The 113,421-nt window shown below is 28.8% G+C and overlaps 1 protein-coding gene across 9 annotated transcripts; it reads left to right on the top strand.

Annotated features, from left to right (window-relative positions):
- The first annotated feature begins 11,809 nt into the window (after window positions 1-11,809).
- Window positions 11,810-80,548, top strand: LOC107447491 (protein hu-li tai shao). Of its 9 annotated transcripts, none has more exons than XM_087164118.1 (19): window positions 11,810-11,861; window positions 22,046-22,099; window positions 35,309-35,490; window positions 37,283-37,577; window positions 39,687-39,917; window positions 41,229-41,372; window positions 42,778-42,876; window positions 43,613-43,840; window positions 46,768-46,898; window positions 48,855-48,981; window positions 53,528-53,638; window positions 60,033-60,125; window positions 62,935-63,127; window positions 64,170-64,301; window positions 72,568-72,627; window positions 72,874-72,939; window positions 75,890-75,969; window positions 76,983-77,144; window positions 80,226-80,548. In XM_087164118.1, exons 3-18 carry the CDS (start codon window positions 35,324-35,326, stop codon window positions 77,139-77,141), a joined length of 2,316 nt encoding a protein of 771 aa, XP_087020244.1. In that variant the 5' UTR covers window positions 11,810-11,861; window positions 22,046-22,099; window positions 35,309-35,323; the 3' UTR covers window positions 77,142-77,144; window positions 80,226-80,548. The 9 variants fall into 9 exon arrangements, with proteins under 9 accessions (XP_087020244.1, XP_087020248.1, XP_087020245.1 ...); XM_087164122.1 differs by having other exon boundaries at window positions 22,046-22,186; XM_087164119.1 differs by lacking the exon at window positions 80,226-80,548 and adding an exon at window positions 77,318-77,334.
- The last annotated feature ends 32,873 nt before the right edge of the window (window positions 80,549-113,421 follow it).

Below are 113,421 nucleotides of genomic sequence, written 5' to 3'. Positions count from 1 at the left end.
CATTTTATTTATCGTTTTTTGAATTTGCTATTTAATAAAATATTTGTTATCTAAGGTTGCTTACTTTAATTTTAGTTTATCACTTCTAACAATCACACTTCCACAGGAAAAAAATACAAATTATAATCATGCTTTTGATATGTTTTTTTTTTACTATCTAAACCTTGTTTGAAGACTGCATTTGATTTTCTAAATTTTTTTAAGCTCATTTTATGTCATTGTTTATAAACAATTTCTATTTTATTTCGTATGCTCTAGTTCTAATAACATGCAAAACATAATCATCAAAATCCAAAATAATCATCTACTAAAAATGTAAGTATCATATTATAAAAATTAGACCCCTTTCTTAGTTTTATGTCAAAACTATAATAATAATAAATGTGTAAAATCCCTTTAAAAATATATTTCTTTATTTTTAATCCATACATTTTATAACAAAAAGTTAGATAAAATTTTCCAATTTATAAAATAAAACTGATATTTAATGCTTAAAAATATATTTTTTTTCATTCACACAACAGTTATTTTTGTTAGAATTGATTTATTGTTAATCATTTCTGAAAACAAATAAATATATTAAGCATTTTTACACAATTTAAGAACATTTAATCTAGACAAAAAAAAAATAATAATAATTTGTAGAAAGTAAAAAATTAGTAGAAGAGTAACGAAAAAGTGTCGAGAAACAGAAGGGAAAAAGAGAAGCTTCGTCAGAAGTGATCAGCAAATCTGGGCCTAACTGTATGAGTCATCGTTTTGCGTCCTTCGGCTTTCTTCCATCTAGGAGGTATTGAATAGGCACGGGCCTGGGGCCTACACTTTCTGGGGGGCCTCAAAAATTAGTAAAAAGTCCACAATATTGCATTTATAAAAAAAATACTGAACGAAACAGTTAATCTCAAAAAAGGCATTTTTTATTTCAAATTTTCTTTATATTGTGATAAATCAAACTCGTGTAAACATTGCACTAATCAATTTCGAAAGAACAGCTGAATTTTAATTGATGCAATTTTTACTCCAACGGCTTAAGCAAATGCAACGAGAATGCATATTCGCAAAGTTTCTTATAAATGATTGGTGTCAACAAGAACTTAACAAATAAGTAAAGCTGTAGATGGAAGGCTGCAATCTTTAAAATAATTAAGCTAATCAGTGACTTTAGCAAAAATGACTGATTTCAATTGTTTGTGGTCACAAAACTATTTTTATTTTCATACAACATTGCTGTGTTGTTTTATATTTTGCTTTAATTACATGTTTAAACTTTATTTTAGAAAAATAATCTTCAATTGTCTGCTTTCATAAATTTTTGGAATGTTTCTCTTGAATTATGCAGTTCAATAGATTCTTTTTATAGTTAGGACAACTCTTCAGAAACTTAATTTCAAAGTATTTTGTTAGGACCCCCGAAAATTTTGTGGGCCTTGGGCCTGAATTTGTCTTGATCGATCCCTGGGTAAGAGAATAAGTAACATAAGGAAGGACACTTTGTGAATTTTTTACAATGGGGAATGCAAACTTATTTCAGAATTCAAAGTGAGCGTAACTTTTTTCAAAAATATGCACCTATATGTTTCAAAAAATGAGTACTCAAAATTCTTAAGAAGGATTTATTTACTCTCGGTAACAGCATATTTATCGATACCATAATGGAGGACACCTTGCGAATTTTTTTATAATTTATCGCAATTTGAATTTCATTTAAAACTTCTTTCAGATTAAAATTAAGTGACAAAACTTTCAAAAGAACCTATAGTTGTGAAGAAATAAATACTGAAAATGTTTAAGAAGCATTTGTTTACTCCAAACAATGCAATGTTAAAACCATATTTATAGTCAACATATTAGAAGGCACTGTCCGAATTTTTCATAATCTTTGGAAATGAGAAATTCATTTGAAACTTGTTTCAGATTACAAAGTAGGGTTCAAATTTTTCCAAAATCCCCATAGATTAGATGAAATAAATACTCAGCATTTTTAAGTCGGATTTGTTTAGTCCAAACCGTGCTACATTAAAACCATATATATATATATAGTTAGCATAATGGAGGACACAGGGCCCGGGATAGCCTGGTTGGTAGGGCACTAGGCCCATGTCCAAGTGGTCGTGGGTTTGATCCTTGCCGGCCGAAGACTCCCCGTGTAGTAAATGGTGACTGATGCACGTTAAATCTGTCGAGTCTCACAGTCCTCCATGTTCCCATAACAAATCAAAACCTCTGGGGGTACTGAATTGGAGATTGATCGTTCTCTGATTCAGGTCAAGATTACGATGTGTGGATGAATGAATGAATGTATGAATGGGCCCGCCCTATAAACGGGTGTGACGTATGGGTGTGGCAGAAGTCGAATTCCTGGCCATAGATGGCGCAACCGGAAAACAAGAACAATCGCACCCCCTCTGCTTTAATGGCATACGCCAACAACAACAATGGAGGACACTTTGTGAATTTATTTTTTTATCATTTTTTGCAATGAGGAAATCAGTTGAAACGTATTTCAAACAACAAAGTGAGCGTCACTTTTTTCAAAAATACCAATATATGTCAAGAAATAAGTACTCGAAATTTTTAAGAAGGATTTGTTTACTCATGTTAAGAGCACACGTGTATAATTAACGTAATGAAGGACAATTTACGACTTTTTTTAAAGATCTTTTGCAATGGAGAAATAATTTAAAACTTGTTTCAGATTCAAGTTACAATTGTTTCCAAAATTTTTAAGTAATTTTCTTTTATTGCAAGTTGAAATTTCGACCACTTTCCGACGTAAACATACTAAACACAAACTAAACGAAAGAAATTTACTAAATAAAAATCAAAATTCTAAAAACTGTGTTTTTAATTGATTCTGAAAAAGAAAGGATCCAGTTGTTGTCATGCTTAAAGTAAAATCATTTTCATTTACGCATCCCTTTCTTAATTTATGTCCATCACCAGAGAAATCCCCCTCCCCTACTTTTAAAAATTATAAGTGCCCCTTTTTTCGTTTTAGGTGGAATAAAAATTATTATATCCAATTATAGTTTTTAAAAAAAAAAAATTAAAAAAAATAAATAAATAAAAAAAAAACAATGTAGCTTTTAATTTTTCTAACAGTGTCTTCGAAAGAAAAAAAATTGTTCTTTCATTTGCAATCTCATACCTGCCAACTTTCACTCTTTCCGAGAATCGATTTTCAGAGTGGTTGTAAAACAATAAGCGAAAGACAATCTGACTCAAAAATATATTTATATTTTCATCCCGTTGAAATTCGCTTGCTCAAGGATTACTATGCTTTCATATATTTATTGTAATTATTTATATGTAGTGGTGGTCAAACTCATTTATAATTATCATTATAATTCAAAAAGTTAATTGGAATAACCTGAGTATTGCTACCACTTTAAATATAAAAATAAAATCTTCCGGAAAATCCGGAAGAGTTGGCAGGTATGCAATCTACATGAAGGACATAGTTTTTAAGTTTTATAAAATTAATTTTTTTAGGTTTATGTCTGTTAGTTTAATTTGGCGTGTGAATGATACACCGTTTATGATATTTTAACTGTATTTAGAGTATCACAGACTACCAATTGTAACTAGAAGTACTCTAGCTAGTAGAAAAAGGTGTGAATGTTTTGATTGATAAATTCAATTTTTAGCGGTCAGTAAATGGCTGAGTGATAACTAGGTATTGAACTCCATATGATATTTAAGTTGAGCACTCTAGTTAGTCGGAAAGTGATCGCAATTTTTACTGACGAAAACTTCTATTAGGCGATAAAATGAAAATATATTCTGTTGATAAGATCAGGGAATAAATGTAAGTTGCATCATCATGAGATGCAGAAGAAATTTGAGTGCTCTATCTAGTCGGAAAATCGTCGAAATTTCGATTGCGAAGTTTTATTGTCGCAGACTCGAAATAGAGCCAATATAAAAGCGAAATATTACTCGTGATATTTTGCATTCTTGTTCTTATAACAATAATCATAAATCATTAAATCATAAATTTTATGTCGAGGTCGGTAGTAATAATGATGCTTAGTGAAAACTGAGTTTGAAAGTCAATGTGCTGTTTTAAATCACAGAATTGTCATTGTTTTTACAACGAAATCCTTTTTTCATAACATCTCCGCTTTTATAACGAAAAGAATACTAATTGAATTATAAATTATGCGTCGACGTCGGTAGTAATAATGATACTTAGTGAAAACTGAGTTTCGAAGTCAATGTGCTGTTTTGAATGACAGAATTGTCACCGATTAAGTAAGTCAAGCGGTCTCTTCTACCTGTCTCGTTAAAGACCACAAGTATTTATGACAGAAATTTTTTTTATGGCTCAAATCCAAAATAAAAGTTGAGCAACCTCAGGTAATAATGCTGAGAGGTAAGACAAGAACAACTACTGTTATCTGCAAATGTTCTTACTTCCGCATGTCTGCATATACGTAATTTATTTATTTGTTTTTGTTGTGTTAAAACGCTATTCATTTTATTTTAATCTGTAGGCGTAATTTTTATCCATTTGTTAGAAACATTTCAGCATTAATTTTCAACCCTAATATTCATTTACATCAAATTTCATCAAATACATTATTTCATTTATATCAAATTATGACGAAAAACATTTTTCAAGTTTTAACTTTAAACTAGAGGACCCTCACCACCTGCTCGCAGCGCTCGCCAAACCCTCGTAACTGCTTTCGCAGATCTTTTGAATTGTTTCGCTATTCGAGCTTTTAATCTAGTTTGATACGTATACTGATATCTTTTCAAAATGAAGTTCTAAAAATATACAACATAAATCTTATGTAACCTTCGATTTATATACATTTCATTCAATTTATATACATTTCATTCAATTTATATACATTTCATTCAATTTATATCCATTTCATTCACCATATATATAGGGGTACGACTAAATAATGGAAACACTTCTGTACTAACACATTTTTTTTAAATGTTTCTCAAATAATACTAATACAATCATTTTATAAATTTAGAAATGTTTAGGTTATGCGATTTCTTATTCATATGAATGAAATTTAAAACTTTTAAAGATTTGATGGACCGACCGGAAAAGAAAAACAGTGTTTTTGAACAACTTATGCTAAAAAATATAGCAATAGGCTTATAACTTGTGACAGTTATTCTGTTTATGATGCGCAATAAGTGCACAGAATTTCGTAAACCTAACATAAATGCTTATGGAGATATAGACATTTTTTTAATTAAAAAAAAAAAAAAAACAATTTGTCTTACTTTTTTTTACTATAACTTTAAAAATGTTCAATAAGATTAGACAAAATTTTTGGAGGAATTTATAATTAATTACAAAATTATCGTTTCAAAATGTGAAAAAAATTCGTTTAAAACTGCACAAGGTATGAGTAATTAAAATAGTTCTTTTACGCTGCGCAAGAGCGAGAAAAATTAAATTTTTGTTTTTTTATTTTCTTGTGAATCGTACCTGGCAATTAATTAAAAAAAGTCCAGATTTGAATATCTTAAAAATTTAAAAAGTTTCAATCAATTTTCTAAGTAGTTTTCGTACTTATTATAAGAAAGCTGAAAAGGATGAGGGTTTTTCCATAGATTTCATTTTGTACTATTAAACAAGATTTATTAAAAATGACACCGGCATTGTTGGGATCCTCCCAGGGCACGAAAAACAGCCCGTCCATCCGTCCTCGGCGTTCAAAAATTCTCCGCGGACAACTAATTTCTCGAATCCGACGTCCGCGCGGACGGCCATTTTCCCGTTAATGTTCGTGATACATTTTCAGTTTTTTTTATCTTACGAGGGGCTTTTCAGCAATGAACTTACAAAAAAAAAAACAAAAAAAAAAAAAAAAACACAATACGTACTGGTCTTAAACAAGAAGCGTTAAACGCAACTTTGAACATCTACCTAAATGGACAACCTCATTCAGATTTCTATGCAGAAACCTTTGTAAATCATTGGCTTGATTGTGGAGCTGGCAAACGTCATATTTGATTAATTTAAAAAACTTAGTACCCTCGGATAAATTTATATTCCAGATAACTTGACCTTTGTCATTTAAATTAATTTTAAAAATAAATTATAATTATCATAAAAGAAATAAATTACTTCATAAAAGAAATACTAGGTTACTATTAGTAGCCTAGTATTTCTTTTATTACTGTATAATGTAATCCTAGTAACTACTAATTCATTATGCAATTCATATAAATGTTTATAATAAATAAGAGAAAATTATATATTTATTTATTTAGAAGCTACGGGTTAGTTTCAAAGGAGGACGGGTACATTGTTGGGCAAGCCGTCCTCGGGGACGGGTAAAATTTCTGAGTTTTTTCGAGCCCTGGATCCTCCCACATGAAAGTATATTTTCTTTCCCTTGTTTTCTTTCCTTATTTAATCAGATTTTGGTGTATGAACGTTAATTGTAATGTATAATCATTGTTATTAAATTCTGTTTTATGACTTGTAGAAAACCACTTATCATTTTGAGCATTCTTTTAAAAAATACTGAAACTACTTAGAAAATTGCGTGGAACTTTTTGAATTTTTCAAATATTCAAATTGGTCTTTTTCATTAGTTGAAAAATCTCATTTAAAGAAATTCTTTGAAAACTTTTGGAAAAATGTGGGCATTTACAGAAAATTTGACGCACATATTTTAACTCGAAATCAGTCTTAAGAGTATCACTATTTTCAAAAAACTTCAAAAAATTCACGAAGTGTCCGCTTTATAGCTTCTTGAATATGGACTGTGGAAATATCAAGTTTTGGTAATAAAAAAATAAAAAAATCTCATTTAAAGACATTCTTTGAACACTTTTGGACAAATGTGGGCATTTTCAGAACATTTGACGCACATATTTTAACATGAAACCAGTTTTAAGAAAATCGCTATTTTAAAAATTCACAAAATGATTATTGCTTTTTTAATATGAATTGTAGAAATATCATAATTTAATAAAAATATCTCTTTTAAATGCATTTTTTGAACACTTTTGGAAATGTGTGGGCATTTACAGAAAATTTGACTTACGTGTTTAAACATGAAACTAGTTTTAGAGTATTCCACTTTTCAAAAAATATAAAAAAACATACAAAGCGTCAGCTCTATTGCTTCCTTGATACGGACTGTGGAAATATCATGTTTTGGAAAAACAAATCTCATTTCAAGAGCACTATTGAACAAATATGGACATTTTCAGAACTTTGACGCACATATATTAACATGAAAGCAGTTTTAAAAGATAACTCTTTTAAAAAAATTTTAAAAAATTCACAAAGTGTCCGCTCTATTGCTTCTTTAATATTAGTAGAGGAAATATGTTTTGGTAAAAAAATCTCCTTTGAAGATATTCTTTGACCTCTTTTGGACAAATGTGTGCATTTCCAGAAAATTTGACGCCCATATTTTAACATGAAACTAGCTTTAAGAGATTTGCTCTTTTCAGAAAATTTTAAAAAATTCAAGAAGTGTCCGCTCTACTGTTTCTCTTATATGGACTGTGCAATATCATGTTTCTGAAAATCAAATCTCATTTAATGACATTCTTTAAGCACTATTGGACAAATACGGGCATTTTCAGAAAATTTGACGCACATATTTTAACATAAAAACCTGTTTTAAAAGATTCGCTCTTATCAAAAAATTTAAAAAAAATTCCTTTCTATTGCTCTATTGCTTCTTTAATATTAGCTGTTGAAACATGTTGTGGTTAAAAAAAAATTATTTTCAATTTTTTGAAAAGAGCGAATGTTTTAAATCTGGTTTCATGTCATAATATGCGCGTCAAATCTTCCTAAAATTCTCTACATTTGTCCAAAAGTGCTTAAAAATGTCTTTAAATAATTTTTTATTTTATTTATTTATTTATTTTTACCAAAGCGCAATATTTCTACAGTTCATATTAAAGAAGCAATCGAGCCGAAATTTTTGGAACTTTTTGAATTTTTTTTGAAAAGAGCGAATTTCTTAAAACTAGTTTCATGTTAAAATATGAGCCTCAAATTTTTTGAAAATGCCCAAAGCTGTTCAAAATTGCTAAAAAAATGTCTTTAAATAAATTATTTTTTTGCCTAAACACGATATTTCTACAGTTAATATTAAAGAAGATATAGAGCGTGGCATTTTGTTAATTTTTTAAATTTTATGAAAAGAGCGAATCTCTCAAAAGGGTTTAATATTTTATGTGTGCGTAAAATTTTCTGAAAATGAACACCTTTGTCCAAAAATGCCAGAAAAATATCTTTAAATGAGATTAGTTATTCAAAAACATATCCCCACAGCTAAGCAAATAAGAAATAGAGGGGACAAAAGAAGCAATAGAGCGGACACTTTGTGAATTTTTTTAAATTTTTTGAAACGAGCGAATCTCTTAAAACTGGTTTCATGTTAAAATATGGGAGTCAAATTTTCTGAAGAGGCCCACATTTGTCCATAAGGGTTCAAAAAATGTCTTTAAATAAATTTATTTTTTACCAAAACATGATAATTTTACAATTTATATTAAAAAAGCGATAATCACTTTGTGAATTTTTTTAAATTTTCGAAAGTGAGAATCTCTTAAATCTGGTTTTATGTAAAAAAATTTGCTTAAAATTATCAGAAAATGCCCATATTTGTTCAAAAGTACTCAAAAAATGTCCTTAAATGAGATTTATTTTGTTGTTGCCAAAACATGATATTTCCACAGTCAATATTAAAGAAGCAATAGAGCGGCCACTTCGTGAATTTTTTAACATATTTTGAAAAGAGCGAATATCTTAAAACTGCTTTCATGTTAAAATATCTGCGTTAAAGTTTCTCTTAATGTCCATATTTGTCCAAAAGTGCTCAAAGAATGTCTTTAAATGAGATTTCTTTTTAAAAAACATGATATTTCTACAGTTCTTGTTAAAAAAGCAATAATCACTTTGTGAAATGTTTTAAATTTTCAAATGTGATAATCTCTTAAATCTGGTTTTATGTAAAAGTACTAAAAAAATGTCTTTAAATGATATTTTTTTTAATTACCAAAACATGATATTTTAACCGTTCATATTAAAGAAGAAATAGAGCGGACAATTTATGAATTTTTTAAAATTTTTTGAAAAGAGAGAAAATCTTAAGACTTGTTTCGTGTTAAGAAATGTGCGTCAAATTTTCCGAAAATGCCCACAGTTGTCCAAAAGTGCTCAACAAATGTCTTTCGTGTTAAGAAATGTGAGTCAAATTTTCCGAAAATGCCCACAGTTGTCCAAAAGTGCTCAACAAATGTCTTTAAATAAATTATTTTTTTACCAAAACACGATATTTCTACGGCTCATATTAAAAAAGATATAGATCGTGGCATTTTGTGAATTTTTTTAAAATTTTTGTGAAAAGAGTGAATCTCTCAAAAATTGTTTAATGTTTTACCTGTACATCAAATTTTATGAAAATGAACACATTTGTCCAAAAATTATGAAAAATATCTTTAAATGACATTTGTTTATCAAAAACATGATACTTTTATAGTCCTTATTAAACAAGCAATAGAGCGGAGACTTTGTGAAATTTTTTAAATTTTGTGAAAAGACAGAATCTTTTAAAACTAAATTCGTTTTAAAAATTGTGCGTCAAATTTTCTGAAAATGCCCGCATTTGTCCAAAAGTGCTCAAAGAATGTCTTCAAATGAGATTTGTTTTTCCACAACCTATTATTTCTACAGTTCATATTAAAAAAGCATTAATCATTTTGTGAATTTTTTTAAATTTTTAAAAGAGCGAATCTCTTTAATCCGGTTTCATGTAAGAACATGTGAATCAAGTTTTCTGAAAATGCCCATATTTGTCCAAAAGGGCTAAAAGAATGTCTTTAAATGAGATTTTTTTTTTACCAAAACATGATATTTCCACAGCTAATATTAAAGAAGCAACAGAGCTGACAATTTGTAAATTTTTTAAAATTTTGTGAAAAGAGCGAATCTCTTAAAATTGATTTCATGTAAAAATATGTGCGTCACATTTTCTGAAAATGCTTATATTTGACCAAAAGAGCTCAAAGAATATCTTCAAACTGTCCGCTGTATTGCAACCTTACTATGGACTGTGGAAATATTTTTAGGTAAAAAAATCTCTCTTAAATACATTCTTTGAGCACAATTGGAAAAATATGGGCATTTTCAGAAAATTTGACGCACATATTTTAACTTGAAACCAGTTTTAAAAGATTCGCTATTTTAAAAAAATGTAAAAAAATCACAAATTGTCCGCTCTGTTGCTTCTTTAATATTAGCTGTGGAAATATCATGTTTTGGTAAAAAAAAAAAAAAAAAATCTAATTTAAAGACATTCTTTTAGCCCTTTTGGACAAATATGGGCATTTTCAGAAAACTTGATTCACATATTCTTACATGAAACCGTATTAAAGAGATTCGCTCTTTTAAAAATTTAAAAAAATTCACAAAGTGATTAATGCTTTTTTAATATGAACTGTAGAAATATCATGCTTTGGTAAAAAAATAAATTTATTTAAAGACATTTTTCGATCTCTTATGAACAAATGTGGGCATTTTCAGAAAATTTGACTCGCATATTTTAAAATGAGACCAGTTTTAAGAGATTCGTTCTTTTTCAAAAATTTTAAAAAATTCACAAAGTGTCCAGTCTATTGCTTTTTTAATTTGGACTGTGGAAATATCCTGTTTTGGTAAAAAGAAAAATCCTATTTAAAGACATCCTTCGATTACTTTTGAGCAAATATGGGCATTTTCAAATAATTTAACGCACATATTTTTACATGAAATCAGATCTAATAGATTCGGTCTTTTAAAAATTAAAAAAAAATCACGAGGTGATTATTGCTTTTTTAATATGAACTGTAGGAATATCATGTCTTGCTAAAAAAATAATTCATTCTAAGACGTTATTTTTTTATTATTCCTTATGAACAAATGTGGACCTTTTAAAAAATTTTGAAGAGCATATTTTAGCATGAAACCAGTCTTTCAACATATTTTTATAAATAATAGCTAGTTCCACTGAAAGATGTGATTACATTGATTTGACTACTATGTTAAACTGTTGAGTATAAAATAACAATAATATTTTTTATTTCCTTCCTAGAAATTCGGATTTATTCCCAATAATAAACCAGAGAGTAGGGATAGTAGGGACTTACTACCTCAACAAGCAGTTTTTCTCCCTATCTTTGCAGGAAATGATCTCTTAGGAAGCATTCTCTCTGTATGTGCTCACACGTAAATGCGATTCATACAATGCGCGATTAGCCTGTCGTACTGTATACGATGTCGAGTGAGATAGAGAACCTGATTGGTGAATTTTTCACTGGAGAACACAAATAAGGTTCTCGTTCTCCCTTGAAAGCGCTAGCAGATCCGTGAATCACTTCCAATGTGAGTGGTCTATGAGGGAGAATTCATATTGTCTGCGTTTGCCTTTGACACACGTGCGAATGCTTGGAATCACATTGAGATACGCGAATCACTTGCTCTGAGAATACTTCATAACATGTAGATTCTAGAGATTCCTCCTCATACACTGACTACGGTTTTACCGTCATGCAATGACCTAAAATATGACCTTCACCAGATAATTTTATGTCTGAAATCAATCATTCATCAGATAATTTCTGAGTTTTCTTATGGACCTAGCCACATCCTCTACTTTAAATCCAAGTCATGATATTTAAAATATTTCAGTTTCTTACAGAGCAACTCTAGTGCGACTTCTATCTAAATCGAAACCAGAACGAATCTGAACGAAACAGAAAATTCGTCTGTAATATGAAAATTGTTTTCTATTTAGAGTTTGGCAACACTGTCAAACACCGCACCCTGCGAAGTGCGAACGGTTTCGAAGCTACTCGTTTGGGATAGGGAGCAGGTAAATAATTTGTCCTTTTTAGCTTATTCCGCTTGCATTTTAATGAATATTGTATTTATCTAGATCTTTTGGAATTGTCATTTCATTTTTCAATGATTTTACAATGCTTTTCATCTCAAAGTTTCTAAAATAACAAAGTTTTATTGACCGGGTTGTTGTTAAGACTAGCGGTTTTTTATTTGTTTATTTTATTTCAGTACGGCGTGCTCATAAATATTAAATAGCCCGTCTATAGACGTGACCTATAAATAGATTTGTTATAAATGATTATTATCTTTGGCTCGCATATTTGTATTCTTCGGTTGAATAGAGTTTGACTGACGTTAACCATCATGCTGTCTTCTTCTTTTTTCATTTAATTGATTATTATATTCAGCTGTATACGAGTGCCGGTTTAGTTTTTGCCAGCAATCGTGGGAGTGTGCCATTGCTGTTCCATAGATTTATGTTGGTAATTATAAAATTTGTAAGCTTTTTAATTATATATAAATTTGCGTGGGTGTGTGTCTTTGACGGAGCAACCATATGCAAATTAAGCTGTGAATTGTTGAATATGGTTTGTATATGTCGTATTTGCTATATGTAAATAGCTTTGAATGACAGTGTACTTTTCTTAAATAGGATATCTATAAGAAGTTGTGAGTCATTCATATTAAAAGTTTTAGATTTTAAAAGTTTGTTTTGAACTATTTTTAGCATATATTAATTCATGAATGTATTTTTTTTTTGGTTTATTTTTACGTTTAGTCAATATGTGGAATGTTTATCTGTGATTATTTTGCTTTTTATTTTTGAACGAAGTATTCAGCTGTTATGAATTTAAATATAAAAATAAATAAATTTATGTTTTTGGCGGATGCAATAGGGTCCAGTTGAAAAAACTGAACTTTTAAAATTATTTAAAACTGTATTGCTTGCATGATTATTTAACTTTGTGTTTTTTTAGTATGAAATTGAAAAAATAAAATAAAATCGAGATTCTAGATTGTAAAAATACTGGTTTTGCGGATATTTTTGTATCAATATCTGTCCACTACCTTTGTGAAGGTTTGCAAAGAGTTTTTTGCCTTGCAAAAATTTAAAAGAAAAAACGTTTTCTTGGGTCTTGCTATAAGTTTTAGCTTTAGAGTTGGTCTTTTCTTGTGACGTTTTTTTTAGTTTATTACTGGCTAATACCAGACAATCCAAAACTTGAAGATTAATTTGGTAGAGTTGATATGGAAATTTTCTCTTAGTATTTACTATTCTGATAATGATTTCATTAAATCTTAGTATTTTAAATAATATGGGTTATCAATTATATATATTTCAAAAGGCTTGAGATAGTATTAAGTCGAAGAAATGTATTTGGGTTTAGTGTTTCTTTTGGTTATTTAAAATTTTATGATAGTTGCGTTAATGTAACTGAATGGATCAGATATCTTATTACAAATGTAACATGTTGGCATTGCTTTGTTTACAAATTTTTTCTGCTTAACTTGGTGTAGTGATTTATAATCCATGATGTATCCTATCTTTTATGTTGTCAAATTTAACATATTTATATTAAACTGTAGTTTCATATTTCTTAGCATAGATCTTCTGACATCATATTTTACATTTGATGTTAACTGCATTTTATTTGTCTAAATTTTGTTATTTTTGATGATCTGATATTTCTGTTTACACTATTCATAGCCAAGCACAACATATGAATACAGCTTTAAAAAATAAATTAGTTTCCATTTCTTTTAAACATGGCTCTTTTTTTGTACAATGGCAAGTTTCGGTGATATTTTAATTACTGCATGTAATCTGTATTTAAGTTAGAGTTTTAATTTTTTTTCTTTTCCTTTCCTACCAGTGTTAAAATTCTTGATTAGGAGATTGTTTTTGAAGCAATGTTTGTTTTAAACATACACAAAAGTTCTAAATATTTTTTAACTAATTTTTTTGCAAGTGATGTGGTTTGTAATCACTTTAAACAACTGTTTTCACTTCATGCAGAAAATTTGCTGTTGTACCTAAATTTCAAGACTCGAATGAGATCCTGAATAGTGAAACATATTTACTTGCGTTTGACTTGCCGATCAGGTTCTCATTTGCATCTTTAAATTTTTTTTTGCATGCAATGAGGGTGACTTTTTTCTGTTATTTTATTTTTAAATTGCTTGCAAAATGAAATCAAAAATAGATTAAATAAGGAATAATCTAAAATAGTATTTTTATGACAAATTATCTGATATAGGTTTTACAAATGTGTTAAGTTTTAAAATTCATGTGCTTACAAATTTATGTTCTGGAAGACAAATGGAAAAAATGAAATTTCAAGAAATTTAACTAGATTACTTTATACTGAAACGTGTTTTGTGCTGCAGATTTTTTTAATTATATTCAGACTAACATATTATATTCAAAACTTTTTTTTGAGAATTAAGAGTTTTTTTTTAGTTTTTGCTGTTTTTATTAACCTTTTAACCTTTTTAATAAAATTATTAACCTTTTTAATAAAAATTATGATAGATTTTATTCTTTTATTGTTACTTTTTTACTGTATGGTAAGACAGATAGCTGACAGGTAGACAGATAGTTAAAAAAAAAGAGAAAAAAAAGTCAGATTTTTAACTTTAAAGTTATATTTTAGGAAGAAACTTTTTTTCTGTTTCTCTTTTTTATTAACCTTTTTTCAGTGTTTTTATTATGACACAGCATTTTTAAAGAATGTTTCCAATTAACATTAATCTTTTATGCTCACTTTTTTCTGAAACTATGGCAATCTGTAAAAGTTCAATTGAGGTTTTATACATTAAATTCTCTTACAAAAATTTAGATCGATTTGTGTTTGGTTTCTATCCAGTTTTCTTTTTTGAGAGAAACTTTTATTTCTTATCAATGTTCTTATTATAATGCAGCAATTAAAAGGGTTTAGTAATTCTTTTTTCTTTTTTTCTTGAAAATACAGTGTAATTGGAAAACTGAGGTGTTCAACTTTAAAATTTTTTTTCAAGAATTCAGATCAATTTTTATTTTTTCTGTTTCGCTCTTGTAATCTTTTGTTTTTGTGGCATTTTTCTGATATCATTGCATTTTGAAAGGTGCTTTTGATAGTCTATATTTCTTTTAACGTTTTAAGTATACTTTTTTTTTGGAATATATTTTTAGCATTAACATTAGCTTAAGAATTAAGGGAATTTTATTGTTGCTATTTTTTTTTTCAAATTAAATCTTCAGCTCTTTTTTTTTTTAAAGCTGTTTTTTTATCTTATATTTCAAATGGATATCGATTATATTATTTTATCTTGAATTATATTATTTTAAAGCAGACCAATAATACACCTAAATTTTTATTATTTTTCAGTAATGACTGAACTTATTTATATATCTAAAAAAAAGTATTTATGAGTGATTTTTTTTCTTTAAAAAAATGTAGCTTTTCGGCCGCCCAGTATTCAGTATTCGGCAGCTTTTTTTCTTCCGAATATTCCACTGAATCACTATTCCTTACTTCCCCAATAAGTAATTTATTGTTCAGAATAAATGAGCTCCTGGAATTGTGAAATAAATCTTGAAGTATCAAATACTGAATTTTTTCCCAATATATCAGTAATGCAAACAATTTATGACAAGTTTACTTAGGATTAGCAGGGGGGTAGATATCCTGCTAAAATTTGTTTGCATTTTGAAAATATTTCTTCAGTCATGATTTACTCTAGGTTTACCTGAACTAAGTTTAAGTTTTCTCTAACTTTTAAGTTTTAAAATGCCAATGGAGTTGTAACAGAATTTGCCATGAAAAGTTTTTTGTGTAATATAACATCCTTTGAAGTGTTATTATAAATTAGCGCACTTTTTATTTACGATTGGTTCTTAAAGATGTAAAGCCAGTTACTGCTAGCTCTATTCACAGCGGGATAAACTACCATGCAAAAAATAGGTTTTCTCAAACACTAGTGAAAAAAACTTGTAAAAAGGAAAGATCAAGCATTATAATATTTTTTAAACGGTTAATAATTTTAATCTGTTTTAAATAAAAGATTAATTTCTAAGTTATTTAATTTGTCATTTCTAAATAAGTGGAAACTAAGAAACTATAATTCAAAACAAATATTTAATTTCTTAAGTCAAAACTGTAGCATTGTTGCCACTCTACAGGGAAAACCTGGAAAACACAGGGAATTTGAAAATCACCTAAAATAACAGGGTAAATGCAGGGAATTTTGATTTTTTCTTTACAAACAGGAAAAGTACAGAAAATTTTGTTTTTGAATTTGGTCTTTTAAAAAATGGTGACCTCTCAAAGCGTAATCTATGGAATATTTAACTATGATATTTCAGCTATACTAAACTATTTCATTTATTATATCATTATTTAAGTATCTTCAGCTGATTTTTCAACAATCAAAACTAATAAATGTTGTTAACCCAATATAGCTCACACGAGCACAGTAATTGTTGTTTCCTCTTAATATATTGTGTATAATATATACAGGGAAAACACAGGAATTTTTTTTTCCGGACTTGAGTGGCAAACCTGTGTAGTTTCTTTTAATGTTTTGCTTCGAGGAGTTTAGTAAAATTTAGTTTTATAATTTTATGAAGAACTATTAAAGAAATTTTATTGATGCAATTACAGTAGCAAACCGTATTTTTGAATATATACCCTATTACAAATTTTATATGATATTGCAGAGTTCTCCTCTCCCTAGGAATAAAATAGGGCAGAGTGCTTCCCTTACAGAAAGACTTTTTTGAGTTTTGTTAAGATTAAGATTAATCAGTTAAGATTAATCAATGTGTAATATTATGTAATAACTGAATTTAATCCTCTAAAATTTTTAAATTACTCTCATACTATTTTATGTTTATATTTCTGTTATACTTTCTGCAAGCAATTGATTAACTCTTGTATGTAGTTTCAACTCTTTCGCCACCGTCACATTTTTTTGTGAAATTTGTTTGAAAATCACAATTATTTTTAAAAATGTTTTTAATTTTTATAAAACTCTATATTGATTCATACCATAGGGATAAGTTGGGTATAATACCAAAAAAAAAAGCTGAAAGTAGCGATCCAAAAATTTTATGTGCAAAAACACTTAAAATAATTGAAAAATACCTGAAATTTGTAAAAAAAAAAAAAAAAGTATATAGCAAGCATTTATCCATTGAATGTCATCAACCTTTTAATAAAAATATCGCCATTACGAAACTGTTTGATTCCAAAATTGCGTTAATAAGAATCTTGATGTTTCTGATGAATCTGATGAATCTTGAATACGAAATGCTATATTTAATGCAATATCAGGAAAATACGAAACGCGCCATGCGATGTTGAATCGCGTAAAATGCGAATCGCAATGTGTGATTTTAAATTATATGAACACGAATCGCGATGTGTAATTTTAAATCATGGGAATTTAATTCTAAATCTCATATCGGGGTGTACTAGTTTAAAAATTAGGTAAGGATGACTTGTATGAACCTGTCAGGATAATAGTATTATTTTAATAATAGGGATTTTCTCACTATTCGAGTACTTTCCCTTAATATTGGATTCTTTCAAAATTTAAAGCTTTAACTGGTGAAATAACATGGTCGTTAGCGAAATACCGTCCTAACTATTCCATAAAGATCTATACCATAACTAATAACATTGTATAAACATCCCAAGTAATAAAAGCCAATGCCCTCTGCGTGTTTTAATCTCGTCTTTCTATTTATTGATTTGGTCTACCTGGCGTCTGACGAACGATCGATGGAAAAAGCATGGCCTGTGCTTTGCTCGAGTGGGGGCGTCTGCACTCATTGTTATTGATTAAAACAGCTGGCCTCTTGTTGCGACAAACTTTTTACTTCAGTTAGGACGAAGAAGTGGTTATCTGTCAATCTTATGAGTTCGGTGGAATTTTGTGGCTGGGAAGTTTCTTTATTTATATTTGAAACTTATAGTTTAACAGCTGGAATTTGGGTGATAAGATAATTTTTTTCTGTTTCAAAAGATTTAACGAGCTTATATCATATTTTGTGTTTTAAAAACTAGAATAATGTCGAATTAAAATCAAATATAAAAGTCATTGTATTTCGCACCCCTTATTTTTTTGCAAACCAGCTTAACTTTTATATTTATGGTAATAAATAATCTCATTATGAAATTGGTAAATTTTCCCTTTTCACGTATTTCATTTCACATTCTAACGCTTGTAAATTAAAATCATCTATAAAAATAAAATAAGTTTGAAGTCTTGTTTTTTACAGTTTATTCATTTTCAATTGGATAATCGAAATTGGTGGGAAAATTCTCATTACAGACGTTAAAACATAAAGACTTGAAAGGCATTAAAATGCTTCATTGCACTAGTGATACAATTATAAATACAATTTACTATCTAATTGATCTCCAATAACGTCGTTGCAAAATGCCGGAACCAAAATCCATAAATTGATATTGGATTTATGTTTAAGCAAATACCGTTTTAAGAATTGTAAAGCTCCCGTTGCTACAAGTTTGCTTTCAACCCATTATCACATTAAATCATGCGAGGATGCTTTAATTGTTATAATGCAATTGAAACTAAGAAAAAAATAACTGAAATCTTAATTCGAAACACTTCCCATTAAAACATTCTAAACTAAATTTTTATTTTTATATTTTGGAAATATACATAAATTCATCCGGAATGTTCTTTAGTATTTGCAACCAATTATACCGTCTAATAAATTAATGAAAAGTGCAACTTCATTGTTAGATTCTATTTCCTAATTTATTCGATATTCTATTGAATCCCCAATTTATAGTGCACTGCATGTTCTGTTTAAATAAGGTTTTAAATTCAATTTTCGAAGCTATTGACTCTTACTTTTTTTTATTCTTTTGTGGTATTGAACAGAAAGGTCACGCGTGGCTTCTACATAAAAGGCTTTCCCTTCTTTAATCCTACTTGGTTTTATTTCTTTTATTCCTATTCTTTTATTATTCTTGGTGGCGCACTTTGTGGGTGGACCTTTTGACTAGGTTAATGTTTTCGGTATCGTACGATTATTAAAATGGCTCTTTGACCGCTGTGAAACCGGTTTGTTGTAGACATAACTTTGGACATCTTTTTTTGGTCCTTATCTTTTCATTTTAGTGGAAAAAATGTCTTGATTGTGGGAGTAGCTTCATGCATTAGAAAATAGATTATGCGTATTGAAAACAGATAGAAGAAACCGAATGGTTTGAAATTTTGGTGATTTTGATAATGGGATTTTGTTTCAATATGAATTTTTCTTTTCTTTTTTAGTAAGTGTTCAGATAATTGAGAGGAAGTTGTAGGTGTTGGATTGATTGTTTAATTTTTAAACAGAATATGGCCTATAACTAAGCTTTGGATGTATGATAGAGGAGTGTTCGTTAAGATGATTTATTTTTAAATCTATAACAAATTAATTTAGAAAATTAAAACGGATTAAAACGAAGTGATATCGATTATTATGTTTTTTAAGTTCCAAAAGACGTTAGTCTGAATTTAGATTTAGTTTACCACTTTAAAATACTTGTGCATGAGCTAATTCTTTTGATTGCCGTTTAAATCAAAACTTTGTATTTCAGTCATCAGGGATCTGTCTAGGTTTTTCTGAGAGGTACCTATTTTGTGAAAATTTAGACATAATTTGGGAAAATTGAAAATTATATTAAAAAAATCAACACAAAAATATCGTAAAAAAATGGATTTATCGCTTCTTACGGGACACAAAAATAAAATTTTAAGACACAGTATTTTGTAAAACTACTGTTTTTCCTAAAGTTGAATTTGTGAAGGTACCGTTAAACTGTAGTAAATTTTCCCTAGACCACTGGCCATGTATATATATATATATTTGTGTAATATTTCCCCCCCCCCCCAAATAATTCAAATTTTTTTCCAACTAAATATACCGAAAAGCAACATGCCTTCATAGATACACAAATGGTGTCGGAACTTATAGCCATCTTGTTTTGGGTTGCGGTCATTTTATGAAGGATTACTCGAACAAGTTATTAAACTAATTTTATTTTAATAATGGAACAGAGAATATTAATTTTTATTCTCTCGTCTCAATTTTTAATTAACTTTTAAAATAACATTTTCTTTGATGTAAACCAGAGGATGGCCAACCTTTTGGGGGTCAGTGCCACTTTCGGAAAGGAAAAAAAAAATTCTGCGTGCCATTAATACAGTTTTCGACATTATTATTTTAGAATTTTTACGCAAATATTTTGTAATATCATGTAAATCTGAGTATCCGAGATTTAAAAAAAATTAAATAAAGCATGAGGGCGAACTTAAAGGTTTTATTGCTAATAAACATTTTTAAACGTTCAGACAGGTCATGTTGGAAATAAAAATGGATGATTATGAACATTAAGTCTAAATAATAACTAAAAAAGTTATTGATTAATGTGGCTTTTTAATTTTTTTACGCGGTAGGATTTGTTTTAGAAGTTGACAATAAAATTACTTGCATATCAGTTGATCTTAATCGATATTTTAATTTTATTATGTTCTTAGCAGAAAATGTCTGTTTGCAATTATAAATTGATCCAATCCTACAACTGTATCTGACGGCCAAATCTTAATTTTGAAAATGGCTTGCTGATACGAATTTATGAAATTCGTAACTTCATTTTAATTGCTGAGTTTGTACGGATTGTGATGAAGTTCCTGAAGGCGACATTATTATTTTTCAAATTTTTTAAAAAATTCACGCGTGTCGTTGTTAAAACTTTGCCGTGCCACATTTGGCATTCGTGCCGCTGGTTAGCCATCCAGGATGCAAATATAAATTTCTTTTTTTTTTTTTACCTCAGTTTTTAAACTAAATTGAGACTGAATAAAGACTGAAAAGGGAGAAAGTAATAAAGTGTATCATCAAGTGGAGCCAGAAGTTTCACGAGACCAAAGTCACTGAACTTCACGAACAGTGAGAGTTCGTCTAAGACAGGGATTGGCAAAATTTTTTGGCCTTGGGCAAAAAATCGAGAAAAAAAAGTTTGGTGGGCCAAGTAAAAACTTCAAAAAAAAAAAAAAAAAAAAAAAAAACGATATGCAAGTTTTAATTTAAATATTTAATGAGATGAATGAAATTGCTATTTCATTTTAAAATATTCCTCATATTGAGGTTCGAAGTGAGATGTGCTTAGTTTTAAGGAACGAGACTAAATGCTTGTCTGTTAGTCTACTTCTGAAATGATTTTTACTAAGGTTCATAGTTGAGAACACTTGTTCACATATATAAGATGAAGCAAACATAGCACTGATTTTCTGGGCATGAGATATTAAATTTTGGAAACTAGCTTTTGGTAATGATTCGCAAAACTCACACTTTGGCATGTTTAGAAACTACAATAGTGTGCAATCTTTCCATACACAATAAATAATGTTAGAACTCGCAACGGCTGAAAAATCCGCTCGCTGGAGCTTAAAATGCGCTGTAAAGCACAATTCACCTAAGTTAAATTCCATATCTGATCCTCTAGAAAGACAAACGCTTGTTGAAGCTTATCTGCGTCTTTTCTATAAAGAACTTCTGCTTTCAACATTTTGCCAATTGAAGCTAACTATTTCCATCAATTCCACCAATAGAGAAAGTAATAACGTTATCAGTACTTTGTTAAAAAAGAAAGAACAAAAATAGTTTTAAACAAAGTTGACAAAATAATGGATGTATAATGTATCTTGTTTATATTCGCCATGGATCGTCAAGTTAAAATTCTATCCGCGGGCCGGATAAAACCTTCTGGCGGGCCACAGTTGGCCATCCCTGGTCTAAGACCATCTAACACATTCTCTGCAATAGAATTTTAAGTTAAATTTATTTAGAACTTTCTTTGAAGAATTTTTTCTTCATTGGCGTACTGTCTTACGTTGATAATACGATAAAACAAAGTTTGTTTACTACTTTTATTTAATTTAACGACTACTTAGTGTAGGAGTTCGTATTAGGCTGTGCGAGGGTTTAAACATCTCAAGTGAGCGATGAGTTCCCGTCGCGATAACACTGTTTATTTAATTAAAGCCTTATATCCTTATTTCTTTGATGAAATCGATAAACTTATCGAAACATTGGTATCAAAGTAAGGTCGCAAAATAGCTTCTGTTGTAGCATTAAAATTATTTCATTTTCTGATATCTTTTTAAATTCGATCTTAAAAATTCAATATTTTAAGTAGTATGTATTTCTTTCAGGACTTAAGAAATAGCCTCTTCCTTCTATAGTCCAGCAGGTTTCATACGCTTCAGGTAAAATTTGAAATCTCAAGGAATATGAAATCAGCTTATAAAAATCAGGGAAATTTCAAGGAAAATTAAAATTTTCTCAAAACTTTGGTAAAATTTTGAAAACATAAAAAATTTCTAGCTTTCTTTCCATTTCTGTTCTTTTTTTTTTTTTTTTTTTTTTTTTTACTAAGTATTTTTGTTAGCTTATGGTACTAAATGCTGGAAGAAGTGATTTAGATGCTTTATTGTGATATTAACTTTTATTTTTCTCGCTTTTAATGTTTAATATGTTTTGTGCGTTTAATTTATAAACCTTTTAACCTTAAAACCTTAAAATTTTTTTTGTTGTTGTTGATATGTTTGATACAGTAAGAAAAGGAAAATGATTTGCACTGTTTTAAACAAAGTATATGGATGATTTCTCCTCTAAAAATGACATTCTAATTCATTCTGAAATAGCTGTGTTTGATGTTTGAGTAATATTCCAATTGTTTATGTCCTGTTCTGCCTTTTTTTTTTTAAAAAAAAGATGAACAAATGAAAATTTTTCTAAACAGATTCAGAAAAATGATCTCGATGTTTTCCTATCACATTTTAAAAAATGTAAATGATACAAAGAATTTATTTTTATAAAATTTTTCAACTTTGATATTTTGAGGACTTTTATACTCAAGGATTCTGGGGCACTGCCCCATTTGTATTGAAGGTAGCTGCACCTCTGAGAAAAGGGGAAAAGAAATTTTCTTTTTTTTCCCCTTCCATTTTACTGGTTTTGATATTTTTATTTTCGTCTTCACTATTGAGTCGCAACATATGACGCAACTTAAGAGATTGAAATTAATCTTAAGTTGTGTTGGTTAGCAAAATTAGAACTTCCGGCGAAGCCAATATTATCGTTACTAAAATGGTTTGAAGAAATTAATGCAATATAGAACACACAAAAATAGTTTTGTTTATATACACAGAGATGCCAATTTGCTTCGGACAGCGAATAAATATTTTCAAGTGGTAGTTTATTAATTGTGATTCTTGGTTTAATAAATTCAATTAAGTAGATTTTTATACACCACTATTTCTAAACAATTCGTAGGCTTATATAATTCACCACTTTTTCCAGATATGTCATGCGAAACCTTTTAGAAAAAACTAGCAAAATCTGTAATATTTGCAAATTTAGTTTCTAGTTATTTACCGTTTGTCCAGACGGGCAAGTCATGTAAAATTAGCCTGGTAGTCAACGTGTTAATGTTTGGTGTAATGTAATCAATTCTGGTTATTGCACCATTTCGATAATTATATAAAAACATTTAATTTCTTGCTTTTCATCAGGTAATTTTTTCTTTACAAATGAAAATGAAAGCGTTCGTATATAATAAACCACTTGTAAAGTTGTATAAATAACTTTTACGAGCTGGAAAGATCTTGCAACTATCTGACGCGAATATTATCTTTATCGAATGTTTATATAAAGGTATCACATTGAGGAAAGATCAAAATATTTTATTCGATGGAAACGCTCGAAGGCGCGAATGTTTCTTCACGAGACACACCCGTCTAAATTGCATAAATATTTCTATTTATGATGCTTTTAGAGTCACACCCAACCAAAGAGGTTTCGAAATAATGACTTAGGAACTATTAGCACCTATTTTGCTGTAAGTTTAGTTTAGACTGTTTAGCACTGTGTGCTTGTATTTTATGAAGGAAATCTAATGGAATGAGTGAATTTTAGATACCCGTGACTTAGTTCCTAACCTTAATGTTAATACTTATTGTAGTTAAGGAGCATGCGGAATTGTGCAACTGCATATTTAAATTCGAAATCATTTAGGTGACTTTTTTTTTCGTCAAATTTTTATTTCATCACTATTAAAAATGAATTGGAAATTTCCGTATCGGTACCTACGGCAATATAATCGCCAAGCTTTGGCGACTTCCTGGTAGAGTGGCCCACGAGAAATTAAAAAAGGAAAAAAAAAAGTCGTGGAAATATAACTCAGTCAATCCTAGACGAACATTTAAATGTTTTTTTTTTTTTTTTAATTTTTGCAAGTAGATAGATAATAGATAGATAATAATTAGATAGATAATTTTATAGATAGATAATATAGAGATAGATTAATTTGATAGATAATTTAATAATTAGAGTGACCCGCTAGAAATTAAAAAAGGCAGAAAAAAGTTGTGGAAGGGTATAACTCATAGTGAATCACAGACGAACGTTTAAATGTTATTTTTGCAATTAGATAGATAATAATTGGATAGATAATTTAATAGATAAATAATAATTCGATAGATAATTTAATCATTAGAGTGGCCCGCTAGAAATTAAAAAAGGCAGAAAAAAGTTGTGGAAGGGTATAACTCATAGTGAATCACAGACGAACGTTTAAATGTTATTTTTGCAATTAGATAGATAATAATTGGATAGATAATTTAATAGATAAATAATAATTCGATAGATAATTTAATCATTAGAGTGGCCCGCTAGAAATTAAAAAAGGAAAGAAAAAAAAAAGTTGTAGAAGAGTATAACTCAGTCGATCCCAGACGAACTTTTAAATGTTTTTTTAATTTTTGCAAGTTTATTACCCTTTTTGACACCTTAGCGATTGAAGTTAGCGCAAGCAGGTACCAGTATGGAAATATCCCCGTAATGGCAAGGAATTTTATTCAGTTCAATCGTGAGTTATAAATCCGAAAGGAAGTTGTTCGAAAAAGTAAAACAAGCAAAACTATAATTGTGAAATGCACGATATCACATGCATCGAATGCATAGTGTTAATACCGCATACTCCAAAAAGAAGAAAAAAAAATGCAAATCGAATTTTATGAATCTTCACGCACTAAGAAAATAATCATATTTTATCATTATTAGTGTTCAAATAAATTTAAAAACCCGCTTTCAAGGCACGGAAGCTTGTGACGAATTCGCAATTTTAATATATCTTTGTTTTATCTTTAAATTCTTCCAACTAAGAATAACGTCGGAGATGCTCACGTAATAATACGTGAATTAAAAATTCAAATTTCTTTCTTGCGGTTTCGTCTCAGAAATCACGAGTAACAGACAATTAAATGCCTTGAATACCACTGTAGTTAAAGTCATCACCGTATAAGTAGTTCGTGTTGTTACATTTATTTCCAGAAATTATTGTTCATCTAAATATTTAAGGTCACTTACACTAATAATTTAAGAATACTAATGTATTAGACACGAAGCATGAGATAGCTCTGTCGTGGGTTTCAAAGAAGATGCCTTAAATAGTAAATATTATCCTATTATGACATTCTTAGTCTGGATTAACGTGAAAAACGGCTGGTTTTTATTGAATTTTTGAGTGACATAAGTTTGAGAAATATAAAGGTACATCAACTTGTGTTTATACACTAGATTGCCCAAGGAAGTCATTTTGACTGCTTTTTAATTTCAATTCGAAAAACAATGATGTATAAAATGACGCAATTTCTTAGAATTTTGTAACTTTTTGTACAACATATAATTTTTTTTCTTGTTAATATTTACTAATAAGTTGTTATTTAGCTGTAAATAATATAAAAATATTAAAAATTTCAGACAAATTTCTTTACAAATTAGTTATTCTTACACAATCTAGTCATTTTGAATGCTTTTGGGCAATATAGGTATATACTAAGTTTGTCTTTCTAGTGTTATTTAACTTAATATACGTATTGGTAGCCTAACTTTTATACATTTTTAAAATTTTCTTCTGCTTTTAAAAAGCAAAGAGCTGTAAGGTTTTATTTATCAGCTCTTCCTTGCAAAAAATTTCCACAGTAATTGGTACTAAAGAATTGTCTGTGCTGTTTTGGCTTGTGTATTAATATATATATATTTGCAAATATACATTTAATTAAACACTAGAAAGACTGAAACTTAGTATATACCACCTATATTGCCCAAAAGCAGTGCAAACGACTGGATTAAAAAAGAATAACCAATGTGTTAAGCAATTTGTTTAAAATTAATGTTTAATATTTTTTTAAATTTTATTTACAGTTATATACAAGTTATTAGTAAATATTAACAATAAAAAAAAATGATATGTCGTGCAAAAGTCACAAAATTCTAAGAAATTGTGTCATTATATACATCATTGTTTTTCTAATTGAAATTAAAAAGCAGTTAAAATGTCTTTCTTGGGCAATCTAGTGTTAAAATAGTTCATTTTGTTGCAAAACCCTTCGATTATTCTGTGTAAGAAAATTAATCGAAATAAGGTTTTCAAAGAATTCGTTGGCGAACCTTCATGATGTTGAAGGAATTATGATCACTGATTGATTTGATATGTATCTCTAAATGATTCTCTGGATTCTCTGATATCCTATGCTATCGAAAGTAGATCGATGATTATTGGGAAAGCCACCTGATGCCTTTCAAATTTAGTTCTTTCACAGTTCAACTAATTCGAATTACTAATGAAATTGTCTGTAAGCTGTGGACCGATCATCCGTTTCGTCATTTAGTTTTGGTATTGCCAGTTTAGCATTTTGCTTTCATCTTAAAAACTGATGGGTGAGCAAGATGTTTTTTTAAATTTATTCTCCGGGGTGCCATCTAGACTTGAGCTCCAGATCTTGCTTTTTTTGAGATCTGAGAGATTATAATCTGCTTTATCGAATATGATTAATTTTAATGTTTCGTGTTTGAAATAATTTTAGTAAGTTCTTATGGATAGGGTGATAGATTTAAGAATGAAAATAGTTTTGTATTAGAATGAGATAAATATCAATGAGTTCTATCTGCTGGAAAATATATTTCCTAGTTGTTTTTTATCTGATTATTTTATGTCTAATAATTTTAACCCTTTTCCTCTGGCTACTGTTAGACTTGCTCTTCCCATTATATGGTTGACTTAATTCAATGACAATTCTGCTATTTAATTATAAAAGAAAATTTAAGCTCAAAAAAAGTTAAAATGTCCGATCCATCAGGATCTCTATAAGGGTTTGCATTCTACTAACTAGGGTCCCTACGATCAGTATACTTTTTTTTAATGTCGTAGTTTACATCATTTAAAGTTACACAGGGTGCGTAGCGTTTTTAAAAAGTGCTTAAAGGTGCTTATTTTTGATTTTCGTTTTTTAAAAGCCCTTAAAGGTGCTTTTTTCATTGAGTGTTTTTAAAAAGTGCTTAATTTTTTTCGAAATGAGATTTTACCATGTTGATTTTCGCTACGAAGTGTGGAAAGAACACAGTTCACCTTGTTCTATTCAACATTTTCACAATTAATTCAACCTCAATCTATTTCGCCATATTGCCAGTTCATAGCGTATGAAAACGCCATTCGTTTTACATGACTCAAAATTTCATGATTTTTGACAATCGTCAAAAACAATGCCAAAAGGTTTTTTTTTTTTTTTTTGGCATGACATGACAGTTAAAACGAGATAAAACCGTCAATTGTCAAAAACTTTCCAACCCTGCCTAATTATATTTTTTGAGTGCTTGAAAAGTGCTTATTTTTTGTTGAATAATTTGGCTACGCACCTTGTTACAGAATAGCCGATTTCTATTCTTATGTTATTAAACTTTTCAACTCAACCCAACCCAACCCGATCATTAATGGATTTTAAAAAATTAAAAATTGAAGGTAGTTTTCATAAGGCTGCTGGAAATTTTATTGTTTTAGTTTAAATTTTTTTTTTCACTCGATAAACTTAATTGCCGAGCGGCATGTTTTGACCCGGCTATGTAATGAACATGTAGTTTATTAGTCAAAATTTCTGATTGAACTAAAATTGTAAGACACTTCGTCCGTTTTATGTTTAGTTAGTATTTTGAATTCTGTATTTTATTTGTTCTTTATTCACTTTGTAAAAACAGCCTTTTATCTACTTTGCACAAAGTTACACTATACTTTTTCGACATGAAAAACTGATAAAGAACGTTTGTATTATAAATATTTAAGAACAATTCAAATTGAAAACATCGAAATTTAGTTCTGAATGTGTAAAAATCCTCATTTTTCTCAATGTTGGTGTTTTTTTTTATTTTATTTTACGCCACATACAATTACATTCCAATTACGAAATTGGTAATCAACATATTTCGATGAAACTTGATGTGAAATGAAAAGAAACTTAAAAAAATATAATTCGTTGCTTCTACGGCTTATAAGCATAAATTTGTTTTTGCCTTGTTTTTAAATAAGTTCCTGCACAATTAACTTAAATCAGTTTTATCTAAATGAAAAATTACACGCGTGTTTTTGCCCTGCCCTCTCTCCCACCCCCTTAAAACATACGTACGTCGCTAGCAAAATAAGTTGTACAATTGTTCCCAATGCGATTGGAAGCTCTGTCCTTGTCGTGGCTATTTAATATTCGATAAGTCTACGATTCACTCATTAAACTAATCCTTTGTTTCTAAAATTAAGTATGACCTATCTTAACGAAAAGTTTGACCTTGGAAAAAATTTATGTTCAGTACAGAATAATATATCCTGTTTTTTTATTTCGGGGAATCTAGAATTTTCACTTCCTCGTATTCATCACACTAGTAAACGTAATTAGCTTAGTTTACTAAAACCCATAGCACTTTTTTTTATACGTAGTTTCTCATAAGAACAATAAATTTTAGTTTCAATTCGAATTATGACTAAGCTATTCTTTTTTTTAAGTAGTATTTCTTGTCTGTTTCGTCATTGCGTATGCTAATTAGTCATTGCATTTATCATACTTTATATGCTGATGTTCTTCTGTAACATGATCGTTCTTAGAGAATTAATGGAGATTTATATTTTCTTTTGTGTTTAATATTTTTTTCTTCTTACAAATAGATGATATTTGAGCTTATTACATTTTTTTAAAAATGTTATATTGTATTGAATTTCTTATCAGTTGCTAGCATAGAATTCTGTGAACTAATTCCAGGTCGAAAAGTTTGATTTATTTTAGATGTTTAGTTTGTACTCTTTTCTTATAAAACTGATTATTTATGCAGAAATATGTTTTACACAGTTAAAAATACAGTTTCAAAATTTGTTTTGTTAGCAACTAATTTAGTTTTGAATTCGGACTCATGTTTAAATATTGAAGTGAAAAAGGCTTTTCTCAGAGAGAAAATTTATCTTCTTAAGGTTCCACAACCCCATGTGAAGTATCCTTTCTTCTTTTATTCGTGAAACTTAGTTTACGAATCCGTTCAACCAAATATGATATGTAACATGCCTTTAGACTTTTTTTTAGTGTTATATTATTTTGTTCTGATTTTCTTGTTGTGAAATCTGAACACAGATAGAAATATCCGTGACAATTCTATGTCAGAAAGCTGGAATATGTATCATTCACTTTCAGGCCCCAGACTTCTCCTCGTCAGGCTTAGTTTACCACACTGCTTATGCTTAATAAGATTACTTAGCATGTAATGTCTACGTTTAGAGTAGTCTATCCGTTTCAAGCTCTTGTGCCTTTACTTTTCTAAGTAATGACAAAACGCTCATGATACTAAAATGTTTTTATTTAATTGAACATCCATCAATCTATAACACTACAATTCATGAAAATTAACTCAACAATTAACGAAATGAAATTAATTAGAATAACTAACGAGTAGAAGGTAAAAATCTGTTCATTTCAGTGAAATTATTGTGATTTTTTGACAATTAGCTTTGAATGTATAGAAACACCAAGAAGCTGCTTTAAACAGCATCATTTATGATGAAGTATAGTGGCATGTGCAACTATTTTTGAAGGAATGCTGCAGGAAATAAAAACTTTACTTTTGTGTCACCGCAATGAATTTGTTTTTAAAACAACTGATAACTTAAATATTCCTTAGTTGTAACAAGAATGACATCAGTAAGTCTCGAAAATTCAATAACGATCTCGAAGCGAATATTTTTAAATCTAAGGCATTTACAGGGCCTTTTTTCTCTCCAGTAATGTGTCACGTTGCAAGATTTTTGGGATTGCAATTTATAAAAAGAAATTTACTTCAGCTTATTAGCTTACTACTTAAAATTAAGACTAATTAAGAATTTGGTAGGATTTTTAAAATTCGAACTTTAAAGATTTGGCTAAAACTTCTGTGCTTATAAATAACCGAATTTATTAACTTTGTCTTAATAACTTCAAATAAACTTGCGGAAAAATTATCAAATGAACGAATGCATAGTACACAATCAGAAAATAGCGCCCCAGAGTTTCTCTTTTCTTGACCCCACGCTAACCTTTACTGTTTTAACCTAAACAAAGCCTTTGATATATATATTTTTATTTAGTTGTATAAAGAATGGAAAATAGTTTTCCTTCGACATTTAAAAATTAAAGAAGTTGGTAAGAAGTATACCCTATGGCCTTATAAAGAGTTAATGAAATTAAATTATAGCAAGTTTTCAACGTTCTTTATAGAAAAATTTTATTATTTTTTTACTTTATACTTTATTTACGTTTTTAATTATTAAATAAGTCCTTATACTGTTTTGAACTTGTTTTAAATTTTCTTTATTCTATAACTAAACTAAATCTAAGGAAATAAAGTTTTTTTTCTTTCGTTACTTTCGTGGTTGTGATTTTAATTCTCGAAAAGGTTAACTATATTCCTTTATTTTTTGTTAAACAGGGTGCGCAGCGTTTTTAAAAAGTGTTTAAAGGTGCTTATTTTCGATTTTCGTTTTTTAGAAGCCCTTAAAGGTGCTTTTTTTCATTGCGTGTTTTTAAAAAGTGCTTAATTTTCTTTTTTTCAAAATGAGATTTTTCCTTTACCATGTTGATTTTTCGCTGCGAATTGTGCAAAAAGACACAGTTCACATTGTTCTATTCATCGTTTTCACAATTAATTCAAACCCAATCAATCTACTTCGACGTATTGTCAGTCCGTAGCGTATGAAAACGCCATTCGTTTGACATGATTCAATATTTCATGATTTTTGACAATTGTCAAAAATAATGCCAAAAGTTTTTTTTCTTCTTCGACATGACGCTTAAAACAAGATAAAACAGTCAATTCTCAAAAACTTTCCAACCTTGCCTAATAATGATATTTTTTTAAAGTGCTTAAAAATAATATTTTTTGAGTGCTTTTTTTTGTTGAATAATTTGGCTACGCACCCTTTTAAATAATTGGGATAAAAATTTTTTTTCTCTACAGTTTTTGAGATTAAATGTAACAAATTTATGTAACAGAGCAAAAAAAAAATAAAAAATAAATAAATATATCTATATATATATATGGGAGAAAAAAAGTGATCATTAAAATGTTGGCATACCTTTTATTTTTGTTTCCCTTATAGAACTAACTTTGTGATTGCCTTAGCTTTTTTCTTTCATGTCGTAAAGCTTCGTTGGTCATCCAAAAATATCCGAAACTCCCGGAAGAATGCGGTCTTAAGTCATTTCAATGAATTCTTCAATGATAAAGTATGTACTCAGGTGGTAATTTTAGCTCCCACGCTATTATATGTCTTTTCAAAGTTAAATCCCAATCATTTTTGTTAGTTTGTATTGTTCAATGCTCTGATTTATTGTTGGTTACAAATTATTACCGTTTGAAGTATGAATTATTTGTGTTGGAAAACTAATGAGAAGTGTTGTTTACGACGATCTCTTTATTTTTCGCCATTTTGGCTGATGAAGTAATAAAAAAAAACCCAGTTCTTTTCTTCTGGCGTAATTTACCTTTCTTGCAGTACAATAAAACATTATTTGTGAAAATCTTATTTTATTCTGTTTCGTTTTAGCTGTTATTGTTTAAAAGATAACAGCTTAAGTTCTGTTATTTTTGTATTTCTTTATTTTATTTAAAAGCGTGTTTTTAAAATAGATTGAGATGGAATATTTGAATTATATTTCGGAATTAATAATATTTTGTGCGAAATTAGAGCGCGTATATTTATTACTGATCATTCTTTTCGTACAATGGAATTCAAAAAGAATTATCGACCTTTAGACAAATGGCCTCTGTTCTGCATTATAATATTTTAGTTTTGTATAAACCGGTGTCTTGCATTAATAATTATGCTCATACCCTTAATTCTGGCATTTGAAATTGAGGTTCTTACTGAAATGATGCAAGTTTACTAATAGTTTATTTGTCCTCCTTATAACTTTGTTTATTGATTAGAAATGTAAGCTTCCCTCGGTACTTTAAATTCCGAAATTTTTATTTTGAAAATTAAGGGCTCTTAATAATTTTGGTACAATATCCTCAAAAGCTCTTGATTTCCACTATCGCCAATTGATTGAAACTATTTAGTGTTTAAAAAATATATGTAAGAAGTTTTTGTTTAGTCTTTAGAAAAAACTAAAGAGTTCTTATTATAATGAGAATCCAGTATTTCTTGCAACAATCGAAATCGTGTGTTTTTAGGAGAAAAGTAAGAATTTCATTTTTTTTAAAAATTCAACATTTGATGATAAATAATTGTATTTTTAAGGTCCTTTAATTTTTTTTAAAAAAAAGTCTAATTTTTATTTTGATAAAAAAAGTGGGAATCCTGAAATATTACTTCTAAAATGCAAAATTTGGTACGTTTAAAATTATATCTCAATCCTTCATGCATGAGAAACAGTTGTTTTTAATCACTTTAATTTCGTTTACTTACGTCTATATTTTTAATTTCAAAAAAAATATTAACAGTTTTTCTTAGTAACCTATGTTTTTTTCCCCACCCCCATTCGACCAATTATTATTTTTTGTCTTGAAAACTTTGAATTAGATAAGTTATTTCAATTAGTTAAAATGTAAACTTTGGTTTTTGTTGACGAAGACGGCCTAAATTTTAATTTTTAAGAAAGGGGGAAAACCCTTTCTTTTAATCATTGATATCTAGCAATATTTTATATTACATTTATATTTTGTCAGTCTTAATTCTTTTATTTCTTAATTAAAAATTGACTAATTTAGTAATTTATTGAATGTAGTTTTTTTTATTTTATTTTAAATTTCATTTTAGCTATGTAAGAATATTTCTCATTATGTAAGTCATTTTTTTATTTGATTGACAAATGGAATTTTTCTGCTGTCATTTTATTGTTATCTAATTATTTTCATGGAAGGGATGACAAATAGTGTATTTATCAGACAAAAGGTTTTTGTGTGGTGATATTCGCTGTGAATGTTTCATTTGGCGGAGTTGTTTGACCTTTCCGTTTGCCTTTCAGAACTTTTCAGCTAAGACGTGAACTTCCTTTTCAATTTTCGTGCATTGCGTTCATCATCCCGTGCACGATGAATTTCGTAGTGTCCAATTTTAGTTTATAAATAGTTGTGGTTTAGCTTTTTTTTCTTTCCCTCTTCCGATCGAGGAAGTAATATCGTAGAAGTGTTCGTTGTAGGCTAATTGAAAAATAAGCCTTTACTTTTTTGGTGGGTCTTTTGTTAAGCTTGGAACCTTTTGGAACCAGGTTACTAGATTTAAAAAAAAATTGTAGATTTTTAAAGCTATGTCTGCTCATTGCAAAAGCATAAACTGTCATGCTAGTTTAGTTAAATAAAGGGGGTTAGATTAAGGTGACCATATTTTAAAACCATGATTTGAGAACAATTAAGTGGAGCGTCCTCGAAAAGTTTCACTATAACAGGACATCCTACATTTATTTATAAAAAATATTAATTTATATTAAAAATATTAGTGGCAACAATTTTTTTTAAAATTGATAACTAATATCAGGTACAGAACTATCTTCATCAAACTTGATATTATTGCAAAGCTATTTCGAATTATGATATTCTGTATTTGTTTAGTACATGTGAAATGAATAAATGTATGATTGATTATTCAAATTTGTTTATTCTTCGCTGAAATAATTTTCAGACGAATATGGAGTTTTCATCAATTTGGTTTAGCATTGCAGTTTTCGGAAGACAAAATTATCTTGTTGTGTATTCTTTGTAAATATACACTTATCTTTCAAAAATAAGCCTGCGCATTTCTGATATTTATTTATTTATTTTTTTAAATGTTTCACTTCAAGTAAAATTGAGGACATATGTTAAGATTTGTGGACGTTTGTTGTCTTCAAATTTTGAAAGTTAAGAACTAATAAAATTAGATGATGTCTGGCTACCTTAGTTTAATGAATTTTATAATTCAGTTGGCGCATTTCTAAGTGACGACGTTGTTTGTAAAATGTCGGATTTTTAAATAATTTTGCGAATTATAGATTAGCGACTAGGAAGTAATGTATGGCAGACAAAAAAACTGATCACGTTATTTCAGTAAGAAATTTTCCTACGTTATTTGAAATAGACACAAAAGAATTCAAAATAGTAAGTAATTTTTTTATTTGTCGATTAGTTGTTTCACATTTTTTTTTTAGACTTACTAAAAAGGAATAAATTTGTTCCAACTTAGAATAAGAATTTTAATAAGATCTAATTTGAAATGGTAGAATTGGTTTACAATTCTTAACACAATTTTTGATTTTTTGATATGATTTTCTATTTTGATTCTTTTTTTTTTTTTTAAGTAATACTTTTCTTAACCTCTTAACGATTGGTTAATTTTCAAGAAAACGTTCATAAAAACGCCCATTTTTTCGCTTTTGTATTTGTATTACGTATTTGATTAGTGCAGACATCTAGTTTAAAATAAACTATCTACAATTACCTTAAAAATATCCTGGTACTGCCATCTTGTGTAAAATGAGAAATAAAATGTTTTCCGGGCAAAAGAAATGAATTAGTTTTATTCTTATTGGCGCGTTACTACTGATCACTCCAGCCCATCAATATCAGGGGAGCAAGAAATAAAGGGCGAAAATTTACCCCGTCATTTTCACTGGAGGGAGAAGGAAGGGGTTAAAAATATTTTAATTTTATTGCAGCTTGAATTTATCGACCTTTTTTTATGATGATTGAGCTTTTTATTTATTCTTTTTTTTTGTTTTTGTTTTCTTTTTTTGTTTGTTTTCTAGATTATTAATCTCTAGCTGAGCAGTAAATTTATTTTGTCTTTTGATTCGCCTTTAACTTTAGTGATTGTGAATTAAAAAATTATTTTAGTTTCATTAAAATATAATTTCTAACTTCAAATTTCAGATTTTTTTCTTCCGAAGATGGGTAATATTCTATCTAGAATTAATACAATTATTATTAAAGCAATGTTACAAATAATCCATTTGCATTTTTGATTTTTAAAATTTGAAATGTTTTAATGTCATTCAAAAGTAACTAATTTCATAAGCTTTAAAATTATGCTACTTAAATAAATTTGCGAAGTTTAAATATACCAGAACTTTAATTTTTTAAAATTTCTTCTACAGTAGTGAAACCTCAGGATGACCAGCACAGAAAATGCCAACGAGGTCAACGAAAACGCTAAAATTCCAGAAATGTATGATCCAGATGATCCTGAGTGTCAAAGGCAGATGTGGAGACCACCAGATATTCAACAAGATGTTCAAGAAATGGAACGAAGGAAGAGAGTTGAAATTATTATGAATAGGTAATTTCACCTAGGTTTTGTTTTTAAAAATCCGTTATAAGGTGACAAATTTATATGAACATAACATAGACTTCATACACTAGAATGTCTTTATTATTTTAAAAGATTAAGAGAGGAAAATCCCAAGTGACATTTTAGAGAAAATTTAATTTTTTTCTTTGAAATATCTTACTTTAGCCTTATTTGATGATACTTTATTAATTTTGCTTAGTCTTTTATTTGGCTAAGTAGAAAAATCTATATAAACATAACATGGGCTTCCTAATAAAACTAAAATGTCTTTATTTTCTGAAAAGATTATTTTCTGAGAAGAAAATTCGAGGTGACATTTTACTGAGAATTTGGATTTATCAGGGAAATTGTCTTATTTGATTATATAGTACATGGTGCATAGCATTTTTAAAAAGTGCTTAAAGATGCTTATTTTTGATTTTTATTTTTTAAAAGCCCTTGAAGCCTTGGTGCTTTTTTTATTGGGTGTTTTCAAAAAGTGCTTTATTTTACTTTTTCAGAAATGATTTTTTTTTCTTTACCATGTCAATTTTTGCCACATATTATTCAAAAGTGTGGATTACACAATGTTCTATTTAACGTTTTCACAATTCATTTCAGTGTACCGTTAGTCCGTATCGTATGATAGCATCAATCATGTTACATTTTTGATGAAATGCTTGCGGGTCCGCATGTGCGTCTACTGAGCGTTGGATTCGGTGAGATTCTTGCACTCTCATGTGCAACTCTGCTGTATTTTGATATTCTCAATTTCAAGCTTCATTTTCCACCCTCTGAAATCGAACTGAAAAGTCTCTTAATCATTCTATAATGGCTAATATAATCAAGAAAAGAGTTCTTTGTCAGAAACTATTGGAATAATTTTCTTAATTTTTTTTTATTAATACGAAATAAATATAGTGTTAATGTAATAAATACAGTAGAGAACCGATTATCCGGAACGATCGGGACCATCGCGATTCCGAATAACTGATTTTTCCGGTTTTCTGAATCGCTACAAAATGCCGTTTTTTTAATGTTTATAAAACGAAACTAAAAAATTCCACTTGAAATAGTTTTAGAAATAATAAAAAATGATAAATAATAATACACTTAAGTTTAAATAAGGAAAGAAATTATGAAATAAAAATTATATACAGGCTTATATATGTTATTAATGTTATTAATGTTATTAACATTAATAACATATATAAGCTATTTGTGCTTATGTGAGATTCGTCTACGAATGGCTTTTGATCCGTCCTCTAAATCAGTTCTTTCGTCAACTCGATACGCTGTACGCTCTAAATAACAAAGTGGGCTCAAAATCTTGCAGTAAAAAAAAATTTTTTTTAATGGAAGAAAGTTAATTTCCGGTTCCAAATTTCATTCCGGTTATCTGGTTTTCCGGTTTTCTAATTTCCGCATAAGAGGTTCTGCACTGTATTTGTTTTTTTCTCTATAAATGATATTTGTTTTTAAAAGTTTTATTTCAATATTTTTGTGTGGAAAGCTTATAGTTTAATACAGTGTTTTTGCTGACTTTTAACTAACCCAAGTAATTTAGCTAATCTGTCAGAAAAAATTAACATAAGGCAAATGAAAAAAAAGAATTTTTGCAAAACTAATGCTCTCTCCTTTGGTTAAGGCTTGATAGATGTCTGGAACGGAATCATAGTAAAACATACTTCAAATTTTTACCAAGTAACTTTGATAAAAGCGGTAAAACCTAAGATTCACCAGGCTTCATATTTTTTCAGTAGAAAATGTTTATTATAAATTTTTTCACTTTATTTTTCAGTCAAGTTTTTCGAGAAGAGCTAGAGAGGATCATAGAGTCCCAAATGAGTGAAGGTGGGGTCACAGCAAATTTGTCTGCTCTACAACAAGTGACAGAACTTTTGCTTCCTCACACTTCTCGTACAGCTCCAACAGCTGTTAGGTCTGGTGTTTGCGTTATTCCAATCAATGACATCCGGGGAGTAGATGGATTACGTTATGCTAAAGGTGAAAAGGTACAGCGAGCTAAGTTGGCTGCAGTCTATAGGTTAATAGATTTGTATGGCTGGGCTGAAAGCATGTTTAACAATATAACTGTAAGTATTTTTTCAAATTAAATATTTTTATTATTGTTTCTTGTAATGATTTGCAATTGGAAATTTTTGTGATATTTTATTTAATAATTTGTATTAGAATTGTGTATTTATGTATGTTAAATATTTATTTTCCTGTACAATGTTTTTTGATCAAAAGAAATACTCAAAAATTAAAAAGAAAAATTAAATTTTTTTATTTGTTATTCAAAGATATTTATGCTAAATATAAGTGTATTAACATTTAAATGAGTTAAAGGATTTTATATTAATATTAATATTTTTTTAAACACATTTTGTTAAAATAGCAATTAGTATTTATCCATAATTACGATTTCACAATTATTATTGCAGTCTTATGGTTGAATAATAAAAATATCGATTCTTAAGAATCTTCGTAATTATCTATTTGAAACTTTTTTTCTTTAATTACTAGAAGTTGTGATATTTTGTTGTTAGAAACTAATCTGATAATTTTTTCTACTCCTAATACAATTTTAAAAACATCTAAGAACAAAAATAATTTATTAGTACAAAAAAAAAAAAAAAAAAAAAAAAAATGCAATAACATAAACTCATCTAAAATACTGTGAACAAAATCTTTCAATGGAACATTTATTATTATAAGAACATTTATTCCAAGTAATCAATTTAATTTCATCTTTCTGTATTGAAGTATAAAATTTCAGCGTTTTATCATTTTTAATTTTTTTTATAGAATTACGTAACACATAAACTTTAAAAACAGTAATGCTAACTGTAGAGATTTCTGTATTATTACTTTTGTTTATTGACAGCTAGTTGAAAAGTTGGCACCTTTGTTTTAAAGTATATATAGTTTGTTTCTGCTAAAAATTGCTAGATTCTAAAATCTGTATTTTTATAAAAGTACATCTGCAAAGAAGACAGTTTAATTTAATTATTGTCTTTTAAAATTAAATTTTTTTGGATTATATGTAATACAAATTAAATATCTTTATTAAGTTTGCAAAAAGTTATGTATTCAAACAACCATTTAATAAAATAATATTGTTGTAAAGAAAATGTTTTTATAACCCATTATTTAAGAAAATGCATTTACTACTCACAGTCGCAATAACTCTTTTAAATATTTATTCTATTCATTAAAAAAATTAACATTATTTCTGTTGCTTTAGGATATTTTTTATTGCTTTATTACATAGTTTTAGATTGTTTAAATGTAAAACCTTGGTTTCTGAAGATTTTTTCCTCAAATCAATTGCTTCAGTATGGAAATCAACAAAAGAATATTAATATGCCTCAAGTTTGTTTTAACTAAAATCTTATGTCCTACAAAAGTTAGTTCTATGTTCTGTTTAAATTTTTAAATGAATCGAATAAAAGTTGAAGGAGTAATGAAATTTGTCATTTTCGGACACATTTATCTGATTTATCTGTCTGAATTGTGTTTGCATCTCATTCTCACAATTTAAGGTATTTTTTTTTCTCTTTAAAAAAAATAATTAAATCCAGAATTACTGATCAGAGAATGAATTTACAATACTAAAAATGTTATTTTACGTTTTGACTAGTAAAGGTTTATCAAGTTTGTTTGATACTTAGTTAATATACGAATTAAAGAACTGATCAGTACATACAGGCCTTTGGTGTGTTTATTATTATTATTTTTTTTTATATCAAAAACCAAAATTATTTAAATTTTATTCAACATTTGCTGCTATGTATGAAAATATTCTTATGTCATTTGTAAGAACTATGACTTGATTATGTAATATTTAGCTTCTCTTATACCAATCTCTTTAAATATTGAATAGAATGTTTAATTTTCTTTTATCAATATGCATATATTATTAATTCAATATTGTTTTAAAATTGACTACTACCATTTATATTAATTTATGATTTATTTCTGAAATAGAAAAATAAAGGTATTGAACATGCTTAGACATTTTTTGTGTACATATAGTTATAAATGTAATTTAATATTTTATTAATTTAGCATAATGTAAATTATATAAGAAGAGCATCCTAAATGATTTTGTTTATAAATGAATCTTATTTTTAAAAAAAAAAAAAAAAGAGAAATTTTGACAAATGTCATTGATATGGCGAAAATGTTTTCTCTTACAGGTGCGTGTTAGTCAAGACCAAGAACACTTTCTATGCCATCCATATGGATTACAGTATCATGAAATCACTGCCTCATCCTTATTGAAAGTTGACATGCAAGGAAACGTTATTGATCTTGGGACAACAAACTATACATTCAATAAATCAGGATTTTCTTTGCATTCAGCCATTCATGCTGCCAGGCCAGATATAAAGTGTATTATTCAAGTCCATTCTCCCCCTTGCATTGCCGTAAGTGTATTCCTTCTCAATTTTTTAAAATTGCAAGAATATTTTAATTTTAAATAACCTTTAAAGTTATATAACTCCGACTATATTCCTTTTCCTGTATGTTTACTATTTACTATGTTTAAACTTCTTTCCTATAAATTTTACTTCATACTTTTTTATAGCAATTTTCTAACTTCAATTTTGTGGATACAATTTTATTACCATCGTTGAACAGCCGACCCAATTTAGGGTTTACGCTACTAATGCTCTACTCCGTAGCCATGTAATTTTGAACCCAATCCAGAAGACAAAGGAACTCCTGGATCAAGTATTGGGAGAAATTTGCCTTCATAGAGGACTTTTTTTGATGGAACTAAGCTGCATTTGCGTTACATCGAGAGGTAAAACCACAAAAGTCTCCCACGGTTAGTCTGATAACAAGGGGATTCTAACCTATGATCCGTCTACCACTGAGGATAATTTACGTCAGCTCTGTGGTCGCTGCAATCAGAGTGCGGAATTCGAATTGACCAGCTATAGCTGTGATCGAACCCTGGTCACCTCATTGGGTGTCGAGCGCTCTATTCCCTGAGTCACCACAATTGAACTCATTCCTAACGAGTATATGAGGAATCTCTGTAATAAGGAATGTCTGTATTTTGTTGCTCCTCAAATCAGTGTGCTTCAGCAACTAGGATGTAGTTGTGTTGGCCAAAATTACTAACACAGAAAAATTTATTGAAAATATTTGAAAATAACGTTTATTTTATCTGCACACAAATTTTAAACATACTAAACTAAAAGACAAATAAAATTTTAAGGAGCAGTTTGATACTTCTTTAAGTAAAATTTTTAAGAAGTTTATGGAAAATTACTTTTTAAGTTCAAGACAACTAGAAAATTTTAAGACTTTCGCATTTCTTAAAAATGTCTGTATTTTGTTGCTCATTAAAGTAGTGCAAATGTTTTTTTGGTCCAAGCTGCAATTTTCTTGTTATTTTTCAATGAAATTAATTTAGAAACTATTCAAATAGTCTGTAAACTACTTTATCTTGATTTCTAAACCTGTTTACACACTGAGTTTCTGAATTGATTGTTTTTCTATTTTACAGATTAAGCCATATTTATTTATCAATTATCATAAAATCTTGTACATATTTATCTGTGCAAGATTATGTAACAAGATTGTGTACAAGGTATATGTTTATCATTTAAATGCTATGTTATATTTGTTCAAAGAAAATTGCATTTTTTTTAGCATGTGGCTATCATTCTAATTCAGTTATTTATTCATCTAAGAATAAGTTTTAAGTTAATTTGTTTTTTTTCTAGGTATCTGCCACCAAATGTGGTCTTTTGCCCATCAGTCAAGAAGCTGCCATTCTTGGAGAGATAAGTTACTGCGATTTTCATGGTATACCATCTGACCAATCTGGGAGAGATCAAATTTCACGTAGTCTAGGGCCTCTAAATAAAGTAAGTTGAAATCTTATGTTTCCAACTTTTTAATTGATATGTTTTAATGCAATGCTACCAAGCTTTTTCATTTTTTGCATAACTTTACATTGAAGGTTTTTTTTAACCTGTTAATTTAATTTGATTGAATTATTCTACTACTACAAATAGAATTTCTCAAGGAAATCTCTCACCAATCAAAACTCTGAATTAGAGTTCTCAAATTTTCAGTGGAGCTATCTATTTTATGACAATACAAGTTTCTGCCTTTTTCTCACCATTCAGACTTGATTGCTAATTGAAATTATCAGCTATCAAAACCACTTTGACCACTTTTTAAATATCTTGAGTTCTCAAATTTCTACTGGAGCTCTGTGCGTGATGCTAATACAACTGTTTCCTAAATGTTGCAAGGCTCTTTCACCATTTAATGGCCTATCAAAATTTTGATTGACTATTACTTAACTATTAACTTCTATTTTCACTGAAAATTCCCTCTACGCCCAGAAGCAGAATATTTTCAAATGTTCTGCAACAGGACTTATTAATTTAAACAAATGTTCTGCAAGCATTTCACAGCGCAAAAAAGCCAACTTTACAATAAAATACTATACTTTCATTTATTAAATTATAGGATCATACACAGATGCACTACATTATTTTTTAAACCAAGGCAAACATTCTTGATTTGTTACTTTTTCAATCACTTTTGAAGTAAAAAATTTTGTTAATGACTATGATGATGATGATGAATTATTAATAAAATGCCTATGATATGAAGGTCCAAACATTAAAATAAGGCCTGCCTTAAAAATTTTTTGAAAGGACAAGTGCCCAGATAGTGCACCATTTGCAAACACAAACATTCGTTGGTCTGTTGTTCCAACAACTTCTTCCTCTCCATCGAAAGCATTTGGTCTTTTAGAGACAATTCTGTCAATCGTGGATCCCCACAATTCACAAATTGCTTCTGAAATGGGAATTGAAAATACAAAATGTCATGAACTTTATGAAATTTGAAATCTCTGAATTTAATTCTTTTGCTTGCTTTAGAAGCTCTCTTAATAAAAATGGTTACAGAAGTATTCAAGATACAAATTGTTCTGCAGGACTTCATTTGTTCTGATACGTATGTCTCAGTTTTAGGCACTTTCTGCTTCTGGGCCTCTACGTTTTGGGTTTGACATAAATATTTTTTCTATTTTTTTAGGTCAGTGCAGAAAATTAATTTTGAAATTTGTTTTATTTTGTTAATCTCTTACACGCTAGATATATATTGAGAAATCGGCCTATTTGTGAAACATCAAAAGGATAAAATCAATAACTTCTGTTAATATATAGTGACAGATCACCAGGAGTTTTATCATATTTTTCTGATATTGATAAATATTTTTATTTGATATTGATAAGTATTTTTACTTTCTAGATTTTAATTTTGAGAAATAGGGGCATTTTAATTTGTGGAGAATCCATAGAAGAAGCAGTCTTTATGTTGCATAAGTGTGTTGCAGCTTGTGAAACACAGGTATGGATTTGTTCTAGAATATTAATTTAGTTTCTTTTTTTTTTATCTTCTTAATTATAAAAATTTTATAAATTATGAAACAAATATTTATCATAAATATTGTCTTGAACGGGTGTACAATTCCTTGTTTTAAGTAAACAAGTTTTTTCTTTTTAGATTTGTAAAGTTGTTTTACCAATAATAAATTCTAAGAAAGTCAAATATTTGAAAAGTCCCGCAGCGGACTGATCGTTCGGACAAGGTTCCCAGCAGATCACCGAAGTCAAGCATCACTGGCTGCGGTCAGTGTGCGGGTGGGTGACCACTTTTATCAGTTTGCGTAGGGACCGAGGGTGTGCGGTATGGGTCCTCGTTAAACTGTGCTACTGTAAAGTGCTCGACTTCGCGCGCCGTTCGTCGGGCTATCGAAGCTGGGGTGCCACCCCCTCCGCAGAGGATCAAAATTGTGATGGCTTGTCTTCGGCTAATCCTTTGGGATGCTTCCCAGACCGTCGCCAGTAGCCAATTGTGCAGCTCTAGTGCGACGTAAATTAACTACAACTACAACAACAATTGTATTTTTTTTTTTGCTTTAAAAAACAAAGTAAATGTGAAATGAAAATGGGATTTTTATCTACATAGTTTTCTTTAACGAAAGTTCCATTTGTGCACCAATTTATTTACATAACAATCTTGTTATGTATATTTGTTACAGTTTCTTGTAATTTTTTTTAAAAATGTGTTATTAATTGTTTAGGTGAGGTTAATGCCTATTGGTATTGATAATATTCAAATGATGTCAGAAGAAGCTATTAAAAATGAACGAGAAATGATCATATCTGGAGGTTATCCTATAGAAATCAAAGATGATGAACCTCCTGGAGGTGATGAAGATAAAGAGAAAGCAGAGCCAAAAGAGAAGCAAAAGAAATGGAGGGTTTGGGATCTTGAATTTGAAGCTCTGATGAGAATGCTGGATAATGCAGTAAGTATATTTGTTTATGCATATGCTATTTAATTATTAATTAGAAGACAGGGTTGCCACAGACTACTAAAATGCGACTATTTGCTACTATTTTCAGACTATGGCGACTTTTTTTTGCCTGAAAAGACTAAAAAAGCAACTATTTTCAGGAATATGCGACTATTGGGAGACTTTTTTACTCTTAGCGAAGTTTTTTCGCAAAAATGAACATTACTTTTCAGTCCACTCGCTAACATTTACGTATAGTGCCGCCTACCATGTGCATCAGAAATCTGATTAAAGCCGTCGGTATAAGACTACAATAGCGGTTTAACGATTTAATATGCAAGGATCCTTGACTACGCTAACGCTGTTACAGCTCTGATGAAGACGATTTTGATTTCATCTAGCTGCAGAGATGTAGATAGCGTTTAACTATAAAGACGCTAATAGTTTCGTGATGTTGAATGACGAAGAGTGAATTGAATCAGAACTCCCGGTTTCGTGCGAGGATCAGCGATGTCATTTAGAACATTTTTGTCTTTGGGATTTTGCGTTTTTTGAAGATTATTTTCAATGGGATTTAAGTCATTTTGCGATCGTTGGAAATAATTGCCGGGTTTCTCGTAAATTATTTTCAGCGAGACTTTTGCTACTTAGCAATCGTTTTGCATTATTTCATACCATTTTTTTTCTATCTGGATTTAACGATTCTTGTCAGTTATTTTTAGTAGACCTACTGTTACTTTGCGATTGCTGCACAATCGCTGTTATTTTAAATTTTCGTTCTGAACTCAGTTGATCAATGAAAAGAAAATAAATAAAAAAAAGATTCTCCATTAATTTTTTTCAATTATTGTTTTTCATTTTAAGCGTTTTTGTTCCTGTTCAGGCAACTATTTTTTATACTTTTAGGCAACTATTTTCCTGCTTGAGGCTACTAAAAGCAACTATTTTTGTTCATTTTTTACTGTGGTAACCCTGAGAAGATGATACAATGATACGTATCAGAATTTATATATTTATTTTAAATGTCTGATTTATTTGAAACACCGTTCAATGCTTAAGGTTTAAGCAGTTTTGTAATGAGTTTCTTTAATCAAACGGAAAATCTTATTTTTAAATGTTACTACTTAGGCTTATATTATTGCTGCTTTATTTTTTAAAACCTGATTTCTGACAGAATTATTATTTGAAAATGTTGAGTTAAAATAAAACTTAAAAGGTTGGATAAATTTTCTATTTTTCTAGCTAAGTTTTAAATAATGAGGTTATGCAAAAAGATGGTCCCAATTTGATTTTTATTTCACAAAATATAAATTAGACATGAACAGTTCGTATACTAATATAAGAGTTCGAAGTTTTTCATACAACTTTGGTGGAGATAACTTGGGGTTGATAATGCTAATATGCAGGTGTTTCATTTCACTATTGGTTGTGAGCAAGGATGCCTACTGTTCTGCTCTTAACAAAATTTTTTTTATAGTAGTGAAGAACTAAGGACTAAAACTTTGAAATGTTTTGTAATTTTACCATTAATTTAAAAGGTACACCTGAAATGACAGAAAGAATGGCATTTTATATGAAATTTTGAATTTATATAAAGTGATGGACAAAATAACAAATCAATTTGTAAAATAACATAATATCAATGCTAAAGTTCATAAATGAGAAGTTTTGTAACCACTGCATCAAATTTTCTTTAAGCAGAGTAAGTTTGCATCTGGTTGTGTTTAAGAGGGTTTCTATCAAGTTTGATGTTTTTAGTATTTCGGACTAGTATTCCGACACCTAATCTTACTCTGTGATCTTCTCTTGCAAGGCTTTATTAAAGAGATTGTTTATGTCCATCTTTCAAAAACTCCCGGTCCCACAGTGGACTGAATGTAAAGACACTGTTCCCAGTAGGACACTGAAGTAAAACATCACTGGCAGTGTTCAGTAAGCGGGTAGGTGACCACTGTGATCAGCCTGCGTAGGGACCGAGGGTGTGCATTAAACTGTTCTACCATAAAGTACTAAACTTCGCTCGCAGGTCGTTTGGCTACTAAAGCAGAAAGCCCTTCTAAAGAAGATCAAACTTGTGATTGGCATGTCTTCGGATCATCCTCAGGGATGTTTCCTAGAATGTTGCCAATAGTCCATTGTGCAGCTCTAGTGCGACGTAAATAAATTACCTAACTACCTAATGGAATTGTACTACTGCGGGGGTGTATTCACTTTTACAAGACTTGCTTTTTTAGGCCAATTTTTTTAAAAAAAAAATTATACAGTGGAACCCCGTTTTTACGTTGTCCGTTTCGTATGTTATCCCGCTTCTTACGTCATTTTCTGCTGATCTGTGAAAATTGCCTGTACCGATAATGTTAAAATATCCCGGATTTTGCGTTACCCCTTTTATGGAAATCCCGCTTGATATGTTTTTCTACCAACAGATCAAATTAATATTTTATATTCTACAACTCTCACACAAACTTTTTTCTAGTTTTTTGAACAAGAAAAACTTGCTTTTCAGCTGTATGGAGCAATTCTTGCATTCTTTCTGTTCTATTTGTCAATAGGGGGTGGGTGACAAGCATAAAAACTACAAAGCATAAAGACTCTAAAACAATTTTTACTTGCAAATGTAAATCAAGAAGAAAATTTGCAAAAAATAGTTAGTATTGAACGAGTTGTAGATGAAATTGTAGCTAAAAACAGAGAGGAAGTGAAGATTACTAATCTTTTCCATTAATTTAACTGGTAGGTGTAAATTTTTAGAAATATATGCATAGATTTTTCTTAATCTCGATTTTACGTTATTCCGCTTCGACCGTTTTTTATCGCTTGTCCGATCGAAAACGTAAAATCGGGGTTTCACTGTATTTATAATATATATTTTACAATTTGTGAATCTTTTTATTCTTATATTTTTGAGTTTACCGAAACCCTGCAACTTAATTTTGTAGGGCTTTAGAACTGGGTATACCTTCAAACAACCTATGATTCGTACTGATCAAGTAAGGCTGAAGAACGATGTTGAAGTACCTCCTGCAGCTTCATCATATTCTCAGTATTATGGAGAGGATAAATGGTTAAGGTAATAATTTTATATATTGATCATTTATTAATCATCAAACTAGTATTGAATTAAGAGTTTGATTTGATAAAATAAAATTTTTTAAAATATGTAATGCATTAGTTTGTAATTAGTTATTTTTAATTATTTTTAATTATTAGTCTCCTACATGTTTTATTTTTGTAAAAGGTGTTAACTTATTTTTGATTTGAATCCTTTTCGATTTGAATCTTTTTTTTATTTGTTAGTAATTGTTTTTGCTGTTATAATCTATATTTTTTTTATTTTTATAAATTTTTAAAATTTATAAATTTTGAAAATATTATAAAAATTATTTTTATAAAAGTATATATATTTTTTATTTTTATAAATATTATTTTTAAAAAATATATATTTTTATTTTTTATTTTTATAAATTTTTATCTTTTAAAATAATTTTTTAAAATTTTTATTATTATTTTATGAACCATTTTTCGCAATTGTAAAAATGTTGCATAACATTTTGTAAAACATTGATGATTTTTGATCATGTAACTTTATGAAATAAATAAGTTTAAATATTAATTAGTGGAACCCCGATTTTACGTTTTCTGCCGGACTAGTGTTGAAAAAGTGGATGAAGCTGGAAAAACGTAAAATCAGGGCGTGAAAAAAATTAAAGCATATTTTTTAAAAATTGCCCTTACGAGATGACTTTTGGAAAAAAATGTGTAATCTTTAATTGTTTTTAGATACTATTTCAACAATATCACTCTCAATACTTACTATTATTTGCAAATTTGATTTTTATTTGCAAATAAATATTGCTTAAAAGTTTTTATGCTTTGGAACTCTTGATCAGTTGTTGATATATCGTCAGATATTTTTTATTTAAATCATCGTTTTCATCTCTATCAATGGAAGCAAGCATTAAATCAAATATTTAAAAAATTGATAAGTAATGGGGATGTTGCAGTGGATATACATATCATTGACTTCGGAAGATCTTCAGCCACACAATTTATTCTAAAGGGCTAATGTTCTCCTTGTGTACAGAGAAGCCTGTCTTATTAAAGCCATTTGAAATGCATATCAGTCGACACTGTAGAATGCTGTAGAAGTCAAATTCAGGGCTTCCAGAATAGTTATTTTTGAATTCGAAGTATCTTACAAGTCTGTCAACAGAATCAAGTAAAGGGATTACCTAATCAGTTTTTTAGTGTAACATTCTTTAAATGATTGGGATATTCCAAGATCCAGAGATTGAAGTTAGCTGGAAAAAAATTCCAGTTGCAAATTTTACGATTTAAGCTCCCATACTTCCTTTATCCCGGTGCTTTGCACATTCCACCGTCTTCTGATTTTGATTCAAGTGGAAAATACCCTGTCATTGACAAATGGATAATAAGATAGATTGGAAAAAAAATGTCACACCAGCTGCAAACAACTAATAAATAAGCCTCTTAAAAAAGAAAGAAAAAGAATTTGGAAACGGTTTGTTCAAGCTTCATTGAGAAAGTTATTTTACAGAAAAATATATAAAGCAGGATTTTCTTAATGTGCCACGTAAAATCCGGGATAATTTAACATTATCACTATAGGCAATTTTCATATTCTATATGTATTATTATCTGTATATATTTTTTGTACTTCTTCGAAAAAGCTTATGTATTTACCAATATTATTCTTTGGTACTTGTGGAAAATCCCATTGACCAGGAAAGTTGGTGTAAGTTCTGTCAAATTGACGCTAATTTTTTTCATATAGTAACCAGTGCATATTTAATGAGAATTAAAAGATGAATTAAAAAATAATTTCCTAAATAATATTCTTTTATTTGCAAAAGATTTTATTTCAAGGAAGACTACCATTTTTTGGTTTGGACAAAAATAGTCAATAAGACTTTACACATGCACCAATTTATTGGTTTTGTACTATAAATTTTAAATTGAACTATGTAATTATTACTCTAAGTATTAATTAGAATTTTTTCTCTAGTCCTCTGAAGAAGCTTGTGGAAGGTCGTAAAACCCAAGACAAACTTCGCTGGGTTAATTCTCCCAATGTATACCAAAAAGTGGAAGTTCTTGAAACTGGAACTCCTGATCCAAAGAAAATCACTAAGGTACAAGCTTAGTTTCTCAGTTATTGGTATTTGTGCTCCAGCCAGCATATGCAAATGTGTGGATAGTTATGCTGTATGCACAATTAACACTGGTGTCTTTTAAAAGGTGCCAATTATATGTGTGCACTGTGAATATATATATTTTCATTGCACCTAAGCAGTTATTGAATAAAACTTTAAATATCAGCAATATTTGTAGATCTGAGGTTAATGTTTAAATATTTGCAATGCATAATTTGCTATTTGAGTTTTTTGTTGCATTTTGTTTTAAAAATGAAGAAATTTGCATGAACATTATGAGGGAATTCGGATACTTCATAAGCCTCCTAAATTTATTCTATTAAAGAAGTTATTTTGTGTTGTATTGCCCGACTGTGAAAAAAAAAGAATTCGATTTATTATGAAATAGCTTATTATGGATCTTGTTTTTGATGAGCTTTGCAGTTTGGGGGATTATTTGTAATGAAAATTACTTATTCTAATAATATTTACAGTAAGAGTTTTTTTTTCTTTCTTTTTACAAAAATATAGTTTGGTCTCCCCCTTCTAGATCTTAATCTGTGTTGACTCAACTCTGTTTGCCCAAACTGTAAAAGTTAAACAGTGTTTATGATTAACTTTTCGTTTAATGTAATTGACATATTTAAAACAATACTAATTATTTCCACCCTTAATTTAGTAGCAATAAATAAAAATCCCTGAAAATAAATAATTTTCAGTTTTATAATCATAACTATTTAAAATTGTTATGCTTCAAAAATTGTTTTTAAATTAGAATCTAAAAATGGTATTGCACAGTTGTGTATAATTTACTTATAAGTGTTTTGTGGCAAGACATATTATATTTCACTTTCTGTGTTTTAAATGTGTGATTGTAGTTGTAACAAGCATTAATATGTTTCGCTACCTAAATTTTGAGTATTAAATCTAAATTTATTTCGTAAAAAGAAATTTTTTTTTGTTGCTGTCAAATTGGTTTGATAGCTAGATTAATAGTTTTAATAAATCATCAATTGATTTAAAAAAGTCAATTTTAGTCAAATATTTGAGACTTGATTATTTAAATCCTTTAAAGTTTTTGTAAATATATTTATTTAGAACCTGCATTTTAAATTATATAAAATATGACCACAGCAGTAATTTAGGGTGGTGATATTTTATAATGGCTAGATCTGAATGGGTTCATCCTTTTGGAAAGATTTTTTTGAAAAGTTTTTGTTGTATTTAAAAAACATAAAAATAAATATGTTCCTCAGAACTCTGTTTCAGAAATCAGTTTTCCAGTGCTGTATTTTTTTCTCTTTGTCATGATATATAGCTTTATTTTAGTTTAGTGGGAGATGTGTTATGCCAGTAGTAAAAGCAGTTCCTTTTTTTTCTGTGTTTATATGATTGTAATCACCCCCCAAAAAATGGCTTTGCTAGTTTGTGAAGTTAATGAGAAACCTACATTTAATTGTTTAACTGTATAATGTCTTGTGAAACAATTCTGATCATATGATATATATTACTACATTATAGAAATATCTTTAAATAATATTATAAGTACATAATAATCTAAGTACATAATTGTCACTAAGTGACTTCATATAGGAATATTTAGTACCCTAATTTTATATTTACCACATTACTTAAGGAAACTTATTGGTCTAATTGACTAATGTGCCCTTCATCTTATAATGCTCTAATATTAGTTTACTAATTTCCTATTGCAAGTTGTGGATTATTTCAACTAAAGGTTTTTATGCAGAGTTTTCCAAATGGTTATAGTAATTCACTTATAATTCTAATATAGGAACTTTTACTGCTCTTAATTTATATTAATATAAGGAATTATCTTTGACTAATTGAATACTGTGTCCTTCACATCTTCATAATCTAAGTTTAGTCTACATATTCTATACTGCAAATCGTAGACTATTGCAACTAGAAGATTTTATACAATACATTTCAAATGATTGTAGTAATTTTCATATAACTATCTCACTGTCACTTGTCATTTAATGTTTAAAATGTACAATTTGACTTTCATATAATTTTTACGATAATAATGCAGACTGGTAGTATAATATTGCAATTGCCTGGTTCTCAACTTTTCTAGAATAAAATAGCATAAAATTAAACTTACCATTTAGATTACTTCTATTTAGGAAATTGCATATTTCAGTGTGTAATATTTATAAAAATACTGGAATTGGCTCTTAATGACTTAAATATATATGTATTTTTTTATTAAAATATTTCTACATTTAAAGAAAGTTTTTCTTCTAACTGTTGAAAAAAAAATGAAACAAGTTTTTTTTTTTAATTATGAAGATTAACGATTTTCAATTATAAGTAAAAATTGGGATCATTTAAAGTAATTCCCATTCCATTTTTCGTACTTTTAAAATTTTTTTTCTTCTTAAGGTTGTGTAATTCATATTCTTAGAGTTATGCTCATTTTTCATATTGTTGCTAATTGAATCTAGTGATATTTTTTATTGTTTCATATTCATTTTTTTAGTTATAAGCTTTAATAGTCATTGCTGTATTCCATTTTTTATTGTCATTCTACACTTTCTCTAACAGTTCCTTATTGTAAAATTTCATGTATATGCATTTATTAATGCTCATTTTCTCACCAGTTTGTATTAAAAAATGCATTTATGTAACAATTGTTAGTGTGTATTGAGATATTCATTAGTGTGCTGATTGGTATTAATCAATGTTGGTTTTTATTTAAAATAAACCATTAAAAACTATTAGAATTTTTATCAGTTTTTTAAAAAAAGTTATTTTCCATTTTTTATAGTCCCAAATAAAATTTTAGTTTTTGATAAATTTTTTTACTGAATCAATTTTTTAACTGATAAAATTTATAGCCCTCCTTTTTTAACAACTTGGTAGAAAAATATATTTTTCACTGCCAATTTTATTCATCATGTATTACTTGCTATGCATTATGTAATGTGCAATAATATGCAATTTATTAATGCTATGTGGTTTATGCACACAGTGCCATAAAAAACCAAGGTTAAATTATAAACTGTTCATGCTCTATGCAGTTTTATGTGTTTAAGAGTTGTTAATGAAGCAATATTTTAAATTAATATTTTTAATGCGACTTTTACTTTTGTTTTTAACTACATTCATAAGGTAACAGATCAGAACATGTTTTTAAATACCAAAAAGAAATTGTGATAGCTTTTTTTTATTATCTTCATTTTTGATTAGGTGAGATTTCAGATTAATAGGTAGCATTTTTGGTTTTGTGAAACTTGAATGAAAATTATTTTTGTTATTTTTAAATAGTATATTGCATATTTATGAATTCCTGTAAATATTTACTATATTAAATAGATTAATTATAATTTTGGCTTTGTAATAATTTTAGTATTTGTTGATTTTACTTATACTATGGTAGGTGAATTTAATAGTTTAAAAGAAAAAGAGTATTTTTCCCAAAATTTATCATTGTTTATTTATGAAGAATAAACCATATATTTTTATATTGTTATTAAGTTAAAATATAAACAAATATAAACATTATATGTATATTTTGGCTCATTCAACTAAATTAAGTGTTGTATATGCAAATGCATTGTTCATAAATTCTGCTCAATATTAATGTTTTTGTCAATTCAATATGTGTTTGGAATATATGTAATGTAGAACAATAATAGAATATGTAGTTTTATGACATTTGGTATAGCAGTATTAGCTTTATTTTGTATTTCGAAGCTTTGTTTTTAAAAAATATCATCAGTGTAGCTTGAATAAAGTATTTGCTTTAAAACAATTCAAATATTTGTGTTTTATGTTTTTTAATTGCATATCTTGTTAAAAATTTTTGTTTCTAAAATGTTATTGTCTGGAATTTGGAATGAGTTTATGGGAGAAATGTAAGTTATGGTTAATTATAAGACTTGCGTATTCAATTATTACGATTGGAAAGGTGTTTATTAAAAGTGGTTTAGAAGGTTTAGCGTGCTGGAGCATTTAATACAATAACTTTATTATTTTCTGTACCCACCTGTATGTTTTGTTCTTTTCTTTTATGCTTTTCACTTATTTGCCATTTCTGTTTATTTTATTTGACTTTAAATTTTTTTCATTCTGTTTTATTACTTCAGGTTTTCTGCCGCCTTGTCTATTAATTTTTATCTCAAATTCTATTTTTTGTTCAATTTCAAGCTTAATCAGTTTAAATTTTTTTTATTGTGTTAAATTATTTTCTCTCTCAGCTTCTTTTGAAATTTTATTATCATTTAAATTTACAAATTCTATGCAAACAATTATAAATGTGCAATTTAAGAATAATATTTTGCTTTACATGTGGAATTCATTTTGTGTAATGTAATGTTTATGATATATTTTAAGAGATATACATTTCTATAAATCTTTTAAAATTTAAATTGTCTGAGCAATAAATTTTGTGTATGTTATGTTTATTGAAATTTTGGCAGAAAACCTTCTAACTTTGTATTGCCTTGCATTCTTTTGCTTTTTTTTTATGTTTGAACTTTTCTTTTGACATTTTCCCTTTTCTTTCTTTTTCCTACAGTGGGTACAGGAAGGGTCTCCGTCACACAGCACATCAATCAAAATTCAATCTTCTCATCAGTTCATTCCTATTACTAATGACCTTGGAGAATTTAAGCGAAAGCAGAAAGAGGTCAGTTATAACCTCATTACTTCTTTTATTTTCTGCTATAGGACTACTCTAATTAAGGTGTATCACCACATCCTTAGATCAAATACCAATTTACGGTTTTGAGATAATGCACTTTTAAGCTTTGATCTTACATGAAAGTAATAGGAATGTTTGTTAAGATTTTCTTTATTGGCTCATCGCTTGTGAATATAGTAGTGCAAAAATCTGGAAATTGTGAAGTTTGGTCTAATGATGAACAACACCTTCTGATTGTAGTTATGAATTTAAATTTTAAATTTAATATTTCATTCCATAAAGTAGTTTTAAAAAAATGCTTTTTACAATATAGAAGTTATATTTGGTTTTATTATTTTATTCTAGATACATCTTAGTAACTAAAGATACATCTTAGTTACAGTGTTTTTCTTAATCAATCATTCCATTTGAACACTGTGTATTCAACTTTTGCTTTTTTTTAAATTCCAACAAACAACTGAAAGTAGCTTAAGAAAATGCTCATGAAGTTAGTATTAAAATATAGATAAGTGATAAAATTTAATGTTTGCTCAAAGGATGTTGAAGTGTTACCATAACATCTCAAATTTTTAAAAGTTGCAATAGTCAATAGTTTATTGAATAGATGCTTAGTTTCTTCGGCTAAGATAATATATTGTATCTAACAAGAATTAAATTCAAATACAATATAATGTATATACATATATAAACCTAATCGTCTATAACTTGGCTCTGATAGTGTAAAGAATCTAAATAAATTTATAATTGTTTTATGCAAGTAAAAATTAAATATGAGAATAAATTTACATAACCATTTGAACGTTGGAAAAAGTATAATTATACAAATTTGAATATTTAAATTTTTTCTGAGGAATGAAAGGTAGTAGTTTACTTTAGAGAAAGAAAATTCTATCAATATTGATGTTAATACATGCTTGAAAGTTCAGTATGTTCAGTTCAGTATTCAGATTTTTACAAAAATGAATTTAAAAGGATAAAACTAATTTTAAAATAAACTAAATTAAATATATAAAGAAAAAAAATCTACTTTAAAATGTTTTCCAGGAATAAACAAGATATTAAATTTGAATTAAGAATGTTGAAATTTTCTACATCTGTGTTGTAGGGGAATAATTGCTTCATTTTTATCTAATTTTTTTTTTAATAACTCATTATGCAATGAAGGAACAAAGTAACAAATAAAATATCATATATTCTTTATTAATTATTACATTATCATTATCACTTAAGACAACTTCAATGAAAAGTTCATTTTTAGGAAAGTAATTTTTTTTAACGTCAGTGTTTCTTAGGCTCTGGTACATACAACAGAATGAATTTGAAGGAAACATGTTTAATGACATTTTCAACTTAATGAAATTTTAGGGTTCCAGCTACATTTATAGATGTTGTGTAGGCTTACAAAGTATAGGAAACTAGTTAATTCTAAAAATTATTTTAATAAGACGTTTTATGGCAGAAGAAAATGCTAAATTTCCTTGCATGTTTATTTACTCTTTTTTTTTTTTTTTTTTTTTTTTTTTTTAATAAATTGATAGAATTTTAAATTCACTACTCAATTAGTTGACATTTTGCCTATGGTGCCTGATAGCACCTAGTATTCTGGAACATCGGTTGCACCAGCTGTAAGTAAAAGGTTGAGTATAATGCTGCAAAGCCCCATGGTATAGCTGGTGGAAAAAGCATCAGAAACAATTTTGCTTTTTTTAAAAATACTTTTACCAATAAGTAGAAACATGTTTGTGATTTTTTTCGTTGATTTTTTAAAAAGAAATGAAAAAAGAAAATCTTAATTGGATTTCAAATAAGATTTTTTTAAAATACTCTGAGAACTTGATTATTTTTAAGTTTTTAAATTTTATAAATATAATTATAATTGGAACGTTATGTATATCAAAATTAAATCACAAAAATATATTTGAAACTGTATTGCAACTTTAAAAATTGTTATATGTATATACAATACATATGTACAGTACATAAACTTAAACTAAACTCAGTGGCGCGACAGCCCATAGAGGGCCAAGGCTTACTGTGCCTATCTCAGTTTTCTTGACCTTGGGCTCTGGGGTGCAGGAGCAGATGTTCCGGTCAGGTGGTCAGCCGAACGCGGAACCCCCAGTGTTTAGTCCCCAAGCATGCTTGGTACTCATTTATCGACCCACTGAAGGGATGAAAGGCTGAGTCAACTTTGCCCGGCCCAAGGATCGTACCAGGGGGCTGTGGCACGACAACGCGAAGCGCTACCGTTTAGCCACCGGGCGTCGCGTACAGTACATACACAAAAGAAAAAAATCACCCTGAATAACTTCTGATTTAATAATCGAATTTTCATCTTCTCGTAAGTGGACTTAATCTTAATGGTTCAAGGGGATGACCTCAAATATGCTAATTAATTAGGGAAGACGATATTTTAAGTTACGAAATCAGACTCAAAAGTGTATTTTATCTGAATATATATGCTAATATATTAGCATTTTTTTGACAAATTTAGATTTCAGACCTTCAGAATAAAGGGAGTAGCCGCAATTTGGGAAATATGTTCCCAATAGTTTGGACAGGAGAGCCGTTGAAAGTGAGGACCCCTTAATCTTAGTTTTACATTTTGTGTGTTTTGTAATATCTCAAGAATTTTTTTTAAAGAGAATCTAAAATCTTTTGCTTACAATTATTAAATTCGTTTATCTGAAGGTAATTCACTCCAAGAAGTAATTTTTAACCCTTATTTATTATCATTTGTTATTAAATAAAATAGTTACTAAATAAAATATAGTAAAGTGATAAATATTTAAAATTGTTTTTTTGCTGGAATTATCTTTAGCTAAATGATTTTTATAATTGTATTCAAAAATTTTCGGTTTGTTTAAAAAGTTAGAGATATGGATACACAAGAAGTAAAATTAACATTAAACTGTCCAATCTTTTAACTGATCGCTCTTCTGGTCAAACTATTTTGACCATATTTCCTAGATTGTGGCTACTGTCAATATTTTGAGGGTTTGAAACCCAAATCTGTTGGAAAAAAAGGTATGTTTATTTAGAGAATGTTTTTATGTCTAATTTTGTAACTTAAATTATTGTCTGCACTAATTACCATATTTGAGTTCACTCCTTCAAATTAAGATTGAGCCGTAGTACATGAAAATCGGATCATACGATCAAAAGTTATTTGGGGTGATAAGTTTTTTTTTTGTGCCCCGTACATAATAAAAACAAATGCACTATTCAAAATTATTGAAATTGGAATAGAAGTGTACTATTATTATCTAATGAGAAGAAAGCTTAAATTTACAAATCACAAAACTAATTTCAAGAATTTTTTTTTAAAACTTTAAATAACAAAATAGTGATCTTTCTTACCTTAACTACTTGTTAAAATATATTTCAATCCAAAATAATTTAACTTACCCATTTTGTTTAAATCACATAAGAAAAAGAGATCTGAATTTATCTTAATCTAGCTTTTTTTAATGAGATTTTAAAAAAATTTCCTTTTAAAATTGTTTAAACTTCATATCAGAATAATGAATATATTTACAGTTTTTAAATGAAATGTGGTTTTCAAAACTGTCATTAAACTAGGAATTGGTAAAATTTTAATTTTATCTAGTGTTTTTCCAAAAGAAATCAATACTCAATCACTTTTTTAGAGATAAATATATATTGAAAAAAAAATATTAAATTTTCACTTAGTTTTTTATTGACAGTGAAAATTCCAAAAGAAATATAAGATTTTCAAGTGTTATTTGGAATGTGCTGTTGTTTATTACAGACCAAGTATTGATGTAATTTTGGTAATTGAAACTTATTAACTCGGAATTATACCTGCAATAAATTTTAAAACTATTGAAATCAACCTTATTATTGATCCCTGGTTACAAGTACTAATTAACTACTTCTAATTAGTTACTAGCACTAATTAACCATTACTATCTTCTAACACTAATTAACCATTACTAACTACTAACACTAATTAACAATTAATAACTACTACTACTCATTAACTAATATTTATTATTACTTTTAATACACAGTTTATTATTGCTACTAATTAGTAATAATAAACTACTTTTAATTTTAAGAAATTTAAGTGAAAGCTTATTTTTTAAATTTGTAAATACTTTATTTAACTCTTTTAAGCAAATACCTTTTCTAACAAAAATTATTTATCAAAAATAGTTATCTTTCTTTTAGTTTTCACTATTCACAGGATCACATTTTGAAAATAAATTATTTTAAGACATTGAAAATATGAAATACCTTGAATTTTGAAATGAAGGCCTAATTAAAATGTTTCAATCATCTTGTTTACAAAGGATTGTCATAGACAATGTTGTAGTTCTTATCTTAACATTTTTATGCTTGTACAGTGAAAGAGAAAAAAACTAAATAACTTTTGATCTAATGATCAGAATTTCATGTACCAGAACTCAATGTTAATGGTGTGCGGATCTAACCTTAAAGATGCTAATTAAGTGATATTTTAAGTTACAAAATCAGGTACAACATGGCATTTACCATGGATTCATCTATAGGCAGTCATAATTAAAGAGTGTACATAAAGAACTTGTTAAGGGACATTTTAAGGACCATTTTTCAATATAAAGAGGGGCCTAATCTCCCTTACCAAAACTATCAGGACAAAATTTTTCACATTGCAGCTACCCCATATTTTGATGATTAAGAATTGAAGTTGCAAAAAATGTCTGAAAAATAATTTTTTTAACTTAAAACATATGCCTTTATTAAGATAGGACTTTAAATCAATTAGAATGAGTCTTAGTGTGTGCAAATACAATTTCAGATTTTTTTAGCACACTGTACGTAAGGTTTCTGTGGCAATTAGTGAGAGGTAAGTCAGGAGGTCAAAAGACAGTTTTAAATCTACCAATCATTTGTCTAACACAGAGGTCACCAAAGTGGTCTATATAGACCCCCAGGGGTCTATTTAACAAAAGCGGGGGTTGATCCGAATCGGAAGAGTCGGAAAAAAAAAAAACAGTTCTCAATGCGCAAATCACACATACCTAATTAAGTATGTAAAATTTGTGAATTTTTTTAATAATTGACTCAATATCAGTTTCTTTATAAAATATAAATGAATAAACGTCTATTTATTGGGGTGAAACAAGTATTTACGTACCACCGCGCAGTGGCACGAACTCAGCGCAGTTTATAAGTCATATGCATATATGCGCTTGTCCAAATGTCACGTGTGACGAGCCTTGACGTTATAAATGCAAATATCATACGCAGTTTCAACTATCTTTGCAAACTGTGTTGTATATTTGCAGTGTCATTATTAAAACTTTTATAGTTTTGGATAATTAGTTATTGTTTCGATAAAAGCATTCGTTTGGTTTAGATATCAATTTTAATTATCAATGCACAAAAAAGAAGGTAAGCATTAATAATAGGGATTAGTACAGCCCGCGACAAAACTATAGCATACTTTGTATTTTTTTACGAAAGTTACAAAATTGACCAATTTTGAACCCAATATAGCGAACCTTGCAAAAAAACACCAGGCACACCCATCTCATTGATCAAGAAGCAGTAAATCTTTAGTTACTTTACTTATTCTATCTACTTATGCATAATTACTTATTATTTAATAATAAGGTATTTAAATTTCAATATTAATATATTTTTCATAAAACTATTGTTACACAATGTACTATTACTTTAATAAATGTTTAAAATCATAAAATAAATGTACAAACACAGTATCTAAAAGTTTTATTTTAATTAACAGAAAATTACTTCTGTGGGGGTCGATGGAGATTTCGAAAAATTATATAGGGGTCGATGATCAAAAAAGTTTGGCGACCCCTGGTCTAAGGAATCAATCACATTATACTACACATAGGTCTGGGAAAATTTTGCACAAAGCTAAAGTACCAGAGTGATTTTTTTAATTATAGTGTAGTGTGTCTCCCAATGTTGGTCCATATACCACTGGGGCAATTTGAAAATGGGCTCTGGTCCCATTTTCAAAGTTTAAGTTAACTGTATAAAGGTCAACTAATATGCTCTATATATTGATGTTAGTGTCCATACATATTGTCTATAATTAGGTACCCTTTTTTTTTAAAAAAAAAACAATCTGTAAATACATAGCAAGAGCTATGTTAATCAAACATTTTTTTTAAGGGTCTATAGTGATATATTCTACTTTTTCAATAGGGTTAACAATGCATTTTAGTCTTATATTCTACTTTTAAGTTTCAAATCTGCAGTTGCAATCTAATACTGAGCTATAATTTTTTTTTATTTCTTAGTGCTTTTTAAAATTATAAAAATGCTTTTAAGAACGAATCTTTCCTTTGTAAATAATGATTTTTATAATTTGAGTTTTGTCAATTTTTGTTACTATTAGTTGAAAGCTAACAGACTTAAGTCAAAGGTCACTGCTGGTCCACAATCTAATATTCTTGAAGGAGTTACATGGGAAGAAATTCGTCAAATGCAGGTGAGTTTTAATTTATGTTCAAAAATTTTATTTTAGATGTATTTTGTAATCAACAATTAGCTTTGATTATTTTTGTTTCTCACAAAAGTTGATATTTAGTATTCTGTATTATGTAATACAATAAAATACAGAATAAAATGTATTGTATATTTATAATACATATATATATATATTGTCACCAAACAGATGAAATTTCTTTTTAACAATGGCGGAAAAGACTTGAAATATAAATTATGTGAACTGAACTTTCATAGCACTTATGATTTTAAAATTTAAGCTGAAATTATTTTCACGTAGATGTTTCTTGCTTGAACAACAAAAAGCTTGAAACAAACTGAGCTTTAAACTGAGAATAAATGAATAGAAAGTGAACACCTAACAAAGTGTTATGGTTTATTTTAATTATGTTTATTTATTTACGCTGCTATCATAATTTATTGCTTTTTAAAAAAAAAAAAAAATTGAATTGAATGCTTTGTCTAAGAGATCAATTGGAAACAACTTAACCTTTGATTCACCTAAGTTTTGATTCACCTAAGCTTTGACGCAACCTAAGCTTTGCTACTGTTCATGTTTCTTAATCTCTTCCCTTGGTTTATGAATTTTAAAATTTAGGTTAGAAAAAAAGATTTGAAACTGTTGCCTCCAAGATCTGAAGTCAGTGCTTGTGAAATTCTATGAATTTGTTCTAAATGTAATTTTCAAGTAGCATAAAAATGTATGTTTGCCAAATTTTAATGTATATAAATTTAACAAATTTTTAAAAAATCTAACCATAGTTATATCAAAATTATAAAGGCTTCATAGGATTTCTATGGTGTTTATTTTTAGAACTTCATTTTGAAAAGAGAATTACATACATACAAATGAAGACCAAAATATACAACATCTGAAAAGAACTACAAAAGCAGCTCTAGTTAAATCATTATTCTTGTTAAACTGAACATTCATTAACTTCATGCAATTAACTTGAAATGAATCCTGTGTTTTATGCAATCACGTCAAATACTATTTAAACTAATAACCCAGTTCGATAATAATTTAAATATAATGTAATAATATCACTCATTTGGTGAGACAATGTCGTAACTGATAATTAGAGTGACTATCAGTTACATTATTAATTCACCAAATGAGCAATATATGATGTTGTATTAATTTATAATAACTTTAATGTCAAAATAACTCTGATGCCAAGTTTCCTAAAAATGACTCACAGTTTAAAAACTCAAAGAAAAACTCAAGATACTATGTACAGTTAGCAATGTTGAGTTGCAAGAAAAAAAAAAGGTTTTTTCTCCAAGTTTCAAAATTGGTTACCATTAGAACAATGGTTCTAATTGGTTAACATTGTTCAGATGAAACACTATAAAATAATATTTTCGAGATAATCATTATTTGCAACAACACTGTAGTGTAGTTTGAGAAAAAAAAATCCAGATGCTTGTGCAAATATTTAATTTGGTATAGTCTAATATATCATAAAGCATTGTCTTATAGTTTTTTTAATCGGCAGCACCCCTGATGTAGAATTTATTGAGTTACTCTGCAGCACTTATATTCATAAAGTCAAATTTGTCTTTGACCCCAAGGCAGTAGACAAAGACTGATTTAAAATATTTAGCTTAATTTGACGTACATACATCAAAATTTGCAAGGATGAATTATTTAAAAATTACTCATAACCTTTATGTTTAAATTTAATTTCAATTTTATAAATTGTTTAAAAGAGTAAAAGCAATCCCTATACCGTTAAAGCAATGTTTTTTCAGTAACAATATGGACATTTTTATTTTATGTGGTATTCTGTTAATCTAACTCAATAATTTTGATAAGGAATAAGTTTAGAAATATTTCATAAAATGATTAGTGTTTTTAAAACTAATGAAAAAAAAAAGGAAACTGAACAGAAATTTACATTAAGCCTGTTTAAAAAAAAAAAAAAATCAGAAATAAAAAAATATTTATAAAAAGGATAAACTTACAGATAATATTGAATTAAAATTGTTTAATTTCATTTTCAAATTAATTCAAAATGGAAAGTTTTTGATATCAGAGCAGTGCCATCTGTTCATGAACTTAGTAACTACCTTTATGTGAGAAAAATATATTTATTTTTTAGTATTTGTGTGAGAAAATTTGAAAATTTGTGATTTTTTAAAGAATCAATGAGTTTTTCTCGTTACGCTTCTTCAAATGGTTTTTTAAGCTATTGCTCATTTTTCGGACATCTAGTATAAAGAAGAGATGACTATCACCATGTTAACTGAATGGGTAATTTATTTTTTGCGTTCTATTTCAGAAATTAATTTTTGTTTCTCAATTTGTGAAAAATAATTGAAAGCCTTTGTGCTTAAAACAGTGATCTATAATGTTTACTTATAAGAATAAAACTATAATATAAGAATAATTTGTTAAAAGTGCAGAAAAGTTGCAAATTCTTAAAATTTCAATAAAAAAAAAATTCTATATTTTCCTTCCTTATGTTTATTAGGAACTGCAGGGAGAATTTGATAACTTAATGCACCTATAGAAGTCAAAAATGTTTAGTTATTGTAAATTCAACAAATAATTTATTTATTTATTATTTTCCATTTTTATTTTTTTAATTTTTCAATTTTTTATGCAATTTTTTAAATAATTGAAATGTTATTAAAGTTTAATAACAATGAATGTGAAAAAAAATCTCATTTTAAAGTTCAAGAGGTTTGCATTATAGAAATTGGATTTCATATCCAAAATTTTTTACCTCAGATTCTTATGTATAAAATTTTTTCCAACTTTGAAAATTTTATTTATCTTAAAATAGGATGCTGCCAATGCCGCTGGGGATCAAGTGGTCTTGGTGGGAGCTGCTTCCAAGGGTATCATTCAACGAGAGTTCCAGCACAATGCAATGGTTTACAAAAGTGCTTATAGCAAGAATCCCTTTGATAATGTTACTGAAAATGATTTAGAAGAATATAAGAAAATAGTTGAGCGAAAGCAACGTGGTGAATCTTGTAAGAAATTTCTGTCTAGATTTGTTTTATTTCCAAAGAATTAAGTTTTGAAAATATTTATTTGAAACTTTCTTATCTATTTTTACATATTCATAAGTGCCAACATGTACGGTAATTATTAAATTTACTGGTAGTAACATTTATGTTAACCTAGAAATTTAGAAATTTTTAAGTTTAAGAGGTAAATCTTAATTTGTTTTATCTGTCATATCAAAGCAATAATTCAAGCATATGTATATATTATCAAAGTATATATGACCCACCCATTAGGGTATGTGCTAAAATGACACTTTGTCACAATAGTAATCCTGTCTGGAAAAAAATAACCATTCACCACGGCATCCTGTGAGGGGCAAAATCGGGAAGATCGCCGTCTAAGGTAACCGAAGCAAAACAAAGAGAATCATTGACTAGGAGGATCAAGACAAAGCAAATCCAAAACCATGGGATGGCCGCTAAGTTATTAATGTTTTTGAAGCTTTTTTGCCAAGGAAAATAAAAAAGCCACAGTTTAAGTACTTGAGGCAAAGCTTTAATTTTAAATTATTTATACTATCTTGTGTACAAAATTATCTGCATTTTGGAGAATGCACTATAGACAAAAATATTATAAAAGTTTTAAAACCTTTTCAAAAATTGCCAATTTGGCCAAATTTTTCAATTTGGATGAAAATTATCAAAACCAATGAATAATTCTCAGTGTTTGCTAATTTTTATGATCCCACATAAGGTAGCATTGGAGAAACTTTTTTAATAATAAAAAATTAAGTCACAAACGCTTTTTATTCACAAAACTTGGGCTTTTCTTCAAATTGCTAAAGGTAAGCTAAACTTGAGGCAAGTCATGAATAACAAATGTAAACTCAGTTATTCACAAAAAATTTCATGTGATGTTAGAGACTTTGAAAAACAGCCTTAAGTTCACAAATAATTCATTGTTTCTCTTTATTTTATGTTCTATTTGTATATTAATCTTTATCATTTAATTATCTTTTTTTTGTTTTGTCCTTAATTTATAATTATGAATTTCTATGCTATCTAGTTGAGGATGAGATACCAGATGAAATTAAGCCATTATTGCTGGAGCCTGTGTCTGATCACTCCAGAGCTCAATCTTCTGTGCCGCCCAGTTCGAAATCCCCTCCACCCTCTCCAGCATCTTATGCTACTAACAGTAAGTATTGTTGGTTTTTCAAATTTCTGAAATTTTGCATGTTTTTATGCCAATAAAATGTGCTGTGTGCATTAAAAACATATTGAGTTTTAAGGTTAGAAAAATATTAGAAATGTCTGTTTTATAAATAATTGATAAGATTAAAAAGAATCATGCATGGATTACCCTTTCAATTATGCATTTTCATTTAATTATAAAATTCAAATTCAATGCAATGAAATTCGTTAAATTGACTATTTATCTAAGTTTATTTCTATAATTAGCTGTCAAATTGGTTGAAAAAAATTTGCTTCCTTTGTTACTAATATTCTAATAAGATTCTCAATGATTAAGTGATTATGCACCCTAAATTAACAAGGTTCCCACGGTACTTGAAAAACCTTGAAAGTCCTTGAATTTGGTTGAAAAAAATCAGGCCCCTTAAAAGTCCTTGAATTCTGCCATAGGGTACTTGAAAGGTACTTGATTTTTTAGGAATTAACATACTAATTTTTCTTACAGAAGAGTAGTAAAAAATAAATAAATTCAAAGGAAAATTATAGAAATTCTGATAGATGCATCTTTTAATGCTTGAAGTGAAAAGGGGTTAAAGAAGATGTAAAACTTTTCTCTCCTAGATTTTTCAGACAGATTATTGTTCATCTCTCTGATGTTTTGAAAGCTGAAATTTCTAGCAAATTTTAGGTTTAGTAGTCATAGTTTTTGAATGATATATAGTGTTTAATTGATTTAGAAATATGTTCAATGTGTTAACTTCATTATTTCGCCAGGTAATATTGTTATCCTATTTGTTCTTTTAATTTATGTACGAATGATAATTAATTTCTTATCATCTGTAATCAAATTTTTACATTTAGTTTTTACTGCTAATAAATAAAATTTAGTTTTACAGGTTTCATTGATTAGGAATAAACATTATGATTCACATTAAACTAATTCTTGATTTACTTATCGGAATTCATATAAAATGTTCTACAAATTGCGGTTTAATTGAAAGTGATTAATGGAACACATATCTAATATTACTTTAAAGTGATTTGCAAATTATTAATCAGAATTCATATTAAGGTATTTTATAAATTACGCATGATTCTTATTAAGTGATTTATCAATCACACATCATGATTTCAATTAGTTATTTCTGAATCATATAACATGATACATATTAAAGTAATTTCAGAATCATGCCTCACAATTCTCATTCTAGTAGTTTACAAATCACGCATTGCGATTCACAAAAGAGAGATTTAAGAATTTCCACCCACAATTCTCATCAAAATGATTCAAGAATCACACATAGCTGTTCTATATTAAGCACCTTTCAAATCACAAATTGCAATTTGCATCATAATGATCACTATTCACATGAAAACTATTAGCTAATCACACAACAGAATTCACATTAAAGTGATTTATGTATATCACATTGTGATTTATGTCTTGTAAGTAAGTTGTGAATAGTGATCATTATGATCAGAGCCGGATTATACCTTTCGTAGGCCCTAGGCATAGCCGTTTTTGGGCCCTCCTCTCCTTCCCCCACTCCTCCAATCTTTTCAAAATATATTCTAAAATTTTCTTGCATATTTTTTTTTACATTTTTATTAATATGGATTTTAATTTACAAATTTGTTTATCGAGAAAATTGATTGCTCAATTAAGTAATTTTGAAACTGCGCTTATGACCGTAATTTGGGAGCATGCATTAAAACAAGTTAATATGATCACTTTAGCTCTCCAGGAACCAGGGATAGAATTGTGCACAGTAGTCAAATTGTACGATAGTTCATTGCAACATTTTCAAAACATGCACTTGAAAAATCGCTCGACGAATTGGAATCGAAAGCACAAGTTCTTTTGCCGAATACTGAATATAAAATAAAGAGAACACGAAAACGAAAGAGATTTTTCGACGAAACATAAGAACAAGAAGTAATTTCAAACTCGAATCCAAGACAAATGTTTTTGTCACGAACATATTACGCCATTTTAGATGTATTAATTTCAGAAATGACTAAAAGGCGTAAAGCTTACAGTGATTTGTACGATAATTTCGGTTTTCTTGTTCACAAAAATTTGTCAAAATTTGAGATTAAACTAAAAGTGCAGAATTTGAAAATTTACTCATCCGATTTAGAGGAAAACTTTGTAGATGAATTTTTACTATTTTCAAATTTGTATGAAATAATTTTTTATCTATTTTAATCTGCACAAGAAATGTTGAAGGCTCAAATTAAAGATAAACTTGTGAATACTTTTCCTAACGTTCACATTCCATTAAGAATATATTTGTCGATTCTTGGATCAAATGAAGAAGGAGAAAGATCTTTCTCCAGATTAAAATTGATAAAAAATTATTTGCGTTCAACAATGAATCAAGATCGTTTGGCATCGCTTGCACTTATGTCTATTGAATACGACATTTTGCGTAGTTTGGAATTCGACAGCATAATACAAGATTTCGTTGAATCCAAAAATCGCAAAAAAGTAATATATTAGATCATAAGATTCTGCAAAATAATTTATTACCGAAAAATATTATATTTTTATTTGTATCTTCATAATTTTGTGCAAAATACACTTGTTGTTTTTAAAGCTAAATTATTTTTGTCAACAAATTTTTTTCTCCCAAGTTTGTAGTAGGCCCCTGAATTTCGTAGGCCCTAGGCACGTGCCTAGTGTGCCTATAGGTTAATCCGGCCCTGATTATGATGCAAATTGCATTTTCATGTCATGTAAGTTCGTGCATTTTGTATTATTTGCCACTCATATTATTCTGATTTTAGAAACACCGCAATTCAATTTCAATTTACAAATCACTCATTGTGATATGTGATTTACGCAATCTTTGAGACTTACTTCACCTTTTTTATAATTTTGATTTACATATAGTATATCTAGATTCGTATAAATGCGGTTTAAAAATTAGGCTTAGTGAAAACTATGCGTATTCACAATATTTTAAAAATCACGCTTGTCATTTTATGGATATATTTTAAAGAAAATAAAGCTCGGTAAGTCCTAGTTAGCTATCTGTGAAATATAGTTTTACAATAGATTTTATTATGTTCAAAATAGAGTACTGATATTCTGAAGTAACAAAATAGAAAATTTGATATTAAAATTGAAACAGATATGTTAAATGGCTATATTTTGATAATTTATCTAATTATATACATTTCCTGTAACCTAAAATTTGATCTAACATATTAAAAAAAAGTATTTATATTTTAATATTGTGCAATTACATAAACTTTATCAATTATTTACTATGCTTGTTTAATGTAATATGCATTATACATTCATTCATTTTCATTAATTCTAATTCACTTCATGAAATTTTTCATGAAAAGTTTCACTGATGCTAGTTTTTAAATGTTGGCTAGTATCCTATGCCAATTGGAGTTTTTTCTTTCTTTTTTTTTTCGTCTATTGGAATTTTTCAAATTATTTGAGACATTAATGTAACTATCAATCATTCATGGGGTCATCTTGTTTTCACAAGTGATGGATATACCTTCTTTTACTATCCTAGTGATCCATTTCCAGATCCATTTCCCTACTAGAGATGAATGGTTTAATTCTCCTCGGTGGCTCAAAAGCAAATACAACTATCCGCATCTGTTACAATACAAAAATACAACTATCCGCATCTGTTTTGACAGTCAGGCTGCTCTCCTATCACTGTCAGGGTGTAAATTTTCCTCTTTGTTCGTGTGGGAATGCTTCTCGGTCCTCTGTGACCTATCCACTCATAACAGGGTATCCCTGCATTGGATACCTGGACATATGGGTATCAATGGAAATGAGCTAGCTGATGAAGCGGCACGAGCTGGCTCTAATGCAATTTTCTTGGGCCCTGAACCTGCACTGGGAATTTCTCTCACTTCATTTGGGCATCCATATTCAAGGTCTATGGTAAAATTGCCCATGAGCAATGGCGCGCTGCTGACGGTATGAGACAAGTTAAGGAGCTAAATCGTGGCTGTCCTAGTGTACGTCAAAAAGAGCTTTTAAAGCTTAATAGAAACAGTTTAAGGAAGATCATTGGCCTTCTTACTGGACACCTCATCCTCAGGAGACACCTATACATAATGAGAATAGAATCCAATTCTCTCTGTCTGGGTTGTCATCTTGAAGAGACATCACAACACCATAAAAATTTTTTTTTCTTGTCAACTAAGCATTGTGATTTAAAAATATACAATTTCTGCTTCTATGTAATTGTAAAATCTGGTTGACATGTACTTTAGCATATAATAATAATGCTGAATAGGTCCTTGAAAAATTTGATTTTAGGTCCTTGAAAGTCATTGAAAAGTCTTTGAATTTTTTTAAAAAAATTGAGTGGGAACCCTGATTAACTTACTAAGTCTCTCTGGTGGAAGAAGTTTTTAAAGTTTTTGATTGATAGAAATAAAATCTGGAATCCAGACAAGTTTTAAGTAGTTTGTTTTTCCACCACAACAAAAACTAATTAAAAACCAGTAACCACTAATAAAAAAAAATGAAGTTTTGGTGACAAAAACCATAAAAAAAGTAAAAATGAAAAAGTATTTGACGTTTATTACTTAAATAGCACAAAAATGTTATAATGTGGAGTACATTGGGAGTCTCTCTATACATTCTTATTTGTTAAACTTCTTCTGCACCTGAGTCAATGCTAGTGAAGCAAACATAAAGCTGAATTTTACTCACACTGCCAACATAACCTTCATTTATTCATTAAAGGGATTTTGTTTAAATACATGGTGAGTTTCTTTATCTCTTTTATCCCTTATTCAAGAACTTTTTCTTTGTAAAGCAAACCTAAGGCATCAAAAGCATCATGAGATATGTACACATCTATTGACATAGATTAGTCTGTGATGCTCTTTGTATATTCAATTAATCTCAAAGTCAGAAACTATTGCTGCCCTTTTTAATATTTGTCAGCTGAAAACTCAAAACTTTAGGAAAAATATGAATGTAATTGTTTGATTTGAAACTCAACATTTTCTAGGACATTACTCACTAGTCCTAATTATTTGGCTGCCAATATCGAAGTAGTGAGTGGAAATTTCGTTCTGTGTTATAGAAATAGTGTTAAAATAAAACTGCTTTATGTTAAAAGGAACTTATGTCTTCTGGTAAAAGGAATGTTGTTCTTTGGTTAAGTAATATTATTTAGCTTTATTTTTGTTGTAACTTAAAATTTCTTTTTCAGACTTAAATTTTTAAAATTTGATTTTTGAAATTGAATTTTGAAAAACTTCCTAATTTTTTTAAAGATTAATTTTAAAAGTAAAATATAAAATAATTTTTTTTTAGTAAACTGGATTAAAATATGTACAGCATAATAATAAAAGGAACAAAAAAGTAGTGTTTGAAAATAATTAATTTGTTTGAGAAAAGATGCATCAAAGTTGAGCATTTCAGAATGAAATGGAAGAAAACAATCAACCACTCTCAAATGTCTGCCATACTGGAAAAATAATTAGAATGATTTAATTTTTTCCCTAATTTCAAGTTTTTAACGACATTTTTTAGAAAATAAATAATCCGTTCAGGGTTGCCACAGGCTACTAAAATGCAACTATTTGCTACTATTTTCGGCCTTAAGCGACTACGGCGACTTTTTTTTGCCTGAAAAGACTAAAAAAGCAACTATTTTCAGGAATAGGAGACTTTTTTTACTCTTGGCGAAGTTTTTTCGCAAAAATGAACGTTATTTTTCAGAACGTTAATAAAAGAAAGCAAACTTTTATACAATCATTTATGTCCAAAGAGCCAAAAATTTAAATTTCCATTGGATTTAATAAAGTACTTGTTATATGTTCTCTCTGAGGGGCAGTTTTGTTATTTTCAATTGTTTTTTCCTTCTATTAACATTCATATTTTATTGTAATTCGACTTTTATTTAGGTACCTATTTTCTAATATGTATACCTTTTATATTTGTACAAAACTTTGTTTTAATTGGAGCATAGTTAGGACTGGACGATAAATCGATGTATCACGAAATATCGATAGTGGCCGATGTAGTGACTTTCGTTTTAGACGATGCATCAGAAATCTGATTTAAGCTGCCGGAATTAGATTACAATCGCGCTTTAACGATTTAATTTGCAAGGATCCTTGACTAGGCTAACGCTGTTACCGCACTAACGAAGACGATTTTGATTTCGGCTTGCTGCAGAGATGTAGATAGCGTTTTACTATTAAGATGATGTTAGTTTTGTGATGTTGAATGGCGAAGAGCAAATTGAATCAGAACTCCCGGTTTCGTGCGAGGTTCAGCGTTGTAATATAGAACGCAATGCATAGCTTCTTTATGTCCATTTTTGTCTTTGGAATTTTGCGTTTTTTGAAGATTATTTTCAATGGAACTTAAGTAATTTTGCGATTGTTGTGCATTTTATTTCGTCGGAAATAATTGTCGGGTTTCTTGTAAATTATTTTCAGTGAGACTTTTGCAGCGATCGTTTCGTTCTGCATTATTTCATACCATTTTTTTCTGTCTGGGTTTAACGATTCTTGTCTTAGACCTACTGTTACTTTGCTATTGCTGCACAATCGCTGTTATCTTAAATTTTCGTTCTGAACTCAATAAATCAAATCATTGATTTTTTTCAATTATTGTTTTTTATTTTAAGCAATACAATTTAATAGGGATATTTTGTATTTAACTTTGTTATAACAAGTTAGTTTTTTTAAATTTATTAAATGTAGTTAAATTAAAACAAAGCTTACCTTTATTTAATTTGCTTTTATTTTTGAGAAAATGAAAACAAAGTTTTAAAAAAATTTGGCTATGAGTTAAAAAAATATTTTTTTTTTAATTAAATAAAAAGTTTTGTAATGTTTTGACGTTTTTTATAATTTAACATTAGTACTTAAAGTATTTTATTAAAATTTTTATTAAAATTCTTTCAATACTTGTTTGTTTTTTAATTTGTTCGATAGTCAGTATCATTTTTAAACAAATGAATCTTTAGTCGATTTTATTTTCAAAAATGAAAATAATAATAAATAAGTAAAAATATTTTTACATTTATTAAGTACAGAATTTGACCATTAGTTAATACTACTTTTTATTATTTTAAATAAATAAATAAAAAAGGGTCTAATGATGTTTCAATAGCATGTTTTTTTTTCAACAAATAACAAACAAATTTTTTTTTTCCTAAAGTGAACATTTCTTTGGTTTGTTTTTCTTTCTTCTTTTAATTTTTAATGCATGTATGTAAAATAATTTGTTACAGTATTATTATTTTTAAACCAATAAATCTTAAATCATTTTTAATTTAAAAAAAATAAAATAAAGCTTGAATTTGCTTTTACTTTGACTTCTTTATTAATTTAATTGAAAAAATTAAGCTATGATATTGATGTCATAGTAAAATATGTTTAGGATTAATATTTTCTTTTGTACTAGATTTATTCCTTTTTATTCATTTTTGATTGATTTAAAGATTTCCTATAGGTAATTTTTGAACATATGCTAATTTGCGATACATCACTATATCGTGATATCTAACTGACGATGTATCACGATTTAAAATTTCTGAAATCACCCAGTCCTAATAATAGTATTTGACAATTAAGCTATAATTTTAGTTATTTGGCTACTATTTTTGATAAATTTTTGTTCCTGTTCAGGCAACTATTTTCATAGTTTTAGGCAACTATTTTCATGCTTGACGCTACTAAAAGCAACTATTTTTGTTCATTTTTTACTGTGGCAACCCTGGTTCAGGAGACATGAATAATTCTGTGCTTAGTGAATATCAATAATTTTAAAGCAGTACAAGAATTTCATAAGTGTTTAAGTGATATAAAATTTAAGGAAGAATTTCCAGATGAGTTAGTAACATTCTCAAGCATGTAAATTTTTATTATCTTCAATAATTTGAAAGAAATGAAGTTTTTAAATCCAATACCTACTATGTTTTATTTGACCTGAAATTCACAATATTCTTGTGCTGATAATGTCTTTCTCACTGTTTGTGAATGCTGAATAAGTGGCTCGGTTATAATAAAATCTAATGATAAAGTGTTTTTTTAAAATTTTTTGTGTGAATATTTTATAAACAGTCAGGATTTTTGGATCATGTATAACGATGGTCTTTGATCCCAAACAATTTCATCGATGTTGAGAAATTGAAATTTAACTACATCAAGTTTTGGAAGAAACACCTTCTGACTGAAGGTGTTAAATACGAAATAACATAAAATTTGTTGTAATCAGTAGTAGATTAATCAATGATATATAATTATTCTTGCAGGCAAAGATCGAGATAATATTGCTGTTCAGAAAGCTTTATCGTCCCAACTTGCAGAGCAAGGTAAGCTTTAAATATTTTCAATTTAGAATTTTTATTTGCATGTTTCATGTTGTTTCAATTCAAAATACATTTGTCTGCTATATTTTTATGCATGGTTTTATTTTTATTGAACACCAGTGAGTACTGATAACATTTAAGAAATTAAATGAAACTTTTGAAAATGTTAAAGTATTCCAGTTTGTCTTTATCATTTATTCTCTTGCATGACATTGAGCATGTTTTATATTATATTGCATGTGTTTTTAGAACCTATTGAAAAGAAGCAAAATTTCTTCCGGCGCACATTCTCAGAACGAAAACCTAAAACAAAATGTGAGTATGATGCACATAAATTAATGCATGGTTTTAAAATATTTTGCTAATATTTGTACAGATCTATTTTAAGTTTATGGCTGAATGAATATTCGAGTAAACTACTTTTGTTTGGTATAATTTATGCTTATCTTTTTTTGTACTTATTTTGTTTTTATCTCTTCTGCTGCAAATTTTTTAAAATATTGTGTGTATTTTTGTTTTTAAAAAGTATTTCTGCATAAAAATATGAATATTTTTTAATTAAGATGTTAAGAATGAACCTAATTTTTTGGTTAAATAATTTTAAGCTAAGAAGTTTTAGACCTTCTCTTCATTGTTAATTTATGAGGCTCAGTAAATATAAATCTATCTAGCCCAGGGGTTTCCAACTTACATGAGGCCAGGGACCACAATTAAAAACACAAATCAAATGGTGGGCCGCAACTTTATCTTAATTTTATGTAGGACTCTTTTATGTTTGAAAGAACATTAAATATTAATGGCAAATTTTTACCAAGTTGTACAAAACAAAAGTATTGATTGAATTGCAAATTAAAATAGGAAGTAGATTTTTTAAAAAATAGTTAATTGTTATTAATAATATTTTTAAAAATATTAAATAAATAATAAAATTTCGGGCTATAATAACTTTAATGTGCACCTATGCATTAAACAATTAATGTGCAACAGATATCTAATTGTTAAGATATAAAACTTTAGAAAGGTTGGTAATAAAATTTACATAGTAGCACACAAAATAGTCAATGAAAAAATTGAGGTTTGTCTGCTGCAACTACCAGAGAATAGATATTTAAATTTTAAATTAAAAATTTAAAAATGTGTGTGTAAATATTTTCGTCCAAAATGAGTGGTTTCAAAAAGTTAAATCGGAAAATTTATTCGAGAAAATTTCTGATATGAACATGCTAAATTATATTCACAAAATACAAAAAAATAAAATAAAAAAGAGCAACATACACGATTATTTTTGTATTTGAATAAATATTTTCTTTGATGCAAAACCTGAGAAATAAATTTTTTTGCACCTTTGGTATGTTAAATTTCACAGAAACGATGAAATTAGGTTTTTATTAACGAGAAAAGTTGAGTTTTTACCATATAGTTTTACGAAAATTAAGCGCCAAAAAAATGACAACTAATATAATTTTGTTCGAGGGCCACAAAAAAAGGCTTCGCGGGCCGGATGCGGCCCCCCGGACCGCCAGTTGGAAACCCCTGATCTAGCCAATGAAGAAGTGCCAAACTGTTTGTCAGAAAGAAAAAAAATGCTGATGAAAAAAAATGTCATGGAATGTAGTCTCATGATCCTCTTTGCTCTATGATATATATTTTATTTGCGCCTACAACGTAACACACTTCCTCCCTACAGAAGTACATAAAAGATAAATGAAACAACGGAAATTTCAACTATCAGATTTCCTTAAAATCTAACTATTAGAAGTTTATTTGTTATTCTTCAACAATGATCAAATTTTATGTTTATTTTGTATCGAATGACACTTGAATTAGCCAAGTTCACCAGCCACTGGCTTCTTGCAAATTAAGTTGGAAAGGCATGCCTTTTGTTTAACAAGAGAGCAACATTAGGGTGAAAGTACATTTTGGACCAGAATCTCATGTATAGATGGCATCACCACCCATTCATGAGGCCACATCCTCAATTTAGACATAAACGTGAAGGGTAAGGATATGTTCTCTACACCCCTGTGTCCATTGTACTGTTCAGCCACTGACCACAGGATTTATGGTTTCACAGATATTTTATGAGCATCTATATCGCATGTTCTCTGTGGGTCTTAGGGGAGGCGAGGATCGAGCTCTCGCCCCCTCCAGACTGGCGTCTGATTCTGTAGCCACTGGGGTACCATGGCCCATTACTTCTATGTGTTTATGTGTTGCAAAGAGTGCTTTTATTTTGAGGCTATAAAGTTAAGCTATAACAGGGCAGTATATATTTTAAACTGATAAAAATAAATTTAAAAAATTACACACACTGTATAATAGGTATTTAGTTTAAGTAATTAAGGCTCCTATGTGTATATAATGACAGTATAGTGTTAGCTTATTCCTAAGAGTAGTATATTCGTTACTATAGGTAATACAATTCATGATTGTCTAATTTTTTTAATTCACACTCACATAACGTTCTTGAAGGAAGTCATCTTCCTGAAAAATAACCTTTTGGGCGAATTTGCATTATTTTATCATCGATGAGTGGCCCCTTAAAATTGTCTGATTGACCTAGAATTTCGTACAATTTGTTTTTTCTTTTGCTGATTGAAATAAGAATAGGAGGGGGGGGGGGGAGCTAAACTTAAAAAGTTTAGAAATAAGGGCTGCCCTAATATACACATGTGTTCATTTATTACTCATACATCGAATATATTGTATCGGGTATCTTAATTATGCATAATATTAATTATAATATTAATTATAAATACTTTAAATCATATATCTGGATCCAATATCTCACTTTTTGAGAAATTAAAGTTTTCAGTTTATTATGAATTGTACAAAGATGTGAGACACTGAATAATTTACAATTGTCTGCATAATTGCCAAACATCTGCACGCTTTTTATTTTTTTGTTAAATATCTCTATCAGATAAACTTTTCCTTATGGTTTTTTCCCCCATGGAACTTTACTTTTTTTCATTCTAAGAATTCTTTTAAAAACTTAACTCTGTCTATCCTAGATAACTTTAAAATTTTAATGTAATGCTATTTGAAAAATTGTAATTAGGACAAGAAAATAAATGAACAGTGGATTTTTTTCAAATTAAATTTATTTTTCTTATCTTGTGTGTTTTTTTAGACCATCTGCAACTTATCTGCTTAATTTTAAGAAAATGCCGATTCTTATTGCATGATTTTTAAGATATTTCCATCTAATTTAGAGACTCCTAAGTACAATATAATTATTAAGTCTTACATATATTTTTTGTAGCTGCACAAGCTGTAAATGGGCAGAAAATGAGGTCATTAGAAAGTGGAGATGTGTCCATAGCATCACAGAGTAGTAAAGAAGTAAGCTTTTTTGTTAAAAATATACTATTTCACTTTGTAAATAATCCTTTTTAAAGTTAAGACTAGTAAATTAAATATTTATAGCTTACTAATTGTGGTTTGTTTAAAAAGATTTGCCACAGGTTAATGTTATATAAATTTGATGAAGTCAATAAGTTAGTGAGTTTTCCAATTCTTCACGCTATGAAATATATTCCCCTTATCCCTTATCCTCTACGTGCCTTGGGCACTTAAGGCCTCCAGCATATCCCTCCAACGCCTCCTGTCTTTAGCAATAGATCTTGCTTCCTCCCAGCCAGATATTCCACATTCTTTTAATTCGCCCAAAAACATGCGCTGGATGGTAAGTCTGGGTCTTCCTCTTGTTCTCTTACCATCAGGGGCCCATGTAAGCGCAACAGATGAAATTTTTTCTTTGGGCATTCTAAGGATATGTCCGAGCCAGCTCCATCTTCGTTTTTTAATTTCATCTTCGATTGTTTTTATTTTAGCTTTCTTTAATAGATTTTGATTTGATACTTTGTAAGGCCAGAAAATTTTAAAAATAAATCTTAAACATTTGTTTTGAAAGGTTTCTAATTTTTGTATTTCGATCTTAGTCTGTTTCCAGGTTTCTGCTCCATATAATAGTACTGCTCTAACAATAGCTTTGTAAACAACTATTTTTGTCTTTATTTCAATATTTGACTCTCTCCAAAATTTATGTAATCCCTTAAAACATGTTCTTGCTTTGATTATTCTCTGTCTAATATCTTCGCTACTTCCACCTTTTTTATCTACAATAGAACCTAAATAGCTAAATGACTCTATGTCATCTATTTCGTGATTTTCGATTTTAATTTTGTCATTTTTCTTTTGATTTATTCTCATTACTTTAGTTTTCTTCTTGATGAAATATATTAATTTATTTAAAATAAGTTTTGATATTTCTTATTACTCTTTTTTGTTATTGTGTAATTTTTTTTGTTTGTTTTCAAAAAACTTTTTGTTGAAGCATCTATTTATTTTTTTAGGGTTCTCCAACAAAAGATCTTAGTGAAAGTTCATCCAAGAAAGAAAAAGAAAAGGAAAAGAAGAAAAAAGGAGGATTAAAAACTCCATCATTTTTGAAATCCAAGAAAAAACACAAGAAAGACAAGGAAAAGAAAGAAAAGGGTGCAACAGATATGTAAAAGGTAGAAAAACTTGCTTATCTTTGAATGTTTTTTTAGTGACATAATATTTTTTATTTTTAATATTTTCATACTCCTTTGAATATTTTAACAAGGGAATTAACTTTCAAACTTCTTTTTAAAAATTTGAACTAGGGAATTATTTTTAAAACTTCTTAAAACTATTCCTTCTTTAGAGATATCGATGCAACAATAAAGAACTTCTTAATCTCAACATTCTGACAAGGGAAATATAATTGAATGAAATGAGGCAACTAGCTTGTTTTTTAAAGTATCTTTTTTATTGAAAGATATAGTTTTCTTGCTTTGTCTATGAAGATCTTAAGTGTTTTATGCATTGAATTGTTTCTTTCATATTTAAAAATATCAAGGCAGTCAATAACCCATATCATAAAATACACTTAAAATACATTTTTAAATTTCTTAACCCCTGAGTATCAGTTAAGACCTCTTCCAACTTTTAAGCTGGTGGCTTCCTTCAATCATAAACTAGTTTTTGTTTTGTGATTCTATAAGAAAATATCATGCTAAGTAAAATTTTGTAAAAGGATTCAATACTTGGAAGTTTAGGACACAGCAATCAAATTGTTAAAACGAGTATAATATTAACAAATCTACTGTAAGCATTTAATTATCAGTTAACAGTTTTGTTCTCTGGTTACATGTCTAGAGAGATGGCATGCTTTCTGACTTTTTGTAAGGTACTGGAGCTGGAATCTTTTGTTAACAATTTTATTTTCTTCCCTTTATTGGAAAATTTCAACTCATTTTGATGGCGATATGCAGTCGATTCTTATAACAATCGAATAACTTTACATTCAACGTTGTTCTTTTGAAAGAACACTTATCCTTTCCGACTCTATTTTTAATCTATAAGCTCTGTATGAATAATATTGCCTAGTCCTGAGATGCGAGACTTTGTTCAAGAATTTCTATAATAAAGTGTTTTTCATTTCAATGGATTTCCTTTCCTCTGTAGCATTTTGGAGAATGAGAAGACTGACTACCTTGCCAAGAAAGGATCTTTGATTTCGTGTTATGCGATTCCATTCAGCTAAATTGAATATTGTTAGGATTTCCAAGCTCTTCCTGATTGAAATGATTCTGCATCATTTGAGGGAAAAACCTTGGAATGCACTCTTCTCTATACTACAGCTTGTTCCTGACTCACCTGGTTTAGATTCAATTTTAACTTTCAGGCTTCTGACAGGGCATGATGGTCTAGAGCCGTGATGGTCCAGGGGATTGAGCATTTGCCTTCCAATGAGGTGAACCGGGGTTCGATCCCGGCAGTAGCTGGTCGATACGAATTCCGCATTCGACTTGCCCAATCACAGTGCTGACGTAAAATATCCTCAGTGGTAGGCAGATCATGAGTTAAAGTCCCCTTTGCCGCCAGGCTAACCATGGGAGGTTCTCGTGGTCTTCCGCTCCATGTAATGCAAATGCGGGTTAGTTATATCAAAAAGTCCTCCATGCAGGCAAATTTCTCCCAATATTCGATCCAGGAATTCCTGTGTCTTCTGGATTGGGTTCAAAATTACAAGGCTACGGAGTTGAACATTAGTAATCGTAAATTCAAAAATTGGATCGGCTGTTCAGCGAAGGTAATAAAATGAAATAAAATTAAATGTTGTAGACTCTCCTACATGTTCTCTTTATATGATTGGTGATATGAAATGACTGCTTTATATTTGGGCCCTGCACTATCTTCTTGCTTTATTCAAGTTGAGAAGCATTGGTGAGCCTGTAGTCTAATAGCTTAACGATTGGCATTTCATGACAGTATTACATAATAAATCATTTTTAGCTAGAAATCGCTTGTTACTTTTGAATTTTTTTCAATACAGCATAATTTTGTTATATTTTTTTTATATAAATATAAAGCAACTTTTAAAATAAAGTGTTGTCTTTTGAGCCTTATGATATAAAAGTTATTGAATCAAATGTTACCAAATTTTGCTGTTAATTTTGTCAAACTATTTAAAAGATGCAGTAACAAACCAATTACCACTTCAGTGTGTTTTATAGGAAAAAAATTGAATAGAGTTAAACTGAAAGGCCATTATTAGAAACGTCTCTTACAGCAGCTTCTGCCGTTAAATGTGTTAACAGAGTTTTAGAATTCTTGTCATAAAGGAATTAAAAAAAGCACATACTTTACTGATCACAATTTATTATTTAAGTGAAGAAATAAAAATACATCAAAACTTAGCTAATCGCTTCTATAGAAGGTAGAACTGAAAGCATCAAAACTTGTTGATTGTTTGGATTGAAATAAAAATTCATTTGCAATTATTAGAAGTACCTCCAAGTTTCAGTAGTTGAACAAATTTGTTTTAATATTTTTTTATCTAGTCATTCTTATTAGCGATTATACATATTTCAATGGTGTTTTTGTATGTTATTTTTTAAAATTAATTTTAAACAAAGATTCTAAAAATGTATATTAGAGGCAGTGATTAAAATTTTTTTTTATATATGATGACTATAACAAAGATATTTTTTTGAGATTTTTCAGATCCAAATAAAATATTGTATTTATTCAAGTGTTTTTACTTACAATGAATCATAAGCTACTTTTTGAACTATCCTCATATTGTACCAGTCATATGTTACAGTTCATGTATATATATATAATCATATATATATATATATATATATATATATATATATATATATATATATATATATATATATATATATATATATATATATATATATATATATATATATATATATATATAATCATATATTTCATACAATTTTATCAATATCTCTTTTCAACGTAACTGTAGGAAAAGTTATTTTAATAAAATTAAAAAATATTTATGCATTTTCAAATTTTTTTCGAGTACCTGAATAAGTTTTTTTGCCAGAAATAACAAACATTCAACCTATTTACTTAACAAAAATTGTTTCTTGGCTATTAAAGAATAATAATTCACTAAGTGTGTTATAGTCTTTATCTAATTAACCTCTTGGTAGGCATTGATTTAAAACTTTGAAGTTGTTCTCTGGACTAGTGTCAAGTTCAACTTCATGTCAAACTGCTTGAAATAATCTTTTTTTTTCTTCTTCTAGATATATTTTTTGATGGCATCAGTGAGAAAGATGATTATTACTACTTCATCGATTGTGAATCATTTCCATCAGTTTGCATGTAAAGCTTCTCTAGTGCTTTTGATAGCTACAAGTTTCACATCTGTGTTTGCAGTTGCTAATTTTTATCTTTGTTGCAGCATCATTTTAGCATAAACTTTCTCATAATCCACCATTTTGCAGAACATTTTTTTTCATTTTTAAATTATTGCAGTTCTTGCATTTGACATTTTTCTCTCTTGAGTTATGCCATTCTATTACCTTTGGTGGCTTCAATTTCTTATGATGCTGGTCATTACTTCAAATAATTGCTGTCTACTTTTTAATTTGTGTGTGTGTTTTAATCAATTTTTTTTCAAGTGATGAGGTCTTAATAATTTTAAATTAAGGAAATTTTATTGTTAATAACTGAAATCAATAACTCTAGTTTTATTGTAAAATTAAACTATTTTATAAAGTTTTAAATTGAACTAATTACATCAGTTAAATAATAATTTCTTTTTAATTTTGTAAAGTGAAAAGCTGTAGAATTATGTAATTTCATTCCTTTACACTCTTCATGTATTTTTTTTTTTTGTTACTGATTGTCATTTACAGTAATCTGGGTGCTTTAAAAATTTAAACTATCTTTTTAGAGTATATATATATATATATATATATATATATATATATATATATATATATATAAATTTATGTCATAACATTTTATTGAGATTATAAGGACTATATTTGTGGAAAGGCTAAAATATCTGAGTATTATAATCATTTTAAAGATAAACGATTGTTTATTCATTATAATTTTTTGACCTCATCCTTTTATGAGACTTCAATTAGTAAAAATGAGAGATTATAAAATTTTTTTGAAATTTTATTTTATCGCTTGTTTTTTAAATCTAGTCAGTGCTATTTAGAAAACCACATATTGCCAATTGACATAAAAAATTATTTTTACCGGCACTGCTTTTAAAAACATTTAAATTACATTAAAATGTATCATTATGAATAAAGTTAAATCATTGCTATTAATTACAATTAAGCAGTCATCTATTGGATAGTTATTTATCGTAATCAAAAATGATGACGAATTTTAGTTAGGCTTTTTAAAAATTGAAACTGCCAAACTTTTAAAATTTATGAGAAGCTCAAATTTTGCATGCATTCATTTTGATACTTTCACTTGTACTTTTCCATGACCAACACTGCCATTATATTAGGCATTGTGCAACACTGCATTAAGGTAATAATTTTTTAAAAATTGTTTCCATTATTTTAGCAGCAATATTTTTCAAAATATTTCAAACATTAAGAGCTGCTTAACGTAATCACTACAGCACTTTAATGAACTTAAATATGCCTATTAAAAGCAAAAAATATCCTAAAAAATACAAAAAAAAAAAAAAAAAAAAAGAGTTAAAAATGTTAAATTAAAACTGTTTTCCTATTTAAAATTTTATTTATGTCAAAATATATGAAACAAAGCAATACATGCTATGTGCTCATTAAAATTTGAAATAAATGTTAGATGTTAAAGTAACAATACAAAAGTATATATTGATGCCTAAAAATAGTAAAAAAAAAAAAATACCCTCAATAATTGAAAAATACACTAAAAAGTAAAAAATACCCCAAAATTTGAAAAATTTCTCTAGAAACCTTAAAAAATGCCTTAAAGAGAAAAAAAAATTCCGAAAAATCCTCAAAAATGCAAATGTCAGAAAAATCTGAGCCTTAAAATGTCTGGATACTAGGTCCTTTTTCTGAATACTAGGACCTGACTTGGTCACATAAAGCTTTGTTTGAATCTAGCTGGTAAAATAATTTTCCTTTCAATATTTTTTAAATATAAGTACATAATTTGAAGTATTTCATTAATATATTTTTGGAATAATATTGAAACTATTGCATTTTGAAGTCAATTTTATTTATAAAGTGAAACACATGACTTTAAAATGCACTAGTATTTGTATTTTTAGAATAATATTGAAAGCATAAATACTTGTGCATTTTGAAGTCAATTTGATTTATAAAGAAAATACATGACTTTTAAAGTCAAATTTGATTTATAAAGCAAAAGTAACTTTAAATTTTAAAAACCTTTCTGTAGATTTTGTGCTGTGCACTCTCAACATTTGTAAAATTAGTAAAATTTTCTTAAGTGTGAACTTAGCAAACATTTATTGCTTGTAATTTCATATTTTTTAAATAGGCATATCGGTTTTTAAATGACATATCATTGATTATTCATTTTTACATGCCAATTAATTTTATTTGAAATTAGTGCTTTTTTTTGAAAGTTTTGTTGATTTATCTTTATTAATATGCCAAAATGCTTTTAAAATTTTGCATGATATGCAGTGATATAATAAATCTGAGCATATTGATAAGAATATTTTTTGTTGTCTATTGATAAATTAATGTAAATAATGAATAATCATTGAATAAATCACTTTTTCTTGAACAAATTTTTTATCCAAACTTGATTTTTTTAATTGTGGAAAAAAATTTATTCATGTCAAGATTGAAATTTAATATAAGTTTTTATCTGCTCTACAATAAGTTTTTCTCAGGTGCTTAAAGTAAAGAATCAAAGGTATTATTAATTTTCTGAACTTATGTTAGGTGCTGGAAATCATAAATGTTAAGAAACTAATTTTTAGCGATTTTAAGATTTTTTTTAAACAGTTTCTTTTTATTTGTAAATGTCTGTAAATTTGTAACTCGCTTTGTGCATTTTTTGTAAAAGTTGAATATAAATACAGTAAAAATAATTCATAATTTTAATATTCAAAATTTAACTATATTCTGCTTTTGATATTTGATAACAAAATAATGTGTAGTATAAAGGAAAAATAACATTATTTATATCACATTTTTAGCCATGCATAATTAACATCACATTTGTACTCATGAAAAAAAAATGCTTAAAATTTAAACAGCTATTTAAAAAAATTAACATTTTATTTTAGTTAAATCATATTTTTTAGTTATGAATACATTCACTCTATTAGAAAGCTTGAGATACACTTATCACATACGTATTTATATTCTAGACCAATATATATATATACAGATGTATAGTAAATAATTATTAAATTGTTAATTAAATTTTTTTAAATACATAGTTTGGTCTTCAATCCTTCTTTCAGTTAGATCATAAATTTAAAAATTTGTTATAAAGTACAACATAAAAGTACAAAAATGAATAATTCTGGTATTGAGTAAGTAATGCAGTACTTCCAGAATTAGTTTTAACTGCTTATAGCTTTTTAATCTATGCTGAAATCAAAGCCTTCAAAAGATTATTTTTCATTGTGTTTGTTTTTGTTTCAGCTTTATATGTAAAAGCTGTTTCTTTCATTATATGTGTAACAAGTTATTTTGAGTTCTGCTAGGTCAAAACTCTCCTTGGCGAGAGTTTTTAAAGTAGCTAGCATGAAGTTTATTTAGTTTACACATTTTTCTTTTTATACTTTTTCATTTTATGAAACACTTGCAAATCTGATAATTTTTTAATGATGCATTTGTTGATAGATAGGTTAAGGTATAAACTGAATTTATTTTATAAATAAAACATAAGATATTAATGTTAATAAAATTACAAGATTAATTCTTTGTAATTATTTAATAAAAACATTTAAAATCTCAAATGGTAAAACTTCTATTAAAACCTTTATTGGTATCAGTACCACAATGGCTAGGATGAAGGTGTATCTGCTATAGAAGGTGTACCATTGGGCCACCGAAACCTGTATAGATTTTGCTAAACATTTTACCATTTATGATGTTAAAGGTTTTTTTTTTAATAAAAATTAATTTTAGTGTTGAATTATATAACTATCATTGTTCATTATTACAAATATATTCATGGATTTTAATGAGCAAAAGGGGATAATTTTTTGAATGAATATTTTATTAATTTTAATGAATGCATTTATAAAATCATTATAAATGAATAATTTAATGGACGTTATATTCAAATTTCTATGTTAAAAATAGTCAATTTCTTCTGTAACATTTGGAGATTTTACTGAATTATTTAAATATTTATTAAAATTTTTAAAATGCATTTTTTCCTGATCCAAGAAGTTGTAATAAATAGTTATATGTATCTTACACTAGTTTATTTCCTTCGAGATAGAGTTTAGTTTGAGATAAGTTTACAGAATGTTATTTTTCAGGGGTGAAGGTAATAATTTGAATAGAATAGAAAAGAAAAGATATAAAATGTATAAACATTTATTTCGTTTTGAAATTTTCAGTTTGGCAGCTAAAGCTACTCAAATTATTTTTTATTTTAGTATTAAGGAAAAGCTCTAAATTTATGAAATGTCAAAAATTTCTGTTTTATCAATCGGGAAATTGTTTAGTTTTTTGAAATATAGTTTAGTTTGTTTTCGTTAAAATTTATCACGATTTTTGTCTATAGAATTTTAAAAAAATATACTTTTTTTTGTATTGATGTTTGAATCATAATTAAGAGCAGTTATCTTGGTATGACAATGTATATAGATATCTATTATTTTTTCAAGTTGCAAGTGGGAAATTAGTGAAAGTACTTTTCCTTTACGAAGAGTACTACTTTCTTACATTTATTTTTGGTGCCAGCTTTCTCAAATATGGCAGTTCATTTCCTTTTTTGACATTCAGCTGTAAACTTTACTACTTGTTTTTATGCAACTTGGATTTACTCTTTGATTACAGGCTCTTCTTAAAGGATTAGTACTAATTATATGAAGAAGAATGAAAAAGCAAAGATAATTTTGTGCTTTTGCAGTTATAAATGAAGATTTTGTTTGTTAGTTTTTATCGCATGATTACTTGGTGTGACATGTAATTATGAATATTAGTGTTAGAGAGTAAAAATATTTGTACACTGTTATCAGATCATACTTCCTCGATTTTAATATTCTTAAATATATATTTTTAATCAGGGATAACAAGTTTTTTCCGCAGTGGGAGAAGACAACGAAAAAAGTCAGTGAAACCTGGTGGAGAAAATAGAAGCTCCCTTTAACAAAGAAATATCAAATATTTAAACAATTTGTTTAGCACGAAACATACCAACACATTACAATACAATATGATACAACACACAATAATTGGTCTTTTGATTGGTTATTGTACGTGTGTAATACCATTAATAATTGCAATTTAGTTTAAATAATCACATTAATTAAACTATTTAATATATCATTTTTAAATAAGTGAAAACTAGAAAAGCAAAAATCAGAAAGAAAAAAAAAGAATTATTTCTTAAGGAACTAATTATACAATATTTTATGAAAATAAGTAGTAAAATTTAATTTTATAATTATGTAAAAAATTGATAAAATTACATAATATATTTTATTGATACTACTAAATTAACAAACTTCATACTAAACATATACATAAACTAAAAAATGTACATTGAATTCACAATCACAAATAGCATACTAATTTTTTAATTGAACTCTTAAACAAAACTGATACTTGACTTAACTCAAACTGACTATCAAATAATATGATTTATAGATTTTTAAAATTCTATATAAAAATAGTTTATTTTGTTTAAAGTAGATGCGAAAAATGTAAATATCTGATACTAAATTAAATTCAATTTGTTTAAATTTTAACTTTTCTTATAATATCTCTAAGCATTTGTAATAACTTTTTAGTTTCTTCCATTTTGTCCAGTTTCTTTGAGATAAAAACACTTTTCAGAAAAACACTTTTAGCCACCATTATTGTTGAAATAGCACAATACATTATAATTATTAATTAATAAAATAAAAAAGTTGTTAATAATTGTTGAAGGCAAAATTTACAGTATGTTGAGGCTGAATATTATAGGCCAAATAATTATAACTTCACTATTCTTTTTCGTTGCCCTGAATTCGAATTCTTGCTTACATGTCACTTCAAGTATGTGCTTATCTATGTCAGACATCCAGTTTTTATTTATTCCTGCATAAAATTGTCTTTCTTTTTTTAATTGACCTTCTATGAACAGTTTTGAATGTCCACTGCAATTATGTATTTCAGTTCCTAACTTGTAATTAATTTCTAAACTTAAACAATTCTTGAAATAAGTAGCTTTTGCATCTTGCTTATCGTCTAACTCGCTTATATATCTGTATTTATGGACTGTTTGTTCTTTTTTATTTTTAATGTTGTTAAATTTTTAACCATCATAAAAAGCGGCATCATGACGTTTGTTGACTAATGTAACATAGACAAAGTATTTGTATTTTTCATCTTTGTTTTATAAATTGTTTATTTTTAACATATGGTTCAGAATTATATTGTTTTACTCTGTGAGTGTTGTTATGTAATGTTGTTGCTAGCAACATGATTTTTCTGGTAGTTTCATAATTATTTGCTACTCATGCTGTTCAGTTGAAAATAGCCAGAAAACTATGAATAAACAAATTTATTTATAAATGTCGTTTTTTTTTGTCTTTGATATTCTTGCATGCCAAGTTACTAAATTAGTTTTTATAAATTATTAATGTCATAAATATCATGTTTTTAATATCGCCCATTTTAGTTATGTTAATCAAAATAATTTATATTTAGATATTTAGTTCTTACATAAAGTAGAGATTTCTGGGTTTCTTAGTGCTAAAAAAGAGACTAAATTGGGCTTTAGGAAATCATAGCTATGATAGTAGTATGCCTGGCCACATAATCTAGTATATAAAGGCACCGCAACTGGAAAATTCTTTCCCCCTAAACTTGACTGCTAGTGCAACCAATGGAGTATGTCTGGTCATAATGAAGAATAATAGCCGTTTCTCAAATATGCTATCTTCCTTTGAGGTCGGGATACTTTAGTTCATTTTCTAGCAAGATGTAACACTTAAACAGTTTATTGTAGTGATATTAATAATTCCAAAATTTCTGATTAGGTAGTTTAGAATGTTTTTAAAAATCTAATAAAAAGTCTATTTTTTTTAATCACATAAATTTTTTGATAACTTCAATTTCTGAATGCCTCATACAAACCTTTTTTTTCTTCTATACTTTTGTCCAGTTGTTAAATTCCATTATTTTAAATATAAACTCTCTTATTCTTAACTTCATAAAATGTTTAGAAGCTCTTTGCAATGATCAGAAAAAAGCTAGCTTGTGGAATGTCACTGAATGTTTTAACTTGCAATTTAATATTATTATGTTAAAAACTACTAAACACAGAACAAAAAACGATCACAGAATAAGTAAATTAGACACAAGAACAAACAATTTTTTGTTACGAAAAACTTGAAGTATTCCAGACCAAATTTGATGAAATTTTTCTTTTCTTTTATGTGGTTGACTAGAATCTTGTAATGTGATGATGTTATTTATTTATTTAATTTTTAAATGACGGGCACTTGTGGGTTGTCCCATTGGCCACAGAAATGCCAGAACTGCTACTCTCTTCTCGTTACCCAGTGGGCACCTGTGACGACGCCACGTCACACAACCACAAACCCGTTTATAGGGCGTGTTACATTCACACAAAGAAGAAAGGGCATCCATGCCCCGAGCAGGATTCGAACCCGCGGCCAATGGCTCCGCAATCAGACACGCTAACCACTCGGCCCCCTGGTCGGCAATGTGATGATGTATGGCACCATATCTCGGTTTTTGGCATTTCACTGAACCAAAGAATAAGATAGTTCTTTGCACTTCTTTGTATAAAGTTGCTGCTATCATGTTTGGTATTCAGTAAAATATCCCTGAAATTAGTAACAGTAAGATATGGTACACATCAGAGTCAGTAAAGATAATTTTACAATACAATTTGAAATAAGAATCATTTACACTGCAAGTCAGATAAGAGAGACAGCAAAACTTTACTGGGTGATAGAATGCATCTACACGAACAATATTTGTCATAGAACGTACGATCAGAACACAAGCGTTAACAGTTAAAAAATAGTTTCCCAACTATCACGTTTAAAGAATTAACTCAAGAATGGGAAAAAATGCGTACGAAATGGTGATTGGCATATATGGCAGCGTTACTTTAAAAAAGTAACGAGTAAAAGTACAAGTATTTTTAAAAAAAGTAACGAGTGAAAAGTAAAAAGTTATTATTTTAAAAAGTAACGAGTAAAAAGTAAAAGTACAAGTACTAAACAAAAAAAGTAACGATTTAAAAGTACATTTCTAGGAAATCGAAAATTCAAAGTAACCTAAAATTTTATTGAATAATATTCTTATGTTCTTTAACGTTTTTGCAAAATTGTTGTTATTTATTTAATTATTTTTAATTTTGAAAGTTATGGACATCAATTTATTTTTAAATTCGGAAGAATATTATAATATAATTTTATGATATAATCGTATAATATAATTTAAAAATCAAATAGAATTTCAATGTCAAACTTTTTATGGATTTGCACGAAAAAGAAATTTTATCTATTGATTTTAATTTTTAGTTTATTTTTATTTATTTAAATTACCATTGATTTAAAATTGTTTTACTCTTTAAAAACGCGTTTTAAAAACACAAACATAAACAAAGCAAACACGGGGTTTCAGATAGCTTTGTGATCTTTGAGCTAATCAAAAATAATTGAATGTGCAGTATAAGTTGAAACAGAAGGTATTTAAACACGAAGTTATCGGTGAATGCATATATATTGCACATTAATTTTATAAACTAAAAAAACACAAGCATTTCTTTAAAAAAAATTTTATTATTTTTTTTTTAAAAAGCTTACCGAGTTTTAGAAAAAAGTAACGATTTCATTCGATATTTCAATTACAAATACTTGTACTTTTTCCCTAATAAAGTAACGAAAGTACAAGTAAAAGTACTAAATTTAAAAAGTAACGAAGTACAAGTAAAAGTACGTACTTTTTACTTGTACCGGCGGTACAAGTAACGAAAGTAAAAGTACTGCCATATATGGTGATTGGTGCATGTTAAATTTCTCGGGATCACGAAGTCTAAGTTACCATATCAAATGAATAGCTCAGGGGGTACTGGCTCGGAGATTGATCATGCTCTGGTTCAGGTCAAAAGTACGATGTGCAGATGGATGGTATGTGAATGTGTCCTAATAAAACGGTATATGACGTATGTGTATGGTCGAAGTCTGATTCTTGGCCACCGGAAAACAAGCGCACTCCTCCGTGTTAAAATAGGCTTGTTAGTATTGACAAGTGGCATAAGACAACAACAAGTAAGTGATGTAGAGCCGAGGTGGCTCAGGGATAGAGCGTTCACCTCTCAATGAGATGCACCGGGTTTGAATCCCAGTGATGGTTGGTCTATACGAATTCCGCACCCGGCTCTCGCCGAACACAGTGCTGATGCTTCGGTGGTAGATGGATCATGGGTTTAAGTCCCTTTTGCCATCAGACTTACCGTGGGAGGTTTTCGTGGTTTCTCTCTCCATGTAACACAAATGCGGGTTAGTTCCTCTAAAAAGTACTCCACAAAGGCAAAATTTCTCCTACTACTTGATCCTGGAGTTCCATTGTCCTCTGGATTGGGTTAAAAATTATAAGGCTACGGCGTTGAACGTTGCCAATCGTGAATCCAATATTGTGTCGGCTGTTTAACGATGGTTTTTAAATTTTTATTTTTTTAATGGCCGGCACTTGGGATGTATTGTCCCATTGGCCAGGAGTGCCAGAACTGCTACTCTCTTTTCGTTACCCAGTGGTCACCTGTGGCGAAGCCACGGCGGTGGAGCAGCGTCGCCCACGTCACACAACCACAAACCTGTTTATAGGACGGGTAACATTCACACAATCAAACACAAAGGAGAAAGGACATAGAACACAGAGAGAAGGAAACATCCATGCCTTGAGCGGGACTCGAACCCGCAACCATCGGCTCCGCATTCAGGCACGCTAACTACTCGGCCACCTGGTCTGCCGGTTTTGAAATAAAAAAGTATCTGATGTAGACATTAAAAATTATTGGGGGGGGGGCGGAAAGTAATGTCGTTTCGGTGCATTTGATATTTGTTATCAAGATTTTATTTTTAATCAATAATGTATTCACCTTCGTTAGCAACAACCTTTCAATACCGGATTGAAAATGAATCGGAAAAAAAGAATTGGTTTTTAAGACTAACGAATATTTAATGCGCCGAAACGACATTACTTTCCGGTCTCCCTAATATTTCTACAGTTTCCACTATTAATGGCAGAGTCCACTAACATAATTTTTTTCTTTGTATAAGTAATAAGATAGATTTTTCTCAAATTATCATGACATTATAAGTATAAATATGCATCAGTATTCCTTTAAGAAAACTTATAAAGGATTTTCACTTAGAAATATTAATTTAGTGAATGACACTATTTTTTATTCAAATTTGATGTACGATTAAAATCACACAAAATAAAAATTCTTTTCTCCATTGATTCTTTTTTAATGTTTTAAAAAATCGAAGAAAATTTCTGCTATTTACCATCTTAGAGAACTATACAAAGCAAGCATTTCTTATTTTCATTCCAAAGGAATGCCATCTCCCCTAACATACACTCCTGAGACTTCTGCTATCTAATAAATCCTTTACTCCATCTCACTAGAGTAATCAAAAAGACTAGTTATTTAAATAAATGTAGAAAAATGTAAGAAAGATTCTGGTTTTGTTATTTCAGAAAATGAAACATTTTTTAAAAAATGAAAAATAATGTCTCTCGACACTTCGGAATCTTTGAAAGGTTTAAGCTCCCTTTTAGTAGAGGACCAGGTTTTTAAACCATGATTTGAGGACAAATCAGCGGAGCGTCCTCAAATAATTTTAAGCTTCAAAGACATCCATTTATTCATAGAAAACATTCATTTACGGATTGCGTTTTCAATATAAATGTAAACAAGCTCGAGCTCAATACCTGCTCTAGTTTCGGTTAGAAAGTTTGCAACTGCTTACTACAGCTTATTCTGCTAGGCGATATTTTCAATAAAAGAAGTAAATTAAATAATTTCTGAGCTCAAACCTGCCTATTTCATAAGATATTAATGTTATTAAGTAATTCTGGTGAGTTAAATTTATTTTAGTTATTTATAGATATATTGTTAAAAAAAGGTGACATGGTTGCTAGATTTTGAATAACTCGCTTTTTTGGCAGTCCTGATGTGACCTCTTTCCATTTGTTTATTACTGTTTGTTCTTGTAGCAAGCTGTGTACCATATTACGTTAGTGTTAGCACCTCAAACATAAGAATTGTTAACATTGTAAACACAAGTAATAAGTAATCAAATACCACGTTTGCAAGAATCTCAAAACACAATGATCACGTTGTGAGCTAAATAGCTTTAAAATACACTGGAAACAGTAACCTGGAAGTATAGGTGGTATGGAGCTTGCAGCGTTCCCAAGTGTAGAAAACACCGTTCATATGTGCAACGAAGTTTTATTAAAAAAATATATATATATATATTATCAGATAACCTTCGAACTTTATTTCATGACAAAGCAACATATATCATATGATATTCTGTATTTGTTTTACAAATAAAGGAGTATATGATTATTATTATTTTTTTTTGCTGAAATTATTTTCATAGGAGAACAGAATTTCTATAAGTTAGTTTTAGTTAGATACTTTTTTGCTGATCGCTTGTATTTTCCAAAATACAAAATTATCTTGTTAAAAAAACATGCGCTTTTCTGATTTTTTTGTTGATACTTCTCTGCATATCAAGAATGATTTGATGATTTCGGACAACTTCGAGGACATTTCAGAATGCATATGAAAATTTGAAAGTGTCTGAGGACAATTATTGCAATTTCAGAACTGTGCTCAATGTTTGAGGACAATTATTGCAATTTGAGAACTGTGCTCAATGTTTGAGGACAATTATTGCAATTTGAGAACTGTGCTCAATGTTTGAGGACAATTATTGCAATTTGAGAACTGTGCTCAATGTTTGAGGACAATTATTGCAATTTGAGAACTGTGCTCAATGTAAACTTATGTAAACGACTCATTAATTTCGATTCTGATATGATTACCGAATACCAGGAATATGATAACCGAAGAATTTTTAATGTTTTAACGCATAAATGACTTCTTTCTTGAAACTGTGATGGTAATAAGTGGCCGATCCCTTTAACCAGTGAGTTTACGATCTGGAGTTCTAAAGATGAGTAGCTTTTGTTGTTGATCTCTCTTCTTTTATGTCCTAAGTTAAGAGGGTGACTTATTTTTCTGCTGTAGGATTACGCAAGGGAAAAAAAAACAGTGTTCTAAAACAGTAATCGCCATATCGTCTATTGCGGTAACGCTAAGGACACTAAACACAAATGTAAGCTTACGGGCAATAAACCAAATTAAGATTGAAAAAAAAAGAAAAAAAGAAGTTGATTGTTCTTTTGGTTGGCAAGATTTAAAAACGACAGGGTAGCTCAGATGCTATATAAATTTAGCGATTACTGTTCTAAAATTAAAAGCGTGTCACATTTAAAGACTAGGAGAAAGAATAGTTTGGCTTTTTTTATTCTTCTTTTTTACGAAAAGACGATTGGATCGCCATTTGTTACATTTTGAGGATTGCTAAGTTTTGGTAGACCAATAACTCGAAAAATCGGTTCTCCTCGAGAGTTATTACTCAATGAAGATGGACTGTACTGTGGGAAAGCCCTTCCTTTCCTCGAGCAAAATAGTTTTTTCTCAGAATTTTTACTTTTATGAACATACACGCTCTTATCCCGTGGTCATTATTTATGAATCAAAAGAAGTATTTAATCTTTTATTTATGATTAACATCGTGATCGTAAAGATTTAAATTTTGGATACAACATAAGGTAAAGAAGAGATAAGTTAAGATTGATTTAAGCTTAAGATTAATATTAGTGCGAATTAATTAGCAAAGTTAATTCAGGCTAAAATAATAGTCAACATTATTACAGTTACCGTAAACCGGGGCGAGTCTACCCATTTTTTCAGTTTGTCAACGTTCAAGTAGTCAAACTTTTGTAAATATTAAAGAAAAAAGGCTTTTAATAGGTGTTTCGGAATCGCTATTTATCCCTATTTAAAGCTGTGAAATTGATTTTAGAAAATATTAACAGTTACGCTGTTACTGTATATTTTTATAGAACTGCTGACAAGTCTTTCGTATGGGGCAAGTCTACCCATTCTACTAAAATGAATGTTAACATTGTAAATAATCAAATTTTACTATTAAATTGTTATTTTAGTTACGATATAGGATATTTATGAAGTAAAATTCATAACTTTATTATATATTCCGTTTTTATTCATAAAATAACACAAATTGAGTATTTGATCGATTATCACATTTTGATCACAGTTTTGTTTTTATAATCATTAACATTATAAAATAACATTTTTTTCTGATTATTGTTGATAAAAATAAATTAAAATTAATATAAATTTACTTCTTGAATTGTTATTTGTTTGGCTTTTATCCTTTGGATAGCTTTTTCCATCTCAGGTGGCATTATTAAATCCATTTGTTTTGCGAATATAATTTCGAACCATCTGTAATAATAAATAATAATTTATTTAACTTGCATTAAATAAAAAAAGTTAATTTTGTAATATAAAAACTGAAAAAATAGGTAAAATAAACATATTTTATATTTACATTTATATTTAACCTATAAATTTTCTTATTAATGATAAATTTATCAATGCAGAATTAAAATAATATACTCAAACTCATTTAAAATGACTTAATTTTAATATAAACAATGTTCTAAATTATATTATTATGCTTTATTAAAACTAAATACGAATGGGTAGACCCCCTCCGCGAATTCTGGCTTTTTGTTTACAGCAGCAAAACTTACATTCTTTTTGTTTTTTTTCATATAAAATTAATTTAATCTTAGTCTTAGATAAGTTTATCACTTAACCAAAGTGAAAATAGTAATAATAATAATAATATACTCACGGAGCACCAACTAAAAGTTTGCTGATTTTCATAACAAATCTCTCAAAAGACGTTTGAACAGGTCGGTTAAAAAGACACCAAATAAATAAAAACGGATCAAACTACTACAGCGCCATCTTCCTTTGAGTCTGAACTAAGTCCTCCGTCGGTAAATTTTTTTTAATTTGCAATTTAAAATAGTGAAAATTAAATAAAACTAAAATGGGTAGACTCGCCCCGGTTTACGGTACCAAGTTTATTAATTTATAAAAAAAGTTCTTGATAACACAGTTTTAACACATTAGTAAAAGGTTTTTGCGCACATGGCAATTATTGAAAAATTAAGACATATATAATACTTTTTACATAACAATGCTGCTTAACCCCACTGTATGGACGAAAGAGTTAATTTCAATTTATGTGCTTTTATATTCAAATTGATGGATCTGGTACACCTCCCGTCGCCCAACAGGTACATTTTCTCAGCAACTAATTTGTCAAACAAAAGAAATTACGAAAATCCTAACATTTTGACAAATGTATTTGATCAAAACAATCGTTGACTTTTGCAATATTATGAAAACGATAACGAAAAACAACAAAAAAACTACAATGAAAATCCTTGCATATTTTTAGTCATTTCCCTGACGTGTCTTCACAGTTAGGCAAATAGCGTACTTATACGAAAATGTACCTGTTGGGAAAAGGCACCCGTCGCACAAATGAGTTGTCGGGCAATCGGCTATGAGACAAATGATTTGAAATTGATGTACAAAGTTATCTTTTAAAATAGATAAATACATAAATTTTTAATATTGATAAAAATATTTTCAAGATTCATAAATTTTAATTTCTGAAAAAGAAAAATTTAAATCTCAGATTTTATTATATTTTAGAGCTTATTTAGATTGTCACATTGAAAAGTTGAAATTCGTTTTATTTCAAATATATATCAGCAAAACAATTTCTAACAATAAAAGTCGTCATAACAAATCATGACATTTTTCCTTCTTCGTAAGTTTTATTCAGGCGTTTTAATCATTTTTTAAGCGTCAAAGCGAGTCGCTTTTATGAATCAAAAGAATTGTTTACAAAAGCTGTCAAATGTACTCTTGTATTTAAATTGAGACATTAATGTGTTTTCAAAATGTAAATCGATATTTTATCTAAAACATTGCTTAGTATTTTTATCCATATTCATTCTTTTTATAAATGCATGCCAATTTAAGATTTCTAAGAATTGACAATGTAAGATTTCTATTTACGGCAAATCCGAATTTTTCAAATCATAACACTTGAATACTTAATATTCAAAAGATAATAATTAAATTTTTAGTATTGTTTAGATTGTAGTCAGGAATCGAGAAAAAGGGCGTTTTCGAGGACAAGAATTCGTTACTAGTCGCAATATTCTACAAAGAAAATACTTAGGTATTGAAATTTACTTTTGTAATATGATTGTTGCATCGAAATGTTAAAATTTTTGAAAAAAATATCACTAATATTTTTTTTTGAAAGAATTATTTTAAAATTAGCTTTTAAATTTTGCATAGTTTATTATTATTTGCTGTAGAATAAATTTGTAACTAAAAAATGGTCTCATTTTATTCGAAGGAAGTATTTTAAAGCGGGAAAAAGAATTTTATTTCTAATTTTAGGTAGGCAACAAATTATTCTCTACCATTAATTTGTTTGAAATCGAAATCGTTACAAAAGTTAAAAATGTATGTGATTTATTTTTAAATCGTTTTTTTTTTCATCAAGTGAATTTTTATTTAAGGAGTTCGACGGTTGATGTAAGCTTCTTTTTTGAAAAAAAAAAGAAAAGAAAAAGAAAATAGTATAAGATTCTAACGTAAAATAGGATTCTAACTTCTTGGGTGCCACTCTAAAACGATTTCTAGACTGAACTGATTTTTTGACCAATTACCACAGTCTAGCATTATTTAGCAGAATTTTTCAGAAATTCATGGGTGCCAGTCTAAAAAGATTTCCGGACTGAACTGATTTTTTGACCAATTAACACAATCTAGCGTTATTTAGCAGAAGCTTTCAGAAATTCATGAGTGTCACTCTAAAAAGATTTCCGGACTGAACTGATTTTTTGACCAATTAACACAATCTAGCGTTATTTAGCAGAAGTTTTCAGAAATTCATGGGTGTCACTCTAAAAATATTTCTAGACTGAATTGATTTTTTGACCAATTGACACAGTCTGGCGTTATTTAGCAGAATTTTTCAGAAATTCATGCATCCCAAGTTAAAAAGATTTCCACACTGAACTTATTTTTTGACCAATTAACACCAATGATGACTAATTATAAATAATTATTTAGCGGAATTTTTCAGAAATTTGCAGCTCAGTTTTCGTGAAAATGGTCTACATATTATATTAATGACTTGGATTAATTTTTCTAAAAAAGGGGTAAACTCAAAAATTGGGTTGGCTGTTCAACCACGGTTATAAAATAAAAACCGCGTATTGGCTAGTAATTGCTTTTATATATTGCTAAGACTTCTTTTCTTAGCCTTTCGCATTCAAATGAGTTTGTAGAAAAGATCGTGTGAGAAATAATTGGCGATCAAAATACGCATAGCAGAACTCTTTACCCATGGCAACGATAGGCGTGCTTTCACCAGTAGCGTGTGGATAGTCACAGGAGTAGGAAGTACGTTAAATTCTTTCCTGATTTTTAAATCGATTAAAATTTTTTAAGATTGGAAACTGTATGGAACTCAAAACTGCATTAAACAAAGTGCCTAATGTAAGCATGAGAAATGTAAGTAAAAAAATTACGCAAACTTGAGGTAGGAAATTAATTTTTAAGAAAGGAAAAAAGTTGCAAAACCTATTTTGTATTCTTCCATTGTCATTTACTTTTTTACAAGGATTTTACAAATATTAACATTAAGGGTGATGATTAAAATTTTTTTTCTTTGCATAAAATTTTTTTAATACAAATGTTGATTTAGGGAATATTATGGATTACACCTTCTAAATAAATTTAATATCTTTCAATGCTTTCGATAAGTTAATTTTCAATGAAAATATTAATGAATTTTTATTCATTACGGTGGAAGAAATCTAGGTATAATACCACCTTAAAAAGTGTAATTAGTAAAATAATAGGAAACTTTTGTTAAATCTTCAAATTTTCGTGTACAACTATTCGATTAAGTTGTATCTAGATATTAAAATGATGATTCTAGTGACCTTTTTAGATTACAAAAATAAAAAATCATAAATTTCGTCAAATTTTGACATTACTTTTTTTTATCACTTAAATAATAATTTGTGAATCGTTAACATAGAACTTTTCAGGGATTTTTTATTTTATTAGGGTAATAAAAATATATATTAAAGGTGATGATTACTGAACACCTCAAGTATCAATGACAAACCATACAACACCATGACAATGACAAATCATACAACAAACCATACACAACATTTATGGATTCATTTTCGGCAATAATTAAAAAAAATGAATATTAAATGTGATGATTACGAAACATGTCGTATGTGCAATCGTTGTGATAATGATTAAGGCTACTATACTATAGTCTAATTCAGGGGCTCTAATAATGATAGACGAAACGACACAACGTGTCTTTTTATTGCTTCACAACAAGAGCTTCTTACACAATATGTATACCACTTTTTTAAGGTGTACTTGTACTGCTGCTTTTTTAGTTGAAATTAGAAATATACAAGTTACTTTTTTAATCTCCCAATTTCTTTATACTTTATTCATTATGTCGCATAACAATATTAGTTAAATAAACATGCCTCTGGTCTTTTCTATCTCAGGTAAATAAGACACATTTGCTTGCTTACAAAACTAAACAAATATTTGCTAAAATATTTTTGAATTTGAAAGTTACAATGTCTTTTCGAAAGCCGCATAATACCTTTCGTTCTAAATTTTGTCAGAAATAAAATAGCGAAATAAAAATTCTGTTTTTTTTCACCCTTTAACTTCAGATCTTTAAGGAGATTCAAATATTTATCCTTTAAACTTTAAACAAATTAACGAGGTTTAATATTTTTAACCTTTAGGGGAAAAGTGTTTTATGTTGGATCAATTATGACTTTTTATTCGTTTTTGCAAAAAGTAATAAATCAAATAACGTAAAAATTTTGCGAAATATACATTAAATGTTTGTTTATTAAAATATCGTCTGTGATATTTTTTTTTTATTCAGGACATATTTCAAAACTCGTGTTTAAGAAAATGTATTGACTTCAAAAATGGACACTGCTCAAAATAAGTATTTTAGAAAATAGACATGCACTTTTTTAAATACGTATATTTAGCTGAGTGTATTTTCTAAATTATGCTTTTCGAGCTGTATTCATTTCCTTAAATGCACATATTGAGTTTCGTCCGTTTTTTTAAACATGCTTTTTGAACATTATCAGTTTTCATAAACACACATTTTGAGCAATGTCTATTTCCTTAAACATGCTTTTTTGAGCTTTTTCCATTTTCTTAAACACGTAGTTTGTGCTATGTCTATTTTCTTAAAATTGCTTTTTGAGCTGTATCCATTTCCTTAAATGCGCATATTGAGCTTTGTTCGTTTTCTTAAACATGCTATTTAAGCGGTATCAATATTCTTAAATACGCAATTGAGCTCAAGAAAATTAATACAGTTCGAAAGGCATGTTTAGGAAAATGATCCTAGCTCAATGTTTGTATTTAAGAAAATGTATTTCCATTTTCTAAAATATGTATTTTGAGCTATGTCCGCAATAAAAAGTTCACCGACGATAAATTGTTTTTATGAACGACTGCTGTGATACATTTCAGTTAAAAAATATTTTTTTAAAGCAAGGGTAATTGGTCCAAGCAATATAGTACTTCGAACCAAGGATATTATTACATGGATAACTCTCATTTTGAATTCTTTTCTTTTAAATAACTGATTGATTGAAGTTGGATACGCAACTAAATTTCATTTTACCTAAGATAACCAAATACCTAAGATAATTTTATTTAAAATTTAAAATTTTTCATAATTTTGTTAAGAGCTTTTTTGCGTATTATGAGTGGCATTGTTCATAGGAGAAATGCATTTGTGCTAACTGGGCCTGTTGCACATACCTTAGACTAGTCCAAGGTACAATACTCAAGCACTTTTCTAATATTTTTAGGCCTAACAATTATAAATTGAAATTGTAAATGTAAATTATTTTTTGAATTTAACGTTAACTTATCTTTAAGAGAATGGCATTTTTGTCCTTTACCTTAGTTCTGTTTTTAACTGCAAATATTACAGGGTTTTATTAAAAAAAAAAACCTGATTAAATAAACTACTCAGCAAGTAAAAACTCAAAAAAATTCTAACGCATGCTTAGAAAACTTGTAAAGGGTTACCAACTGATTAGATAGTGATCGTTGCTACAGGCATTAACTGTATGTACTGAATATGAAACTCCTCAGCTTGGAGTTGATCCAATGTACAGCACTCTACAGTTGATCTACTCGGGAAAAATGTGTATAACACTGGATAAAATAGAGAAAAAACTAGTTACTTGAACGGATAAACAACCAGATCCTCTAGCAAATCTCAAATTGGTTGGATAAAGTACTTAAGTAAATCTCAAATGTGTAGCAGTGACACAATGTATTTTTTAAACACAGTGTTTGATGAAAAAATCTGTGTATAAAAAATGACTACTAAGAGTGAGATTGTTATGAACTACTAAACTAAAGACTATTAAAATGACTACTAAGATTAAGTTCATCCAAGGTAGAGCACTCCACAATTGATCTACTCGGAAAAAATATGTATAACACTGGATAAAATAGAGAAAAAACTTGTTACTTGAACGGATAAACAACGAGATCCTTTAGCAAATCTCAAATTGGTTGGATAAAGTACTTAAGTAAATCTCAAATGTGTAGCAGTGACACAATGTATTTTTTAAACACAAAGTTTGATGAAAAACTCCGTGCATAAAAAATGACTACTAAGGGTGAGATTGTTATGAACTACTAAACTAAAGACTATTAAAATGACTACTAAGAATAAGTTGATTCAAGATAAAGCACTCTACAATTGATCTACTCGGAAAAAATGTGTATAACACTGGATAAAATAGAGAAAAAACTTGTTACTAGAACGGATAAACAACCAGATCCTCTAGCAAATCTCAAATTGGTTGGATAAAGTACTTAAGTAAATCTCAAATGTGTAGCAGTGACACAATGTATTTTTTAAACACAGTGTTTGATGAAAAACTCTGTGTATAAAAAATGACTACTAAGAGTGAGACTATTATGAACTACTAAACTAAAGACTATTAAAATGACTACTAGGAATAAGTTGATCCAAGATAGAGCACCCTACAATTGATCGGTAAAAATGTGTATAACACTGGATAAAATAGAGAAAAAACTTGTTACTTAAACGGATAAACAACCAGATCCTTTAGCAAATCTCAAATTGGTTGGATAAAGTACTTAAGTAAATCTCAAATGTGTAGCAGTGACACAATGTATTTTTTAAACACAGTGTTTGATGAAAAACTCCGTGCATAAAAAATGACTACTAAGAGTGAGATTGTTATGAACTACTAAACTAAAGACTATTAAAATGACTACTAAGAATAAGTTGATTCAAGATAAAGCACTCTACAATTGATCTACTTGGAAAAAATGTGTATAACACTGGATAAAATAGAGAAAAAACTTGTTACTTAAACGGATAAACAACCAGATCCTTTAGCAAATCTCAAATTGGTTGGATAAAGTACTTAAGTAAATCTCAAATGTGTAGCAGTGACACAATGTATTTTTTAAACACAATGTTTGATGAAAAACTCCGTGCATAAAAAATGACTACTAAGGGTGAGATTGTTATGAACTACTAAACTAAAGACTATTAAAATGACTACTAAGAATAAGTTGATTCAAGATAAAGCACTCTACAATTGATCTACTCGGAAAAAATGTGTATAACACTGGATAAAATAGAGAAAAAACTTGTTACTTAAACGGATAAACAACCAGATCCTTTAGCAAATCTCAAATTGGTTGGATAAAGTACTTAAGTAAATCTCAAATGTGTAGCAGTGACACAATGTATTTTTTAAACACAGTGTTTGATGAAAAACTCCGTGCATAAAAAATGACTACTAAGAGTGAGATTGTTATGAACTACTAAACTAAAGACTATTAAAATGACTACTAAGAATAAGTTGATTCAAGATAAAGCACTCTACAATTGATCTACTTGGAAAAAATGTGTATAACACTGGATAAAATAGAGAAAAAACCTGTTACTTAAACGGATAAACAACGAGATCCTTTAGCAAATCTCAAATTGGTTGGATAAAGTACTTAAGTAAATCTCAAATGTGTAGCAGTGACACAATGTATTTTTTAAACACAGTGTTTGATGAAAAACTCCGTGCATAAAAAATGACTACTAAGAGTGAGATTGTTATGAACTACTAAACTAAAGACTATTAAAATGACTACTAAGAATAAGTTGATTCAAGATAAAGCACTCTACAATTGACCTACTCGGAAAAAATGTGTATAACACTGGATAAAATAGAGAAAAAACTTGTTACTTAAACGGATAAACAACCAGATCCTTTAGCAAATCTCAAATTGGTTGGATAAAGTACTTAAGTAAATCTCAAATGTGTAGCAGTGACACAATGTATTTTTTAAACACAGTGTTTGATGAAAAACTCTGTGTATAAAAAATGACTACTAAGAGTGAGACTATTATGAACTACTAAACTAAAGACTATTAAAATGACTACTAGGAATAAGTTGATCCAAGATAGAGCAACCTACAATTGATCGGTAAAAATGTGTATAACACTGGATAAAATAGAGAAAAAACTAGTTACTTGAGCGGATAAACAACCAGATTCGTTAGCGAATCTCAAATTGGTTGGATGAAGTACTTATAAGTAAATCTCAAATGTGTAGCAGTGACACAATGCATTTTTTAAACACAGTGTTTGATGAAAACCTCTGTGTATAAAAATGACTACTAAGAGTGAGACTATTAAGAACTACTAAACTAAATACTATTAAAATGACTACGACGATTAAGGTGATCCAAGGAAGTGCACTTTGCAATTGATCTACTCGGAAAAAATGTGTATAACACTGGATAAAATAGAGAAAAAACTTGTACTTGAGCGGATAAACAAGCAGATCCTTTAGCAAATCTCAAATTGGTTGGGTAAAGGACTTAGTTTAAATAAAAGTAAACCTCAAATGCGTAGCAGTGATACAACGTATTTAGTGTTTGGTAAAAAAAAAAACTCTGTGTATAAAAAATGACTTAAGCTTGTAATACAATCTCCAAAAGTTATCCAGCTTGCATAAGTCGAAGACAAATTACCAGGGAGTGGAAGTATAAGTAAAACATAAATTACCAGCAGTGACAAATTACCAGGTGTCTCCCCTGGTAAAAGTATGAACGGATTAAGACAGAGTTGTACGGTTTACTGCGTTTTGTTTAGAAAAAGAGTGTTTATTGACACTGAAATTTAAAATGAGGCCAAGTAACTTCTGTAACTGTCTCCCCTGGTAAAAGTATGAACGGATTAAGACAGATTTGTACGGTTTACTGCGTTTTGTTTAGAAAAAGAGTGTTTATTGACACTAAAATTTAAAATGAGGCCAAGTAACTTCTGTAACTGTCTCCCCTGGTAAAAGTATGAACGGATTAAGACAGATTTGTACGGTTTACTGCGTTTTGTTTAGAAAAAGAGTGTTTATTGACACTGAAATTTAAAATGAGGCCAAGTAACTTCTGTAACTGTCTCCCCTGGTAAAAGTATGAACGGATTAAGACAGATTTGTACGGTTTACTGCGTTTTGTTTAGAAAAAGAGTGTTTATTGACACTAAAATTTAAAATGAGGCCAAGTAACTTCTGTAACTGTCTCCCCTGGTAAAAGTATGAACGGATTAAGACAGATTTGTACGGTTTACTGCGTTTTGTTTAGAAAAAGAGTGTTTATTGACACTAAAATTTAAAATGAGGCCAAGTAACTTCTGTAACTGTCTCCCCTGGTAAAAGTATGAACGGATTAAGACAGATTTGTACGGTTTACTGCGTTTTGTTTAGAAAAAGAGTGTTTATTGACACTAAAATTTAAAATGAGGCCAAGTAACTTCTGTAACTGTCTCCCCTGGTAAAAGTATGAACGGATTAAGACAGATTTGTACGGTTTACTGCGTTTTGTTTAGAAAAAGAGTGTTTATTGACACTGAAATTTAAAATGAGGCCAAGTAACTTCTGTAACTGTCTCCCCTGGTAAAAGTATGAACGGATTAAGACAGATTTGTACGGTTTACTGCGTTTTGTTTAGAAAAAGAGTGTTTATTGACACTAAAATTTAAAATGAGGCCAAGTAACTTCTGTAACTGTCTCCCCTGGTAAAAGTATGAACGGATTAAGACAGATTTGTACGGTTTACTGCGTTTTGTTTAGAAAAAGAGTGTTTATTGACACTAAAATTTAAAATGAGGCCAAGTAACTTCTGTAACTGTCTCCCCTGGTAAAAGTATGAACGGATTAAGACAGATTTGTACGGTTTACTGCGTTTTGTTTAGAAAAAGAGTGTTTATTGACACTAAAATTTAAAATGAGGCCAAGTAACTTCTGTAACTGTCTCCCCTGGTAAAAGTATGAACGGATTAAGACAGATTTGTACGGTTTACTGCGTTTTGTTTAGAAAAAGAGTGTTTATTGACACTGAAATTTAAAATGAGGCCAAGTAACTTCTGTAACTGTCTCCCCTGGTAAAAGTATGAACGGATTAAGACAGATTTGTACGGTTTACTGCGTTTTGTTTAGAAAAAGAGTGTTTATTGACACTGAAATTTAAAATGAGGCCAAGTAACTTCTGTAACTGTCTCCCCTGGTAAAAGTATGAACGGATTAAGACAGATTTGTACGGTTTACTGCGTTTTGTTTAGAAAAAGAGTGTTTACTGACACTAAAATTTAAAATGAGGCCAAGTAACTTCTGTAACTGTCTCCCCTGGTAAAAGTATGAACGGATTAAGACAGATTTGTACGGTTTACTGCGTTTTGTTTAGAAAAAGAGTGTTTATTGACACTGAAATTTAAAATGAGGCCAAGTAACTTCTGTAACTGTCTCCCCTGGTAAAAGTATGAACGGATTAAGACAGATTTGTACGGTTTACTGCGTTTTGTTTAGAAAAAGAGTGTTTATTGACACTAAAATTTAAAATGAGGCCAAGTAACTTCTGTAACTGTCTCCCCTGGTAAAAGTATGAACGGATTAAGACAGATTTGTACGGTTTACTGCGTTTTGTTTAGAAAAAGAGTGTTTATTGACACTAAAATTTAAAATGAGGCCAAGTAACTTCTGTAACTGTCTCCCCTGGTAAAAGTATGACCGGATTAAGACAGATTTGTACGGTTTACTGCGTTTTGTTTAGAAAAAGAGTGTTTATTGACACTAAAATTTAAAGTGAGGCCAAGTAACTTCTGTAACTGTCTCCCCTGGTAAAAGTATGAACGGATTAAGACAGATTTGTACGGTTTACTGCGTTTTGTTTAGAAAAAGAGTGTTTATTGACACTGAAATTTAAAATGAGGCCAAGTAACTTCTGTAACTGTCTCCCCTGGTAAAAGTATGAACGGATTAAGACAGATTTGTACGGTTTACTGCGTTTTGTTTAGAAAAAGAGTGTTTATTGACACTAAAATTTAAAATGAGGCCAAGTAACTTCTGTAACTGTCTCCCCTGGTAAAAGTATGAACGGATTAAGACAGATTTTTACGGTTTACTGCGTTTTGTTTAGAAAAAGAGTGTTTATTGACACTGAAATTTAAAATGAGGCCAAGTAACTTCTGTAACTGTCTTCCCTGGTAAAAGTATGAACGGATTAAGACAGATTTGTACGGTTTACTGCGTTTTGTTTAGAAAAAGAGTGTTTATTGACACTAAAATTTAAAATGAGGCCAAGTAACTTCTGTAACTGTCTTCCCTGGTAAAAGTATGAACGGATTAAGACAGATTTGTACGGTTTACTGCGTTTTGTTTAGAAAAAGAGTGTTTATTGACACTGAAATTTAAAATGAGGCCAAGTAACTTCTGTAACTGTCTCCCCTGGTAAAAGTATGAACGGATTAAGACAGATTTGTACGGTTTACTGCGTTTTGTTTAGAAAAAGAGTGTTTATTGACACTGAAATTTAAAATGAGGCCAAGTAACTTCTGTAACTGTCTCCCCTGGTAAAAGTATGAACGGATTAAGACAGATTTGTACGGTTTACTGCGTTTTGTTTAGAAAAAGAGTGTTTATTGACACTAAAATTTAAAATGAGGCCAAGTAACTTCTGTAACTGTCTCCCCTGGTAAAAGTATGAACGGATTAAGACAGATTTGTACGGTTTACTGCGTTTTGTTTAGAAAAAGAGTGTTTATTGACACTGAAATTTAAAATGAGGCCAAGTAACTTCTGTAACTGTCTCCCCTGGTAAAAGTATGAACGGATTAAGACAGATTTGTACGGTTTACTGCGTTTTGTTTAGAAAAAGAGTGTTTATTGACACTAAAATTTAAAATGAGGCCAAGTAACTTCTGTAACTGTCTCCCCTGGTAAAAGTATGAACGGATTAAGACAGATTTGTACGGTTTACTGCGTTTTGTTTAGAAAAAGAGTGTTTATTGACACTGAAATTTAAAATGAGGCCAAGTAACTTCTGTAACTGTCTCCCCTGGTAAAAGTATGAACGGATTAAGACAGATTTGTACGGTTTACTGCGTTTTGTTTAGAAAAAGAGTGTTTATTGACACTAAAATTTAAAATGAGGCCAAGTAACTTCTGTAACTGTCTCCCCTGGTAAAAGTATGAACGGATTAAGACAGATTTGTACGGTTTACTGCGTTTTGTTTAGAAAAAGAGTGTTTATTGACACTGAAATTTAAAATGAGGCCAAGTAACTTCTGTAACTGTCTTCCCTGGTAAAAGTATGAACGGATTAAGACAGATTTGTACGGTTTACTGCGTTTTGTTTAGAAAAAGAGTGTTTATTGACACTGAAATTTAAAATGAGGCCAAGTAACTTCTGTAACTGTCTTCCCTGGTAAAAGTATGAACGGATTAAGACAGATTTGTACGGTTTACTGCGTTTTGTTTAGAAAAAGAGTGTTTATTGTCACTGAAATTTAAAATGAGGCCAAGTAACTTCTGTAACTGTCTCCCCTGGTAAAAGTATGAACGGATTAAGGCAGATGTGTACGGTTTACTGCGTTTTGTTTAGAAAAAGAGTGTTTATTGTCACTGAAATTTAAAATGAGGCCAAGTAACTTCTGTAACTGTCTCCCCTGGTAAAAGTATGAACGGATTAAGGCAGATTTGTACGGTTTACTGCGTTTTGTTTAGAAAAAGAGTGTTTATTGACACTGAAATTTAAAATGAGGCCAAGTAACTTCTGTAACTGTCTCCCCTGGTAAAAGTATGAATGGATTAAGACAGATTTGTACGGTTTACTGCGTTTTGTTTAGAAAAAGAGTGTTTATTGACACTAAAATTTAAAATGAGGCCAAGTAACTTCTGTAACTGTCTCCCCTGGTAAAAGTATGAACGGATTAAGACAGATTTGTACGGTTTACTGCGTTTTGTTTAGAAAAAGAGTGTTTATTGACACTGAAATTTAAAATGAGGCCAAGTAACTTCTGTAACTGTCTCCCCTGGTAAAAGTATGAACGGATTAAGACAGATTTGTACGGTTTACTGCGTTTTGTTTAGAAAAAGAGTGTTTATTGACACTGAAATTTAAAATGAGGCCAAGTAACTTCTGTAACTGTCTCCCCTGGTAAAAGTATGAACGGATTAAGACAGATTTGTACGGTTTACTGCGTTTTGTTTAGAAAAAGAGTGTTTATGGACACTAAAATTTAAAATGAGGGCAAGTAACTTCTGTAACTGGCACAACTGAATAAATTGCTTTATTGTTCTTTCTGAACTCATTTGAAAACGGCAGAGTAGCACGCAGGAAACAGTCTATTATATTTTTGTTTAAATGATTTGTCAAATCAACGGTTATTTTTGGAACACACGTTAAATGTCTATCTGCCAATAAAAGAACATTAGGGGACCACACGGAGACAGATTTTGAAACATGGAGTAGTACACAAACATATGAAAAGACATTACGAAGCGCGACTGGAAGAATGCATGAGGAAGTGCTGAAGAGCATAGAAAACTTTTTGCAGAAATAACGTAACTTATTCGTTTTAAATTGCATAGTAAAGCTCTAAAATGACTTTTATATCTGTAATAAAACCGGGTTATATATACACTGTCAAAAATTCGGGTCAAACTACGGGTATAAAAATCCATTGCAAAATTCATTTTTATCGTAAAATATTATACTATAAAATAAAATAGTGTAAAATATATTGTAATTTTAGCAGCGATTCTTATTTAATTAGAGAGGTTCATTAATTTTATGGTAATTATAACTGCAAAAATAACGCTATGTCAGATTTTTTGTTTCCCAACATGTTAGGAAATGTATTTTGAAGGTAAAAAGTACCGGCATCCTGAGTGCCGGTTCCATTTAAGAAAAAAAAAATGCTAGAATATGAAACTGAATTTAGTGAAACAGCTTGAAAATGAAATTAGGAAAAAAAATCCTTCGTTTAAGTAAAAGAAAGGCTTATATTTCGAGCATTAAAAAAATCGTTACGAATTTTACGCGCAAGTACAAAAGAAACATTTCTCTAAATTCTTTGATAATAAAGACTTTTCATCCGAAAATTTATCTCCTTTATTACATCAAAGGCTTTTCCATTATCTTTGCATGTCGAATTATGTAAAAAGAGTGCATAATAAAATGGAGCTTTTTTGAATTTAAGATCTTCATACCTACTTCGACTAATATAGTTGAGTGAAAGGATTCACTATGTGAAAATATTTTCTTAAAGAATTCCTGTAGGTTTTAATAGCATTGAATAATATGTGCAACAAAAAAAGGATTTCTAACCTTTTTGTTTAAGAAGAATCTCTTTTGAAATTCAGAAATGTTTATTGGGGGAATTGCTTTATTGCAAAAGAAAATTTTATGTCAGGGTAAACAAAGCACTGAAGGAACACTACCCAGTGAAGGAACATTTCATATATATTGATTAAAAATAAGAATTTGAAAATTTTTCTTTAGATTGATTGGTAAAAATAGCTTACTGCCAAACAATAGGAAGTCATCTAGCAATGTTTTGGATTAACTGGTGAAATAGACTTCTCTGGAAAAATTTTTGAATTTGTTATTATCTCTGCAACAACTTGTTTCTTTGAAAAAATTATAAGGTGAGTGTTTGTATTTATATGTTTGAAGTGGAATTAATTGCATGTAATAGTTTTATTTTTCTTACTGTGAAAAGGAGAATTCAAAATATAGCTATTAAAGTTACGTTTTATTTTTTTTAAGCATCATAGCACAATAAAGTACTGAGATAAGGGGGTGTTTATTCACTGGATCACCAAACGATGAAAAACCAGTGAAGGAACAAGTGTTCCTTTACTGGTTTTCTTCTAAGTTAATCAAAATAAAAGATAAACTTTAATTTTCTTGTACCTTTAGTGATGTTCCGCATCAAAAGTATGTTACGAAAAACAACTTCTAGCCAGTGAGGGAACAGGCATGTTCCTTTACTGGGCATAGATTTCTCAGTGAATGAACAGTATGTGTTAATATGTTGACATTTTATTTTTCAATTCATGATTACAAAAAAAAGTTATCATTTTCCAAGTATTTATATGTTATAATTTCAAGAATAGGCTTGCTTTTAAATATTTGTATGGCTTACAAATTCATAAAGAGCATTAAAAAATAACCAAAATTAAGTGTTCCTTTACTGGGTGTTCATTCACTGGTAAGAGCTGTTCCTTCACTTGGTCTTCTTACTACTTGTTATTTGAACCTCCAAAACGTTAAAACAATATAAGTTCTTTAAAATTTTTTTTACATAATTTGCAATTAGTAACAAATATGTTGACACTGTCATTTAACTAAAATTACGAATTTTGAAATTAATATGATTTTTTAAAAGGCAAGGGAAGCTTAAGTGTTCCTTCACTGGTTAGTTTACCCTATAACGTTTTACATGAAATACAAGCAAAAATATTGAATTTTCCGTTTTTTTTTTTGTTGAGAACTAGCTAAATACCCTTTCTTTTCACGAAGTGAAAAAAGCACAAACAATTAATGTGTCGTTTGTAATTACAGCTATGCAATCATCAACATAACTAAGGCTAAAATTTTAAATAATAATAATTTTCTATTATTTATTGCCCTATCCTTGAACTTTTCATTATTTGATAACGAAAAACACGTTTTTAGAAGTTAGACTCATCAAATGAATCAATAAATAATTTTTCTTAGAGTCAAGATTTATAACAATTAAGCAATTTTCCTTATGAAACGGTCTTTTAATGCATAGCTTAATTTTTTAAAAATTTCTTCTACCGTTGCCTTTACATTATTTAGGTTTATAGAAACATATTTCAAAGGCTTAACTGTAAACAAAATAAACAGAAGGTTTCTGACGGCTTTCAAAATACTAATACAGTAACGCGTTGGCTTTATGTCGATTTTACTAAACTCGTGGCTAGAGCTGCGATGGCTCAGGGGATAGAGCGGTCGCCTTTCAATGAGGTGAACCGGGTTCGAATCCCGGCGATGGCTGACGATACGAATTCCACATCCGGCTTGCACCGACCACAGTGCTGACGTAAAATATCCTCAGTGGTAGACGGATCATTAGTTAGTGTCAGGTAAACTGAGGGAGATTTTCGCGGTTTTCCACTCTATGTAACGCAGTTCCATCAAAAAGTCCTCCATGAAGGCAAATTTCTCCCAATACTTGATCCAAGAGTTCCCTTGTCTTCTGAATTGGGTTCAAAATTACAAAAGCGACGGAGTTGAACATTGGGAGTCGTAAACCCAAAAATTGGATCGATTGTTCAACGACAGTTATAAAATGAAATATAAAAAACTCGTGGCAAACCCTCGTTGATTTTACTAAACTCCGTACAAATATAATCTTGAAGTATTGTATATTGTACGATATGTAATGTTTACCACTATAGAATGATTCGCATTAATATTGTTTATAATCATCTTAAAGAAGGGACAACAAACAAATACAGATTTTATAGATAAGAATCGAAAAAAAAAAATCATCAAAAATTTAAATAGAAAGAACACGTAAACCCTTTAAATTTATATTATGAAAAACATTAAAAATGGGTGCTGGTGGAAATAAAAACTAAAATCATCTTGCTTCCCTGGCATGCTTTAGTTTCAGGGTTTTTTGTTTTTCTCATCCTTATTGATAATTTATGCCACGGAGGAGCTGCAATAACATTGTGTTTTTAATTGCATGGCAGTACATTCTGGTGGGAAAGTTTTACTTCTTACAATTTAATATCTTATCGCAAGCAATTTTTTTCCAATTTCAATATTAGCCCTTTTCAGAACTAAGAAATACGGAATCATATGGCTGAAGTCTTGATATGAAAAGAATGATACGGATATTAATTGCCATACGTATATTAATTTATTTGGGAAATCTATAAAAAGTTTAGCTTGAATCGAAAAAAAATCGTAAATAGTGAATCTTGATTTGCATTAGACTATTATATATTTAGAAAAAGTGTTATAAACTAATTAGGTATATTTAACACACAATACACTGGAGAACAAATTTTTTGTTGCATTTATACAAATACCAGATCTTGCCTAGTTCCGGTGTGGGGATTTTAAGTCCGAAATTAGTTTTGCTCCTAAAGCTGCAGTATTTTTGACTTTTTTGGTCTATTTTGTGTCAAAATGTACAAGTTTAAAAACGCTAACACTGGGTTGCGCAAATGTTACGACAAACTTCTCGGAGAGTTAGGGAGCATCTTCAGATTAAAAATTGCATAAATCTATGCCCGAAAATAGCCTCATGCGAGGCTAGGAGGGCTTCCCCTATTACGAACTGTTCAGAACCGCACGAAAAAATTTATAATGGGGAAGCTCCCCTAGCGGCATCTGACGACATTTCCATCAATGGGTCTCTATGCAGTTTTAATTCTGATGGTGTGCCCTAATTACCGTAGAAGTTTGTCGTGACAATTACACAGCCCCTTGTTACATATATCGTTTTTAAACTTGTACATTTCGATACAAAATAGAGTATAAATGTGTCATTAATGCTTGGAGAGAGAAATAGAATGCAGATTTGAAATCAGCGATACGAAAGTACTTAAGATCTGTTAAAAAATCTTATGCAACAGAAAAAAAAAATTCCGATCCCCACTTTTATTTTTAATAGTAAAATGTCTCTAAATTCAGCAATAAAAACACTACTTGGTGACAAAATTAGATAATGGTGTACATAGGCCGTCGTAACTTTGGTAACGCTTAAAGGATACCGTAGCCGTGACTGTTGTACTTATTATCTGACGTAAGAGGATGAATACGATTAAAATCTTTATCATAAAGCCATGCCATTGTAAAGTTAAGATAAGCTTTTCCATTTATACAAGCACAAACTTCCAGAATGCTTTTTTTCCCACCGAAATTTTTAGTTTTTCGCTTGTATAATCTTTTAAAATTTTATTTGGCATAGGCACTTGAAAATGCTTAATTTTTAATGGCTTGAAAAATTTGTTAAACTGACTTGTTTTTTTTCTTTTCTAAACGTAATGGATTTACAGTTACGAATGTTAAATCCCATAGCCTTGTAATTTTGAGGCCAATCTGGGAGACAAGATAATTTCTTATTGAAATGTTTTTTTTTTACTACCGTAAATGAGTTGCTTAAACGGAAAAACTCCAGCATTTAGCCCGATGCAAGGAGCACTACCGTCAATTATTCCATTCCGTCATTAAATTCGTACATTCCATTTACCACTGGGAATGTTAGCACTGTGGTCCCTGCGAGTTGGACGCCATTGCGGGAATACGAGCGTTCTAACTGTTGAGTTACTACAATTCATTTATCGCATGTTGTAGAAGTTAAAGATGTTCGAAGCGTTCCTTTAGTGATTAAGAGTAAGTAAGTAGATGTGAAGAATAAGTTGTTATGAGAAATGGCTGTGAAAATGCTGCAGTTGTAATGAAAATGTTTAAGAATGTAATGAAAATTAAATCACTAATCAGAATGATTCTGATTGGTCATCATCGGAAATAGAAGTAAGATTAATTTATATCAGACTGCTCTTTTTGAGTTTTGATTCGAACGTTTACTCAATTATAATAAACAGAGGAATAAAAAAAGGGGAACAAAAAGTAAAAGAAAGAGCAAAAGAAGAAAAATGATAATTAGGAGAAAAAGAAGAAGTGGGACATGAGGAATAAGAATAAGAATAAGACGGATAAGAATAACAATGAAAATAAAAGAATGAAAGAAATGAAGAAAAGAAAGAAATTGAGAAAGTAATAATAATAATAAAACGATTTGGAAGAATAACGATTAGAATAAGAAGGATAACAATTGGAATAAGAAGAATAACAATTAGAATAAGAAGAATTAGAGAATAAGAAGAATAAGCGAAGAATGAAAAAAGCGAATAAGAAGAAAAGCAATTAGAATAAGAAGAATTAGAGAATAAGATGAATTAGCGAATAATTAAAAAAGCGAATAAGAAGAATAAGAATAAGGCGCATGAGAAGAATAGCATTAAAAAAAATAACAATAAAAATTAGAAGAAAAAGAGAAGAAGGAAAAAATAAGAAGTAGTAGATGGGGAGGAAGAGGTAATTAATTGAAAATTAAATTTTTCGCTTATGTTGGGACACGTTGCAAATTCAAATATCTCAAAGAGAAACGATGACTACAGTTCTCATTGTCATATAGCCACTGTAATAACTCTTTCAGTATGTTTTTTAGCTTAAACTAAATATTTTACAACAGCACCGACAACTGATATTTTTAAAAAAAAAAGATGATCCGTTAAAAAAGTTAATTATCTAAAGTAAACTAACACTATTTGGTTTTGAGATGAACTAACATGAATTTCATCTAGCTCAAAGAAAAGAAATCTTCTTCCCTTAAAGTTTAATAATATTTATCTTGAAAAAATTTCAACGTGGGAAAGAAATTATGAACTACGGTTCTTTTCTTATTTTTACCTCAGGGATCATATTATGTATTAAGGTTATTTAATCATAGTCTTAAAGACTCTTGAAATTGTAAAATGACGAATATTAACTAAAAAACCTAACTACTTTTACATGGAGAACTTGTATTTTGGTAACTAAACTACAAATATAAAATTCATAATTTTAAAAAGTGAAAGCATTGAATTTTAAACAAGAAATGAAATTTGAAA

The sequence above is a fragment of the Parasteatoda tepidariorum genome, chromosome 5 (assembly GCF_982258835.1).
Source record: "Parasteatoda tepidariorum strain Cologne lab strain chromosome 5, Ptep-v5.0, whole genome shotgun sequence".
NCBI lineage: Eukaryota > Metazoa > Arthropoda > Arachnida > Araneae > Theridiidae > Parasteatoda > Parasteatoda tepidariorum.
This window is presented reverse-complemented; position numbering and strand designations above follow the sequence as displayed.

What these genes read in the sequence shown, in the direction of transcription:
- LOC107447491 (XM_087164121.1), top strand. Translation starts at nt 35,324, where the DNA reads ATGACCAGCACAGAAAATGCCAACGAGGTCAACGAAAACGCTAAAATT. An exon ending in GTTGAAATTATTATGAATAG is followed by an intron (nt 35,491 to 37,282) that starts GTAATTTCACCT and finishes TTTATTTTTCAG; the next exon opens with TCAAGTTTTTCGAGAAGAGC. An exon ending in TTGCAGCTTGTGAAACACAG is followed by an intron (nt 42,877 to 43,612) that starts GTATGGATTTGT and finishes TTAATTGTTTAG; the next exon opens with GTGAGGTTAATGCCTATTGG.